Source organism: Thalassophryne amazonica, chromosome 10 (genome assembly GCF_902500255.1).
Source record: "Thalassophryne amazonica chromosome 10, fThaAma1.1, whole genome shotgun sequence".
Lineage (NCBI taxonomy): Eukaryota > Metazoa > Chordata > Actinopteri > Batrachoidiformes > Batrachoididae > Thalassophryne > Thalassophryne amazonica.
Genome location: NC_047112.1, coordinates 117189936 through 117334114, shown reverse-complemented (window position 1 = coordinate 117334114; position 144179 = coordinate 117189936). Strand labels below are relative to the sequence as shown.

General features: G+C 45.0%; 1 protein-coding gene across 1 annotated transcript; it reads left to right on the top strand.

The window, feature by feature from the left end:
• Positions 1–48767: 48767 nt before the first annotated feature.
• LOC117519401 (BTB/POZ domain-containing protein KCTD1-like) lies at positions 48768–134947 on the top strand. Its single transcript, XM_034180753.1, has 4 exons — positions 48768–48924; positions 91312–91456; positions 131844–132149; positions 134702–134947. Exons 1-4 carry the CDS (start codon positions 48878–48880, stop codon positions 134858–134860), a joined length of 657 nt encoding a protein of 218 aa, XP_034036644.1. The 5' UTR covers positions 48768–48877; the 3' UTR covers positions 134861–134947.
• Positions 134948–144179: the final 9232 nt, after the last annotated feature.

The following is a 144179-nucleotide window of genomic DNA, read 5'->3' as shown; positions in this document are numbered from 1 at the left end:
GTGAAATAAACCAATTCCAACGGTGTCGTGTGGGCAGGCTCGACGATAGGAGACGTCCGTCTGAGTCGAACCGGAACCACCCGATTTCCTCTGCCACCGAACCCCGGGAATACTGGAGCCGCCAAGTCCCGAACGCCCAGGTAGCCACTGCCTCCGCTCGTCGGATCCGGTACTGCTGGCGAGGAACAGAAACAGTCAGATGTGGGTGCGGCTGCACCCAGTAACACGTAGGGTGGAAAAACCACCTCCACCTCTCGTCAGGAAAATACTGATAAGTGCAGGAATGTGAGTACTTATCCAACACAAGTCCAACACAGTCTCCAGCTGTAATATTCACTATCTGTACACAAGCAACAAGGGATTACTGTCAAGAAGACAACACAATTGGCTGAGTACGTTACCTTCCTAGTAGAACGATATCTCGGCAATGAGATGGAGATGCCGTCCAGCTGATATACCCCTCAGCTGATGGATGTCAGCTGTTTCAGTTGATAAGTGACGGCTGTCACCTGGGCTGCTCCTGTAAGGCGGCAGCGCCCTCTGGTGCCTGGAGCCCGCACTCCAGGCGGGGCGCCCTCTGGTGGTGGTGGGCCAGCAGTACCTCCTCTTCAGCGGCCCACACAACAAATACTATTTGTTGGGGAGGAAATTTATTTTAGAGACTGACCATAGGGCATTGTCTTGGTTAGGGCGCATGAAGGATACTAACTCCAGGATCACTAGGTGGTTCCTGGCTGTACAGCCATTTGATTTTGAAGTGCGGTACAGGTCTGGGAGGTTGAATACTACTGCAGATTTCCTTTCTAGGGCGTCGTGGGGGCATCCTTAGAAGGGGGGGGAAATGTCACAGACTGAGCTGTGACGCTTACGCAGTCAATAGCGTGTGGGCAGCAATTAGTTGGTAGTTAACAACTATGCTGCATGGACGCTGACTGTGTTTCACGGGTCATGCAGCTGTATGTATTGTTCTCATTTTCCTGGTTCATTATTTATTGTCAGTAATCATCATTGCCATAACTTTTACCTAGTATTGTGACTAAGAGTGCGGGGAAAGGCCTACCGGCATCTCTTATGTTGCAAAGTGTTTGTTTTCACCGCGTTTCAAAACGTGTATTTTATACCGTTACTCATTACCAAAGTTCATCTGTTTTAGTGATCTTTAAAACACTGGTAAAACATTTCTGTAACAGTTTAAGCTTACTCACCAGGGTTGCTGGTATGCAGGCGCTTCCTTGTTTAGGGCAAACTGAGTGAATGGTCCATTCAGTGTAAATACCGGGGGGGTGTTTTATCTGGTCATGTTCATATTCCATTTTATTATGCTTAGAGGGAGTTTTGGTTAAAGGAAATGGTGTTGGGTGTTTATATATTTTGTGTGTATTTCTTTGGGTTGTTATTTTGTGCTTATGTTATTGTTATTTAGTTGATTGATTTATTTTGTGAATGGAATTTACCTGTGGGAGGGGCTGTTACTCTGAAAAGGGCTCAGAGCCTCAGTTGTGGGGAGAACATCGGAGGGGAAGGTTGTGTTTCAGTGAACGTGTATGTAAGTAGTGGCCCAGAGTCTTTGATAGATATAGTCTGGCACTCTTGCTCATTTGTTTTTGATGTCCATCTTGGGATGCACTGTAAATATCTGCATTTTTGGAAGAAGAAAAATAAAAGAAACGTTTTTAGTTGGGAAAACTGTCTCTTGGCCACTCCGTCGCCGGTCATCCTGCTACAAGAGGCATTTCCGTTTTGGATTAGAACTTCCGCTGAGCGGTGTTTTCAGTATAGAATAATGGTGTTGTGTGGGCCGGTGAAGAGGAGGTACTGCTGGCCCACCACCCTGCTTGAAGTGCGGGGTTCAAGCACGAGAGGGCGTCGGAGCAACCGGGAGTGACAGCTGTCACTCATCATCAGCACCAGCTGTCACTCATCCACAGTTCATCACCACCACCATAAAGGCCGGACTACAACTCCACCTCCCCGCTGAGAAATCAGCCACTAGAGAGGTAATTTCTCTGCTACACTTAACTCTGACTTAGAGTCTGAACTTCTTTGCAGCCGTTTTCCTGTGGTGTGCCTTATCTGAGGGATTGGCGTTTGGTGTGTTCAGCGACGGCTTCGCTTCACACTCCAACCAGATAAGTGGTTAGACAGGAGCTGCACGAGTGTGTGATTGGAGGTGGAGGTGCTCCCTCCCAAAAGAACACAGACTGTGGGATTACTGAATGTGCGAACTCACAACCATCAATACTGTTTCTGTTCTCTGCCAGCAGTACCAGGTCTGACAGCTGGAGACGGTGGCCACCTGGGGATCCAGGACTTGGTGGCTCCGGTGTTCTTTAGATCCGTTGGAGGTGAAGGGATCCGGCTCGGTTCGGGATGGACGTCTCCTATCCTCAAGCCTGCCCACACGTCACGCTACATATAATTGTCTGTGGTACCAAAACTGTTTGTATTCCGTTGTGCACTTCACAACATTAAATTGTTACTGTTTGGCTTATCCATTGTCCGTTCATTTAACGCCCCCTGTTGTGGGTCCGTGTTCCTACACCTTCACAACAGGATTTCTCGGCCAGCGTCATGGATCCCGAGGGGCGTCAACCATCGCTTGAACAGCCAATGGAAGAGCGAGGTGCACAGGCGTCAGCAGGAGGCGTGTTTGGTGAGCTGCAGCAAATCTTAACCGCTTTCACTGCTCGGCTGGACTTAGTCACTGAGCAGAATGTGATTCTCAATCGGAGGATGGAGGTTCTCACTGCCCAGGTGGAAGCGCAGGCTCAGGGCGCTGCTGCAGCACCTCCTCCTGCTGACCGGAGGCCTGAAACAGACATTCCGCTGGTCATTCAACGAACCCCCCCACCGTCCCCTGAAGCATACATAAGCCCTCCGGAGCCGTACGGAGGTTGTGTCGAGACATGCGCGGACTTCTTAATGCAGTGTTCGCTCGTCTTTTCACAGCGTCCCGTCATGTACGCGTCAGACGCTAGCCGGGTGGCTTACGTAATAAATCTGCTTCGAGGAGAGGCACGCGCCTGGGCTACGGCGCTCTGGGGGCAGAATTCATGGCTCCTAACGACGTATACTGGGTTTGTGAGGGAGTTCAAGCAGGTTTTTGATCACCCCAATAGAGGCGAATATGCTTCGAACTTGCTGCTGTCAATCAGGCAGGAGTGTCGGAGCGCAGTTAAGTATGCAGTTGACTTCAGCATTGCGGCAGCGCGAGCCGGCTGGAATGCTGTTGCGCTTCGCGCCGCCTTTGTAAACGGACTGTCTCTGGTCCTTAAGGAGCACCTGGTGGCGAAGGACGAGCCGCGGGATTTAGACGGGCTTATCGACCTGGTTATACGGTTAGACAACCGAATAACAGAACACCGATGGGAGCGAGACGAAGGGCGTGGTCAGGCACAAGTCGTCCCTCTTCCTCCCGGGTCCGAAAAGGAGCCGTCTTCCCCACGCTCCACAGCCAGGGCACTCCACGTGATGACAGCTCCCCCTGCTGACATTGCTATGGAAATGAGCAGGGCCAAAAGGCGATCAGATCAGAGACAAAGGAGGCTGGTCCGTGGGGAGTGTTTTCTCTGCAGCTCAACCGAGCACACACAGAAAAAATGCCCCAAACGGTCAATACCGCAGCACTCGTCCTTAGAGACTGGGCTAAGGGTGGGTCACAATACCCATGCGGGGAGACCCCGAAAATCTGCACGCATCCCAGTCACGATCCTGAGTGGGGATCTAACCCTTCACGCCCCAGCACTGGTGGACACGGGGTCGGAGGGGAATCTGCTGGACATCAGATGGGCAAGGGAAGTCGGGCTCCCTCTAGTGGCTCTACCTTCACCTTTGAAGGTACGGGCACTAGATGGCACCCTTCTTCCATTAATCACACATCAGACACAGCCAGTGACATTGGTGGTGTCTGGTAATCACAGGGAGGAGATTGTGTTTTATGTAACACCTTCTACCTCCCGTGTGATATTGGGTTATCCTTGGATGATAAAACACAATCCCCGGATTGATTGGCCGTCTGGGGTTGTGGCTCAGTGGAGCGAAACCTGCCACCGGGAATGTCTCAGATCCTTGGTTCCGCCTGGTGTGACAGCTAGTGAGGAGGTTAAAGTCCCCCCAATGTGACGGCGGTGCCAAGTGAGTACCACGATCTTGCTGACGTTTTCAGCAAACATCTGGCGCTCACCCTTCCCCCGCACCGTCCGTACGATTGTGCCATTGATTTGATCCCGGGCGTTGAGTACCCGTCCAGCAGGCTGTACAACCTCTCACGTCCTGAGCGAGAATCAATGGAGACCTACATCCGGGACTCATTAGCTGCTGGGCTGATCCGGAATTCCACCTCCCCGATGGGTGCTGGTTTCTTTTTTGTGGGCAAGAAAGACGGCGGACTCTGTCCATGCATTGATTACAGGGGGCTAAACGAAATCATGGTTCGCAACCGATACCCTCTGCCCCTGTTAGATTCAGTGTTCACGCCCCTGCATGGAGCCCAAATATTCACAAAACTGGATCTTAGGAATGCGTACCACCTGGTTCGGATCCAGAACGGAGACAAATGGAAGACGGCATTTAACACCCCGTTAGGTCACTCTGAGTACCTGGTCATGCCGTTCGGCCTCACTAACACCCCCGCGACGTTCCAAGCTTTAGTAAACGATGTCTTGCGGGACTTCCTGCATCGGTTTGTCTTCGTATATCTGGATGATATACTCATCTTTTCCCCGGATCCTGAGACTCATGTTACACATGTACGTCAGGTCCTGCAGCGGTTGTTGGAGAACCGGCTGTTTGTGAAGGGCGAGAAGTGCGAGTTCCACCGTACTTCTTTGTCCTTCCTGGGGTTCATAATCTCCTCCAACTCCGTCGCCCCTGATCCGGCCAAGGTAGCGGCGGTGAGAGATTGGCCCCAACCAACAAATCGTAGGAAACTACAACAGTTCCTCGGTTTTGCTAATTTTTACCGGAGGTTCATCAAGGGCTATAGTCAGGTGGTTAGTCCCCTGACAGCCCTGACCTCCACAAAAGTCCCCTTTACCTGGTCGGATCAGTGCGAAGCCGCGTTTAGGGAGTTGAAACGCCGGTTCTCGACTGCACCAGTTCTGGTGCAGCCCGATCCAAGTCGCCAGTTTATAGTCGAAGTGGATGCCTCTGACTCAGGGATAGGAGCCGTGCTGTCCCAGAGCAGGGAGTCCGACAAGGTTCTCCACCCATGTGCCTATTTTTCCCGCAGGTTGACCCCAGCTGAAAGGAATTATGACGTCGGCAATCGGGAACTTCTTTCGGTGAAGGAGGTTCTGGAGGAGTGGAGACACCTGTTGGAGGGCGCTTCGGTACCATTCACAGTTGTCACTGACCATCGGAACCTGGAGTACATTTGGACCGCCAAGCGTCTGAACTGCAGGCAAGCCCGCTGGTCACTGTTCTTCGGGCGTTTTGACTTTCGGATCACATACCGCCCCGGGACGAAGAACCAACGATCTGACGCCCTGTCCCGGGTGCACGAAGAGGAGGTCAGGACAGAGCTGTCAGACCCAACCGAAACCATCATCCCTGAGTCCACTGTCATGGCCACCCTCACCTGGGACGTGGAGAAGACTGTCCGGGAGGCCCTGACACGGAACCCGGACCCGGGGACCGGCCCAAAGAACAGACTATACTATACAGAAGCAAGAGCTGCAGTCCTGGACTTCTGTCACGGTTCCAAGCTCTCCTGTCACCCAGGGGTGCGAAGAACCATGGCAGTTGTCCGGCAGCACTTCTGGTGGGCATCTCTGGAAGCCAACGTCCGGGAGTACGTCCAGGCCTGCACCACCTGCACCAGGGGCAAAGCTGACCATCAAAAGACCCAGGGCCTCCTCCAGCCTTTGCCCGTGCCTCATCGCCCCTGGTCTCACATCAGCCTGGACTTCGTCACGGGCCTCCCGCCGTCCCAGGGCAAGACCACCATTCCCACGAGAGTGGACTGGTTCTCCAAGGCGGCCCACTTCGTGGCTCTCCCGAAGCTCCCGACGGCCCAGGAGACTGCAGACCTCCTGGTCCACCAGGTCGTGCGTCTGCATGGGATTCCATCGGACATTGTCTCGGATCATGGTCCTCAGTTCTCCTCCCAGGTCTGGAGGAGCTACTGCAGGGAACTGGGGGCCACCGTAAGTCTCTCGTCCAGGTACCATCCCCAGACGAACAGGCAGGCAGAGCGGATGAATCAGGAACTGGAGCAGGCCCTCCGCTGCGTGACCTCCGCGCACCCGACGGCCTGGAGTGACCATCTGGCCTGGATCGAGTATGCTCATAATAGCCAGGTATCATCGGCTACCGGCCTCTCCCCGTTTGAGGTGTGTTTGGGGTACCAGCCCCCATTGTTCCCGCTAGTGGAGGGAGAGGTCGGGGTGCCCTCGGTCCAGGCCCATCTGAGGAGGTGCCATCGGGTGTGGCGTACCGCCCGCTCTGCCCTGCTCAAGGCCTGGACGAGGGCTAAGGCCCATGCAGACCGCCAGCGTGCCACGGCCCCTACATATCAACCCGGGCAGGCGGTTTGGCTATCCACGAAGGACATTCCACTACAGGTAGAATCCCAAAAACTAAAGGACAGGTTCATTGGACCATTTTCCATACTTAAAGTCCTCAGTCCGGCCGCAGTGAAGCTGGTAACTTCAGCTTCACTGCGGCCGGAAGTGAAGCTGGTAACTTCAGCTTCACTGCGGATTCATCCAGTGTTCCATGTTTCATGAATCAAACCCTACCACACATCAACTCTCTGCACCCCCAGACCGGCGCCGCCTCCTGCCCGGATCATAGATGGAGAGCCTGCCTGGACCGTGCGCAGGCTCCTGGACGTCCGTCGAAAGGGCCGGGGGTTTGAGTATCTGGTGGACTGGGAGGGTTATGGACCCGAAGAGCGCTCCTGGGTGAAGAGGAGCTTCATCCTGGACCCGGGCCTCCTGGCCGACTTCTACACACATCACTCGGACAAGCCTGGTCGGGCGCCAGGAGGCGCCCGTTGAGGGGGGGGGTCCTGTTGTGTGGGCTGCTGAAGAGGAGGTACTGCTGGCCCACCACCACCAACGCCCTGCTTGAAGTGCGGGCTTCAAGCACGAGAGGGCGTCGGAGCAACCGGGAGTGAGAGCTGTCACTCATCATCAGCACCAGCTGTCACTCATCCACAGTTCATCACCACCACCATAAAGGCCGGACTACAACTCCACCTCCCCTTCGAGAAATCAGCCACTAGAGAGGTAATTTCTCTGCTACACTTAACTCTGACTTAGAGTCTGAACTTCTTTGCAGCCGTTTTCCTGTGGTGTGCCTTATCTGAGGGATTGGCGTTTGGTGTGTTCAGCGACAGCTTCGCTTCACACTCCAACCAGATAAGTGGTTAGACAGGAGCTGCATGAGTGTGTGATTGGAGGTGGAGGTGCTCCCTCCCAAAAGAACACAGACTGTGGGATTACTGAGTGTGCGAACTCACACTCATCAATACTGTTTCTGTTCTCTGCCAGCAGTACCAGGTCTGACAGCTGGAGACGGTGGCCACCTGGGGATCCAGGACTTGGCGGCTCCGGTGTTCTTCAGATCCGTTGGCGGTAAAGGCCGTGTGGGATCCGGCTCGGTTCGGGACGGACGTCTCCAATCCTCAAGCCTGCCCACACGTCACGCTACATATAATTGTCTGTGGTACCAAAACTGTTTGTCTGTATTCCGTTGTGCACTTCACAACATTAAATTGTTACTGTTTGGCTTATCCATTGTCCGTTCATTTAACGCCCCCTGTTGTGGGTCCGTGTTCCTACACCTTCACAACAAATGGAAGTCATTACGTGGGTAGAAACAAAAACCTTTTTGAAAAGCTCGAAGGGATCGACTCTGGCTCACCCACAGGTCAGTACAGAGCGGGAAGATGACATGAAAAGTGGCCCTCGATTATGTAACTACTTTGTGTGGACAGTTTGGCTATGAGGAACTATAAAAGCACTGAAGCATCTCCTTGAATAAAGTTAAAATTCTACCCAATAAGTAGTACCACCGTAATGCCAAGATTATGTAACATTAATATATGTATCGTGATATTTCATGCAGTGTTTGGTTGTATCAAACACCACAAAATGAGTAAATAAGATAGCAGCTAATGCTGCAAACACAGATTACCCATTTATCTCACTAGCGTCCGCCGTGGCTTCTTCAACGGAGCGTTATAGTCCAACCATTTCTCTGGGTAAAGATCTAGTGGTGTGGGTTTTTTCCTCCATAAAATGAAAAGAACAGGCAGGGACGTCTGGGTGGATTTTTCTAATTCAGCGCCTTTATCCAGCACCGGAGAGCCTGGTATTTCAATCGAGGAGGGAACAAGAATAAATGCTGGTTCACAGCACTCAGATCTCTGCTTTCCATGTTCAAAACATCGTTCTGAAAGTGATAGTTTCCTCTTCTTCCAGTTGTTGTGGCACCTACAAACTGAACAATTAATGTTGCTTATGTTCAGACACTTCTCATGTACTCTGTTCCCACGTAGCCAGTGGTGGGCACAGATAATCAAAAATTTTACTTCAATAACAGATAATCAGATAACTGAAAAGTTATCTTTGATAAAGATAAAATGATAAACCTGTTGGGAAAGTGTAGTGACACGGACCCACAACAGGGGGCGCAAATGAACGGTCAATAGATGAGCCAAAATATAACAATTTAATGTTGTGAATGTGCACAACGAACATACAGACAATCACAGAATATCATAACAGTCAATACACAGAGGTGACGTGTGGGCAGGCTCGAGGATAGAAGACGTCTGTCCTGAGAAGAGCCGGAACCACACGATTTCTGCCGCCCCAGAACCTGGTGAATACTGGAGCCGCCAAGTCCCGAATTCCCAGGTGATCACCGTCCCCGACTGTCGGATCTGGTACTGCTGGCGAAGAACAAAGACAGTCAAGTGTGGGTGTGTGTACACCCAGTAACAACAACGGTGGGAATGCCACCTCCACCTCTCACTCAACACGCTGCAGTGGTCTCAGAGGAAAAGGAGCGCCGTCATGCACAGCCTCCACCAAAACGACCGGTTCTCCTGCAAACACTCACAATCACAGATTTATAAATCTCAAAAAAAGGCTGAGAGTAGTACCTCCTATGAAGTATGATATCTCGGCAACGAGGTGGAGATGACGTCTGGTCTTTATGGAGTGAGATGATGTTGAGTAGATGGGTGACAGCTGTCAAGAGGTAATGAGCGACAGCTGTCACCCCCGGCTGTGTCCATGGCGGCAGCGCCCTCTCGTGCCTGAAGCCCGCACTTCAGGCAGGGCACCCTCTGGTGGTGGGCCAGCAGTACCTCCTCTTCTGGCGGCCCACACAACAGGACCCCCCCCTCAACGGGCGCCTCCTGGCGCCCGACCAGATTTGTCGGGGTGTCGGCGGTAGAAGTCGGCCAGGAGGGCTGGATCCAGGATGAAGCTCCTCTTCACCCAGGAGCGTTCTTCGGGTCCATACCCCTCCCAGTCCACCAAGTACTGGAACCCCCGACCCATCCGACGGACATCCAGGAGCCGGCGCACCGTCCAAGCCGGCTCCCCGTCAATGATCCGAGCAGGAGGCGGCGCCGGTCCGGGAGCACAGAGGGGTGAGGTGTGGTGATGTTTGATGCGGGACACGTGGAAAACCGGATGGATCCGCAGTGAAGCCGGGAGTTGGAGCTTCACTGCGGCAGGACTGAGGACTTTGAGGATCATGAAGGGGCCAATGTACCTGTCCTGAAGTTTTGGGGAGTCCACCTGGAGGGGGATGTCCTTCGTGGAAAGCCACACCTCCTGCCCAGGCTGGTAAGCAGGGGCCGGGGATCGCCGGCGGTCTGCATGGGTCTTCGCCCTCGTCCGGGCCTTCAACAAGGCAGAACGGGCGGAGCGCCACAGCCGACGGCACTTCCGCAGGTGGGCCCGGACCGAGGGCACACCGACCTCTCCCTCCACCACGGGAAACAACGGGGGCTGATACCCCAAACACACCTCAAATGGGGAGAGGCCAGTGGCAGAAGACACCTGGCTGTTATGCGCATACTCGATCCAGGCCAGATGGTTACTCCAGGCCGTCGGGTGCGTGGATGTGACGCAGCGGAGGGTCTGTTCCAAGTCCTGGTTGGCCCGCTCTGCCTGTCCGTTCGTCTGTGGATGGTACCCGGACGAGAGGCTCACGGTGGCCCCCAGTTCCCTGCAGAAGCTCCTCCAGACGTGTGAGGAGAACTGGGGACCACGATCACAGACGATGTCGGAGTGTATCCCATGCAGACGGACGACGTGGTGGACCAGGAGGTCCGCTGTCTCCTGGGCTGTTGGGAGCTTCGGGAGGGCCACGAAGTGGGCCGCCTTGGAGAATCGGTCCACTATCGTGAAGATGGTGGTGTTGCCCTGGGACGGCGGGAGGCCCGTGACGAAATCCAGGCCGATGTGGGACCAGGGGCGATGAGGCACCGGCAGCGGCTGGAGGAGCCCTTGGGCCTTCTTATGTACTGCCTTGCCCCTGGCACAGGTGGTGCAGGCCTGGATATATTCCCGGACGTCGGCCTCCATAGACGCCCACCAGAAGCGCTGCCGGACAACTGCCATGGTCCTTCGCACCCCTGGATGACAGGAGAGCTTGGAACCGTGACAGAAGTCCAAGACTGCAGCTCTGGCCTCTGGTGGGACGTACTGACAGTTCTTCAGACCGGTTCCAGGGTCCGGGCTCCGTGCCAGGGCCTCCCGGACGGTCTTCTCCACGTCCCAGGTGAGGATGGCCATGATAGTGGACTCCGGAATGATGGGCTCCGGTGGATCCGACAGCTCTGTTTTGACTTCGTCTTCGTGTACCCGGGACAAGGCATCCGATCTCTGGTATTGGTCCCGGGGCGATAGGTGATCCGGAAGTCGAAACGCCCGAAGAACAGTGACCAGCGGGCTTGCCTGGGGTTCAGCCGCTTGGCGGTCCTGATATACTCCAGGTTCCGATGGTCAGTGAAAACCGTGAATGGCAAAGACGCTCCCTCCAACAGGTGTCTCCACTCCTCAAGAGCCTCTTTCACCGCAAGGAGTTCTCGATTGCCGACGTCATAGTTCCGTTCAGCCGGGGTCAACCTGCGGGAAAAGTAGGCACACGGGTGAAGAACCTTATCGGTCTCTCTGCTCTGGGACAGCACGGCTCCTATCCCTGAGTCAGAGGCGTCCACTTCAACCATGAACTGGCGGCTAGGGTCGGGCTGCACCAAAACTGGCGCAGTAGAGAACCGTCGTTTCAACTCCTTGAACGTGGCTTCGCACCGATCCGACCAGGTGAAGGGGACTTTTGGAGAGGTCAGGGCTGTCAGGGGGCTAACTACCTGACTGTAGCCCTTAATGAACCTCCTATAGAAATTAGCAAAGCCGAGGAACTGTTGCAGCTTCCTACGGCTTGTTGGTTGGGGCCAATCTCTCACCGCCGCAACCTTGGCCGGATCAGGGGCGACGGAGTTGGAGGAGATTATAAACCCCAGGAAGGACAAATACGCGTGGTGAAACTCGCACTTCTCGCCCTTCACAAACAGTCGGTTCTCTAACAACCGCTGCAGGACCTGACGTACATGCTGGACATGGGTCTCAGGATCCGGAGAAAAGATGAGAATATCGTCCAGATATACGAAGACGAATCGGTGCAGGAAGTCCCGCAAGACGTCGTTAACCAAGGCTTGGAACGTCGCGGGGGCGTTGGTGAGGCCGAACGGCATGACCAGGTACTCAAAGTGACCTAACGGGGTGTTAAATGCCATCTTCCATTCGTCTCCCTTCCGGATCCGAACCAGGTGATACGCATTCCTAAGATCCAGCTTAGTAAAGATTTTGGCTCCATGCAGGGGGGTGAACACGGAATCTAACAATGGCAACGGGTATCGGTTGCGAACCGTAATCTCATTCAGCCCCCTGTAATCAATACATGGACGAAGTCCGCCATCTTTCTTGCCCACAAAAAAGAAACCTGCCCCCATCGGGGAGGTGGAGTTCCGGATCAGCCCGGCAGCTAATGAGTCCCGGATGTAGGTCTCCATTGATTCGCGCTCAGGTCGTGAGAGGTTGTACAGCCTGCTGGATGGGAACTCAGCGCCTGGAACCAAATCAATGGCACAATTGTACGGACGGTGCGGGGGAAGGGTGAGTGCCAGATCCTTGCTGAAGATGTCAGCAAGATCGTGGTACTCAACCGGCACTGCCGTCAGATTGGGAGGGACTTTGACCTCCTCCTTAGCCTGTGAACCGGGAGGAACCGAGGATCCTAAACACCCCCGATGGCAGGTTTCGCTCCACTGAACCACCACCCCAGACGGCCAATCAATCTGGGGATTGTGCTTCAACATCCATGGGATGCCCAAAATCACGCGGGAGGTAGGAGTCACAAAAAACTCAATCTCCTCCCGATGGTTTCCAGACACTACCAGAGTTACTGGTTGTGTCTTGTGTGTGAGTAAAGGGAGGAGGGTGCCATCTAGTGCCCGCACCTGCAATGGCGAAGGAAGCGCCACCAGAGGGAGCCCTACCTCACTTGCCCATCTGCTGTCTAGCAGGTTCCCTTCTGACCCCGTGTCCACCAGTGCTCGGGCTTGAAGGGTTAAATCCCCGCTCAGGATTGTGACTGGGAGTCGTGTGGCAATTTGTGTGTCTCACTTGAATGGTTTGACCCCTCCTTAGCCCAGTCTCTAAGGGCGGTTGTTGTCGTTTTGGCCGTTTGGGGCAGTTTCTCTGTGTGTGCTCAGTTGAGCTGCAGAGAAAACACTCTCCACGGATCAGCCTCCCCATTTTGGCCCTGTGCGTTTCCCTAACAACGTCAGCAGGGGGAGCTGTTGCCCCACAAAGTGCTGCGGCTGTGGAGCGTGGCGCCTTATCGAACCCAGAAGGGAGAGGGGCGGCGCGTATCCGGTCACGTCCTTCGCCTCGCTCCCGACGGCGTTCCTCCAACCGATTGTCTAACCGTATAACCAGATCGATAAGCCCATCTAAATCCCGCAGTTCCTCCTTAGCTACCAGCTGCTCCTTCAGAACCAACGACAGTCCGTTTACGAAGGCGGCGCGGAGCGCAACGTTATTCCAGCCGGACCTCGCAGCCGCGATGCGGAAGTTGACTGCATAAGCGGCTGCGCTCTCGCGTCCCTGTCTCATTGACAGCAGCACAGTTGAAGCGGTCTCTCCTCTGTTAGGGTGATCAAACACTGTTCTGAACTTCCCCACAAACCCAGTGTATGCTGATAACAACCGTGAGTTCTGTTCCCAGAGCGCCGTAGCCCAGGCGCGTGCTTTACCCCGAAGCAGAGCAATCACTTTACTAGCGTCTGACGCGTACATGACGGGACGTTGTGCGAAGACGAGCGAACACTGCATAAGAAAGTCCGCGCACGTCTCCACACAACCTCCGTACGGCTCAGGAGGGCTTATGTATGATTCAGGGGATGGTGGGAGGGGTTGTTGAACCACCACTGGAACGTTTATATCCTGCACAGGGTCGGCAGGAGGACGAGCTGCAGCAGCGCCCTGAGCGCTCACCGCCATCTGTGCGGAGAGAGCCTCCACCCTGCGGTTCAGGAGGATGTTTTGCTCAGTCATTTGATCCAACCGAGCCGTAAAGGCAGTGAGAATGTGCTGCAGCTCACCAATCAATCAATCAATCAATCAATCAATCAATCAATCAACTTTTTTCTTGTATAGCGCCAAATCACAACAAACAGTTGCCCCAAGGCGCTCCACATTGCAAGGCAAGGCCATACAATAATTATGAAACACAGTCTACGTCTAAAGCAACATAACCAAGGGATGGTCCAGGGTCACCCGATCCAGCCCTAACTATAAGCCTTAGCGAAAAGGAAAGTTTTAAGCCTAATCTTAAAAGTAGAGAGGCTATCTGTCTCCCTGATCTGAATTGGGAGCTGGTTCCACAGGAGAGGAGCCTGAAAGCTGAAGGCTCTTCCTCCCATTCTACTCTTACAAACCCTAGGAACTACAAGTAAGCCCGCAGTCTGAGAGCGAAGCGCTCTAATGGGGTAATATGGTACTACAAGGTCCCTAAGATAAGATGGGACCTGATTATTCAAAACCTTATAAGTAAGAAGAAGAATTTTAAATTCTATTCTAGCATTAACAGGAAGCCAATGAAGGGAGGCCAACACGGGTGAGATATGCTCTCTCCTGCTAGTCCCCGTCAGTACTCTAGCTGCAGCATTCTGAACCAACTGAAGGCTTTTTAGGGAACTTTTAGGACAACCTGATAATAATGAATTACAATAGTCCAGCCTAGAGGAAATAAATGCATGAATTAGTTTTTCAGCATCACTCTGAGACAAGACCTTTCTGATTTTAGAGATATTGCGTAAATGCAAAAAGGCAGTCCTACATATTTGTTTAATATGCGCTTTGAATGACATATCCTGATCAAAAATAACTCCAAGATTTCTCACAGTATTACTAGAGATCAGGGAAATGCCATCCAGAGTAACGATCTGGTTAGACACCAAAACCACCCAAAAATGTATCAGAAGTTACAGATAACCGATAAATTCCAGTATTGTCTCTGGTACATTTGCAACTACTAATAAACTGAATTTGAGTTTTAACACTGCAGTCGCTTAAAGTGACAGACCCAGACAATGAGTCAGCACTTCTGCCTTTGAACATCCTGCCCCCTGCTGGAAGCTCTTGTTTACTACATGGCTTCCAGGACAAATGCAACTGAGAGGAACCACAAAGCCCAGCTCTACTCAATCACAACGCTGCCGTCAGGCTGAGGTCTTGGAAAATAAAGCAGTGCTGACTTCAGGCCCGGCGCCCAGGTCCCCCCCCCCCCAAAAAAAGTGCCGGAGGGTACCTGCCTCTGAGCGTGCATAATGAATTGGGTGCGCTCCTATAGAAAGCTCGTGTATTTAGGCTACACCGTTGTAAGAGACTGAGTAAGAGTAAGAGTATTTTTTATTTTTTATTTATTTTAATTATTATTTGAACGTATAGACCCTCGGTCAAGTGATCTCCTACATACCACAAAACCAAACCAACAACTGATCTGAGAAACGACACGAGACAGTAGATTAACCCCACATACAGCCCTCCATCACAAGTGCAAACACAGTGCAATTGGGCATGACAGTCACACAACGGGTCAAAGATAAACCTTTCATGTAGATACACAGTGGTCCCTTGGAGTTACGTTCTAAAAATAGCCCACAATAGGTGAAATCCATGAAGTAGTCAGCGTTATTTTTTACAATTATTATAGATGTTTTAAGGCTGTAAAACCCCTCACTACACACTTTATACACTTTTCTCAAACAGGCATTAACATTTTCTCACTTTTCTCTCAAAGTTCAGACCTTAGTAGAAAAATAAAACCAACCTGTTTTCAGGCCCAAACATTTGTTTGAGAAATAAAAATAGAACGTTTTCCTATAAATAATTATGATGGCTTTTAGAACTAACAAATTTAATTTTAACGATCAACCTACGAGGTTGGACACATAAGAAATTATCAATAGTGACTGACCAGTATTTCACAGTTCCTCTGATCGCTCCTCTGTGTCCTGGCGCTGCATCGCTGTCGCGCCTTTTTCCACTCACACCTCAGTGCAGGTGTCTTTTTCTGAGTGAAGAACACAGTTATGGGTAGTTGTTGGCGCTCTTTTTTCTTCTGGGTGAGAAGATTCTTATGAACAGACTTGCAGAACATGCAAAATTGGACTAAAAAAATCCGCAAAACTGCGAGGCGCTATATTTTCCAGTATTTCTTTTTCTTTCTTTTTTATTTTTATTTTTGATAACTCTCACATCCGAGGGGGTGCTCACCCTGACTTCCTGAATCAAATCAAAATCAATTTTATTTATATAGCGCCAAATCACAACAAACAGTTGCCCCAAGGCACTTTATTGTAAGGCAAAAGCAATACAATAATTACAGAAAAACCCCAAAGGTCAAAACAACCCCCTATGAGCAAGCACTTGGCGACAGTGGGAAGGAAAAACTTCCTTTTAACAGGAAGAAACCTCCAGCAGAACCAGGCTCAGGGAGGGGCAGTCTTCTGCTGGGACTGGTTGGGGCTGAGGGAGAGAACCAGGAAAAAGACTGTGGAGGGGAGCAGAGATCAATCACTAATGATTAAATGCAGAGTGGTGCATACAGAGCAAAAAGAGAAAGAAACACTCAGTGCATCATGGGAACCCCCCAGCAGTCTAAGTCTATAGCAGCATAACTAAGGGATGGTTCAGGGTCACCTGATCCAGCCCTAACTATAAGCTTTAGCAAAAAGGAAAGTTTTAAGCCTAATCTTAAAAGTAGAGAGGGTGTCTGTCTCCCTGATCTGAATTGGGAGCTGGTTCCACAGGAGAGGAGCCTGAAAGCTGAAGGCTCTGCCTCCATGTCATCCATGTCTTTATGTCTGAAAGACATTCCTGCAGTTTAACTAATTGGTGTGTGTGTTGTGTGTTGGGGGGGGTTTGGCTGGCCAAGATACTGTTTGTGTGTTTTGTGTATACTCCGGGTGGTTTGTGGGGGGCATGTCTGAAGCTGTGATGATGGATGAAGCGTCTCTCACCCTCCACTGTCATCATGCCAACCCCATGCACCTGATGAGCAGTTCATGTGCAGATCTAAAGGACTACCAGCTGAAGAGGATGCACCTGAGGAGCAGTTCACGTGCAGTTCCAAAGGACTTCCAGCTGAAGTAGATATCCTAATGATGTACTACATTTAAGCCATGACTGCTCTGTGTAAGGTGCTGGGGACTCAACCTTGTTACTTCTGAGTGACGACCGTTTGTCCAACTCTGTGACGCCGAGGATCGCTCCAGGTTTGACGCACCGTGCCTGTTAAGGAGAAGGGTGAGGGACACAATCCATCACCACACTTCAGAGGTAACTAAAAAGCTTAAATGACTTTGAGTAATTAACAGTAGTAATTTGGCATCTTGCACGCAGCAATATTTGAGCTACTCTGATAGTTGTGTAAATTCGCTCTTCACAGCCGTGGCGTGCGGATTGATGGTCCTCCACAGGCTGTGAGAGCTGTCTCTTTAATTTGAGTCTGAAGTAGAACCTAAATGTGTTTGCTGATGGTGTGAATCCTAAACAGTATTTGTGTGAACAGTGACTTACCTCACCTCTCGTCCTTAACAGGCGCTGTCCGATTCATTAACCACCTGGGGGGTGCCGGCGGGAATTTCTGGGTCCAGAACTGTCGGGCTCCAATCCCTTGGGCGCTAGGAAGAGCGCGTCGTCCTCCACCCCGCCAGGCCGTTAATTCACTTTTTGTTTATACATAGTACTTGTAAATTAAATCTGTTTTCTGGAACCGCTCTCTGTTTATTTAGCGCTGGGTCGCTTGTCAGACGCTGGTTCGCTCCTCATCCCGCGTCCATACATAACAGTGTGTCCTCTGGCTTCATGGATAGATAAAGCTGGGTATCATCTGCGTAACAATGAAAATTTAAGCAATACCGTCTAATAATACTGCCTAAGGGAAGCATGTATAAAGTGAATAAAATTGGTCCTAGCACAGAACCTTGTGGAACTCCATAATTAACCTTAGTCTGTGAAGAAGACTCCCCATTTACATGAACAAATTGTAATCTATTAGATAACTATGATTCAAACCACCGCAGCGCAGTGCCTTTAATACCTATGGCATGCTCTAATCTCTGTAATAAAATTTTATGGTCAACAGTATCAAAAGCAGCACTGAGGTCTAACAGAACAAGCACAGAGATGAGTCCACTGTCTGAGGCCATAAGAAGATCATTTGTAACCTTCACTAATGCTGTTTCTGTACTATGATGAATTCTAAAACCTGACTGAAACTCTTCAAATTGTTCAAACTGAATAAGGTGAATACTGCTCCAAAAAATTAATGGATGAGATTTATTGTCATTGTCATTACAAGTGCAATGAGATTATGTCCACACTCACATTTCCACAGACAAACAACAGTTTATCCACAATTATTACTTGTTTACCATAATAATGGCACACATGAGAATTAAGACAACACATATACATTTGACATTGTTTATGTGCACTAAACTTGAAATCCGTTTTCCAGATTGAGGTGATGTGAGTGTGTGGTAGCCGCTGCAACAGGAGTCGCGCCGCCGCTAGCTTGGGGGGGAGTCCCAAGCATACACGTGAGATATATACAGTACAAAAAAATTATGATATACAATGCTGAAAAAAAATTGACAGATATTTACTCTGCAAAAAAGTAATTTTATATATATATATATACACACACAAACATATAACATTCATTCATTCATTCATCTTCTACCGCTTAGTCCAATTAAGGGTCGCGGGGGCGCGGGGGGCTGGAGCCTATCCCAGCAGTCATAGGGCACGAGGCGGGGTACACCCAGGACAGGACGCCAGTCTGTCGCAGGGCCAACATATAACATATGTAAACAATATATATATATATATATATATATATATATATATATATCGGAATTCCTTTGTCTGAGAACTTCATGAGAGACTGGTGCTTTGCTTGATCAAAATTTTTTCAGAAACTGTAAGGCACATTCAAGTGGACACCATTGGAGAAATTCAGACAGTTTTCGGTGAAAATTTTAACGGCTGATGAGAGATTAAGGAGTGTTACTTTCGCTGTAAGGACAGCCCACGGCGCCGGACGGCGCACCGCGCCCCGAGCTGCTGTCGTCAGCCTGTTTCGAGCTGAAAACTTCCAAATTTAAGCCTCTGTTGACCCAGGACATCGTGAGAGAGCAGAGAAGTTTCAGAAGAGCTCGGGATCAGCAGTATATCCGGACATTCCACTGTTAAAGGAAATTTTGTAATGAAAGACGTGCGGACGGATTCGCGCGTCGGCACCCAGCCGCTCATGGCGCGGCGCCACAGCAAAACACCTCAGTTGGAAGTCTCACAGGATAAGTTTGAACATGCCCAGCTGTTAAACAATTTCTCGGATACTCACTCGACTGAAAGCCATCGAAAACCGCCTGAATCTTATGAATAGTTATCAACACGGAGGCTGTCCTTAAAGCGATAGTAACACTCCTTAATCTCTCATCAGCTGTTAAAATTTTCACTGAAAACCGTCTGAATTTCTCCAATGGTGTCCACTTGGATGTGCCTTACAGTTTCTGAAAAAATTTTGATCAAGCAAAGCGCCAGTCTCTCAGGACGTTCTCAGACAAAGGAATTCCGACGGGAGGGGTGGACCAGTGCTCACTCAAAGCCTGCCCACAGGCGAATGACGCAACCGACAGGCGTTATAAAACTCATGCATGCGCATGAGGGTTCAAGCTTGTCTGATATAATCGCACATGATTCAAATCCATTATAGTTTTTGAAAAAAATAAAAAGGTCAGTTTCTTTTTTAATAAACCTTGTATATATATATATATATATATATATATATATCCTCCTGACATCCATCCATCTGCGAGAGTTTGTTTTTTGCTTTTTTTTTTGTTTTTCTTGTTTTTTTTTCACTTTTTCAATTAAATTTCAATTTATTTCATTTCTATAGTGCTAAATCACAACAGAGCTACCTCAAGGCACTTCATACAAGTAAGGTATAATTTTACCAACCCCACAGAACAAGCACACAGGCAACACAGTGGTAAGGAAAACCTCCCTCTGATGATTTGAGATAAAAACCTCAAGCAGACCAGACTCAGAGGGGTGACCCTCTGTTTGGGGCTTGCTAACAACACGGTTGACAATACAAATATACAGGAAATTCAGTGGCGGCACAGCTAACCAAAAAGTTAGCTTTCAATATCCATTAATCCGATAACTGAAAAGTTATCTTTTATGACGCTAAACCAATAAACTGCTTAAAAATGTATCTTTATTACAGATAACGATAAGTGTTTTCAGATGTGGCCACATCATATTACACTGTCGGCTTCTGATAAACCAGTTTCACTTTCACTTTTCGCTGCTGGGTAAATTCAAGGACCACAAACACATAAGAACGCATGAAAATGAATAAATAAAAAAATAAAACCCCAAACACTGTCATCATCTTTCAAAAACAGTAACACACAGTATTAGAAGTCACAGTTTATCTCGGTATTAGATACACCGTCATTTACAAACTAAAAAACTGCTGCTTTTTTCACACGCTTTCAACCCTGTGGCTTAAACAACCGAAATATGTCCATTAATGCATTGATTGGCAGAGTAAAATACACGTAGTAAATATAAATTCTTACCTGTTAGTTTCAGTGGGATTCATCTGAATAAATAATCCACATAAAAGTGTCCTTTTTAAAATCCAAAACAATGTCTAAATGTGTCAGGTCCGTTGCCCTAACTGGACCTGGCAGTTAAATTGTGCCTGAGATCGTATCCCGCAAAACACAGTTTCTCAAAGCACAATCACACATAAAGAAGACAACTGTTAGACAGAGATCTCTTTTGTGAGCTTTGCACAAAGGGGAGAAGCTTCGGAGAGAGCGCACAAACCTAAGACCAACCTTGCTTCTCCTGCTCCTCTCCGCCGCCCCTCCGGCGCTCTGCTCTTTTATTAGAAAAGAAAAATAAATCATAAACAATACAACGTAGCATTAGGGTACATTGTGTTTTGGGAAGGGAGGGGTGAACGGTTGCTTGTGAGTTACGGTTTCCTGTGAAACATGCTCGTTTCTTTCACCAAAAGAAGGGAGTAAGCTGTTAAGTTCCTGAAGCTTGGTCTTGCTGGACTTTTTAGAGTGGTGCCATTCATCCTCTCTCTATATAAATGTGGACAAAACTAAAGAAATGCACATTGATTTCAGGAAAACACCACCTGTTCTGAATCAAATGTCCATTGATGGGAAGCCCATAGATGTTGTTGAGAATTACGAGGTCTGTCCATAAAGTATAGGTCCTTTTTATTTTTTTCAAAAACTATATGGATTTCATTCATATGTTTTTACGTCAGACATACTTGAACCCTCGTGCGCATGCGTGAGTTTTTCCACGCCTGTCGGTGACGTCATTCGCCTGTGAGCACTCCTTGTGGGAGGAGTCGTCCAGCCCCTCGTCGGAATTCCTTTGTCTGAGAAGTTGCTGAGAGACTGGCGCTTTGTTTGATCAAAATTTTTTCTAAACCCGTGAGACACATCGAAGTGGACATGGTTCGAAAAATTAAGCTGGTTTTCAGTGAAAATTTTAACGGCTGATGAGAGATTTTGAGGTGACACTGTCGCTTTAAGGACTTCCCATGGTGCGAGACGTCGCGCAGCGCTCTCAGGCGGCATCATCAGCCTGTTTCAAGCTGAAAACCTCCACATTTCAGGCTCTATTGATCCAGGACGTCGTGAGAGAACAGAGAAGTTTCAGAAGAAGTCAGTTTCAGCATTTTATCCGGATATTCCACTGTTAAAGGAGATTTTTTTAATGAAAGCCGCCGCGACGCTCCACCACAGAAAAAACACCTCTGTTGGAAGCCTTAAGGACTAGTTGGAACATGTCCAGCTGTTAAACAATTTCTCATATACTCACTCCACTGAAAGCCATCAAAAGCCGCCTGGATTTTACAAATGGTTATCAACACGGAGGTGTTTTTCCTGTGCCGCCGCTCCGCGCCGGCTGCGTCCCGACGCGCGGACCCGTCCGCACGTCTTTCATTAAAAAAATCTCCTTTAACAGTGGAATATCCGGATAAAATGCTGAAACCGACTTCTTCTGAAACTTCTCTGTTCTCTCACGACGTCCTGGATCAATAGAGCCTGAAATGTGGAGGTTTTCAGCTTGAAACAGGCTGATGACGGCGCCTGGGAGCGCAGCGCGACGTCTCGCACCGTGAAAAGTCCTTAAAGCGACAGTGTCACCTCAAAATCTCTCATCAGCCGTTAAAATTTTCACTGAAAACCAGCTTAATTTTTCTAACCATGTCCACGTCGATGTGTCTCACAGGTTTAGAAAACATTTTGATCAAACAAAGCGCCAGTCTCTCAGCAACTTCTCAGACAAAGGAATTCCGACGAGGGGCTGGACGACTCCTCCCACAAGGAGTGCTCACAGGCGAATGACGTCACCGACAGGCGTGGAAAAACTCACGCATGCGCACGAGGGTTCAAGCATATCTGATGTAAAAACATATGAATGAAATCCATATAGTTTTTGAAAAAAATAAAAAGGACCTATACTTTATGGACAGCCCTTGTATAAGTATCTGGGCACCCAAATTGACAATAAATTATCTTTTGAATTGCAGGTTAATGCAGTGTGCAGTAAGGCACATCAAAGAATGCACTTTCTGCGAAAACTTAGGAATTACAACGTAGATGGTGTCTTCATGAAAATGTTCTACAGTTGCTTTGTGGAGTCTGTGTTAACCTTTTCCTTCCTGTGTTGGCTCAACTTATTGAACCTTAAGAATCGCAACCGTCTTTGTAATATTGTCAAGGAATGTGGTAAAATTATGGGAACTCAGTGCACGGACATCATGGACCTTTTTAAAACAAGGATTGTGTCAAAAGCCAAGAAAATTATGGCAGATTCGGCACACCCTCTGCACTCACAATTTAAGTTTCTGCCCTCGGGCAGATGCCTGGTAATGCCCAGATGCAGAACCAACAGACTAAAAAACTCTTTTATTCCCACAGCCATTGCTCTCCTAAATAACACCTAAGGACTCACGGTTGTACTTAAGTCTACACTGACTTGCACCTTATTTTTCTTAGTTTTTGTTTTGTATATTTATTCTGCTGTGTTTTTATGAACTTGTATGATGTGGTTTTATGAATGCAATTTTTACTGCTGACTGCACCTGAATTGCCCCCATGGGGACTAAATAAACGATCAAAATCAAATAATTGGAATTGGGGTTGTATAAGTACAGGAGCTGACGGCTCTCCAGTGACATCATTGGTGCAGAGTTCATCAGTCCCTCGGTGATCATGATGCCCCCAAGCCCAGAAGTGGATGGCCCCGTAGGAGCACAGACACCTCTGGGTATGGAGCCAACCAGCTCCTCAGGGGTTCTTTTGACGCTGAAGGAAAGTGCAGGTGATCTCTCTGAAAATATGTTGTCATCAGTGGCTGAGTTCATCGAGTCTTTTAGGGCTGCGGAGACCGGTTTCCTTGGAGTTTCCGCGACCCTAAATGAATGAATTTTGAATTTATTCGGCACACACAGTCAACAATAAAAAAACCTCATAAATAAGATAATTTAACAGTGAACATGTTAACACCCTCTCCCCTACCCCTAGCTGGAAAACAGAGCAACAGTTAGTTCAGATTGTGCCCTCTAGCCACCGACCCAGACAGCGGCAGCTGGAAGGCCACAGCCTCCTCAGAAGCCAGATGGCAGTTTTTACAGCCGGACCTAAAGCCCGTGTCACAGTGGCGTATTCGTAGAGCTGCTCATTACAGCGTTGTGTTTCATTTAAATACGCCCAAAATATGAGCTTACTCAGCCTTTTTCAGTGTTCGTTCATACTTGCAGTTGCGTGTGTTCGCGTTTTAATGTGTGCACACAGTTGCGTGTGCCATGCCGCTATTAAACCAGTTCAGTGATATTTTCTGCCTCTGTGGAAGTGCACTCTGTTCTCTACTGCATGGTGTGGCGCGGCTCAAAAACAAAGTCATTTAACATTATTATTATTATTATTATTATTTTATGCAGCGAGTGCGCGTTCATTTTAAAGAGTCACAGCTCTTTTCAGCTTTGATCAGACTGATCAATCAGGTCGTCTGATGAGCGCACCGACATGCAGCGAGTGTGCGTTTATTTTAAAGAGTCACAGCTCTGATTGGACACACAGAGAGAGAGAGAGAGAGAGAGAGAGAGAGAGAGAGAGGGAGGGAGGGAGACTCCTTAAAATAAAAGCGCTCTCTGTGACACAGAGAGAGAGAGAGAGAGCACACGCGTGAGAGCGCTTTTATGATATGACAACACAGTTAACAGTCCTCATATAATGAGTCCAGTATGATAAAGTGAAGCAACGATCTTGCAGTATTTATAGCTCCAGAAGAACAACAGGGAGATGTGAAGTGGCGCACAGTCCCGTGTTGCAGCGTGGGTGGGCTCACAATAGCGGACAGTTGCACGGCTCTGCATGTACTCGCGTGAAGGCTCCATGCTGTGCTGTATGCTGAAGAAAATTAAACATGTTTAATTTCTTCCATCCTACGCGTGTAGCCCTCAACATACTGTTACGTATTGAGAAAAAAAACTCCTCGTGAAGTGGGTGGAGAGCTGCTCATTACAGCATAGATGATACGCTGTAATGAGCAGCTCTACGAATACGCCACTTTGACAGGGGCTTTAGCCGGGCATCTCTTCTCCCTCCTGGGCGCTCCTCCTATGCCTGGGGGGATCCCCTGGAGGCAAAGGTCATGGTGGTGTCTGGAGTTTGGGCAGCAGAGGTAGTGACAGAGTGACAGAGGCAGGTAGGCCACTGACTGTGATGGAGACGAGCGGAGGACTGACAGCAGAGGAGGTGAAAAGCTCGTAGACTATGGAGCAGTGGTGGGCACAGATAACCAAAAAATTAACTTCAATAACAGATAATAAGATAACTGAAAAGTTATCTTTGATAAAGATAAACCACTCAAAAATGTATCAGAAGTTACAGATAATCGATAACCGATAAATTCCAGTGTTGTCTCTGGTACATTTGCAATTACTAAGAAGCTGAAATTGATTTTTAACACGATCGCTTTTGAAAACATCAAAAGCGACAAAAGACCCAAAGAATGAGTCAGTATTTCTATGTTTGACCATGCTGCCCCCTGTAGAAAGCTGCACAGACGAATCCTGAGAGCACCCACAAAAACAGCTCTTTGCTAATTGTAATGCTCCGGTCAGGCGGAGGTCTTGAAAAATAAAGTCATACTAACTTATGGTTTTGTGAAAATACTGATAGAATAACTCCATTAATGTCAATTCTGTCATTTGTACAAAGTTAAAATATAACATATATCTTTTAATGTTGAATAATGCACTAATTCTGAGGTTTTGTAACAAACACAGACCGCAAAGCATTCTGGGTAAAAATGCCTCTGCTAAACACTGATTGGTTCAGTCATTCATATGTAAACCAACACGTTAATGTGACGTGTGTCGTGTGTTGGTTTAAAGATAAATGTGCTTTTGTAAAATATTCCATTTTTATTTGTAAAAACAGGCATTTTTACAGAGCCCTGGAAGTGTCATCGCAAAATGTTTTGCATGTGTAGAGAATGTGCGCATGTTTTATTAATGCCATGCACACGTTTGATGACGTGTGCATGTTTTATGATGTTGTAAAACGTGCACTCAGTATTAGTAAGTAAGTAAGTAAATTTATTTATATAGTGCCTTTCACAGACATAAGTCACAAAGCACTTCACGGGTTAAAATGCAATAATAAATAATAAAAACAGATAAAACAAAGGACAAGGTTAACAATTGATCAGTTTTGAAAAGCCTTATCTTGACACATAAATGTTGGCTTTACACTGTGCGTGTTTTGACCATTTTTCAGATGATTTTTCATTCGTGCGAGAATTTTTGGACCGAGTTTCAAGTTAATCGCGCGTCCTGCATCGTGTAGTGGAGTAACAAGCTTTAACATCTCATGACCACCTCCTACTGCTGAAGAGCTACAAGCATCCAACCGCAGAGCTGTCTTGTAATGTTCTTTTGTTGTTGTTGTTTTGTTTTTAAACGTAATTTGTAAAAAAAAAAAAAAAAAAAAAAAGCCATTTGCAAAGCCAAAAAGTTGATTTGACCACCATCTGATATAACCGGGTTAAAATAAATAGAACACTGCCATCTACTGGTACCCAGATGCTTAGTACTTGGGGTGAATACTGCCATGAACACTACTGGCCAGTAGATGGCAGTAGCGGCCTTGAAACCTGCCAAACAAAATTCCAGATAATCCGTGTCTGCTACATTTAAGATGCGTGGAATTTAACAAACGCAAATACAACAACGTCTATAAACCCAGAGAATATATTCACGAGAGTTTTAGGCACTAGAGTTTAATGCTGTTGTCCGTGGAGCCTGAATAGAGTGTCTGAAATGCATTTGTCCTGTCGTGAACGTCTGAGATTATGCTACCCATAATGCATTACTGCCTGGCACAGCATGTGCTCACAAAACCTTAAAAATTAGCACATTACTTTAAAACGAAAACATATGTCTGATATTGTCACTTTATAAAACTCAGACATGACAGTAATTTTAAATAACTTGCCCAAAATGAGTAGGTGAAAATTTGAACCATAAGTTAAAAATGTATGACTCTGGATGACTTAGGTGATTTTGCAATTACAACCCCTGGCAAAAATTATGGAATCACCGGCCTCGGAGGATGTTCATTCAGTTGTTTAATTTTGTAGGAAAAAAGCAGATCACAGACATGACAAAAAACTAAAGTCATTTCAAATGGCAACTTTCTGGCTTTAAGAAACACTATCTTTTTTTATCTTATTTACTCTTTAATTCATTTGAAAGCTTGTCTCTTAGTCTTGTCCATCCAAATTGGAAGTCCCAAAAACCAGTTTTATTTGTTGTTATCTATCGTCCTCCTGGTCGTTACTGTGAGTTTCTCTGTGAATTTTCGGACCTTTTGTCTGACTTAGTGCTTAGCTCAGATAAGATAATTATAGTGGGCGATTTTAACATCCACACAGATGCTGAGAATGACAGCCTCAACACTGCATTTAATCTATTGTTAGACTCGATTGGCTTTGCTCAAAATGTAAATGAGTCCACCCACCACTTTAATCATACCTTAGATCTTGTTCTGACTTGTGGTATGGAAATTGAAGACTTAACAGTATTCCCTGAAAACCCCCTTCTGTCTGATCATTTCTTAATAACATTTACATTTACTCTGATGGACTACCCAGCAGTGGGGAATAAGTTTCATTACAGTAGAAGTCTTTCAGAAAGCGCTGTAACTAGGTTTAAGGATATGAGTCCTTCTTTATGTTCTCCAATGCCATATACCAACACATGGCAGAGTAGCTACCTAAACTCTGTGAGTGAGAGATTATCTTGTCAATAGTTTTATATCCTCATTGAGGACAACTTTGGATGCTGTAGCTCCTCTGAAAAAGAGAGCCTTAAATCAGAAGTGCCTGACTCCGTGCTATAACTCACAAACTCTCATCTTAAAGCAGATAACCCGTAAGTTGGAGAGGAAATGGCGTCTCACTAATTTAGAAGATCTTCACTTAGCCTGGAAAAAGAGTCTGTTGCTCTATAAAAAAGCCCTGTTGGGAAAGTGTAGTGACACGGACCCACAACAGGGGGTGTAAATGAACAGACAATAGAAGGAGTTAAATTAGAACACTTTACTGTTGTGAATGCCACAACCAAACACAGCAGATTACAGAATGAATACAAGTCAATCAATAAAGGTGTCGTGTGGGCAGGCTCGACGATAGGAGACGCCCGTCTGGAGATGAACCGGAACCACACGATTTCCTCCGCCACCGAACCCGAGGGATACTGGAGCCGCCAAGTCCCGAAGTCCCCAGGTGGCCACCGTCTCGGCGTGTCGGATCTGGTACTGCTGGCGGAAAACAAAAACAGTCAAGTGTGGGTGTGTGTACACCCAGTAACAATTATGGTGGGAATTCCACCTCCACCTCTCACTCAATATCTTGCAGACTACGCAGTGATTCCTCAGGGGAAAAGAGTGCCTCCAGCACTCACTCAGCTTCCACCGACAGAGGGACCGCTACTCCTGCAAACACTCACAATATACAGATTATACACAAACGGCTGAGGATATTACCTCTCAATGAAGTTGATATCTCGGCGATGTGGTGGAGGTGTCTTCCTGCTTTTATTCCTGGTGTGAAGTAGATGATCAGTGACAGCTGTCATGGTTGATGGGTGACAGCTGTCACCTCGGCTGTTCCTGGAGGCGGCAGCGCCCTCTCGTGCCTGAAGCCCGCACTTCAGGCAGGGCGCCCTCTGGTGGTGGGCCAGTAGTACCTCCTCTTCTGGCGGCCCACACAACAGGACCCCCCCTCAACGGGCGCCTCCTGGAGCATTCTTCGGGTCCATACCCTTCCCAGTCCACCAAATATTGAAAGCCCCGGCCCATTCGACGGACGTCCAAGAGCCGGCGTACTGTCCAAGCCGGCTCCCCGTCGATAATACGGGCAGGAGGCGGCGCCGGACCGGGTGCACAGAGGGGTGAGGTGTGATGTGGTTTTATCCTGGAGACATGGAAGACCGGATGGATCCGCAGTGAGGCCGGGAGTCGGAGCCTCACTGCAGTAAGACTGAGGACCTTGAGGATGGTGAATGGTCCGATGTAGCGGTCTTTCAACTTCGGCGACTCGACCTGGAGTGGTATGTCCTTGGTTGATAGCCATACCTCCTGCCCGGGCTGGTATGCGGGGGCCGGGGACCGTCGACGGTCTGCATGGGCTTTTGCCCTCGTCCGGGCCCTCAACAAGGCCGAACGGGCGGTGCGCCACACCCGACGGCATCTCCGCAGGTGGGCCTGGACCGAGGGCACACGACCTCTCCCTCCACCAAAGGAAACAAAGGGGGTTGGTACCCCAGACACACCTCAAACGGGGAGAGGCCGGTGGCAGAGGACACTTGGCTGTTATGCGCGTACTCGATCCAGGCCAGATGTTCACTCCAAGCCGTCGGGTGTGCGGAGGTAGTACAACGAAGGACTTGCTCCAACTCTTGATTGGCCCGTTCAGCCTGTCCGTTAGTCTGAGGGTGATACCCAGACGAGAGGCTCACGGTGGCCCCCAGTTCCCGGCAGAAACTTCTCCACACCTGCGAGGAGAACTGGGGACCGCGATCCGAAACGATGTCTGTAGGTATCCCATGCAGCCGGACGACATGGTGGACCAGGAGATCCGCTGTCTCCTGGGCCGATGGGAGCTTCGGGAGGGCCACGAAGTGGGCCACCTTGGAGAATCGGTCCACTATCGTGAGAATGGTGGTGTGCCCCCGGGACGGCGGGAGGCCCGTGACAAAATCCAGACCGATGTGGGACCAGGGGCGATGAGGCACAGGAAGTGGCTGTAGGAGTCCCTGTGCCTTCTGGTGGTCCGCCTTGCCCCTGGCGCAGGTGGTGCAGGCCTGGATGTAAGCCCGGACGTCAGTCTCCAGGGACGCCCACCAGAAGCGCTGCCGGACCACTGCCACGGTCCTACGCACCCCTGGGTGGCAGGAGAGTTTGGACCCGTGACAGAAGTCCAGAACGGCAGCTCTGGCCTCTGGTGGGACGTACAGTCTGTTTTTCGGTCCTGTTCCGGGATCCGGGCTCCGTGCCAGGGCCTCCCGGACGGTCTTCTCCACGTCCCAGGTTAGGGTAGCCACGATAGTGGACTCCGGTAAGATGGGTTCCGGTGGATCCGACAGCTCGGTCTTGACTTCTTGTTCGTGCACCCGGGACAGGGCATCCGATCTCTGGTTTTTGGTCCCGGGGCGGTAGGTGATCCGGAAGTCAAAACGGCCAAAAAACAGTGACCAGCGGGCTTGCCTGGGGTTCAGTCGCTTGGCGGTCCTGATATACTCCGGTGGTCAGTAAAAACCGTGAAAGGCACTGACGCTCCCTCCAGCAGGTGTCTCCACTCTTCAAGAGCCTCTTTCACCGCAAGGAGCTCTCAATTGCCCACGTCATAGTTCCGCTCTGCTGGGGTCAACCTGCGGGAAAAATAGGCACACGGGTGAAGAACCTTATCGGTCTCTCCGCTCTGGGATAGCACGGCTCCTATCCCTGAGTCAGAGGCGTCCACTTCAACCACAAACTGGCGACTAGGATCGGGCTGCACCAAGACAGGTGCAGTCGAGAAGCTCCCTGAACGCGGCATCGCACCGATCCGACCAGGTGAAGGGAACTTTTGGTGAGGTCAGGGCTGTCAGGGGGCTAACTACCTGACTATACCCCTTAATGAACCTCCTGTAAAAATTTGCGAAGCCGAGGAACTGTTGCAGCTTCCTACAGCTCGTAGGTTGGGGCCAGTCTCTCACCGCTGCGACCTTGGCCAGATCCGGAGCGACGGAGTTGGAGGAGATGATAAACCCCAGGAAGGACAAAGAGGTGCGGTGAAACTCACACTTCTCACCCTTCACAAACAGCCGGTTCTCCAACAACCGCTGCAGGACCTGACGTACATGCCGTACATGGGTCTCAGGATCCGGAGAAAAGATGAGTATATCGTTCAGATATACGAAGACGAATCGGTGCAGGAAGTCCCGCAAGACGTCATTAACCAAAGCTTGGAACGTCGCGGGGGCGTTAGTGAGGCCGAATGGCATGACCAGGTACTCAAAATGACCTAACAGGGTGTTGAATGCCGTCTTCCATTCGTCTCCCTTCCGGATCCGAACTAGGTGGTATGCGTTCCTAAGATCCAACTTTGTGAAGATTTTGGCTCCATGCAGGGGGGTGAACACCGAATCCAACAAAGGCAACGGGTATCGGTTGGGAACCGTGATCTCGTTCAGCCCCCGGTAATCAATGCATGGACGAAGACCGCCATCTTTTTTGCCCACAAAAAAGAAACCTGCTCCCATCGGAGAGGTGGAGTTACGGATCAGCCCGGCAGTTAAGGAGTCCTGGATGTAGGTCTCCATCGATTCGCGCGAAGGTCGGGAGAGGTTGTACAGCCTGCTGGACGGGAACTCCACGCCTGGCAACAAATTGATGGCACAATCGTACAGACGGTGCGGGGGAAGGGTGAGTGCCCGATCCTTGCTAAAAACATCCGCAAGATCATGGTACTCAACCGGCACCGCCGATAGAGTGGGGGGAACTTTGACCTGCTCCCTAGCCTGGGAACCGGGAGGAACCGAGGATCCCAAACACACCCGATGGCAGGTCTTGCTCCACTGTACCACCACCCCGGACGGCCAATCAATCCGGGGATTGTGTTTTAGCATCCAGGGGAACCCCAGAATCACACGGGAGGTAGAAGGAGTCACAAAAAACTCGATCTCCTCCCTATGATTCCCTGACACTACCAGAGTTACTGGTAGTGTCCTGTGTGTGAATAAAGGGAGTAGGGTGCCATCTAGTGCTCGCACCTGCAATGGTGAAGGAAGCGCCACCAGAGGGAGCCCTACCTCCCTGGCCCATCTGCTGTCTAGCAGATTCCCTTCTGACCCTGTGTCTACCAGTGCTGGGGCCTGAAGGGTTAAATCCCCGCTAAGGATTGTAACTGGGAGCCGTGTGGAAATGTGTGTGTGTCCCACGTGAATTTCTTGGCCCACCCTAAGCCCAGTTTCTAGTGGCGGGCGTTGGTGTTTAACCGTTCGGGGCAATTACTCAATTGGTGCTCCATTGAGCCACAAACAAAACACGCCCCGCGGGGAAGCCTCCTCTGTCTATTCGGTGGTCTGAATGTGGCCCTGCTCGTGTCCGTAGCTTCGTCAGCAGGGGGAGCTGTCGCCCCACGGGACGTAGAGGCCAGGGAGCGTGGGAAGGGCGGACCTTTTTCGGACCCGGAAGGAAGAGGGACGGCGCGTGCCCGGCCACGCCCTTTGTCTCGTTCCCGACGGCGTTCTTCCAACCGATTGTCTAACCGTATAACAAGATCGATAAGCCCATCTAATTCCCGTGGTTCATCCTTGGCCACCAGGTGCTCCATCAGGACCGATGACAGTCCGTTTATGAATGCGGCGCGGAGCGCAGCGTTATTCCAGCCGGACCTCGCAGCCGCGATGCGGAAGTCGACTGCATAAGCGGCTGCGCTCCGGCGTCCCTGTCTCATAGACAGCAGCACAGTTGAAGCGGTCTCTCCCCTGTTAGGGTGATCAAACACCGTTCTGAACTCCCTCACAAACCCAGTGTACGTGTGAAGGAGCCATGAATTTTGCTCCCAATGTGCCGTAGCCCAAGCGCGTGCCTCTCCCCGAAGCAGAGTAATCACATAAGCTATTTTGCTAGCGTCTGATGCATACATGACGGGATGTTGTGCGAAGACGAGCGAACACTGCATGAGAAAGTCCACGCACATCTCCACACAACCTCCGTACGACTCAGGAGGGCTTATGTATGCTTCAGGGGATGGTGGGAGGGGTTGTTGAACCACCACTGGAACATTCATATCCTGCACAGGGTCGGCAGGAGGAGGAGCTGCAGCAGCGCCCTGAGCGCCCTTAGCCCATTGTAACCTTGTTTTTTTCTGTTTAGCTGTTAATGATGGCTTTCGTTTAGCTTTTCTGTATGTAAATCCCATTTCCTTTAGGCGGTTTCTTACAGTTCGGTCACAGACGTTGACTCCAGTTTTCTCCCATTCGTTCCTCATTTGTTTTGTTGTGCATTTTCGATTTTTGAGACATATTGCTTTAAGTTTTCTGTCTTGACACTTTGATGCCTTCCTTGGTCTACCAGTATGTTTGCCTTTAACAACCTTCTCATGTTGTTTGTATTTGGTCCAGAGTTTAGACACAGCTGACTGTGAACAACCAACATCTTTTGCAACATTGTGTGATGATTTACCCTCTTTTAAGAGTTTGATAATCCTCTCCTTTGTTTCAATTGACATCTCTTGTGTTGGAGCCATGATTCATGTCAGTCCACTTGGTGCAACAGCTCTCCAAGGTCTGATCACTCCTTTTTAGATGCAGACTAACGAGCAGATCTGATTTGATGCAGGTGTTACTTTTGGGGATGAAAATTTACAGGGTGATTCCATAATTTTTTCCTCAGAATTGAGTGATTCCATATTTTTTTCCTCTGCTTGGTCTAAAAAAGTAACTGTTACTGACTGCCACAATTTTTTTTCCTGATTTCTTATAGTGTTTCTTAAAGCCAGAAAGTTGCCATTTGAAATGACTTTAGTTTTGTGTCATGTCTGTGATCTGCTTTTTTTCTACAAAATTAAACAACTGAATGAACATCCTCCGAGGCCGGTGATTCCATAATTTTTGCCAGGGGTTGTATATCAGTATGGTGTTAAAGGAAATGTTTTTTTTTTTTTGGTCACCAGTTCTCCTTTGCTTACAGAGGATAGAGTGGTTTCTTCTGAAAACAGCTCTCTTCTGTTTGCAGAGGGTAGAACAACATACCTATTAGGAAACTTTTGACAGGTAGGTCTCAACTGCTTTAAAGTTTTAAAAATTTTTTCACTGTTCAGCTTGCTTTAGTACGTTATCGGTCTAAAAGTTATCGGACGGCAATTCATCGGAAGATAATTAGTCCGATGATGGTTTTTAAATTTATCTAAAAAGATAATCCGATAATGAAAACATTATCTTCGATAATTATCTGTTATCGGATTATCGGAAGTGTGCCCACCACTGCTGTGGAGGACGTGCGTGAAAAGCTGAGGCTGAGATAGAGAGCTGAAAACTGGAGGGTAGGCTGAATGGCTGTGGGAGCAATAGCTATAATCTGGCTATGGTGTTCTGGGGTGACGTGATCAAATTTAGGACTGTCATCAGGTTGGTCAGGGTGTGGTGTGGTGGGTGGTGTTGCGATATATGATGTAGTGCAGTGTACTTACTGTAAACCTGGCTCTTTCATGGTGCAGTCCTGAACACATGGCCCAGGAGACCGTACTTCACAAAAAAAAGATAATTTATTGAAATTTCTTGTGAAATCAGACATCTGAGTTCTTACTGAATATAGCTCATGCAGGAACTGGTTCATAAAAAGAATGAATGAATGAATTTATTCAGCGGCGCATAGACACACACACTTAACAACAACAAAGAAAAAAGAAATCTCTCATTAAATTAAACAAAACAAAACTCATAGCCATTTTCCAGTTTTCCAGTTTTGTGCGGCCGAAGTGGTGGAGACTGAAGCAAAAGTTTATAAACACCCACCCCTTATACCATTTGTTATATGCTATGTATAATCAACTGATGATGTATATATCATCAGTTAATTCCAAAATCAGTTGATTTCAAAATACTCTGTCAAACAAATTTGCAACTAATAATAATAGTAATACTATCGTGACCGGATGACCTTTGTGGCCGGGACAGCGGTGGGATCGAACCCCGGACTGCTTGAACTAAAGACCAGAACTCTACCAGGTCAACCAAAAGGGAATTCCCTGTTAGCCAAGCCAGCGGGAACATCTTTTCAATCTGAACTTCACCTTGCTGCACTAATAACAATAGTAACGATAATATTAACCACAATAATATAACAGTACAATAATAGCAATAATAACAGCAATAATAAAACCAAAGAATTTACATAACAACACAGCAGCACAAACTCATCTTACTTCATCAGACACATATCTAGAGAACATCATTTCTTTATATTGATATTTAAACTGATCAATACTTGGACATCGCTTGAGTTCCTTCATCAGATTATTCCATATTTTAGGACCACAAATGGAGATACAGAAACCTTCCCTGGTCATCTGAACGTCAGCAATTTTAAAATAATACAAGCCCTTAGATTATATTTTCCCTCTCTCTCCATGAAAAATTCTTGAATTCTAAAGGGCAGTTGCTTGATTTCCACTTTATACATTAATTGAACAGTTCTAAATGCAATCATATTGTGGAGTTTTAATATTTTAGATTTAATGAACAATGGGTTGGTGTGGTCTCAATAACCTGCATTATGAATTGTTCTTAATGCTCTTTTTTGAAGAATGAATAATGGTTGCAATGTAGTTTTATAATTGTTGCCAAACATCTGCACAGTAAGTCAGGTAGGATGAAACCAATGAACAATATAGAGTATGAAGTGCTTTGCTTTCAAGAACATGCTTTACTTTATTTAACACTGCAATATGTTTTAATACTTTCTTTTGAACATGTTGAATATGAGCTTTCCAATTAATTCTTTCATCAATAATGACACATAAAGACTTATTCTCTTTGACATGTTCTATGTTTTAACTGATTAACTGACTCTGCTCAAAGTGATGTTAATCAGTGAAATCACCTGGTGGAGTCAGTGGCTGCAAAGAAAACCTGCACCCTCTTGGCCCTTTCTGGAACAAGTTGCCCACCCCTGCTCTAAAGGATCAGTGCTATCTAAATAGTCAAGATATTGTAAGGGTTTGAGTTTTGTTTGGTTTTCTGTTTTATTTTGTTCTGTCAGTTATTTTTGCATTTCATTGGTTTTGGTTTGTTTATTCTCTTGCTGGGTTTTTCTGCTTGGGTTTATCTGTCCCTGTTTCTCTTGTCTCTCTCTCTTGGTTCTTGGTGATGGGGGTTTGTCTCTCTCTCTCTGGCCACACGCTGGTTCTGGTGCTTTCCATGCACACCTGTTTCTGATTTGCTGATTACCACCTGGGTGGTAATAAGTTCACTGGGTGTGTTTGTCCTTCGCCAGTATGTCATGCCTTGTGGCTTCATTCCAGCTCTGTATCTATGTTCGTATTCCTGCCTACTTCATAGTGTGTACCTGACCTCCAGCCTGTTGCCTCGACCATGCCGTATGTCTGATGTTTTTTGTACTACTGCTTTTTCTGGACTGCCTATTTGTGTACCGACCTCTGCTAACCACATCAGTAAAGGCTTTTAAAAACCAGAACTGTTTGTCCGAGATGTGCATTTGTGTCCTGCAATTCCTAACCATCCAGCCTGATATTACAAACTGGCCACTGATGGACACAGCTGGCTCTAACCCATTCCAGCTGGTGGTACACTACCACAGTAAGCAGTTTACACAGCAACAAGACCACATCACCGCTCTCTCTTCTGGGTTTAGCAACCTCGCTAAACACCAGGACTCGTTCATGGAGTCAGTGAGCGCCTAGATGGGACAATTACTGTCAAGGCTAAATCATTAGGCTTCTACTGTTCCGGCCACAGGTAGTGGCAGTGTGCCTACACCGGGGCCATCACCACCCGCACCGGCTTCTGTACCTGAACCTGACTACTGCAATCTGCTGTCTCCACCTGAACACTTCTCAGGTGAGTCTGGTGATGTCAGACCTTTTATTACTCAGTGTGAGTTTAATTTTGAATTCATGTCATGCAAGTTCCCGTTCAACAGGGCGAAGATAGCTTAATCACTCACCTGACTGGTCGTGCTATGGTGTGGGCAACAGCAGAGTGGGGTTGCCAATTAGCCATCTGTGCCTCTCTTCCGGCATTCACAGCTGCTCTATAATTGGTTTTCCAACACACCTCTCTGGGACGAGAAGCATGAGGCTGAGGCAGGACGGATGCTGAGTCACTGACTATGTCGTGGACTTCCACGTTCTGGCAGCCAAGAGTGACTGGAATCCCGCGGCACTCCATAACATCTTCTTCCGGGGCTTGCCGAGAATATCCAGGATCAGCTGGTGGCTGTTGATCTGCCCGAAGACCTCAATGAACTCATCAGTTTTGCCATCCGGACCGACCAACGGCTTCACGACTGTCCTCGCTGTGCTGCCCAGCTACCTGACCGGCGCTCTGCTACACCTCCCGTCTGCACATCCTCTTGAAGCCATGTCAGCGTGGATCCTCCACACTGCAGCGCACAAGAGCCCATGCAACTGGGTTGCACTCGTCTTTCTACCACCGAGAGGTGGCGATGCAGAGAAGGCAGACTTTGTTTGTTTTACTCAGCACAAAATATAATTCCGGTTAAATTGTCTTCTTAAAATTTGTCAGCTTCTGTGTCAGCTATTGTTGATTCCGGTTTGGATGCTAACTTGATTTTGTCTTTGCTTGCCAGGTCCCATCACCTGAGATTGTTTAAGCTCTCGCACCCTCTGGTGATGGGCGCTGTGGATGGCCATGAATTGGGTTGTATTTCTCACCGTATTCACTCCGTATCCATGACAGTGCCAGAGAACCACTCTGAATTAATCGGTTTTCACGTATTTGACAATATGATGCATCCGCTTATTCTGGGGCACCCCTGTTTACAGCAACACAGTCCTAACTTTATTGGTCTAAGGGAGAAATTGTTTCATGGGGTTCAGCCTGCAACAAATCCTGTCTATATAAATCTGTTCGCTCTCAGCCGGGTTCTAACCTGGATCTCGCTGGTGTTCCATTGTGTTATCATGAGTTAGCGCTCATATTCAGCAAAAGCAAAGCTAAATCCTTACCGTGCCACCGAGAATATGATTGATACAGGAGTCCTTAGCCGCTGGTTTGATTCGCCATTCTTCATCGACAGCAGGGGCGGGGTTCTTCTTTGTTGAGAGAAAAGACAAACCAATCCATCCGTGTATCGATTATCCTGGGCTTAACGACATCACTGTGAAAAGCATTGTCCACTACCTCTCATCTCCACTGCTTTTGAGTTGTTAGACGGAGGGAAAATATTTACCACACTTGATCTCCACAACGCATATTATTTGGTCCGGATAAGAGAAGGAGATGAGTGGAAAACTACTTTTAATACACCTTCAGGGCATTGTGATTACCTAGTTATGCCATTTGGCCTCACTAATGATCCTGCAGTTTTCCAGAACTTGGTGAACGACGTACTGCGTGAATTCAGATTTGTTTTCGTGTACCTCGATGACATACTGATCTTCTCTCCCAACCTGAAAATGCATACTGAACATGTCCGCACAGTGCTTCAGACCTTGCTGTGCCACAACTTGTTTGTAAATCAGAGAAATGTAAACTTCATAAACCAACTGTTTTGTTCTTGGGGTTTGTAATCGCAGAGGGTGAGATTAAGATGGACCCTGATAAGGTGGCCACTGTGTGGGACTGGACTGTTCCCTCCTTGCGGAAGGAGGTACAAAGATTCCTGGGCTTTGCCAATTTTTATCGGAAATTCATACGAAATTTCAGTACGATTACGGCTCCATTACATGAGGTCACATCATCCCTCCGGCCGTTTATCTGGACACCGGAGAGTGAGAAGGCTTTCAGGGTTCTAACCAATGGCTTTACTGTGGCTCCCGTGCTGCTCCTTCCTGACCCCGCTCGACAGTTCATGGTTGAGATTGATGCTTCCGATATTGGAGTGGGTGCGGCTCTCTCGTAGGGTAACCCCGCTGACAATAGGTTGTATCCATGCACCTATCTGTTCAAGAAGCTGACTGCTGCAGAGTGAAATAACAGCATCGGTGACCATGAACTGTTGGCAGTGAGAGTGGCCTTGGAGGGATGGCTCCACTGGTTGGAGGGGGCACAAGAGCCTTTTCTAGTGTACGCTGATCATAAAAATCTTGAATATTTGCGATCTGCTAAACACCTTAGTGCCCGACAAGCTAGGTGGGCGATCTTCTTCAGCCGTTTCAACTTTGTGCTTTCATACTGATCAGGTTCTAAAAATGGAAAACCAGATGCTGAATCCCATCAGGGTGAACCAGTTGTTGCTCCGTTTGATCCAGAAATGATACTGCCCGCATCCTGTTTTGTCTATGCCCTCACTTGGGAAATCGAATCAAGGGTCTGATCTGCTGCTGGGGTTCAGGTGCCTCCAGGTTGTCCCACCGGCAAACCAGTTCTCCCTGTTGTGCCCAGGGGGACATGATCAGGTGGGGACACAATAATCGCTTCTCTTGCCACCCAGGGATAAACAAAGTCATTTTTGTGATTCAATAGAGATTTTGGTGGCCTGGGCTACCGAAAGATATTACTGAATATATCAATGCCTGTCAGACCTGTGCTATGTATAAGTCGTCCAACCGCCTGCCTGCCTGCCAGGTTGTTAATGCCTCTGCCTGTACCTGCACATCCATGGTTTCATATTATTTAGGACTTTGTAACCAGTGTTCCACCCTCTAAGGGTCACACTGTAGTTCTTAGTGTGGTAGATAGTCTATCTAAAATTACACATTTTATTCCTTTGCCCAAACTCCCTTCAGCCAAGTTTTCCCCAGGATATTATGTCTGATAGAGGACCCCAGTTCTTGTCAGATTTCTGGAGGGAATTCTGCCGTCTCCTTGGGGTTTCAACCAGTTTAACATCAGGCTACTATCCTCAAGCTAATGGACAAACAGAACGCTTAAACCAAGAATTAGAAAAAAGGTCTCCGTATTTTATCCTCCCAGGCCAGCCACCTGGACTGCTCACTTACTGTGGATAGAATTACCTCACAACCACCTGCCCTCTATATCAACCGGTTATTCGCCTTTTCATGTTGTTTATGGTCATCAGCCCTCTCTTTTCCCTTCCACAGATCTCAACTCCTCGGTTCCCTCAACTCTCCATCTCATTCTCGCTGCTGACCAACCTGGGAGCGGGCCAAGAGAACATTGATTCGCACCTCTCAAGCCTATAAGACTGCTGCAGGTTGGAGAAGATCCTCCATGCCCTCATACGAGCCCAGTCAGAAAAGTTTGGCTCTCCACTCACCATCTCCAGTTAAAGGGACTGCCCAAGAAACTGGCTCTCAGGTTCGTCGGTCCATTCCCTGAGTCTAAAGTGATTAATCCTGTGTCTGACCGTGCTCATCTCCCTAAGTTCTTGCGTATTCATTCCACTTTCCACAACAGTCATATCAAACCAGTCAGAACCAGCCCTTTGTGCCCTCCGGCCATTCCCCCACCTTCCGCCTGGTGTGTGGATAGTGGCCCGATGTTTATGGTGTGGTGGCTCCTGGACATTCACCACCGTGGCCATCGTCTCCAATAGCTCATTAACTGGGAGGGTTACGGCCCCGAGGAGTAGTTGTGGATTCCCTCCCATTTTGTTCTTGATCCTGCCCTTATCCCCTGAGTTTCATGCTTCCCATCCTGCTGTGCCTGGGACGTCTGGGTCAGCCGTGTGTGTGTGTGTGGGGGGGGGGGGGGGGGGGGGTACTGTCAGGGTTTGAGTTTTGTTTGGTTTTCTGTTTTATTTTGTTCTGTTAGTTATTTTGGCATTTCATTGGTTTTGGTTTGTTTGTTCTCTTGCTGGGTTTTTCTGCTTGGGTTTGTCTGTCCCTGTTTCTCTTGTCTCTCTCTCTTGGTTCTTGGTGATGGGGGTTTGTCTGTCTCTCTGGCCACGCCCTGGTTCTGGTGCTTTCCATGCACACCTGTTTCTGATTTGCTCATTACCACCTGGGTGGTAATAAGCTCACTGGGTGTGTTTGTCCCTTGCCAGTTTGTTGTGCCTTGTGGCTTCATTCCAGCTGTGTTACTGCATTGGTATTCCTGCCTGCCTCATAGCGTGTGCCTGACCTCCAGCCTGTTGCTTTCACCATGCCATTTGCCTGATGCTTTTTGTACTGCTTCTTTTTCTGGACTGCTTACTCATGTACCAACCTCTGCTAACCACACAGTAAAGCCTTTTAAAAACCAGAGTTGTTTGTATGAGCTGTGCATTTGTGTTTTGCAGTTCCTGACCATCCAGCCTGATAGTTTTAAGTTCCAGATCTGAAAAAAAACTTTGGCAATGCTCACGAGATATAGAGCCTCTGAGTCCTCCACAGGATCCAACCTACAGTACACCCCTTATACCATTTGTTATATGCTATGTATAATCAACTGATGATGTATATATCATCAGTTAATTCCAAAATCAGTTGATTTCAAAATACTCTGTCAAACAAATTTGCAACTAATAATAATAGTAATATTATCGTGACCGGATGACCTTTGTGGCCGGGACAGCGGTGGGATCGAACCCCGGACTGCTTGAACTAAAGACCAGAACTCTACCAGGTCAACCAAAAGGGAATTCCCTGTTAGCCAAGCCAGCGGGAACATCTTTTCAATCCGAACTTCACCTTGCTGCACTAATAACAATAGTAACGATAATATTAACCACAATAATATAACAATACAATAATAGCAATAATAACAGCAATAATAAAACCAAAGAATTTACATAACAACACAGCAGCACAAACTCATCTTACTTCATCAGACACATATCTAGAGAACATCATTTCTTTATATTGATATTTAAACTGATCAATACTTGGACATCGCTTGAGTTCCTTCATCAGATTATTCCATATTTTAGGACCACAAATGGAGATACAGAAACCTTCCCTGGTCATCTGAACGTCAGCAATTTTAAAATAATACAAGCCCTTAGATTATATTTTCCCTCTCTCTCCATGAAAAATTCTTGAATTCTAAAGGGCAGTTGCTTGATTTCCACTTTATACATTAATTGAACAGTTCTAAATGCAATCATATTGTGGAGTTTTAATATTTTAGATTTAATGAACAATGGGTTGGTGTGGTCTCAATAACCTGCATTATGAATTGTTCTTAATGCTCTTTTTTGAAGAATGAATAATGGTTGCAATGTAGTTTTATAATTGTTGCCAAACATCTGCACAGTAAGTCAGGTAGGATGAAACCAATGAACAATATAGAGTATGAAGTGCTTTGCTTTCAAGAACATGCTTTACTTTATTTAACACTGCAATATGTTTTAATACTTTCTTTTGAACATGTTGAATATGAGCTTTCCAATTAATTCTTTCATCAATAATGACACATAAAGACTTATTCTCTTTGACATGTTCTATGTTTACACCTTGAATATTTAACAGAATTTGTATGTCTTTTTATCATTTCCAAATAACATTATTTTAGTTTTTAGTTCTCAACTGATTTAAGTATTGCATGTTGCTCTAAAGCAGGGGTGGGCAACTTGTTCCAGAAAGGGCCAAGAGGGTGCAGGTTTTCTTTGCAGCTACTGATTCCACCAGGTGATTTCACTGATTAACTGACTCCGCTGCTCTGACTCTGCTCAAAGTGATGTTAATCAGTGAAATCACCTGGTGGAGTCAGTGGCTGCAAAGAAAACCTGCACCCTCTTGGCCCTTTCTGGAACAAGTTGCCCACCCCTGCTCTAAAGGATCAGTGCTATCTAAATAGTCAAGATATTGTAAGGGTTTGAGTTTTGTTTGGTTTTCTGTTTTATTTTGTTCTGTCAGTTATTTTTGCATTTCATTGGTTTTGGTTTGTTTATTCTCTTGCTGGGTTTTTCTGCTTGGGTTTATCTGTCCCTGTTTCTCTTGTCTCTCTCTCTTGGTTCTTGGTGATGGGGGTTTGTCTGTCTCTCTGGCCACGCCCTGGTTCTGGTGCTTTCCATGCACACCTGTTTCTGATTTGCTCATTACCACCTGGGTGGTAATAAGCTCACTGGGTGTGTTTGTCCCTTGCCAGTTTGTTGTGCCTTGTGGCTTCATTCCAGCTGTGTTACTGCATTGGTATTCCTGCCTGCCTCATAGCGTGTGCCTGACCTCCAGCCTGTTGCTTTCACCATGCCATTTGCCTGATGCTTTTTGTACTGCTTCTTTTTCTGGACTGCTTACTCATGTACCAACCTCTGCTAACCACACAGTAAAGCCTTTTAAAAACCAGAGTTGTTTGTATGAGCTGTGCATTTGTGTTTTGCAGTTCCTGACCATCCAGCCTGATAGTTTTAAGTTCCAGATCTGAAAAAAAACTTTGGCAATGCTCACGAGATATAGAGCCTCTGAGTCCTCCACAGGATCCAACCTACAGTACACCCCTTATACCATTTGTTATATGCTATGTATAATCAACTGATGATGTATATATCATCAGTTAATTCCAAAATCAGTTGATTTCAAAATACTCTGTCAAACAAATTTGCAACTAATAATAATAGTAATACTATCGTGACCGGATGACCTTTGTGGCCGGGACAGCGGTGGGATCGAACCCCGGACTGCTTGAACTAAAGACCAGAACTCTACCAGGTCAACCAAAAGGGAATTCCCTGTTAGCCAAGCCAGCGGGAACATCTTTTCAATCTGAACTTCACCTTGCTGCACTAATAACAATAGTAACGATAATATTAACCACAATAATATAACAATACAATAATAGCAATAATAACAGCAATAATAAAACCAAAGAATTTACATAACAACACAGCAGCACAAACTCATCTTACTTCATCAGACACATATCTAGAGAACATCATTTCTTTATATTGATATTTAAACTGATCAATACTTGGACATCGCTTGAGTTCCTTCATCAGATTATTCCATATTTTAGGACCACAAATGGAGATACAGAAACCTTCCCTGGTCATCTGAACGTCAGCAATTTTAAAATAATACAAGCCCTTAGATTATATTTTCCCTCTCTCTCCATGAAAAATTCTTGAATTCTAAAGGGCAGTTGCTTGATTTCCACTTTATACATTAATTGAACAGTTCTAAATGCAATCATATTGTGGAGTTTTAATATTTTAGATTTAATGAACAATGGGTTGGTGTGGTCTCAATAACCTGCATTATGAATTGTTCTTAATGCTCTTTTTTGAAGAATGAATAATGGTTGCAATGTAGTTTTATAATTGTTGCCAAACATCTGCACAGTAAGTCAGGTAGGATGAAACCAATGAACAATATAGAGTATGAAGTGCTTTGCTTTCAAGAACATGCTTTACTTTATTTAACACTGCAATATGTTTTAATACTTTCTTTTGAACATGTTGAATATGAGCTTTCCAATTAATTCTTTCATCAATAATGACACATAAAGACTTATTCTCTTTGACATGTTCTATGTTTTAACTGATTAACTGACTCTGCTCAAAGTGATGTTAATCAGTGAAATCACCTGGTGGAGTCAGTGGCTGCAAAGAAAACCTGCACCCTCTTGGCCCTTTCTGGAACAAGTTGCCCACCCCTGCTCTAAAGGATCAGTGCTATCTAAATAGTCAAGATATTGTAAGGGTTTGACACACACACATGCTCTAGTTTTACATCAGATTGTTAAATGATCTTCCAACATGTACACACACTGCCCCAGCATTACCACTATATTCCAAAATCATAAATAAATAAAAATCCTGATATGCAGAATAAACAGTACTACAACATACACAAACACCATTGATCAACGCTCAATGCATTCCCTCGCAATAGTTCTTGCGTTCCTTCGCAATAACCTAATATCATATTGAAGCTCATGCCTATCAGAACCCACAGTGAGTGAAATCAGGTTGGGGGGGGGGACTGAATGCATATGCGCGCACGCACACACACAGCAGACAGCAACAGGATTCACAAGAGGACCGTAAAAAAAGAAAAGAAAACATAAACGTTCATAAGGCACAATAACAGGTGTTGCTACTTACTACCACTGTTGTATAAATAAACTATTTCATACGGAGTCTTACAGCTGTGCAAGGTGTAGCAACTTACTCCCTCATCTGTCGTGAATCCTGTTGCTGTGTGTGTGTGTGTGTGTGTGTGTGTGTGTGTGTGTGTGTGTGTGTGTGTGTGTGTGTGTGCGCACGCCGCATATGCGTTCAGTCTCCCCCCACCTGATTCCACTCACTGTGGGCTCTGATAGGCATGAGCTTTAATATGATACGAGGTCTGTCCGAAAAGTAAAGGACCTTTTTATTTTTTCAAAAACTATATGGATTTGAATCACGTGTGATTGCATCAGCCAAGCTTGAACCTTCGTGCGCACGCGTGAGTTTTTTCACCCCTGTCGGTTGCGTCATTCGCCTGTGAGCAGGCTTTGTGTGAGCAGTGGTCCACCCCCCTCGTTGCATCCTGCCCCCTTCCAGCAGGGGGCAGGATGCACAGAGACAAAAGTGCTGACTCATTGCTTGGGTTTGTGGTTGACTTTGATGCTACCAGAAGCGATTGTGGTGTTAAAACTCAAAATCAGCTTATTAGTAGTTGTGTACCGGAGACAATACTGGAAGTTATCTGTTATCTGGGTGGTTTATTGGTTTAGCTTTATAAAAGATAACTTTTCAGTTAGCTGACTATCTGTTATGGAAGCTAACTTTTGGTTAGCTGTACCCACCACTGGAGACTTGGTGGTAATCTAATGGTGCGCAAACCCACTTTTGTGGGAAATTTCACATAAACAACTTCAGCTCTTTATTTTATCCTATTTATATCCGGATGACACAAACGATGACAAAACGCAAGCGTTACATGAAGCCAGATGATCAGAGGACAATCTCTGCATTTTTTTGTTTCATCTTGGCGGGACCACAGTCCATGCGGGGCGCAGTGATCGCTGGCCTGTCCGGGGAGGAGGCACACTGACACCGAGCACCATGGAGGCAGGTGCACAGCCGACTCAATCAGTGCTGTCTGCTGTGGGATCGATCAGATCAGAGGCTGAGAACAATACTGCAGCCTCTGTGACAGTGAACAGGGAGGCTTTGATGAAGAAAACAGCAGAACGGAATTTGAAATCATTCAGGTACCAAGACACACTTTGAGATTTTAGGGCTGGATAGCGGCGTGCATTATTTCCATTATTCTATGTTATGTTTTAACGGATGTCGCACTGAAATCAAAACATGTCCGAGTGTTTCCAACAGTGTTTCTTAGAGGAAAATGTCTCAACGCGCACTTGAATGCTGCCAACGTTAAAAACAGAACCAGAGATTAATTACAAAGTTTACATAAGTGTGATGTTGTGTTATGATAACTTTAAGTGATAACTGTTCATTTTGATGCAGTCACAGAAAAAACAGCAGCTGCTTTCCACTGTGCAAAAACTTAGTGCGCGTGCACACTGTGCGAGTGTGGTGTGCGCTGCTCTGTTACAGAACAGTCTCGCATCAAGATAGACTCTAAAAGTAAAATAAAAATAAACCCTATCAGCTCCACTGAGAAGAAGAAAAAAACCTGAACAGTCATTCACTTGTGATTTCCAAAGTCCACCAAAAGACAGCGTCATGGAGACATTCCACGTGCATGCTCACGGCGAGGCTGAAATAGTGTTCAGTAACACAAACAGCAGTGTCACCACACGTTAAAATCCGAAATCTGACAGACTCTGAAAAAATTAAGAGTTTTGGGGTGAAATGTGTCACCTCCTGTCTCTCTGTACAGCCTCTGTAAATCTGAACCTTCACTTTTGAATGAAAGCTCAGAAGCTTCGTTACTGGACGAAGCAATGTTTGTTTCTTCACTGTCTGTCAGCCATCGGGAGGTTTCTGTTGTTCAGAAAATGTACATCACACTCTTAGAAATACCAACAAATGCAGAGTCAAATGCAGAGTAATAAGACTTTTTCCAGAAATGCACCTGCTGACTTGGGGAGGAAAGCTGGACCTTTTGTTTTCTATTTTCTATTTTATTTTTTTGACAGTATAGAGGGGTGTCAAAATCTGAATCACAAGGACAAGGTGAGATGTCCACAGTGAACGCCCCCAGCCTGGTGATATTGTGACTTGGGAATTCAAACTTTTCAAGTTGAAAATTATGCAGCGAAAATGTGTAAAAAAAAAAAATAAATAAAAAATCTGGAATCTTCTGCATTTTAAATTGTTTTTCTGTACATTCTTTTTTCTTTCAAATAAGTTTATTGCACATTTGTAACATACAGTGCGTCACTGAAACACAAAAATTTTAGATGAATTTAACTCATCAACAATTCAGCACAGAATCAGACCAGAAACAGAACTAAAAGATTTTCATTTTTGTCTTTGGACTTCAGTACACAAGGTCGGACAGGATCCAAGTGGAAGTGTTGCACGCTGTGATAGTTCTCAACAGCACCGCTATACTAAACATTTCTGGGTAGAACCCTGCATCCTAAAGGACTCATCTGACCCTGGTCACTCTGAGCTGCTGCCATCAGGCAGATGGTACAGAGCCATTAAAGCAACAACAAATAGACTGAAGAACAGTTTCTACCCAACTGCTGTTAGATCTTTGACACAGGAAAAACACCTCAGTGTTGATAACCATTTGTAAAATCCAGGCGGCTTTTGATGGCTTTCAGTGGAGTGAGTATATGAGAAATTGTTTAACAGCTGGACATGTTCCAACTTGTCCTTAAGGCTTCCAACGGAGGTGTTTTTCCTGTGGCGGAGCGTCGCAGCGGCTGCAAGCTGACGCTGCAATCCGTCCGCACGTCTTTCATTAAAAAAATCTCCTTTAACAGTGGAATATCCGGATAAAATGCTGAAACCGACTTCTTCTGAAACTCCTCTGTTCTCTCACGACGTCCTGGATCAATAGAGCCTGAAATGTGGAGGTTTTCAGCTTGAAACAGGCTGATGACGCCGCCTGAGAGCGCTGCGCGACGTCTCGCACCGTGAAAAGTCCTTAAAGCGACAGTATCACCTCAAAATCTCTCATCAGCCGTTAAAATTTTCACCGAAAACCAGCTTAATTTTTCGAACCGTGTCCACTTCGATGTGTCTCACAGGTTTAGAAAAAATTTTGATCAACCAAAGCGCCAGTCTCTCAGCAACTTCTCAGACAAAGGAATTCTGACGAGGGGCTGGACGACTCCTCCCACAAGGAGTGCTCACAGGCGAATGACGTCACCGACAGGCGTGGAAAAACTCACGCATGCGCACGAGGGTTCAAGCATGTCTGACGTAAAAACATATGAATGAAATCCATATAGTTTTAGAAAAAAATAAAAAGGACCGTTACTTTATTGACAGACCTCGTATTCCAGAAAGGCCCAAGAGGGTGCAGGTTTTCTTTGCTGTCACTAACTCTAGTAGGTGATTTCACTGATTAACATCACTTTGAGCAGAAGGGATGGAGTCAGTGGCTGCAAAGAAAACCTGCACCCTCTTGGGCCTTTCTGGAATACTTTGGAAATCACTGGTCTGATCCACCATTGGGGACTTCTTCTTCACAAGAGCCCTATTACCCATCTCATGTTCAGGGTTCCTGTTGGGCCTTCATGGTGAACATAGCGACCACGGCGCACACAAGGTCCCCACCATATTTCACCCCAACAGGCAATCCCTTTATTGATCCATTACCCAGGTATCACAACATAGACGAGGGGTTGGACTTTGACATCCAGTGTCAAAATAAAGGAAGGGAACACAAAGTGAGTAAAATGAGAAATAATCAGAACGTTTAACACTAAGAAATAAACCAGAACTAAACCGTGACACATGAAATAAACAAACTTATTAATCCAAAAGGATACCATGAAATAAACAGAGGAGTTATAATAACTAAAACTGGACACTAGGGCAAAACAGTTAATCAGTTCATCGAAAAGATAATTGATTAAATAATTGTTTTGTCCATAAAATGTGACAAAATAGTGAAAAATGTTGTTTGGTGTTTCTCAGAGCTCAACTTGATGCCTTCAGATGTGTTGTTTTGTTCACAGCCAAGAGAAATTCAGTTAAATGTGAGATAGCAGGAAAGAAACTATTAAAATAAATCAGAAAGTATTCACATTTCAAAAGCTGAAATCAGAAAATCTGCATATTAAAAGGAAGATTCAAAATGATTAATCAGTTATCAGAATAGTTGTCAGTTAATTTAATAGTCGATTTATAACTAGTGAATCATTACAGCTCTTTTGGACACGGAAATAATCAGAAACATGATGAAACATGTAAATGTACTGTTTTATTTTAACCAGGTTAGTCCCAGTGAGATCAAGATCTCTTTTACAAGGGAGACCCGGACAGTTATAAAGTTTCCAATTGACCTAACCTGCGTGTCTTTAGATGTGGGAGGAAATGTGAGCACCCGGAGGGAACCCACGCAAACACGGGGAGAACGCACAAACTACACACAGAAAGGCCACATGTGGGAATTGATCCCATGACCTTCTTGCTGTGAGGCAACAGTGCTAACCACTAAGCCACCATGCTGCTAGAAGTATTTAAAGAATGATTTCAGTGGGTACTGGCATGTCCTTAAACTTTCTACATCAGACAACTACATTGACTGATACTGTTACAACGTTTAAGGCCCCATAAAAAAAACCCATGAGTTTATCATACGCCCCGCCAGCATGCCGAAGTTGTCCCACATCAGTTTTTTTTTTTTCTTTTGGTGAATTTCATTGACGGCGGTACAGCTAGTGCAAGAACCGGCATGTCCACTAGTATGCAGGGAGTTGTAGCTCTGTGCTGACACATTCTTTTCCATGTGCTTTCTGGCAATTTCACATCTTCTTTTGAAGAAAATCCTTCTCTCTTGTATCAGAGAAAACTAAAAAATAAATAAGTAAAAAAAAAAAATCACTTTTTTTCTGATGTCAAGGATAATAAAGTTTTTTTTTAATGGGGCCTAACCGGTGTGTGTGTCTGTGTGTGCAGCTGGTCTCAGTGTCTCCTGTGTGTCCAGCCAATTCTACTGGAATACCCACTCCAGCCCAGCTCACCAAAACCAATGCCCCGGTCCATGTAGATGTAGGAGGGCACATGTATACCAGCAGCCTGGCTACCCTCACCAAGCATCCTGAGTCACGGTGAGTCACTTATGAGCCCAAACATTCATTACTAATCCTCGTATGAAACTGTACATTTCTTTTTGGTACTTTTTCAGACCAGGGATGATATGCATAGAACTATGTGCGGATTCGCAACTAAAGTTCATGTAGACACAATGGCAGAATTGATCATACTTGTTCATTTTGGCACATTTACAAAGCCATGCACACACAGGGGCCACTTTTGTGAATCTCAGTCATCAGGAAATTGGACACATGTGCATGAGCCAGCTTCTTATTCCCATCATTAGCCATGAATGGATGTAGATACACTTTCAATTAAAAATGTGTATGTAAAAATGTTGTGTGCACCAGAGGTTCTTAAAAAACCAGTGAATGTGAAAATGAGACACCCACCAAAGAAGTGGAGAGAAGGAAACTGGATTGCAGAGGACTTTGTCACAGACCCTTAAGCAGACATCCACACTTCTAAAAGTGAACAGTGCTTCCTGGTAGCCGTCAAAGCTAAGCAGTCACATTCAGCCCATTCAGAAATGTCATTAAGAGCTAAGGTTCTGGCAACAGGGAGGCAGTCCAAAGAGCAACAATGGCCAATGAACAAACAATAAAATGGAAGATTGACAAGGAGATATAAAATAAAGAGAAGTACTTCAGAATGAAATATGCAAGAACTGGAATTAGAAAAACATCATCCAGAATAAATAATGACCAGAGACATGAAATGGATGGTCATGATAGAAGTCAAGAATACGGGACAGGTCAAAGATATTACTAGCTGGCTACCATGTACGCTCCTCATGACCACAACCCTTACAGTCGACCAACAACTGATGGCTCTTACCCCAGTGGTGCACAGCCAGGAGACCACAACATGGTAACCACTGGTTCACAACAAGTGGATAAAGAGAACTAAAGTGGCTTCCTCTGAGACGTGTGAAAAGTGGAGTGCACAAGTTTACAACAGAGGGGCAAATGACCTTTGGAAACAGGACAGGGACCAATAAACTGAGGAGTCCATCTGCGACATGGAACACTGAGAGACAGGTTGTGTTGAAAGTGCTGGAAGTGTTGAACCAGGACTTAAATACTGCTCCATGGCACACCGCCTGGAAACACAGAAAGAAAGGCAGAACCAGCAGGAACCTGGTCCAGGATGGTGTTCACCTGCTGCTGCTTATCCAGGAACTCCCTCTGAAGGCTGAGGCCTGCCGGATGTGGTCTGCTCCGGCTGGATTCGTGACATTGGGCAGAAACTCCTGTTACGACCAGATCCAACTGGAATAGAACCCAAATGCAGGGAGCAGAAATGAATGAATGAATGAAATAGATTTATTGTACAATACGTAATACTGCAAATGTGCAAACAGGATTTGGGAATTAATCAGGAGGTCTGGAGCATGGAGACCCAGGCTGGCCCACTGTAGAAACAGGACTTGCAGTCTGATGGAACCAGAACCAAGAATGTGGAGTGAAGTGAACAAGGAGTGATGATGGCGAGATGATCCAGGTGGAACGGTGTGGAGATGATGATGAAGTTCAAAGCCTATGGAGCTGACGAGGTGTGGGATCTCTGGAGGTGAGGTGCAGACACAGGTAAGTGATGTGTTGAAGCACCCAAGCACAAGTGGAGCACCGGTGGACTCACATTTCAAACTCAGATAATTAGCTGAGTGCTGAAAACAGAAGGATGCGTAGGAACGCACTGAGCTTGGGATTTCAGAGAAATGACTGAGTGGGAAGGCACAAAAAACTATGAGAAACAACAGAGAGGCCAGGTTACCAGGTAATGAGAACTGAGTTCCTGGCGAAGGTGGAAGTGTTGAACCAGGGCTTGAATACTGCAGGATATGATGGAGATGGTGTAGTGCTTGCGAGAACAGCACAATGGGAGCGAGACTTGTTGCGTTTCACTAGCTAGATTCACCCAAAAACTAAGAAGAAATGGAAAAAAAACCCACACTGGATTTAATGTAATATTTACAAATAACAACAAAAGGAAAACCTTAACAACAACAACTCTTGGCGGATGTGGATATCCGGAACTGACAACAGTGGATTGCATCACGGATTTAGAAGACTACATCGGCCAGCATTACCAGGCCTGCTGCTCGGACATGGCTTCCCTGGTACACAAAGACGACAACAATCCATGTAAACGTAAGAAGAAGGATTCCTCTACAGACACGGAGGATCTCCAGACAACAGAGGTGGAGGTAAGTGCTTCGTTTCATCAACATGACGTTGGATTCGTTCATGGCGTTACACACAGAAATTAAAGACACGCAGGCAAGCCTCAATTTTGCATATGAAAAAACAGAACGGCTGGAGTCTGAAAATAAATCACTGAAAGCATCAGTGAATTTATTAACAAAAAAAAACCAGATATGCTAACCAAAGAGAACAAGAAGGCAAATGAAGCAATACTGGATTTTCAGTCTAGGAGCATGTGTGACAACTTCATTTTTTTCAGGGATACCAGAAAACCCGCCTCAGATGATCTACAAAGCCTTTAAAAAGACTTCATGTTCTCCAAGCTCACACCTCCTTCCACTACTGTTGACAACATCACCAAAGAGCAGAAGACCTCGGCCCAGTGTCGCCAAACTGATTACAAACATAAAGACCTCATTAAAAGCAATGCCAGAGAGCTCAGAGGGACCAACTTTGGAATAAACAATCAGTTTCGAAAAGAAATTAAGGACTGCAGAAAGATTCTTTACCTGATCTTGAAACAACACAGACAGCATAACAATCATGCGTACTTGGTGGTAGATAAACTTTATATAGATGGTCAGCTGTATCAGAATCCATCCACAACCCCTTGGCTTTTCTGAGGATGTCCGCAGTGTTAAGAAGATGAATAATTTAAACACACTCCCACCACACGCACAGTCTCTCCTTAAAATACACACGCACCTTAACTCACTTACACTCACTCAGTATGCACAGGTGTGATTTATGTTATATGCTTGTCATACTTGTGTCCGTTTGTCTTTTCAGAGAGCCCTTCCAATATGTAGTATCAGAATTCTTTTTTCTTTAATATGCATCCTCTAAATTTGGTGTCATGGAATGTACATGGCATTCGCTCACAGTCAAAGAAGGTAAAAATCATGAATCACATCGCAAAATTAAATGTAGATATTTGTCTTCTACAAGAAACACATCTATCTAAAGCAGAGGAAAATTTAATGACCGGCCCAATATTTAGTCAGTGTTTTGTTGAGCTTGTTATAACAGCAGACAAAGAGGAGTCAGTATATTAGTTCATAGAAGAGTTCCATTCATTCTTAATAACTCTGTGACAGATCCTGAAGGTCAGTATATAATAATAACCCAGGCAACTATTTCTAGTGAAATATTTACAATTGTTATTTTATATGCTCCAACAATGATGACCCAACCTTTTTTCATACATTGTTTTTGCAGATTTCTAATTTAATGGCCAATTCACAGTCATGATTGGAGCGGACTTTAACGTTGCTTTAAACCCATCTTTAGATCGTTCCAGTTCTCCAACATTTGTAAGACTTTCTCAGTCTGCTAAAACTATAAAGGAGTATATGGATGACTTTGGGTCGCCACAGCAAATCCAAGGTGGATCTGCATGTTGATTTGGCACAGGTTTTACGCTGGATGCCCTTCCTGACGCAACTCCACATTACATGGACAAATGTGGCAGGGGTGGGATTTGAACCCAGAACCTTCCAAACTGAAACCAAGCGCATTAACCACTTGGCCACCACCCCTGCGTCTGGTGGATAGATGGAGGATCAAAAATACAATGACAAAGGAATACACATTTTTCTCTCCTGGACACCAGTCTCATTCTAGAATAGACTTGTTCCTCTCTAGTAATTCTATAAGTCCCAAAATTCATTCAATTACTATCAGCAATCATGCTCCTGTGTCACTTTCCAAACAAATAGAATCCACTATTAAACCGTGTCACTCATGGCGCTTTAACACCTCACTGTTAAAGGACTGTGAATTTGATAAAATCATAAGAAGAGAGTGGGCAGACTTTATAGAAAGAAATGACTCTCTGAGTGTTTCTCCTTCTTTGCTTTAAGAAACAGGAAAAGCAGTAATTAGAGGGAAAATTATTTCATATTCTTATAAAAATAAAATGGAACATGAATTAGAAAATGACCTTGAAGAAAAAATTAAACATTAACAAATAAATATGCTGCGGACGCAAGTGATCAAACTTTGACTGAATTAAAAAATGCAAAATTCCAAAAAAAAAAAAACAGAGTTCCTCATTCAACAACTTAGATATAATAATTTTGAACTCAATAATAAATCAGGTAAATTTCTGGCAAATCAACTACAACGCAATAAGGAAAAATCAAGGATAACATCTATGAGGGATCAGACTGGAAACTACGCAGTCGCCACAGGAAATTAATCAGATATTTAAGAACTGCTACAGTAATCTATACTCATCTGCAAATACACCTAATCCAGTAGATATCCAGTCCTTCCTCGACAACGTAAACCTACCTCAGCTATCTAAAGACCACACAGATACATTAAACACACCTGTAACTGTCATGTTTTGGCACCAGTCTGGCCTGGTCATGTTTTGTCCCTGATTGTTTTTATTTTTTTTTTTGTTTTTTTTTTTTGTTTGTTTTATTTTTCGCTTAATGATGACGTTATCAGCGAGCGACAGGCAGCCATTCTGCTACAAACACACAACAGATGGACTAAAATGTTTGATTTTAGGGTTTACAACTGTTTCTGACCATTAAACATTGCTCACTTTACCAGCAAAAAAAAAAATGTTATTGGACTGAAAGTTATCGGAACTAAATTTATCGGAAGATAATTGGTTCGATGATGGTTTTAAAACTTATTTGAAAATCTAATCCACTAGCAAAAACATTAGCTTCGATAATTATCTGTTATCGGATTAGTTGGACTGTGCCCACCACTGGTGGTTAGGTTCATCATCTTGTCAGGTCCTGTTCACTTTGCATTTGTCTAACTGCACTATCTTGCACCAACTTCTCTCACCTTCACTCCAATTCTGTCTGCTTTGTCTCACTGCACTATCTTGCACCAGCTTCCCTCATCTTCATTGTAATTCTGTCTACTCTGTCTTCCTGCACTCTCTTGACTCCTGTCTCACCTCTGTCTCATTTTCCAGAACTTTCCATGACACCTGCGTCTTGTTTCCCTAATCACTGCACCTGGATTCATTAAAGGTTGACATTCTACCAATAACGTGAGAAGACTTTTCAATCTCATTAAGAAATCACAGCGTAGCAATACAAAGGCAATAGTGCTGTCATTGGATGCAGAAAAAGCCTTTGACAGAGTCAGCTGGAGTTTTCTTATTAGAGTCCTTCATAATTTTGCTTTTGGAGAATCATTCATTCATTAGATCACAATTCTATATCACTCACCAAAGGCCACAGTCACAACTAACGAGATTACATTTCAGAGTTACACTTCAAAGAGGGACGAGACAAGGCTGCCCACTCTCACCACTATTATTCGCAATATTTATCGAACCACTTGCGGCTGCAATACGTCAGAACATTAACATCAAGGGTATCAACTCCTCTGGCCACAAAATCAATTTATATGCTGATGATATCATACTGTATCTCCAAGAACCCTCACAATCACTACAGGAAGTATTTAAACTGATAACTACTTTTTCACAATTATCAGATTACTCTATTAATTGGTCAGAATCAATGATACTTCCTTTAACCAAGGATTCATGAAATCCTGCACCACAAGATCCACACTATACCTTTACCAATGGCAGTATTAAGTACCTAAGCATAAAGATCGCTTCTAAATTAGTAGAGCTGGTTCACCTGAACTTTGTCCCTCTCACTGACAAAATCTGTAACGATTTGAAACGATGGAACAATCTCCCTGACTAGCAACTATCAAAATGAAAATATTACCACAAATTAATTACTTTTTCAAAGATTCCTTTCAAACCCACAGTTAAATGGTTTCAGTCTTTAGATTCTGCTATCTCAAAGTTTTAAAGCTAAAATTAGTCTCACTACTCTTCATAAAAATAAATCTCAAGGTGGTCTGGAAGCACCAAATTTTCTACATTACTATCTGAGTAACCAGATACAATACCTGATCAGATGGATTCATCCTGATTCAGTCCACAGCTCCTGGATAGAATTAGAACAGTCAGAATGTAACAACATCAAACACTCAGATTTACCCTTTATTTGTCGGCATTCATCCGTCTCGAGAGACAATGGTGTATCTCCTTTGGTCAGCTACATTTCCTGGAGTGGTTGTGCAAGCCGATGTGTGAGTGACAATCTCTGTCACATCTGGTGTAGACAAATGATGTTGACCGTTGTGCCGGTTGCACAACGGTCAACATCATTTTAAAAATCCATTGATTTCTTCCACTCTGAGAGCCTGGTGGAAAACTTTAGAAATAACAGACTCACTCATGGAAATCTATATAGATGCTCCTATTTCGCACAACCCAGACTTCAAGACCAATAAAGCAACTCTTCCTGTCAGTACATGGGAACAGAAAGGAATGACGCACCTTCACCATCTCTTTCCTTGGAGACACAACAGTCATTGAATTGCCAGCTAAACAATCTAACTGACTAATCTGACTATTGACAAAAAACTATTTTGCTGAATTAGAAAGATAAACAGTCAGTCACTATTAACCACTGGTCATACCTCCTTTTTGAATATATATCAATGGAAAAAATATCCACTTCATTAGAAACCAATTACCACAATTTAATGAAACGTGGTCCTTACTTATCAACTCATTAAATTTTAATTGGAATTTGGAGGTCTGATTTAGGTCTGATTAGGGAATGCCACTCTTTCATTGCTTCTCTCTTGTGCTGCAGATCCAGGTTGCAGCACATTGTGGTACACTTGTGTTTCAGAGAATAACGTTATGTGTGTGTTTTTTTAATGTTTGCATTGGTGGAGGTGAGAGCTTGTATCTTTTAAAGTGCGTGGCCACTTGGGTATGGTTGGGCTGTGCGGCCTGATGAATGCGCGGATGGTTTGGCTGTCCGGGTGGTGGGGTCCGGGGTTTGCTTGGGGATCCGGGCTCAGGGGTGGTGCTTTGCTGGTCTGGGGGTGTTGCCTTGTCACTCTGTGGGCTTCCGGGGGGTAGATCAGGTGCCGCCCATGCTCCCTTCTGGCTCTTCCATTGTGGAGCGTGGGTGTGCCTCCATGCCTGGGGGGAGGCGGGTTGGCCTGCATGGGGGGGCTGCTTGTCCTGTTGGGGTGGGGGGAAATTGGGTGGCCATCGTCCCTTTTCGTGTGGGGGTTTTGTCTGCTCTGCCATTGGAGGGCTGGGGTCTGGTACCTGGGCAGGGAGTGGTGCATCTCCCTGGAGCTCGTCGTATATGTGGCCCTCCATGCCCCTGCCTCTCCATCTGGGTTTTTGGGGCCCGCCTGTCTTCCTCTGGCTCCTTGTTTGCCCCTGGCACTCTTGGGTCTCATTCAATTTCAGTTTCAATTTATTTTCATTTATATAGCACCAAATCACAACAGAGTTGCCTCAATGCACTTCACACAGGTAAGGTCCTACCTTACCAACCCCCAGAACAACAGTGGTAAGGAAAAACTCCCTCTGAGGAAGAAACCTCAAGCAGACCAGACTCAAGGGGGTGACCCTCTGCTTGGGCCATGATGCAGACACAAATTACAAAACAATTCACAAAATGAATATACAGGAAATGCTGTTGGTGCACAGGACAGGAGGGTCGCCAACACAAATACAACTCCCATCTCTGGATGGAGCTGCACCTTAAACAGAGAGAAAAAAACTGAATTAGGCATCAGAAAGACAAAAAATACTGTATAATTTGCCGTTTACTAATAAAATGGATTAAAAGAGTAAAAAGCGTAAAACAAAACTGTACCAGTATGCTAGGCACATCAAAGGGAAAATAAGTACGTCTTAAGTCTGGACTTGAAAGTCTCCACAGAATCTGACTGTTTTATTGATGCAGGGAGATCATTCCACAGAACAGGGGCATGATAAGAGAAAGCTCTGTGATCCGCAGACTTCTTATTCTTAGTCTGGCTGCAGCATTTTGAACCAATTGGAGAGCCATAATGCTAGACTGTAGTAAACTAGAAAATAGAACATTGCAGTAGTCCAATCTAGAAGAGATAAACGCATGGATGAGGGTCTCAGCATCAGCCATAGACAGGATGAGACGAATGTTTGCTATATTTCGCAGGTGGAAGAAAGCAGTCCTAGTAATATTTCTAATGTGGAGGCCAAAGGACAACGAAGGATCAAAAATTATCCCAAGGTTCCTCACTTTGTCAATGTGATGTATGACACACGAGCCGAGGCTGAGCATTAACTGGTTGATGCCGATGTCTCACTGGACCAAGAACCATCATTTCAGTCTTATCAGAGTTTAAAAGTAGGAAGTTTCTAGACATCCAACTTCTCACTGATGCAAGGCAATCTTCTAAGGATTTTATGTGAACGAGATTATCAGCAGTTATCGGCATGTATAACTGAGTATCATCTGCATAGCAGTGAAAGGTAATCCCAAAACACCACAATATGTGCCCAAGGGGTGCTATATAAAGGGAGAAAAGCAGGGGGCTTAAGACAGACCCCTGTGGAACCCCAAATTTTATGTCACTAAGGATAGAGGTAGTGTTACTGTACAAAACACAGTGAGAACGACTGGTCAAGTATGACGTCAGCCATGCAAGGGCACTCCCAGTAATCCCAAAATGATTTTCCAGCCTATCAAGTAGAATATGATGATCCACTGTATCAAATGCAGCACTGAGATCTAACAGCAACAGAACCGTAGTGGTGTCCGAATCCATTGTAAGCAGAATATCATTCACCACTTTAGTGAGAGCCGTCTCTGTGGAATGATATTTTCTAAAAGCAGACTGCAGTGGCTCAAAGAGATTATTCTCAGTAAGATAGTCCACGAGCTGCCGTGACACCACTTTTTCCAGAATTTTGGAGAAAAATGATAGATTTGATATCGGCCTATAGTTGTTAATACACTAGGGTCAAGATTAGGTTTCTTAAGTAATTACTGCAGATTTGAAACATTGAGGAACAGATCCAGAAGTTAACGAAAGATTAATCATTTCCAGCACAGTCGGCCCAAGAGTGGGCCACACGTCCTTAAACAGTTTTGTTGGTATAGGATCAAATAAACAGGTTGTGCTTTTTGTTGACGTTACGAGTTTCGTCAGCATGCCTAGTGAGATACTATCAAATTCTGTAAATCTGGGTAATACCTCAGTAATGGCGCCCACCTCAATAGCAGGGTGTAGTGGCTGGATTAAGGCATGCTGGGATATGTTTAACCTAATGTCTTCTATTTTCTTCTCAAAGTAATCCAGGAAATCTTGTGCTGTAAAAGGAGAGCAAACTACAGGTGGTTGTCCATGCATAAGTGTTGCCACCGTGTCGAACAAGAACTTTGAGTTATGCTTGTTTTTTTTGATCAAAAAGTAGGTCCGCTTTGTAGGCTTAATGCATACTTATAGTCTAAGATAGCATGACGCCACGCAAGGTGGAATACTTCTAATTTTGAACAACGCCATTCCCGTTCTAGACCTCTTGCTTTATGCTTGAGGTCACGCAGATAATCATTGAACCAAGGTGACTGTGATTTGGGGGAGCGCGGTTTTAACACAGGTGGTGCAATCATGTCACGTGTAGCTTCGAGTTCAGTCTTAGTTGAGGAGTTGATGCATCGCCGTAATGATATATAAGGTTGTTGTTCCACTAAACACGGCAGCGAAACTGTAAACTTAATAAGTGAGTGATCAGACACCAGTGATGTAAGAGGCTTGATGTCAATATTCGGGACAGCAACACCACGTGTGAGAACCTGATCCAGGGTATTTCCACTAATGTGCGTCAAATCCCGAGTGCATTGCCGAAATCGTAATGCATCCACAATTTCCATAAATGATTTGCAGAGGGGATCAGAAGGCTTATTTATATGAACGTTAAAGTCACCAATGATCAGAATGTTATCTGCCTGAGTTGACAAGTTAGAGATGAATGCACCAAATTCATCTAAGAATTCAGAATATGGGCCAGGAGGCCTATATACAGTGACAAAGTAATAAGACTGATTTTTATTCTTCTGACCTTGACAATGCATAATATCCTGAGCAGAGCGGAGAATCAGATGCTCAAACAAGTTATATTTGTAATCCCCAACAGCTAATAACCTAAACCTAGATTTATAAATAAGAGCAACACCCCCGCCTTGCTTCGCATCACGAGGGACGTGGCTAAATGTATATGCTGGTGGGCAGGCCTCATTTAAGGGGAGGACAGCTGTAGGTTTAAGCCAGGTTTCACATAGCCCAATCATATCTAAGTGATGATCAATAATTAGATCATTGATCAACAGTGATTTTGAGGATAGTGATCTTATGTTAATGAGACCCAGTCTAAGGACCTCAGTGGGGCTGACAGTTGAACTGTTTGGGTTTAGGGGTGGTTCCAGAGTAGCATATATAAGATGCCTAGAAGTAGGTTTAGGTTTGAGACATTTCACGTGTGTTGTAGGTAGCAGACACAAAATCTTTGCTATTGCTGGAACAACCACTGGGCCATCCTCAATTTCATCATCATCCAATATAGTAATGGGTATTAAGTTTGGAAAGCATATCCCTCTATGATTTTTATGGACATGACTACGGAAGCAGGCCACAGTCTCAACTTGTTGAAATTCCCTCCCTGGAAAATAAACTGCACTATCACCATAGTGGATTTTCTGCACTAATTTCCCCTAAGCTAATGGATTCTACACCTACATTTGTCATAAGCCTTGCAGGGTCTCTAATCACCTGCTTCGTGGCCTGCTGTAGATTCCTAATGTTACCCTCCCTGTAGAGCTCTATCTATGTTCGCAGACAAGATGGCAGCGCCTTCTCTAGTAGGTGGAGGTCATCCTGCATCAGCAAGTCACGGCGGCCCCAGAACGAAGGCCAGTTATCAATAAAGCTAAAGCTTTGCTGTCTACAAAACTGTGCCAGCCACCTATTTAACAATGTCAGCCTGCTAAACACCTTACCAGTACCCCGGGAGAGGAGGGGACCAGAGACTATTAATCGATGCCGACACATCTTTCTGGCAAGGTCACAAGTCTTCTCTATATCCATTTTTGTGACCTCTGAGTGCTTCATCCTGATATCATTGGTGCCAACGTGAATAACTATGCGACTATATCTCATGTCATGTTCCTTCGTCTGTCTTCCCTTCTGCAGCGTCAGCGCCCTAAGATGAGATGCAATATCGGGAGCGCTGGCCCCAGAAATACATTTAACGTCAGCCGTCATCTGTAACCTGACTTTGCAGGTGATAGAATCTCCTATCACTAAAGTCCGATGTTTCGGCCTGGAGACAGGAGTGGAAGTCACTTGTGGGCTCAGAGAATTCACATCAGGCAAATCCAAGGGGGAGAACCGATTCACAGTTCGCAGTGGTGAGTGTGATCTGGGTGGCACAACCGGGCACCAAGCCCTACAGGGCTTTCTCCGCCTAACCACAGTCCAAAAGCTGTCCTCCACAGCCGGTGTTTCTAAGCTGATGCTAATGGGCTCGCTAGCCGGCCCAACACTAACCTCATCTGGAGTACCCATAACATCTAACTCCACTGAGCTAAGAAGCTGCTCTAACTTACAGACATGGCTCTCTAAGAGAGCCACCCTATCTTCCAACTTCTCGCAGGGTATACGGAGGGTGTAAAGTAGGATTAGTAGTGTACTTTGTGCACTAAGAAATTCAAGAATGTAGCCAAGCAAACACGAGCTAACCAATAATGGATAAGCTAACCACTCCTAAGTCTCACACAGACAGAAGTAAATGAATTAAAATTCACAGCAGTTACACTGAAAAACTAACAGAAGTATTAAACAGCTAAAAAAGAAGCAGCTATAAAAGTAACGACGGGGGAGAGGAGGAGTCGACCTAGATAGCGGAAAAAACATTCCTAAAATTAACACAAGAGTAAAGTGCTAAGCTAAAATTCACAAGTTACACTAAACAGTTAATTAACTAACAGAAGTATATAAAAAATTAAATGAAAAAATGAAAACGGGGGTCCAAAATAGCTAATGCAAGCTAACCGCTAGCAAAAATGCTAGCCACTCCTAAGATTTACACAGGAGTAAAATAATTACTTAAAATTCACAGCAGTTTGACTGAAAAACGAACAGAAGTATTAAACGGGTAAAAAAAAGAAACAGCTATAAAAAGTAACGATGGGGGAGGGGAGGAGTCGACCTAGCTAGCGAAAGCTAACAGCTAGCAAATGCTAACTGCTAGCAAATGCTAACTGCTAGTGAATGCTAACTGCTAGCGATTCACAACAGGACTGTAGTTAACTAATGTTAAGAGTAGATACAATTAATAACCAGGAGAGTTCTAAACAGAAATAAAAGAAACGTATACAACCGTGTGAAGTTCAGAGTAGCGTCACAGCAACAAACAATCCGTCGGAAGCAACACAGCACATCCCTCATCTCACGTCTTCCCTGGTTGGGGGACTGCCCGGTGGCGTGGCTCATCCTTCTCCGGCTACCTGGCCCCCTGTTCACCTGTTGGTTTGTTCTTCCCCTGTGTTTCCGGTGCTCCTCCGGGAGGGGATGGGGTGGGGTCTTGTGGGAGTCCTGCTGGCTGTGTTGGGGGAGTCTCGGGTGATGGGGGAGTTTCATGTGCTTCCTGGCTCAGGGGTTTTGGTCTCGCCCCTTGTCTGGCGGCTGGATCCCGCCCTGGTTGGGCTTGGTGATCCCTGCCCGGGTTTTGGGTTCGGTCATGCTGGCTCCTTGGCCCCTCGTCCCCGCCGCCGCTCACTCCTCCCTTTGGGGGCCGAGGCCCAGGTGCACAAAAACAAAAAAGTCGATCAGTTTGAACATTAATATCTTGTCTTGGTGGTGTATTCAATTGAATATAGGCTGAAGAGGATTTGCAAATCATTGTATTCTGTTTTTATTTACATTTTACACAACGTCCCAACTTCATTGGAATTAGGGTTGTATATATGCAGACAGGGGAAAAAATGATGAGTGTCAATTGCCGCGATCAGCTCTGCAGCACACCACCTGGAAACACAGAAAGAAAGGAGGCAGGACCAGTAGGAACCAGGTTGACACACAACAGCACCCCCCCCCCCCCCCCCCAATGGGAGCCCCCAGGCGACCTACCACGGTGGTCAGAATGGTCCCTTTAGAAGTCCCAGAGGAGGGAAGGGTCCAAGATGAGGCCCCATTTCACCAGGAGCGATCATTGGGTCCATAGCCCTCTAAGTCCACCAAGGACTGATAGCCCTGGCCCAACAATGAACATCCAGGATTTTGTTGACTGTGCAGGCTGGATGGGTGTTCTGGTTTGATCAGGGTACGTGAGATGACAAATCCCAAGAAAGAAACTGTGTCCTGATAGAACTCACATTTCTCTCCTTTCACAAAGAGGTGGTTCTCCAGCAGCCACTGGAGAAAGCAGTCTTCCACTCGTCCTCTGACACGCACCAGGTGGTTGGCATTCCTCAGATCTAATTTTGTGAATATAGATGCCCCATGCAGGGGACTGAATGCAGAATCTAGTAAGGGAAGTGGGTACTGGTTGCAGACCATCATTGCGTTCAGCCCCCAGAAATCTATGCAGGGGCGTAGAGTGCCGTCTTTCTTACTGACAAAAAAGAAGCTGGCCCCCAGGGGTGACGATGAGGGTTGTATCAACCCAGCCGCTGGATATAGGTCTCCATTGATTCCCTTTTCAAGCACGAGAGGTTGGACAGGTGACTGGACGGGTACATCGCACCCAGAAGTAAATCAATGGCACAGTGGTAATGACAGAGCATGATCTTTGCTGAACACATCAGCTAGATCATGGTACTCCATAGGAACTAAAGACAGATCAGGAGGTGAACTGACTGACACCCTGGCTTAATGTTAGGCGGCACTGATAAGCATAGACCCCCACTGTGGAAAGCTTAGCTCCACTGGGAAATAGCACCAGTTGGCCAATCGATTCAGGGGTTGTGCAGGATTAACTAGGGATGGCCTAAAACCGTGGGGGAACCTGTTCACTCCCTGACCTGTGTGGTCAGGGAGTGAACCTGGCCCAGGATGGTGTCCAACTGCTGCGGTTGCTTACCCAGGAACTCCCCCTGAAGGCTAAGGCCTGCTGGATATGGTCTGTTCCTGTTGGATCCATGATACTGGTCAGAAACTCCTGTTACGGCAGGACCCAACTGGAATAGGACCAAAATGCAGGGAGCAGAAATAAATGAATGAAACAGATTTATTGTACAGTAAGTAAAACTGCAAATGTGCAAACAGGATTTGGGAATTAATCAGGAGGTCTGGAGTGTGGAGACCCAGGCTGGCCCGCTGTAGAAACAGGGAGTCGCAGTCTGATAGAACCAGAACAAGGGATGTGGAGTGGAACGAACCGAACCAGGAGTGATGATGGCAAGATGATTTGGGTGGAGCGGTGTGGAGATGATAATGAAGTTCAAAGCCAGGTGGCAGCCTATGGAGCTGACGAGGTGTGGGATCTCTAGAAGTGAGGAGCAGACAGAGGCAAGTGCTGTGCTGAAGCACACGAGCAAAAGTGGAGTGACGGGGCGCTCACAGTTCAAACAGATAATTAGCTGAGTGCTGAAAATACAAGGCTGTGTATGCACTGAGCTTGGGAGCTCACAAAAATTACTGCATGGGAAAGCATAAAATACTCTATTAGAACCAGCAGAGAGGCCAGGTTACCAGCAGTGTTGCCACAGTTACTTTGAAAAACTAATCCAATTACTGATTACTCCTTGAAAAAGTAACTTAATTACTTTACTTTACTTTACTGATTACTCAATTTTAAAAGTAGCGAAGTTAGATTACTAGTTACTTTATTAGTTACTTTCAGGGCTGCCAACAACACTCACCTGCCACCTCAACATGAAAATAACACATTTTGCCAATACTCACTTTATAGTCACCCTTTCTTGACTTCAATGGACATAATTACTTGTTTTCTAAAAATAAAATAAAGACATCTTTCTTGACCTCATATTTAACTGCTGACAGCACTGTAACAGTAAAACTTAAACTTAAAATTTCTGACCAACATTGTTCATAAATGTAAATATTAAATTCTTTCTAACATTTTTCTAACATTTAAATTCTTTCTAAACATTTTAGTTGTTGAAATTATTATTATTATTATTATTATTATTATTATTATCATTATTATTATTATTATTATTATTATTATTATTGTTGTTGTTATAAGTAGTATTAGTAGTAGTAATAGTATGAAAAAATGTCTTCAAAAGTGGACCTTTAATCTAGGGTTGTTGTGGGGATCCACCCCCCACACCACCCACCCATCCACTCCCCCTTCCCGTGTGGATTCGTGTCCGGCTTGCTGTCTGATCAGAAGAATGGATAATGTTTATTTATGCAGAAAACATGACCGTATTGACATGGAAGAAAGTTTATCAGTGTTTTTTACATCATGTCGCCCTCAGAAAGAGACATTAGGTGCATTTGGGTGGAAAAAAAGTGTATTTGTTGATAACGCATCACAGATCAGCAGTTTTTAGCGAGGACTTGGAATGCCACAGAGCTTTAAATAAAGTTAAAAAATATCGTTAAAATGCCTTTTTAAACCCATAGCTCTGAGCGTCACTGCACTTTGAGAGAAAACTGTTGTTCAACTTGGAGCTGCTGCACAGAGGAGGAAAAGCTCGCAGCTCGCTGAAAGTGGGTGTTGGGCAATATGTCTCATGGCCATGTTCTCGGTTCATTTGATAACTTCTTATCTCCTCTGGGACACCATGGTGCATACTGTTCTTTTGTTTACCATGCCACACAGACAAAATAGTTTTACTTTTACACATATCGTTTATATACAATGCGAGCAGTCACCACACATAAATGTCAAATGCAACATTTTTCAACCAATCACATAACTTTACTAATCCATGCTGAGGCCAATGGCCCACCCATCTGGGTGCAGAGCTCAGGAGAGGCAGAAGAGGCAGACCGAGTGCTGTGTGATCGGCTTGCAAGCTGTTGTAGCAACTTGCTGTTTAGTGAAGGCATCTTTCAATACTACATCTAAAACTGAAGTCTGTTTCCTGTCAGTTTTTGAGTCTTCTGATTTCGCTCCCAACAAACTACGCATTAACCCAAGAAAATTGGGACAACCCCCTTACATGGGGAATGTGGACAGTTTATCCGAACACCGACCTCTAACTGCCCACTGGCCGGCTTTAATGCTGCAATCGACCCTTAATCCAAAAATAATGCACAGTGACTTGGGTGACTTGGAGAAGCAACTTTAATCCGATTACTGATTTGTAAAGATAACGCCTTAGATTACTCGTGTTGGAATGTTCCATGAAGCATGTCCAAATGTCCTCAGACCACTTAATGTTACAAACTGGATTTGACCATGTGGGTGGTTCTTGGTCTGCCGTGTGGATCAGTGGAGATATGTGTTTGGCTGAGAAAAGTGGTGCATTGACGTGTTAAGCGGGTAAAGTGATTGCGTTGTTATGTTCAAGCAATAAGTGTCATATCAAAACTCTGTGATGAATGTGTTTGTGTCAGCATGATAAGCAAAAACAGAACATTACATGGTGCCGAGGTTTGTCCCAGACACATATGAAGCCCTTGGTTTTATCAGTTTAGACTGCACGCAAATAATGACATTTGGGCATGGACGTGACTCTACGTAAAGCAGTCTGTTCAAATCCAGTTTGTAACATTAAGTGGTCTGAGGATATTTGGACATGCATCATGGAACATTCCAACATTTGTTACTGAAAAAAGTGGTCAGATTAGAGTAACACATTACGAAGTAACCATTACTGGCATAAGTGGTTACCAGGTAATGAGAACTGAGTTTCTGATGAAGTTGGAACTGTCGAACCAGGACTTAAATACTGCAGGAGATGATGAGTGTCAGGTGTGGTGATCAGCTCCACTGCATGCCACCTGGAAACACAGAAAGAAAGGAGGCAGGACCAGCAGGAACCAAGGCAACACACAACATTGTATGTGTAGCAAGATGGATGATTGTAATGATTTTCAGCTGGTGGGTTAGGTTCTGGGGTGGTGGTCCCCATATTTAAAAAGGGGGACCAGCGAGTGTGTGCCACCTACAGGGGCATCACACTACTCAGCCTCCCTGGTAAGGTCTACTCAAGGGTGCTGGAAAGGAGGGTTCGGCCGATAGTCGAACCTCTGATTGAAGAGGAACAATGCGGGTTCCATCCTGATTGTGTAACAACCGACCAGCTCTTTATGCTCACAAGGATCCTGGAGGGTGCCTGGGAGTATGCCCACCAAGTCTACATGTGTTTTGTGGACTTGGAGAAGGCGTAAGATCGTATACCCTGGGAGATACTGTGGGAGGTGCTGCGGGAGTATAGAGTGAGGGTGTCCCTTCTCAGGGCCATCCAATCTGTGTACTCGCAAAGCGAGTTGTTCAGGTGCTCGGCAGTAAGTTGGACTCATTTTCAGTGGAGGTTGGCCTCTGACAGGGCTGCGCCTTGTCACCAATCCTGTTTGTGATATTCACGGACAGGATATTGAGGTGTAGTCGGGGGAGGAGGGTTTCCAGTTTGGTGGGCTCAGGGTCTCATCACTGCTTTTTGCAGATGATGTGGTTCTGCTGGCTTCATCGGCCAGTGACCTCCAACACTTACTGAATCAGTTTGCAGCTGAGTGTGAAGCAGCCAGGATGAGGATCAGCACCTCTAAATCTGAGGCCATGGTTCTCAGCAAGAAACCAATGGATTGCCTACACCGGGTAGGGAATATGGCCTTGCCCCAAGTGAAGGAGTTCAAGTATCTCTGGGTCTTGTTCATGAGTGAGGGGACGATGGAGCGTGAGATTGGCTGGAGAATTGGCACAGCAGGGGCGGTATTACATTCGCGCTACCGTACTGTTGTGACAAAAAGGGAGCTGACCCAAAAGACGAAGCTCTCGATCTACTGGTCAATCTTCGTTCCTACTCTCACCTGTGGTCATGAGGGTTGGGTCATGACCGAAAGAACTAGAGTGCAGGTACAAACGGCTGAAATGGGCTTCCTCAGGAGGGTGGCTGGTGTCTCCCTTAGAGATAGGGTGAGAAGTTCGGTCATCAGTGGGGAGCTCGGAGTAGAGTGGCTGCTCCTTCGCATTGAAAGGAGCCAGCTGAGGTGGTTCGGGCATCTGATAAGGATGCCTCCTGGGCACCTCCCTAGGGAGGTGTTCCAGGCATGTCCATCTGGGAGGAGACCCCAGGGAAGAACCAGGACTAGGTGGAGAGATTATATCTCCACACTGGCCTGGGAACGCCTCAGAATCCCCCAGTCAGAGGTGGTCAATGTGGCATGGGAAAGGGAAGTCTGGGATCCCCTGCTGGAACTGTTGCCCCTGCAACCTGAACCCGGAAAAGCGGTTAAAGATGAGTGATGAGTGAGTGGGTTGAGTTCAACCAATCGGTGCGGAAGAGTGTTTGTATAAAAGAAGGCAGAGTACGCTCTTTTCTCTCTTGCTCACTGGAAATCGACTGAAGGTGTTTGGATGTGTTTACTTCCACGATACTGTGAGGACAGGTAGGCACTAGCCACAGCTACAGGCTTGTTGATGGGTGTGTTGAGTGTTCATGTGAATAGTTTGTGGGAGTGTCACTGGTTGCACACTGCTGTGTGTGTTGGTGACGACAGGTTGTGCAATGCTCTGTCGCTGTGGTGATCATTTGTCTGGGTGTTGGGTCGTTTGCGACTGACAGACCAGTATGTAGCGGGGTGGCTTAGCTTCCTCCTTCAGCCATTTATGTCACTCATGTTTACTTGTGCAATTTGTAGGACTGCAGTGGAGCGGCAGTGATAATAGCCCAAGTTGTGGAAGGACGTCACTGCTACTTTGCTCTGATATTCTGCTAGGAGGTTTTGTCAGTGGATGGCCTGAGCGATGCTTTGGGGCCATCAAATGGTCCTTCGAAGGAACTGATGTTTGTGCCGTCTACTGTGGATTTCTTTCTTTCTTCTTTTTAGTATTAACAAATTGTCATTTTAAACTGTTTTATTATAAATTGTATTAATAAATATTTTTTGCATTGAACCACTCTGCTCTGTCTCACATTTGCAACAAACCTGTGTGTCTTGAGTTGGAGTTATTGTAATTGGTGAATTCCCTGGGTGAAATTCCTAGGGTGGTGTCAGAAGGCTGACCTATCATGATTCAAGATAATTCATCCACTTCGACACATATGCATCTCTGATGAATACAATGGCCCTGTTTAATCTACTAATTGAATGGCCAAATGTATGGGAGATGAAGCAATCTTTTATGACTTAGAAATGGAGCAGATTACCCTCAAAACCTTCCCAGTTTAGCCAGTTTTCTGGAAAGTTAAAGTTATCTGGAAAAATAAATATTTTATAATGACGGAGTGGATGACCCCTGCCTGTTGTGCTGATGCCTGTGCAGCTACACCCAGGAGTGCAAATGAAAGTCAGCTACGGCAGATGCAAAACAGACTATGCTCGAAGACTGGATCTGAAGACCTTGCTCCAGCGTTTGGTAAGGTTAGACCTTACTTGTGTGAATTTGGTGTTATATAAATGAAATAAATTGAAATTATGAATAAAATCCATCCATCCATCCATTGTCTATACCCGCTTACTCCATTTAAGGGTCACAGGGGAGCCGGAGCCTATCCCAGCAGTCATTGGGCATGAGGTGGGGTACACCCTGGACAGGACTATTCAAAATGCAATATTACACAAATAATGAATGTTTGAGTTCAATGGTAGGAATATTTCATGATGTGAAAGATGGAATGTTCCATTCAATGAGGCAAAGCCGAGTTGAATGGTATGTTCCAGCTTTCACCAAATTAAATATTCGTTCCATTACAAGAATGTAAAAACATTCATTATTTGTTTTATAGAACGGCTAAAATAGATCCTTGTCATTTAATATTATATTGATTTATAAACAACAGAAAAGGGACTTAAGGGCCTTTCAGTTTGCATGCTTTATCGGCTTCAAATATAACACATCCTTTTGAATCTGAAGCGTTGGTTGCGCAAGACTCTTTGTGGGCATTCAATGCGCTAGACATGTTGGGTGCATTGAACGCGTCTGGCATTCTGGCTTTTCTACAGCTTGAAAAAGCTGAGCAATCACCATCTTGGATTTACGTCTGACAGAACCATAAAAAACATGAAAACAACCAGCACTAAGAGGAGTCTCCGATAACCCTGCTGGGAGAAGCTTTTTTCAGCGTCTTTTTGGAGTGATGCCAAGCCGAAGGAGGCGTCAGTTAACTCATTTAAATCATCATCCATCAGCAAAACAAATTCTGCAATGTTCAGCTAAACGCCGACCCCACTATTGTGTGCGTGGGCAGGGTTTGCAGTGTGGAATGGTACACACACTGTTCTTGGCACATATAGTTATGTGCCAGTTTTTTCAACATGTCTATTAGACCCCATTCCTACCAGGCTGCTCAAGGAAGCCCTACCATTAATTAATGCTTCGATCTTAAATATGATCAATCTATCTTTGTTAGTTGGCTATGTACCACAGGCTTTTAAGGTGGCAGTAATTAAACCATTACTTAAAAAGCCATCACTTGACCCAGCTATCTTAGCTAATTATAGGCCAATCTCCAACCTTCCTTTTCTCTCAAAAATTCTTGAAAGGGTAGTTGTAAAACAGCTAACTGATCATCTGCAGAGGAATGGTCTATTTGAAGAGTTTCAGTCAGGTTTTAGAATTCATCATAGTACAGAAACAGCATTAGTGAAGGTTACAAATGATCTTCTTATGGCCTCAGACAGTGGACTCATCTCTGTGCTTGTTCTGTTAGACCTCAGTGCTGCTTTTGATACTGTTGACCATAAAATTTTATTACAGAGATTAGAGCATGCCATAGGTATTAAAGGCACTGCAGCTGCGGTGGTTTGAATCATATTTATCTAATAGATTACAATTTGTTCATGTAAATGGGGAGTCTTCTTCACAGACTAAAGTTAATTATGGAGTTCCACAAGGTTCTGTGCTAGGACCAATTTTATTCACTTTATATATGCTTCCCTTAGGCAGTATTATTAGACAGCATTGCTTAAATTTTCATTGTTATGCAGATGATACCCAGTTTTATCTATCCATGAAGCCAGAGGACACACACCAAGGCTGGACTATTGTAATTCATTATTATCAGGTTGTCCTAAAAGTTCCCTGAAAAGCCTTCAGTTAATTCAAAATGCTGCAGCTAGAGTACTGACGGGGACTAGAAGGAGAGAGCATATCTCACCCATATTGGCCTCTCTTCATTGGCTTCCTGTTAATTCTAGAATAGAATTTAAAATTATTCTTCTTATTTATAAGGTTTTGAATAATCAGGTCCCATCTTATCTTAGGGACCTCATAGTACCATATCACCCCAAGAGAGCACTTCGCTCTCAGACTGCAGGCTTACTTGTAGTTCCTAGGGTTTGTAAGAGTAGAATGGGAGGCAGAGCCTTCAGCTTTCAGGCTCCTGTCCTGTGGAACCAGCTCCCAATTCAGATCAGGGAGACAGACACCCTCTCTACATTTAAGATTAGGCTTAAAACTTTCCTTTTTGCTAAAGCTTATAGTTAGGGCTGGATCAGGTGACCCTGAACCATCCCTTAGTTATGCTGCTATAGACTTAGACTGCTGGGGGGTTCCCATGATGCACTGTTTCTTTCTCTTTTTGCTCTGTATGCACCACTCTGCATTTAATCATTAGTGATTGATCTCTGCTCCCCTCCACAGCATGTCTTTTTTTTCCTGGTTCTCTCCCTCAGCCCCAACCAGTCCCAGCAGAAGACTGCCCCTCCCTGAGCCTGGTTCTGCTGGAGGTTTCTTCCTGTTAAAAGGGAGTTTTTTCTTCCCACTGTCGCCAAGTGCTTGCTCACAGGGGGTCGTTTTGACCGTTGGGGTTTTTCCGTAATTATTGTATGGCCTTGCCTTACAATATAAAGCGTCTTGGGGCAACTGTTTGTTGTGATTTGGCGCTATATAAATAAAATTGATTTGATTTGTTTTGATTGATGTGCACACCTTTGTCTACATTTATAAGTGATAGAAATCGAATGACACATGCTGTGGTTTGGGAATGTGGGTTGACTTGCTAACATGTGTAGCCAGTGCTGCCTGCCTGATGTGTTGGACATATGCATTGTTTGTTGGTGGCAAACCCAAGAAAGTGCCAGATGTTGTCCCAGACTATCATTCACATGACCTCCACTTGCCTTAACCACTAAGATTTCACGTGTCAACACGCTCCTGTGGCAATGCTGGTTGTACATTTGCTAGATCTTCTCCAGAATCTAGCGAAAGGTAGAGTGTTCAGGGATTTGGTAACTTTTCATATATGTTCTTTCTAATTCCATAGCTTCCTCTTGTCCACTGGTTTTGATGTAGAACACTGTTGTCATCGGTGGAAAGGTTGGGGGCAGGTCTTGATGATAATGAAGTGTATTGGTGAGTTTGCAGGTGGCTGTAGAGTCCTATCTCTGCATTGAAGTTGCACCGGCAGTGTGGGCAAGCAATGAGGAGGATATCATCGCCATCCAGCCATGACCTATCTTCAGTACTCTTACCGAGGGAAGGAGGTTGTTTAACAAAATCTCACAATACATGACCCAATCCATCCTCCCTTCAATATGGTGCAGTGGTCCTGTCCCCTTTGCAGAAAAGCATCCCCAAAGTTTGCTGTTTCTACCTTCGTGCACAGTTTTTTTTATTTGTTTATTTGACAGGGACAATGCAATCAGACATAGAGCAAGCAGTGTTTGCAACTGATGTGATGCACAAAGAGTTTATAGCTACAGCTAATTCACAACTCTTGTTCCTGGTTGGGCCTTTCTACAATTTACATCGTTAATAATTCTAAAATTTACATAAATAACAGCCTCATTCACCATTTCATTCGATCATTGGTCCACTGAAACTGTGTTCTTGGGGTTGTTCTCATCCTTCTTTCTCCAAACACAGCAAGTGGAGTTGATACCAAAAAGCTCTATTTTGGTCTCATCTGAACACATAACCTTCTTCCATGCCTCCTCTGGATCATCCAGATGGTTATTGGCAAATTTCAAACAGACCTGGACATGTGCTGGTGTGAGCAGGGGGACCTTGCGAGGAAGATTGACAGTCATCTTGTGTTTATTCCATTGTCTCATAATTGCTGTGTGTGATTTTCTGGATTTTTTGTTGTTGTTATTGTTGATGATTCTGTCTCACAGTTGAAGCATACCTACGATAAAAAATTTCAGACCTCTCCATTTTTTGTAGGTTGGAAAACTTGCAGAATCAACAGTGTATCAAATAATTATTTTCACAATCAGCTAAATAACTCAGCCACATGGGGTGTGCAGCCAGTACATTCTGAGTGCCGATCCCAAGCCCGAATAAATGAGGAGGGTTGCATCAGGAAGGGCATCCGGCGTAAAACAAGCCAACCCAACTATGCAGACTCAGAATCTAATTCCCATACCGGATCGGTCGTGGCCCGGGTTAACAACGTCCGCCACCGGTGCTATTGCCCAACAGGGTGCCGGTGGAAATTGGGCTATCAGCGGTGGGTACAACGTGTTGTACCATGGTGAGGACAGGAAGAGAAATGGTGTTGGGGTCATTTTAAAGGAAGAGTATGTTAAAAGTGTGTTGGAGGTTAAGCGAGTGTCTGACAGGGTGATGAGTGTGAAGTTGGAAATTGAAGGGGTGATGATGAATATCATCAGTGCATATGCCCCACAGGTGAGATGAAGGAGAAAGAAGATTTCTGGAGTGTGTTAGATGAGGTGGTGGAGAGTGTGCCCAAGCATGAAAGAGTGGTGATAGGAGCAGACTTCAATTGGCATGTTGGTGAAGGGAACAGAGGTGATGAGGAAGTAATGGGTAGATATGGTATCAAGGATAGGAATGGGGAAGGACAGATGGTTGTTGATTTTGCAAAAAGGATGGACATGGCTGTGGTGAATACCTACTTTAAGAAAAGAGTGGAGGAAGGTGCACACAGGTGGACTACATTCTTTATAGGAGATGCAAGCTAAAAGAAATCACAGACTGTAAGGTGGTAGCAGGAGAGAGTGTCACTAGACAGCATAGGATGGTTGTTTGTAGGATGACTTTAGAGGTAAAGAAGAAGAGAGTGAGAGCTCAACAAAGGATCAGATGGTGGAAGCTGAAGGAGGAAGACTGTTGTGTGAAATTTAGTGAGCAGGTGAGAGAAGCACTGGTTGGAGGGGAAGCAATTTTGGCTAACTGGAAAAGTACTGCAGATGTAGTGAGGGAGAAAGCTAGGGCAGTACTGGGTATGACATCTGGGCAGTGGAAGGAAGACAAGGAGACTTGGTGGTGGAATGAAGAGGTCAAGGAAAGCATAAGGAGAAAGAGGTTGGCGAAAACGTTTTGGGATAGTCGGAGAGCTGAAGAAAGTAGACAGGAGTACAAGGAGATGCGGCGTAAGGCGAAAAGAGAAGTGGCAAAAGCAAAGGAAAAGGCATATTGTGAGCTGTACAAGAAGTTGAATAGTAAGGAAGGAGAAAAGGACTTGTACCGATTGGCTAGACAAAGAGACAAAGCTGGGAAGGATGTGCAGCAGGTTAGGGTGGTAAAAGATGCAGATGGTAATGTGCTGACAAGTGAGGAGTGTGTGCTGAGAAGGTGGAGGGAATATTTTGAAGAGCTGATGAATAAAGAAAATGAGTGAAAGAAAAGGCTGGATGATGTGGTGAGAGTAAATCAGGAAGTACAAGAGATTAGCAAGGAAGAAGTGAGGGCTGCTATGAAGAGGATGAAGAGTGGAAAGGCAGTCGGTCCAGATGACATTCCAATGGAGGCATGGAAATGTCTAGGAGAGATGGCAGTAGAGTTTCTAACCAGACTGTTTAATACAATCTTGAAAATGAGAGGATGCCTGAGGAGTGGAGACGAAGTGTGCTGGTTCCTATTTTCAAGAACAAGGGTGATGTGCAGAGCTGCAGTAACTACAGAGGCATAAAGCTGATCAGCCACAGCATGAAGTTATGGGAAAGAGTAGTATAAGCTAGGCTTAGAAAACAGGTGAAGATCTGTGAGCAGCAATATGGTTTCATGCCGAGAAAGAGCACTACAGATGCAATGTTTGCTCTGAGAATACTGTTGGAAAAGTACAGAGAAGGACAGAAAGAGTTACATTGTATGTTTGTGGACTTAGAAAAAGCTTATGATAGGGTGCCAAGAGAAGAGTTGTGGTATTGTATGAGGAAGTCTGGAGTGGCAGAGAAGTATGTTAGGGTAGTGCAGGACATGTACAAGAATAATGTGACAGCGGTGAGAAGCGCAGTTGGAATGACAGACTCATTCAAGGTGGAGGTGGGATTACACCAAGGATCAGCTCTGAGTCCTTTCTTGTTTGCAGTGGTGATGGACAGGTTGACGGATGAGATCAGACAGGAGTCCCCATGGATTATGATGTTTGCAGATGACATTGTGATCTGTAGTGAGAGTAGAGAGCAAGTTGAGTCTAGTCTGGAGAAGTGGAGATATGCTTTGGAGAGAAGGGGAATGAAAGTCAGTAGAAGCAAGACTGAGTACATGTGTGTGAATGAGAGGGAGCCCAGTGGAATAGTGCAGTTACAAGGAGTAGAAGTGGTGAAAGTAGATGAGTTTAAATATTTGGGGTCAACTGTTCAAAGTAATGCAGAGTGTGGTAGAGAGGTGAAGAAGAGAGTGCAGGCAGGTTGGAGTGGGTGGAGAAAGGTGGCAGGAGTGATTTGTGACCAAAGAATATCAGCAAGAGTGAAGGGGAAAGTTTACAAAACAGTAGTGAGACCAGCTATGTTGTATGGTTTAGAGACGGTGGCACTAACAAAAAGTCAGGAGGCAGAGCTGGAGGTGGCAGAGCTGAAGATGTTGAGATTCTCTTTGGGAGTGACAAGAATGGACAAGATTAGGAATGAACATATCAGAGGGACAGCTCAGGTGGGACGGTTTGGAGACAAAGTCAGAGAGGCGAGATTGAGATGGTTTGGACATGTGCAGAGGAGGGACCCAGGGTATATAGGGAGAAGGATGCTGAGGATGGAGCCACCAGGCAGGAGGAGAAGAGGGAGACCAAAGAGGAGGTTCATGGATGTGCTGAGAGAGGACATGCAGGTGGTTGGTGTGACAGAGGAAGATACAGAGGACAGGGTGAGATGGAAACGATTGATCTGCTGTGGCGACCCCTAACGGGAACTGCTGAAAGACAAAGAAGAAGAAGATACAATCAGTTAAATGACTTAATTCCGGACAGGCCAGGTAGTTCCTGTTTTTTATTTCAATCACCTACAGACCCGGATCCAAGAATACTAAACCTGATGCTGTCTCACGATAGTTTTCACTTTCACTTCAAGACCATTCATCTGCATCAGACACCATCGTTCCCAACCAGGTGGTCATCAGATCCCTCACCTGGGACATTGAGAGGATCGTCCGGAGGAGGACGTCCTGGGCGGCTCTTCGTGCCACCAGATGCTTGTTCTGTTGTCCTCCAATTCATTCACATGTCCAAATTTGCCTGTCATCCCAGAACCCAGAGAACCATCACTCTCCTCGTCAACATTTCTGGTGACCCTCTGTCCAGGCAGATGTGTGGGAGTACATCAAGGCCTGCACCATCTGCGCCAGGAGTAAGCCATCTCATCAGTCACCATCTGGTCTTCTCCATCTGTTGCCAGCTCCTGGTCACCCCTGGTTGCACATCTGCCTGGACTTCATTACTGCCACCCACACCTTCTACTGCAAAACCAACATCCTTGCCATAGTGGACAGATTCTCCAGTGCAGAACACTTCATGGCCCTGCCCAAGTTACTATCTGCCCAGGAAATTGCCAACCTTCTAGTCCACCATGTGTTCAGGCTGCATGGCATTCCAGTGGACATCGTGTCAGACTGAAGACCCCAATTCACCTCTCAGGTTTGGAAGAACTTCTGCTCTGCCTTTGGGGCCTCAGTCAGTCTCTTGTCTGGACTTCATCCACAGATCAATGGCCGAGCAGAACAGCCCAACCAGAAACTGGAATACACACTCCAGTGTGTCATGTCCTCCCACCCGTCCTCCTTGAGCATATCAGGTCTGGTTCCACAGAATGGTTGGACAAAAATGCAGGACTTGACAACAGAGCTCTGTTTACCGAAGCAGTAAACTGGGTCTGGTACACAAAAAGGCTGTCCACCAAGAGCATAAGTACATGAAACATCAGGCTTAGACGTGGCAGGTGGTCATAACACACGAGAGGCAAGCAGGACAGGAATACACAAAAACAGAGCTCGAGAGAAAGCACAAGGCGCATCAATCTGGCAAGGGAGCTTAAATACACCCAGGTGATGGGGTGCAGATTGGGAGCAAGTGTGCGTGTAACACACCAGAGTGACCTCACATCCTGACAGAGCAATCAGTTGCAGTGGTTGGAGTATGAACACAGGTGAGTTCAGCTACTTGATTGTCTCCTGTTGAATGTTCTTTGGGATATCAACCTTCACTTGATCCACTGATCAAGAGTGTGAATTATCTGTGCCATCTGTTCAAACCCACCTGCGGCAGTGTAGACGGGTGTGGAGGACCACCTTTTCCACTCTGCTCTGGACGCAGGACCAAACTATACAACATGCAGACCGGCACCAAACCCTGGCTCCCCAGTATCAGCTGGGCCAGGAGGTGTGGCTCTCGGCCAGAGGTGTGCCCCTCCAGGTGGAAGCTTATAAACTGGCACAGAGGTTCCTGGAAACCTTTATGATCAATCAATACATCTGTGTTGCCAGCAGACAGTGAAGAGAGAGTCTAGAGGACATCCATGTGGCCAGCAGAGAGCCATCGGAGAGTCCAGGGGACAGCTGTGCGGATGACAGCGAGGAGGAGTTGGGGTATCAGGAGGTTCATGAGGCAGCTAGGAGCAACAAGTTGGGGAGGTTTGACAGATGGCTGGCAGAGCCCTTGGGAGGTGAAACATCATCATCAGGGTGGCCGGTGGAGCCCTCGGTAGCTCAGGCATCGTTGTCAGGGTGGCTGGGTGAGCCCTCTGGGCTTGAGATATCATTGTGAGGGCACCCGGGTAAGCAATGAGGTGCTGCAGTGCATCATTAGGGCTGCTTGGCAAGGCACATCTTCTGGTCCACTGGCTGACAGCAAGTGGTTGTTAACTTTTCTGTCCTACACTCATCAGTGAAACCACAAGATACCTGAACAAATATTGACTGTGCTGTCATATGTGGAAGCAATTCAAAATTCAGAGTACCCAGCCTTCTAGAAGACTGTTCATGGGATCGTGGAAAAGGTTCCTGTCGGGGGCTGCTGGAGAAACTTCAAGGGAGGTTATTGGGGTAAACGGCGCACCAGTCTGAATCCAGGTGGTGTGTTGTTGCTGATCTGCTGTGCTGGTCAGGGATTTCCCAGAACAAACACCTTGTCCAAACCAATGATCCTTTTGTAATCATGTTAATCAAAAACAAACTCAGAACTAACATAGTAAGACCCTTCAGCTGCTCCCTTGTTTGCATTTGTGGTTGATACAGCAAATCCAAGGGGGTTCTGCATGTTGAATTGGCACAAGTTTTATGCTGGATGCCCTTCCTGATGCAACTCCACATTACATGAAGATGTGTGGAAGGGGTGGGGTTGGAACTGGGAACCTTCTGCACTGAAACCAAGTGCACTAACCACTTGGTCACCACCCAGATCTGACATGCTTTACAGAAATGTTTGGTGTCTCAGATTACTGATGAGCACCAGAAATGTTGGGAAATTGATGACAAAGTACAACTGACACCTAGGTGAGAAACCAAATTGTATTTGTGGGACCACTGTAATACTTGTGGGCAAGAGGCCTTCTGGAACAAACAGACAGTGCATCTGTTGGGGACCTGTACCCCTTATAGCACCGTAACTTCCTGCTCAGTTTCAAAAAAACAACTGTTCCCACCAAACATGAAGTAGGTTGATCATTGGTTTCAAATTGACAGGGCACCTGCCTTTAAATTTTGGTGAGAAGAAAGGATGAAGTTAAATTGAGAAAAGACAAGGTCTTCCTGGCTTGATAGGCATGGAGATGGCATTCAGAGGAGCCAGAGGCTGTCTGTGCCCATGCAGGTGCTGACCGTGCTGGGCTTCCTGGCAACAGGGGCATTCCAGTGGGAGCTCACCGATCAGTCAGGAGTGTGCCAGTCAACCTTGGGCTGAGTCATGCCAGCTGTGTGGGATGCTATCATTTGAATGTCATCCAGGTACATCACATTCCAACATTAAAGTGCCATTTGCAGCTAGTTTCCCAAATATAATTGGAGCTGTTGACTGCACACACATATTGTTGTAACAGATGAGGTGAGGTGTTGTAACATGATGAATTTGTTTTTGTTAATAGGAAACATTTTCATTCAATCCATGTTCAAATCATATGTGATGCGCAAATGCACATCAGGCTAGAGGCTGGCACGGTGCACAATGGATGGCTGCTTGGCGGTTAAATAGTTTATTTGTGTAATTGTTCCTAATGATAACCAGTGCGGGCATATTTAGGCATGTGCACATTCAAATATTTTTATTGTTATCATTATTATTATTATTATTATTATTATTATTATTATTATTATTATTATTATTATTATTATTATGTCCACCAAGGATATAATAAAATCATTGGTGTTTATTTATTTATTTTTCTGTCTGTCTGTTAGCAAGATTACGTCAAAACTACTGCACGGATATTGACAAAATTTTCACCACAGACTGATGTTAGACCAAGGGAGAATCCTTTACATTTTGGAGGTGATCCAGATGTGGATCCGGATTCTGGATCAAGATTTCACTTTATATACGCTTTGAAGGATTACGTCAAAGCTACTTCCCGGATTCTCACCAAATTTGCACCACAAATAGATATTAGGGCATGAAAGACTCCACTCAATTTTGGAGGTGATCCGTATCTGGATCTGGATCCGGATCTGGATTCTAGATCAAGATTTCATTTTATATAGGCTTTGAAGGATTACGTCAAAACTACTTCCCGGATTCTCACCAAATTTGCACTACAGATATGCATAGAAGACTCCACTGAATTTTGGGGGTGATCGTATCTGGATTCTGGATCAAGATTTCCCTTTATATAGCCTTTGAAGGATTACTTCAATACGACTTCACGGATTCTCTGCAAATTTGCACCACAGAAAATATTAGGACATGAAAGACTCCACTGAACTTTGGTGGACTTCAGAACTCTCTGATTGCTCTTGTTAATAGCATGTTTTCTTTTTCTTGATGGTGTTGTCAATAAAAGCGTGTGTTATGTTGTGAATGTCACACACTGTCAGCCGCCGTGCACCAAATATCTTTTTACTTCAGTGTGTGTGCGCTGCTCTGTCCTAAGCATTTACATACAAGGGCATACTCATTTCATTTTCATTTTACATTGCAGCGAGCTGCGTGAGAGAACGGCAACCTATCCCCAGCTTTTGTTGTTTTTGCATGCTGCCTCTAAAAGTTCTTTAATTTACATACACATCACAGAGACAATGGCGGACGCCATCAAACACAACCAAACTATTTAAATAAATGTATATATTCAGATGGCGACATCTGCATGTGCACGGTGATTGGGATGTACAAACTGAACATGCGTGGATCCATGGCTAGACACACTTTGATACATCTGAATTTTTTTGTGCTTATGTCAGTTTCTGGGTTTTGGCGTATGCCATGTTTCAGTAGGAAATCCACGCAAGTCTTTTTACATGAAACCCCTTGTCTTAAGGATCTCAAATATTTTTAATGGAGGGCAGTCGTGTAGGGGAGCCACCATCATACTTAAATTATGAATGAATCATCAATAAAACTTAAAGCCCAGGAACTGTACAAGTGTATTTTAAGTGTACAAGACAACTGCTTGATTTAACTCACCAACTCAGCTATATGCTGTCTTCTAAATCCATGGATATTGTCACGATTTCGGCCTGATCAGGGTTTTGATTTGGGTTTTCCCTCGTTCTTTCTTTTTTCCCCTTCACATGCCCCAGTCTTGATTTACTAGTTATTTTATTTTCATCATGTGATTATTCTCTGTTCTGTTTTGATTTGTCACTTTGTTTTCTTTACTTGTTTCTTTGGCTTATCATAAGTTATAGTGTTCTTCAGTCAGTTGTGTTTTATTTATTGTTTATCACTTGTTTTATCTAGTTCCTCTCATTTGTAATATTTGTTGTACAGTTATGTCAGGATTTGTTTTCTGTTATTATTTAGTCACTGCTTTTTCTTATGGTTTGTATGTATTTATCTCTATTTTCTCATGCAGTTTTCATTAGGTTATCACTTGTTTTTTTTTTTTACTATTAATACTTGTTTAGTTTTGCTTTACTATCTATGCTCCATGTTTTCTGATCAGTTTGTCATGTTCCAATTTGGTGTATTTTGTCTTCAGTTGTAGCTCTGTTTCACTCCATGCCCTGCTTCTGCTCTGTTCTCATCCCGCTCACATCTCTGTCTGTGTTGTCACGTCATTCCATTAGCTTTGTGCCCTGCTCTTACACTTTGTTCCAGTCTGCTTTGTGTTGTCACTTACTTACACTCTTTGTTGGGAAGGTGTCATGACACGGACCCACAACAGGGGGCGTTAATGAAGGGACAATGGAATAGCCAAAAAGTAACGATTTAATGTTGTGAAGCGCACAACAAAGTACAGACAAACACAAATACTGCGGAATATCAATCAGACACAAGGTGACAGGCTCGTGATAGGAGACGTCTGGTGCGAGAAGAGCCGGATCCCACACAGCTTCCACCACCAACGGATCTGAAGAACACCGGAGCCGCCAAGCCCTGCGCCCCAGGTGGCCACTGTCTTCAGCAGTCAGACCCGGTACTGCTGGCAGAGAACAGAAACAGTTCTTGGATGAGTGTGAGTTCGCACACTCAGTAATCCCACAGTCTGTATACAGTTAGGAGGGAGAACCTCCACCTCCGATAACACACTCAGACAGCTCCTGAGACAACCACTTATCTGGGTGGGGTGGGAGGCAAAGCCGTCGCAGTCCACACCAAATGCCAACTCAGCAGACAAGGAATCCATCCCAGGAAAACGGCTGCAAAAGAGATCAGACTAATGTTCGATTAAGGTTCAGCAGAGAATTACCTGTATGGTAGAAGATTTCTCGGCGAGGAGGTGGAGTTGCAGTCCGGCCTTTGTAGTGGTGGTGATGAGTGACAGCTGGTGTTGATAGGTGACAGATGTCACTTCCAGCGGCTCCGACGCCCTCTCGTGCTTGGAGCCCGCACTCCAAGTAGGGCGCCATCTGGTGGTGGTGGGCCAGCAGTACCTCCTCTTCAGCGGCCCACACAACAGGACCCCCCCCCTCAACGGGCGCCTCCTGGCGCCCGACCAGGTTTGTCCGGGTGCCGGGCGTAGAAGTTGGCCAGGAGGGCCGGATCCAGGATGAAGCTCCTCTTCACCCAGGAGCATTCCTCGGGGCCATACCCCTCCCAGTCCACCAGATACTGGAAGCCCCGACCCTTGCGACGGACATCCAGAAGCCGACGCACGGTCCATGCCGGCTCCCTGTCGATGATCCGGGCAGGAGGCGGTGCAGGTCCAGGGGTGCAGAGTGGTGAGGTGTGGTAAGGCTTGATCAGTGACATGTGAAAAACAGGATGGATCCGCAGTGAAGCTGGCAGCCGCAGCTTCACTGCGGCCGGGCTGAGGACCTTGGCGATGGGAAATGGTCCGATATACCTGTCTTTCAGTTTCTGGGAGTCCACTTGAAGCGGGATGTCCTTTGTTGACAACCACACCTCCTGCCCGGGCTGGTATGCAGGGGCCGGGGAACACCGGTGGTCTGCATGGGCCTTGGCCCTCGTCCGGGCCTTCAACAGGGCAGAACGGGCGGTCCGCCACACCCGGCGGCACCTCCTGAGGTGGGCCTGGACCGAGGGCACACCGACCTCTCCCTCCACAAGTGGAAACAATGGGGGCTGGTACCCCAAACACACCTCAAACGGGGAGAGGCCGCTGGCTGACGACACTTGGCTGTTGTGGGCGTACTCGATCCAGGCCAGATGGGTGCTCCAGGCCATCGGGTGCATGGAGGTAATGCAACGGAGGGCCTGCTCCAGCTCCTGGTTGGCCCGCTCTGCCTGTCCGTTTGTCTGAGGGTGATACCCAGACGAGAGACTCACGGTGGCCCCCAGTTCCCTGCAGAAACTCCTCCAGACCTGAGAGGAGAACTGAGGGCCACGGTCTGAGACGATGTCCGCTGGTATCCCATGCAGACGCATGACGTGGTGGACCAGGAGGTCTGCTGTCTCCTGGGCCGTAGAGAGCTTCGGGAGGGCCACGAAGTGGGCCGCCTTGGAGAACCGGTCCACTATTGTTAAGACGGTGGTGTTGCCCTGGGATGGCGGGAGGCCCGTGACAAAGTCCAGGCCGATGTGGGACCAGGGGCGGTGAGGCACCAGTAGGGGCTGGAGGAGTCCTGAAGCTTTCTTGTGGTCAGCCTTGCCCCTGGCACAGGTGGTGAAGGGGACTTTTGTGGAGGTCAGGGCTGTCAGGGGGCTAACTACCTGACTGTAGCCCTTAATGAACCTCCTGTAGAAGTTCGCAAAACCGAGGAACTGTTGCAGCTTCCTACAGCTTGTTGGGTGGGGCCAATCTCTCACCGCCGCAATCAGGGGCGACGGAGTTAGAGGAGATGATGAACCCCAGGAAGGACAAAGAAGTGCAGTGGAACTCGCACTTCTCGCCCTTCACAAACAGCCGGTTCTCCAACAACCGCTGTAGGACCTGACGTACATGCTGGACATGAGTCTCAGGGTCCGGAGAAAAGATGAATATGTCGTCTAGCTATACGAAGACAAACCGATGCAGGAAGTCCCGCAAGATGTCATTAACCAATGCTTGGAACGTCGCGGGAGCGTTTGTGAGGCCGAACGGCATGACCAGGTACTCAAAATGACCTAACGGGGTGTTAAATGCCGTCTTCCACTCGTCTCCCTTCCGGATCCGAACCAGGTGGTATGCATTCCTAAGATCAAGTTTAGTAAATATTTGGGCTCCATGCAGGGGCGTGAACACCGAATCCAACAGAGGTAACGGGTATCGGTTGCGAACCGTGATCTCGTTCAGCCCTCTGTAATCAATGCATGGATGGAGTCCGCCGTCCTTCTTACCCACAAAAAAGAAACCTGCGCCCATCGGGGAGGTGGAGTTTCGGATCAACCCGGCAGCTAAGGAGTACCGGATGTAGGTCTCCATTGATTCGCGTTCCGGACGTGAGAGGTTGTACAGCCTGCTGGACGGATACTCAGCGCCCGGGATCAAATCGATGGCGCAATCGTACGGTCGGTGCGGGGGAAGGGCGAGTGCCAGATCTTTGCTGAAGACGTCAGCAAGATCGTGGTACTCACTTGGCACCGTCGTCAGATTGGGGGGGACTTTGACCTCCTCTTTAGCTGTCTCACCGGGTGGAACCGAGGATCCTAAACACTCCCGGTGGCAGGTTTCGCTCCACTGCGTCACAACCCCAGATGGCCAATCAATCCAGGGATTGTGTTTTAACACCCATGGAAAACCCAAAATCACTCGGGAGGTAGAAGGTGTTACATAAAACACAATCTCCTCCCTGTGATTCCCAGACACCACCAAAGACACTGGCTGTGTCTGGTGTGTGATTAATGGAAGAAGGGTGCCATCTAGTGCCCGTACCTTCACGGGGGAAGGCAGAGCCACCAGAGGGAGCCCTACTTCCTTTGCCCATCTGCTGTCCAGCAGATTCCCTTCCAACCCCGTGTCTACAAGTGCTGGGGCGTGAAGGGTTAAATCCTCACTAAGGATTGTGATGGGATTCGTGCTGATTTACGGGGTTCCCCCGCGTGCGTGTTGTGGCCCACCCTTAGCCCAGTTTCTAAGGACGGGCATTGTAGTTTGACCATTTGGGACAGTTCCTCTGTATGTGACCACTAGATCCACAGAAAAAACACTCCCCGCGGGCCAGCCTCCTTTGTCTGTCATTTGATTTCATTTTGGCCCTGCTCGTGTCCATGGGGCCCTCTGGCTGTGGAGCGTGGGGACGACGACACCCTTTCGGACCCAGAAGGAAGAGGGACGGCCCGTGTCCGGTCACGCCCCCCGCCCTGCTCCCGACGGTGTTCCTCTAAGCGGTTGTCTAAGCGTATAACCAGGTCGACAAGCCCGTCAAAATCCCGCGGTTCCTCCTTAGCCAGCAGATGCTGCTTCAGGACCGGTGACCGTCCGTTTATGAAGGCGGCGCAGAGTGCAATGGTATTCCAGCCGGACCTCGCAGCCGCGATGCGGAAGTCGACTGCATACTCGGCTGCACTCCGGTGCCCCTGTCGCATTGACAGTAGCACGCTCGAAGCGGTCTCGCCTCTGTTGGGATGATCAAAAACCTGTTTGAACTCCCTTACAAACCCAGCGTATGACGTTAGGAGCCGTGAGTTCTGCTCCCAGAGCGCCGTAGCCCAGGCGCGTGCCTCTCCTCGAAGCAGATTAACAACATAAGCCACCCGGCTAGCGTCTGATGCGTACATGACGGGACGCTGTGCAAAGATGAGCGAACACTGCATTAGGAAGTCCGCGCACGTCTCGACACAACCTCCGTACGGCTCCGGAGGGCTTATGTATGCTTAAGGGGACGGTGGGGGGGGTCGTTGAACGACCAGTGGAACGTCTGTGTCTGACAAGGGACCAGCAGGAGGAGGTGCTGCAGCAGCACCTTGATCGCGCGCCTCCACCCTGGCGGTGAGAGCCTCCATCCTCCGATTGAGGATAACGTTCTGCTCGGTTACCAGATCCAACCGAGCAGTGAAAGCGGTTAGTATTTGCTGCAGCTCCCCTAACACGCCTCCTGCTGGTGCCTGTGCACCTTGCTCTTCCATTGGCCGTTCAGGCTTGAGTTGACGCCCCTCGGGATCCATGACGCTGGCCGAGAAATCCTGTTGGGAAGGTGTCGTGACACGGACCCACAACAGGGGGCGTTAATGAAGGGACAATGGAATAGCCAAAAAGTAACAATTTAATGTTGTGAAGCGCACAACAAAGTACAGACAAACACAAATATTGCGGAATATCAATCAGACACAAGGTGACGTGTGGCAGGCTCGAAGATAGGAGACGTCTGGTGCGAGAAGAGCCGGATCCCACACAGCTTCCACCACCAACGGATCTGAAGAACACCGGAGCCGCCAAGCCCTGCGCCCCAGGTGGCCACTGTCTTCAGCAGTCAGACCCGGTACTGCTGGCAGAGAACAGAAACAGTTCTTGGATGAGTGTGAGTTCGCACACTCAGTAATCCCACAGTCTGTATACAGTTAGGAGGGAGAACCTCCACCTCCGATAACACACTCAGACAGCTCCTGAGACAACCACTTATCTGGGTGGGGTGGGAGGCGAAGCCGTCGCAGTCCACACCAAACGCCAACTCAGCAGACAAGGAATCCGTCGCAGGAAAACAGTTGCAAAAGAGATCAGACTAATGCTCGATTAAGGTTCAGCAGAGAATTACCTGTATGGTAGAAGATTTCTCGGCGAGGAGGTGGAGTTGCAGTCTGGCCTTTGTAGTGGTGGTGATGAGTGACAGCTGGTGTTGATAGGTGACAGCTGTCACTTCCAGCGGCTCCGACGCCCTCTCGTGCTTGGAGCCCGCACTCCAAGCAGGGCGCCATCTGGTGGTGGTGGGCCAACAGTACCTCCTCTTCAGCGGCTCAAACAACACTCTTTTCTCCAGCTCATGTGTCTTTGTCTGTTACTTCACTCCACTCTGTGCTTTCCTTCCTTCACTATCTTGTACTCTGCACAACCTTTGGCTCCCCAGTCATGCCCCCTTCCAGAGACTTCCACACACCTGCTTCACATCACCCTAATTTGTTTGCTCCTTATTTAAACCATCACAGTCTCACAGCTCACTGCCAGGTTGTTGTCGCTTTATGCACACATCCCAGCCTGTGTATTTTGTCCTGATTTCTTGCTTTGCTGTGTACCGTGTTTTGCTCTGTTTTCCTCGACCACGCCTTTTTGCCTCACCCTTGATAACTGTGTTTGCTCGTGCCTGTGAATCCTGCCTGAATATGACTGCGTTCTTGCCAAATCCATATTGTGCTTCTGCTCCGCTGACTGATCACCGGTGTGCTGAACCTGAGCATGGAATAAAGACCATGATTACTCACATGCCAAAAACAAGTCTGGGAGTCTGCTTCGCGGGTCCAACCACTCCTGGTGTCGGGGAACCGCCCGCCCTGACAGATATAAAGTGTTGATGTTTCAAGGCATCCATTTGGGGGAAGAAAAAACTAGGGCTGGGCAAGTTAACATGTTATTATTGCGTTAACGCATTTTTTAATTAACGCAGACAATTTTTTAGCACATGTTAACGCAGTTGTTTTTTTTTCATCAGCAGAGTACTTCAACTCTTAAATATCACCTAAATGCAGCACACACAGCTGATGACAGCAAATCATTCAACGACACACACTGCGGTGCGAGGCTTCGGCAGACTACGTTAGATGCAGTGTGTGACAGAACTATAGATAAACAAAGGCAAGAGAAGCTCACAAATGGGATAGGGAAATGGATTGCTACAGACTGTAGTCGGTCTGAGAGACATTCTGAGAATCACAACAAATGGCGGCACGTCACCTCTCCTTTTTGGTGCCTCATGACGCACCATAAAGGAGAAGACTGTAAAAGCTACAACTTTAAAACATGCACCCACTGTTGCTCTCACTGGGGATGACTGGACATCTCTGAGCAGGTTTACAATGTAATTTAGCATATTTTGGGTTTTCTTCTTCTTCTTCTTGGTGGTTGGACAAAGCAGGTTGAGAAACTCACCCAGAGCAGACAGACAAGGGACTTCTTAAAAACCCCTTTAAAAAAAAACCCAAAACATAACAAGTAATTTCCATTATAAGGAATTAATGCATTTCCAGACGTCATCTTCCAAAACAAGGGTGTCACATGGAGAACAGTTTTCGTCTGTGATGACGAATCCTGGGAACACGTCAGATTAAAAGACTTTATTTAATCTGTGAGCCAGTTTCTAAAATTTTAACATTCGTTGTTAGGTCCACGTCTTCTTCTCCATTTTTTGTAGAAGTGTTACAGCGCTACATACAGGCCTGGCATGTGTACTACAGCATTTTCATGCAGTTTCACTGGATTTGTGAGAACGGAGACATTTCTTGAATGGAACACTTTTTGAAAATGACAAAAAAATTATTGTATTCAATCCTGACTAGTCTCCTAGTTTTGGCCACTGAAAAACATTCCCACAGCATGATACTGCCACCACCATGCTTCACTGTAGGTATGGTGTTGGCTAGGTGATGAGCATCATGGGCTGGTGAAACAGTTCTACCATCATTGCTCTGACAGAGTTAGATGGTAAATTTGTCATAATCTGTGTATTACAGGGGTGATATCCCATTCAGCTGCATTGTGGGCGCTGTGTCGAGCCTCTAACATGCACAATGACACACAGACTCACAGTGACAGACTGTGCTTTCAGTTTGATAGCACAATGTTCACGTCCACTGCACATGATGGATGCGTGCCATATCAACATATCCTTTGCACTCCCTGATCAGGATCCAGTGGAGGTGCATGTATATGACACAAACGGGACATGCTGGCAGTATCTGATGTGCCTGATGTGTCGGGGTTCCCCCAACCACAATCTGATTTTTCCGAATGCTGTTACAACACCATATGAATATGTAGATTGCAGTGGGACTGGGCTGAGACTGCAAATAGACTGCTGTTGGATGTGTGTCCCACATGGACTGCACCACAAGTGTTTTGCACATGTGCATTCAAAGCAGCTTCTAGAATGGGCCTGCCCATATAGACTTCTGAAACTGCTGCCTGACATTTTGGACTGCACGTTTTGGGATTCCTCATTCTGATGCCATTCTGCCTCATTCATGCTATGTGGGACGGGGGTCTAAGTGTGACTGGACCCTTAAACTGAAAGGACTGTGTTATCATTTGACCTGAAGGTCACAGTTTCACAGGGGAGGTTTTCTGTGAAATTCCTATGGAGTCATCTTCAAGCACTCCCCATCTTACAAGAGCAGTCACTCTCCACCACACAATCCTATTTCAAAGGTTCTCCTGAAAGCCAGAATGGGTCAAACTCTAGTCAGCATAAGTTATCAGACAGGTGTAAGAAACCTGCCTAAACCAGAGATGGTCCATGCCAGAAAGCTTCTCCCTCCAAGATAAGAGCCATAAAACCAAAGTTGACTCCCCACAGATGGCTACAGATTAATATCTAGCATTTGGGGCAGAACCATAGCTCCTCTGGAGGTCAACAGGGGAAAGAACACAACTGCTTTGTAGTATAAAGCTATAATGTTTTTCTTGTTTGTATAATTAATCAAAAGACAAATTGTATATTCCAATCTAATTGTGACATTTTTTTTATTTCAGGTAAAGCCTTATTTAACTGTTGATATATGTCAAATGTTATTTCTTGCCTTATTAATGCTTTTTCATGGTGAAACATTTTTCCTTTAATCAATTGCTTGTTAGGTTGTATTTAGAAAACTCAGGAATCATATTTGTTGTAGATAACAGAACAGTATCTGTCAGTATAAATCAAATCAATTTTATTTATATAGCGCCAAATCACAACAGTCACCCCAAGGCGCTTAATATTGTAAGGCAAAAGCCATACAATAATTACAGAAAAATCCCAACGGTCAAAACGACCCCCTATGAGCAAGCACTTGGCAACAGTGGGAAGGAAAACTCCCTTTTAACAAGAAGAAACCTCCAGCAGAACCAGGCTCAGGGAGGAGCAGTCTTCTGCTGGGACTGGTTGGGGCTGAGGGGAGAGAGTCAGGAAAAAGACATGCAGTGGAAGAGAGCAGAGATCAATCACTAATGATTAAATGCAGAGTGGTGTATACAGAGCAAAAAGAGGTGAATAAAAAGAAACACTCATACATGACATTTATCTGACTTTCCCTGCAAGTGAAACCCCACACAAAAGGGGCGAGGCATAGTGACGTAGAGCTCTCTTTAAAAGGTCCAGAACAAAGCCATCTTGCTCGCTTACGCTCTTACCTGGCTCTTCCACCTCTCTTCATTTTTTGGTTCACATTGTTCATTGGCTGTCAGACAGACTCTTGCGGCTACTTGTGGCCTGTCTTTGCTAAAGATTTACCACGTGACTTTTGTTCTTTTGTTTCATGAAAATTCAGTAAGGTATGTCTTCTATAATATATTCTAGTTCTAAGGTAGAACTATACTAGTGTATACTAAGGTATATCTAAATATCTGAAAAAGGAAGAGTAGAATAGAAGAGTAGAATAGAGTAGAGTAGAGCCACTTAGGTGTCTGGTCTCATGTTTTGCTCGACTGTAACACGCCACTCTTGATAACTTTTTAAAGGTTTAAGTAAAGTTTTCTGCCTTTTACAGGCAACTTTCTTTGCTGGGTTTTTCAGATTAAGAGCGAATTTGCTGAAAGAGTTTTTCTTTTTTCCCTGTAACTTTTAAACTCTCGCTCTCCAGCCGTGAAAATTTTCTAAGTCTTGACAAAGACTTTAATTCGGTCTTCCACATGTTTTTGAAGTTGACAGAGCATTCTTTTGAGAACAAACACCTAAGTCTTCATCCTTGGGTCAACTGGAACCAACTGATGGCCCCCAAAACCTTTGGTCTGTCCTGTCGGCAAAACGAGCCAAACCAATGCTTATGATCACTGGGGAAAGCAGCGGTTCAACCCCAGACCCAGGCCGCAAAGGCCCATCAAGAAATCTGACTGGGCCAGTCATCAGAACCTCTGACGGTTCAGCAAAAGGGATGCAAAATGGTTTTCTTTAAATATGTTGTTTTTGGTCATTTTCGTAATAATAACAATAATAATTGGTGAACCCAAATTCATCAAAATTCTAATCATATTTATTCCCTTTTAAATCCTTAACTTTATCCTTCACTGCTTTATCTTTTAATGTCTCATGATTAACATTGTCTCTTTAATAAAACCAGAAATTCATCTTCTCAAAATGTCATCTGTTTATCTCTTGTATATATGTAAATAAATGTGTAAATATTATGCCAGTGGTTTTTATTGTGCTCAGTTGAAACAGAGTTTTGATCAATTGCATCAGAGAAATCATGACCTTAGATCAGAGACTGATTTATGTTGTTAAATTAATGTTCCTCTGCATTGATTCTCTGCAAGTGGTGCCCTTTTTTGAGGTTTAATTCAATTTCATATTCAATTCAGTATTGTCTTAACTTGTATTTTATTACATAAATTTATTGTGAACATGCAGGTGCTGTTGTGTGGGCCGCTGAAGAGGAGGTACTGCTGGCCCACCACCACCAGAGGGCACCCTGCCTGGAGTGCGGGCTCCAGGCACCAGAGGGCGCTGCCGCCTCACAGGAGTAGCCGGGGTGACAGCTGACACTCATCACCTATGACAGCTGTCACCACTCATCTGATCAGCATCGGTATATCAGCAAGACGTCATCTCCACCTCTTTGCCGAGATATCGCTTTACCAGGAAGGTAACGTTCTCAGCTGGCTGTGAGATTTTTTTCAACAGTAACCTTTTGTGACTTTTTTTTTTGTATCGTATAGCAGACTCTTTTTCCAACAAGAGGTGGAGTTGGTTTTCCTGCCGTGTGGATTGCTGGGTGCATACGCGCCCACATTTAATTGTTTTTTTGTTCCTCGCCAGCAGTACCAGGTCCGACACGCGGAGGCAGTGGCCACCTGGGAGTTCGGGACTTGGCGGCTCCAGTATTCCCGGGGTCTGGTGGCAGAGGAAATCGTGTGGTTCCGGTTCTGCTTTGGACAGACGTCTTCTATCTTCGAGCCTGCCCACACAACACCTTTTGTGATTTGACCTTTTGTCTATTGTTGTAATCTGTTGTGTTTGTTGTGCCCTTTCACAACAGTAAAGTGTTGTTATTTGACTTCCTCCATTGTCCGCTCATTTGCGCCCCCTGTTGTGGGTCCGTGTACCTACACTTTCCCAACAGGTGCTCTCCAAATCATCAAATATTTAAATTCTTTACTTTAATGGTGCCGCTGTATGGCCAATTAAATATTAAAATTTGTTACAAAGAAGAAGAGTGAGCAAAACCGAAATCTGGCTGTGATTGGAGAAATGTACATAGTGCATATTTTGCATTATCCCCAGTTATACAGCTTCATGATGAAGTGGTATAGAGGAGGTGGTGGTGGAAGTAAAACATAAAACAAATCAGTGCAACCAGAAATCCCCCAATCCACACATAAACCCTGCAATAAGGGCTGTACCACAACAAGGAGGATGGTTACAGAAGGTTTGGTTAATAAAGAGAAAACTATGGACTGATAAGGCCCTTCTCTCTTCTTTGTCAGGATTGGTCGTCTTTTTGGTGGAAGTGAGCCCATAGTGTTGGACAGTCTGAAGCAGCACTACTTTATTGATCGAGATGGCCCCATGTTCCGCTACATACTTAACTTCCTCCGAACCTCAAAACTCCTCATCCCAGATGACTTCAAAGTGAGTATCTATCTAGAGCTTTGATAAGGTCTTAGCACAGAGTACTACAATGGGTTAAATCTAACAATATTATTCAATTCATTCTAGTCTACACCAGTGTCACAGGTTGTATGCTTGCACATGTGCTTGCCAGTGTGCAGCCTCCTTCGTGTTATTATTCTTAGTTTATTCTATTGGTTATTTCATTGTTATGCTTAATTGTTATACAAACAGAGTGCCACACAAGCAGTGCGAGGCTCGCTCTATGGTAGATGAAGGCACAAACCAGACAGGGCACAAAAATCTCTGCAGTGGGGAAAAGCCACAAACCATCGTAAAAAGCCACAAACCAACAGGAGACAAAGGCACAAACTGGAAATGCAACAAAAAAATCTCCGCAGTGGGGAAAAAGCCACAAACCATCGTTAAAAGCCACAAACTGATGGTTGACGGACATAGACATTATAAAGAAGAGTAGATGCCACATTGGTTGCTGTGGCACAAGAAATGCGGCCATCATCTTGGACCAATCATTGTAGTGATTCTATCACAAGACACTGTGAAGATTTGATTTTACAACCCCAACTCCAATGAAGTTGGAACGTTGTGTAAAATGTAAATAAAAACAGAATACAATGATTTGCAAATCCTCTTGAACCTATATTCAGTTGAATACACCACAAAGACAAGATATTTCAAACTATTCAAACTGATAAACTTTATTGTTTTTGTGCAAATATTTGCTCATTTTGAAATGGATGCCTGCAACATATTTCAAAAAAGCTGGGACAGTGGTATGTTTACCACTGTGTTACATCACCTTTCCTTATAACAACACTCAATAAGCGTTTGGGAACTGAGGACACTAATTGTGATGATTGGATATAAAAGGAGCATCCCTAAAAGCCTCAGCCGTTCACAAGCAAAGATGGGGCGAGGATCACCACTTTGTGAACAACTGCGTGAAAAAAATAGTCCAACAGTTAAAGAGCAATGTTTCTCAACGTTCCATGTTCAGTTGCAAGGAATTTAGGGATTCCATCATCTGCAGTAATCAGAAGATTCAGAGAATCTGGAGAACTTTCTACACGTAAGCAGCAAGGCCGAAAACCAACATTGAACGCCCGTGACCTTCGATCCCTCAGGCGGCACTGCATTAAAAACTGACATCATTGTGTAAAGGATCTTACCGCGTGGGCTCAGGAACACTTCAGAAAACCATTGTCAGTTAACACAGTTTTCTGTTTTTCTGTCATTATTGTATGGCTTTTGCCTTACAATATAAAGTGCCTTGGAGCAACTGTTTGTTGTGATTTGGCGCTATATAAATAAAATTGATTTGATTTGATTTGTCGCTACATCGACAAGTGCAAGTTAAAACTCTACCATGCAAAGCGAAAGCCAAACATCAACAACATCCAGAAACTCCGCCGCCTTCTCTGGACCTGAGCTCATTTGAAATGGACAGACGCAAAGTGGAAAAGTGTGCTGTGGTCTGATGAGTCCACATTTCAAATTGTTTTTGGAAATCATAGATGACGTGTCCTCTGGACAAAAGAGGAAAAAGACCAACCAGATTGTTACCAGTGCAAAGTTCAAAAGCCAGCATCTGTGATGGTATGGGGGTGTGTTAGTGCCCATGGCATGGGCAACTTGCACATCTGTGATGGCACCATCAAAGCTGAAAGGTACATCCAGGTTTTGGAGCAACACATGCTGCCATCCAAGCAATGTCTTTTTCAGGGATGTCCCTGCTTCTTTCAGCAAGACAATGCCAAGCCACATTCTACACGTGGCTTCGTAATAAAAGAGTGCGGGTACTAGACTGGCCTGTCTACAGTCCAGACTTGTCACCCATTGCAAATGTGTGGTGCATTATGAAGCGCACAATAAGACAATGGAGACCCCGGACTGTTAAACAGCTGAACATGGCCACATGCTCCCCATGTTTGTCTTCCAGACTTCTGGGCATCAGGCAACAGCTGGACCTCAGTGCCGTCTCACAGCAGTGTATGTGGTCATACTCTGTTCCACCAATGTTCAACGTGCATGTGTGCGTCTACACACAATTGTGCACGTCTCAGTCAAGGGAGGATCCACCCACATTCTAAGTGGTCATACGGGATACATGCACTGCTGTCTGACTGCCTGTCCCTCCTGAATGCATCTTGACCTTTGGCATTTTTTCCCCATTCTGCCCGATTCGGCCTCATTCCTGCTCATTCGTGTGAAGTGTGAAGGGGCCTTAAGGGTTCTATCTCACTGGGTGCAAGACTGTTGGAGAGCAGTTGGAGACGCAACTTAGCGGCCAAACACGTGAACAAGCAACTGTGTCGCAGTTGGTTTCTCACTGAAGGGTCCACTCGCAGCTGAACACAAATGCCACATTTGCACACAAAGTGTTCAGCTCTTATTATCTTGCTATTATCCATGTGAATAGACTGTAGAAATCCCCCCACTGTTCCCATCCATCCATCCATCCATTTTCTTCTGCTTTATCCAGAGTCGGGTCGCAGGGGCAGCAGCTCAAGCAAAGCCGCCCAGACCTCCCAATCTACACACACCTCCCCCAGCTCCTCCGAGGGAACCCCCAAGATGTTCCCAAGCCAGCCGAGAGATGTAGTCCCTCCAGCGTGTCCTGGGTCTTCCCCGGGGCCTCGTCCCAATGGGACGTGCCTGGAACACCTCTCCAGTGAGGCGTCCAGGGGGCATCCGGAAAAGATGCCTGAGCTACCTCAACTGACTCCTTTCGACGTGGAGGAGCAGCGGCTCGACTCCGAGCTCCTCCCAAGTGACCGAGCTCCTCACCCTATCTCTAAGGGAGCGCCCAGCCACCTTGTGGAGGAAACTCATCTCAGCCACTTGTATGATCTCACTATTCCCAATAATGGCAAAATAAAATGATAATAATAATAATGACAAAAATAAATAAATAAATAGAATCAAATCAAATCAAATCAGTTTTATTTATATAGTGCCAAATCACAACAAACAGTTGCCCCAAGGCGCTTTATATTGTAAGGCAAAGCCATTGTTGTGTGGGCCGCTGAAGAGGAGGTACTGCTGGCCCACCACCACCAGAGGCCGCCTTCCCTGGAGTGCGGGCTCCAGGCACCAGAGGGCGCTGCCGCCTCACAGGAGCAGCCGGGGTGACAGCTGTCACTTATCACCTACGACAGCTGTCACCAATCATCTGATCAGCAGTGGTATATCAGCAAGACGACATCTCCACCTCTTTGCCGAGATATCGCTCTACCTAGGAGGTACAGTACTCAGCCGACTGTGTTGTCTTTTTGACATTAACACTTTGTTACTTTTGTGCGTTGAATAGCAGACATTCTTCCGACGAGAGGTGGAGGTGGTTTTCCCGCCATACGTGTTGCTGGGTGCAAACGCACCCACATTTAACTGTTTTTGTTCCTCGCCAGTAGTACCAGATCCGACACGCGGAGGTAGTGGCCACCTGGGAGTTCGGGACTTGGCGGCTCCAGTATTCCCAGGGTTCGGTGGCGGAGGAAATCGTGTGGTTCCGGTTCTGCTTTGGACAGACGTCTCTTATCTTCGAGCCTGCCCACGTGACACATTTTGTGAATTGACTTCTTTGTCTATTATTGTAATCTGTTGTGTTTGTTGTGCTTATTCACAACAGTAAAGTGTTGTTATTTGACTTCCTCCATTGTCCGTTCATTTGCGCCCCCTGTTGTGGGTCCGTGTTCCTACACTTTCACAACAGCCATACAATAATTACAGAAAAACCCCAACGGTCAAAACGACCCCCTATGAGCAAGCACTTGGCGACAGTGGGAAGGAAAAACTTCCTTTTAACAGGAAGAAACCTCCAGCAGAACCAGGCTCAGGGAGGGGCAGTCTTCTGCTGGGACTGTTTGGGCCTGAGGGAGAGAACCAGGAAAAAGACATGCTATGGAGTGGAGCAGAGATCAATCACTAATGATTAAATGCAGAGTGGTGCATACAGAGCAAAAAGAGAAAGAAACACTCAGTGCATCATGGGAACCCCCCAGCAGTCTAAGTCTATAGCAGCATAACTAAGGGATGGTTCAGGGTCACCTGATCCAGCCCTAACTATAACCTTTAGCAAAAAGGAAAGTCTTAAGCCTAATCTTAACAGTAGAGAGGGTGTCTGTCTCCCTGATCCGAATTGTGAGCTGGTTCCACAGGAGAGGAGCCTGAAAGCTGAAGGCTCTGCCTCCCATTCTACTCTTACAAACCCTAGGAACTACAAGTAAGCCTGCAGTCTGAGAGCGAAGCACTCTATTGGGGTGATATGGTACTATGAGGTCCCTAAGATAAGATGGGACCTGATTATTCAAAACCTTATAAGTAAGAAGAAGAATTTTAAATTCTATTCTAGAATTAACAGGAAGCCAATGAAGAGAGGCCAATATGGGTGAGATATGCTCTCTCCTTCTAGTCCCCGTCAGTACTCTAGCTGCAGCATTTTGAATTAACTGAAGGCTTTTCAGGGAACTTTTAGGACAACCTGATAATAATGAATTACAATAGTCCAGCCTAGAGGAAATAAATGCATGAATTAGTTTTTCAGCATCACTCTGAGACAAGACCTTTCTGATTTTAGAGATATTGCATAAATGCAAAAAAGCAGTCCTACATATTTGTTTAATATGCGCATTGAATGACATATCCTGATCAAAAATGACTCCAAGATTTCTCACAGTATTACTAGAGGTCAGGGTAATGCCATCCAGAGTAAGGATCTGGTTAGACACCATGTTTCTAAGATATGTGGGGCCAAGTACAATAACTTCAGTTTTATCTGAGTTTAAAAGCAGGAAATTAGAGGTCATCCATGTCTTTATGTCTGTAAGACAATCCTGCAGTTTAGCTAATTGGTGTGTGTCCTCTGGCTTCATGGATAGATAAAGCTGGGTATCATCTGCATAACAATGAAAATTTAAGCAAAGCTGTCTAATAATACTGCCTAAGGGAAGCATGTATAAAGTGAATAAAATTGGTCCTAGCACAGAACCTTGTGGAACTCCATAATTAACCTTAGTCTGTGAAGAAGATTCCCCATTTACATGAACAAATTGTAATCTATTAGATAAATATGATTCAAACCACTGCAGCGCAGTGCCTTTAATACCTATGGCATGCTCTAATCTCTGTAATAAAATTTTATGGTCAACAGTATCAAAAGCAGCACTGAGGTCTAACGGAACAAGCACAGAGATGAGTCCACTGTCTGAGGCCATAAGAAGATCATTTGTAACCTTCACTAATGCTGTTTCTGTACTATGATGAATTCTAAACCCTGACTGAAACTCTTCAAATAGACCATTCCTCTGCAGATGATCAGTTAGCTGTTTTACAACTACCCTTTCAAGAATTTCTGAGAGAAAAGGAAGGTTGGAGATTGGCCTATAATTAGCTAAGATAGCTGGGTCAAGTGATGGCTTTTTAAGTAATGGTTTAATTACTGCCACCTTAAAAGCCTGTAGTACATAGCCAACTAATAAAGATAGATTGATCATATTTAAGATCGAAGCATTAATTAATGGTAGGGCTTCCTTGAGCAGCCTGGTAGGAATGGGGTCTAATAGACATGTTGATGGTTTGGAGGAAGTAACTAATGAAAATAACTCAGACAGAACAATCGGAGAGAAAGAGTCTAACCAAATACCGGCATCACTGAAAGCAGCCAAAGATAACGATATGTCTTTGGGATGGTTATGAGTAATTTTTTGTCTAATAGTTAAAATTTTGTTAGCAAAGAAAGTCATGAAGTCATTACTAGTTAAAGTTAAAGGAATACTCGGCTCAATAGAGCTCTGACTCTTTGTCAGCCTGGCTACAGTGCTGAAAAGAAACCTGGGGTTGTTCTTATTTTCTTCAATTAGTGATGGGTAGTAAGATGTCCTAGCTTTACGGAGGGCTTTTTTATAGAGCAACAGACTCTTTTTCCAGGCTAAGTGAAGATCTTCTAAATTAGTGAGATGCCATTTCCTCTCCAACTTACGGGTTATTTGCTTTAAGCTGCAAGTTTGTGAGTTATACCACGGAGTCAGGCACTTCTGATTTAAAGCTCTCTTTTTCAGAGGAGCTACAGCATCCAAAGTTGTCCTCAATGAGGATATAAAACTATTGACGAGATACTCTATCTCACTCACAGAGTTTAGGTAGCTACTCTGCCCTGTGTTGGTATATGGCACTGGAGAATATAAAGAAGGAATCATATCCTTAAACCTAGTTACGGCGCTTTCTGAAAGACTTCTACTGTAATGAAACTTATTCCCCACTGCTGGGTAGTCCATCAGAGTAAATGTAAATGTTATTAAGAAATGATCAGACAGAAGGGAGTTTTCAGGGAATACTGTTAAGTCTTCAATTTCCATACCATAAGTCAGAACAAGATCTAAGATATGATTAAAGTGGTGGGTGGACTCATTTACATTTTGAGCAAAGCCAATAGAGTCTAATAATAGATTAAATGCAGTGTTGAGGCTGTCATTCTCAGCATCTGTGTGGATGTTAAAATCGCCCACTATAATTATCTTATCTGAGCTAAGCACTAAGTCAGACAAAAGGTCTGAAAATTCACAGAGAAACTCACAGTAACGACCACAAGGATGATAGATAACAAATAAAACTAGAACAGTGCATTCACCTCTCCATGTTTCATGCTGTAGCCGAGGTTCTGAGTCACACTGCATTTTGCCTTTCACAGCCTTAGCCGCTCACTATTCGAAATACTTTTCACATCTTTTGTAGCCGCTTGTGGTCTCTGGTATCAGAGCCCATACCAGTCAGGGTGGTGGGTGGAGCTCCAGCGTTCACGGTTAAACATCTGCTGGCCGTGCATTAACTAGGCTGACAAGGCTGTGGACCCAAAGATTATTCATGGGAGCTGGTCTCAAAGATCCTAAATCAATCCCTCATTCATGATTTCTACCATACTCACCCTGGTATTGGTGGAAAATCCAGTGATGTTCATTGCAGGGGGTATTGTCATAGTTCACACGCTTGCATATGCGCATGCCTTTTGTGCAACCTTCCTTCTTATTATTATTTTTAGTTCCTTCTTTTAGTTAGTCCCCTCATGCGCTCTGCTTTGTCATTTCTCCTGCTCACTGACTTTATGCTTGTTTTCTTCCCCTCACTGCAGCAATTTTTTGTGTGCTCCATGTTAGCTCTGTGCAGAAGACATCACATTGTTACACTCACCTGTTAATGTTCTTTCACCTCTTCCAGGTTCATTCCTCATACTCTCACATATCCTTCTATCCCCAGCAATTTACTGGCATATTTAAAACATGTGCCCTTTGTGTCAGTCATTGCCAGGTTGTTGTTGGTTCCACTCTTGCTTTCTTGCATTCTGTTTGTACTTGCATTCCTCAGGAACTGTTGCAACCTGTTACCACACGTTATGATTAATGGCACATGTCACTGGCAAATTATCAGAAGCCATTATACACGGTCAAAAATAATGTCCCGTGCTGTTGCGTGTGAATCAGGTGAATTGTCTCCATACACCCCCCATATTCATGCTACTGTCAGCTGTTGAGTTGCACAGAAAGGAGGAGGAGGAGACGGAGAGACCCATTTTCCCGAACATCAGGCACAACAGCGGGTTGAACATCTGCATGAGCACACTGATTTCCAAAAACAATTTGAAATTTGGACTCATCAGACCACAGCACACTTTTTCTCTTTGCGTTGCCCAGAGAAGATGGCAACGTTTCTGGATGTTGTTGATGTATGCCTTTCGCTTTGCATGGTAGAGTTTTAACTTTCACTTGTAGATGTTGCGACGAACTATGTTAACTGACAATGGTTTTCTGAAGTGTTCCTGAGCCCACGCAGTAAGATCCTTAACACAATGATGTCGGTTTTTAATGCAGTGCTGCCCGAGGAATCGAAGGTCACGGGCCTTCAGTGTTGGTTTTCAGCCTTGCCGCTTACATGTAGAAAGTTCTTCAGATTTTCTGAATCTTCTGATTATATTATGGACTGTAGATGATGGAATCCCTAAATTCCTTGCAATTGAATGTTGAGAAACATTGCTCTTAAACTGTTGGACTATTTTTTCATGCAGTTGTTCACAAAGTGGTGATCCTCACCCCATCTTTGCTTGTGAATGACTGAGCCTTTTGGGGATGCTTCTTTTATACCCAATCATGACACTCACCTGTTTCCAATTCAGTGTTCTTTGAAACATTCATCAACTTTCCTAGTCTTTTGTTGCCCCGTCCCAACGTTTTTGAAACGTGTTGCAGGCATCCATTTCAAAATGAGCAAATACAGGGTGGGCCAATAAAATGTTACCACCTTTTAATTTGTACAAAATATGAGTGTACTACAACAACCCACAGACCATTGAGGCCCTGAAGACCAACATCCGTCAGGAAATTCAGAGAATCCCTCTTGAGATGTGTGGCAATGTCATCACAAACTTCAATGTGCGTATTGCAGCTGTAATTCAAACAAGAGGAGCTTGGATTGAACATGTCATCAATTATTGAACTGTGCAGAAAACCAGAGACAAAGTGGGAAAACTTTGGTATCAAATGTTAATTTGATGCTTCTGTTACAAGTCTGTAAATAAAATGTTCGAATAAGTTTTCATTTCAAAAACTTGTGTACGATCAAAAAGTGGTAACATTTTATTGGCCCACCTTGTATGTGCACAAAAACAAAAAAGTTTATCACTTTGAATATTAAATATCTTGTCTTTGTGGTGTATTCAATTGAATATAGGTTGAAGAGATTTTGCAAATTATTGTTTTCTGTTTTTATTTACATTTCACACAACGTCTCAACTTCATTGGAATTGGTGTTGTATTTATGGTATTAAAAGCTGAGAAGTCCATGAATAAAATCCTCATATGTGGGTGTGCAGAGTCCAGATGTTTGGTGATGGTTTCTAAAAGGGTGAGACTTGCATCTTCCACACCTTATTTTGCCTTGTAGGCACACTGGAGTGGGTCCAGTTTTTCAGACAGTAGGTTTATAAGGTGTTTATACAGGACCCTCTCCATACATTTCTACAGCACTGATGTTAAGGCTACTGGCACATGTTTTGGGTTTTTTTTTGGGGGGGGGGGGGTTGGAATTATGATGGATTCCTTCCATTGCTTGGGAACAGAGCCAGAATCCAGGAGAAGCTGGAACAGCCTGGCAAGAGTCCCACCCAGCTGAGAGTAGCTTTTTTTTAGCACCCTGTCTCTGAGCCCGTCAGGACCCGCTGCCTTGTGTGGGTTGACTCTCTGCAGGATGGAGGTCACCAGCTGTTCATCAATATTGAGGGCTGGGTACATTCCATAGAAACAATAGGCCACATTCCTCTGCCATGTCTGATTAAGCCTAAGTGCAAAAGTATTTTTTCAGCTGGAGTCTGCCACCACTGCCCCTGCAACGTTATTAATTTTGAAGTCAATTTCATTGAGGTCATATCTTATTTCATGTACTAAGAGTAACCATTTTTATTTCATATTTTATTTAGCCAACAAACAGTTTTACTCTATTTTTATCATTTGATCCAAGATATGTCTTCTATTTGTCATAAAAACACTTATTGTAATAATTGTGTCATTTTAAGAAGGGCAAAAGTATTTCTGATGAAAATCCTTCATGAATGGTAATTTGGTTGTAGGCTAAACACCAATAACAATGACAATGTACTGTACTAAGGTCACAATGTCATAGAACTGGGATTAGCACCAACAACAAAAACATTTCATCATGGAACAGAAGGTATAATGTCAGGAAGAAAACAAAATTTTATTTCTCCCAAAGAAAAGGCTTATTACGATAGAAAGACTATACAAAGCACACAATGTAGCATACAGTTGTCATAACTAGCAGTTTTCACATTCCCAAGATGCGTCTTTCCTACATTTGCCACAGGTGTATTTGCGGCAGTGTACACAACGCTCAGTGCTTCTGTTATTATTGCAGAGTATGTGCACCTGGCACTGTCTTGTTCTTCTGAGAAACTCTCATCTCACGCTGCTGTTTGCACTCTTGCCCTAGAACCTTTGCCTGCAAGTGTCTGTTTTGAAGTTCCTCAGTGACCTCTAGCATGAACAGTTGCTGACTTTCTTTGGATCCTGTACATGCTGTGTATAAAACATGGGCAGCGCAGCTTGTTTGAACCCCTGCATGATATTGCGGGATTTGACCACATCTGGGGACAGCTGGCTCGGTAAACTTAAAAGCATACGTAGCTGACCTGCCAGTTTAAGACATGTCAGTTTAAAATCATTTCTGCTGAAATCTCCATCCTCTGAATGGTTTGTGCTGACACTCTCACACTCCGCCCAGGGATTAGTCTCTTTCTCACAAACAGCATCACTTCTAACGGGAAAATCTGTTTTGTTTTCAGCTGCAGTCACTGAAGCAGTCGTGAAAAGTGTAGTTTTTTCGGTTCCCAGTGGAGAAGGGAAGACGAGGCAAATGAGAGTGGTCATGTCGGTCAGTGTTAGCCTACACAGCTAACTGGAGTAGCTGCGTTCTCTCACCTGCACAACCGCCTTGACACATTTGAGCTCCGAGTCATAAACAAACCGCAACACATGTCCACTTTCCACCGCATCGTCACTTTTTCTTTGCATTTTCACTTTGTGTGTAATTTCCCAAATAACTGAGAGAAAGTGTTGTGTTTCTGTCCACAAAAGTCAAAAAATTGTGTCATATGCGTCATCTTTTACCCCTTTAGCACCTGCCCTCAAACGAGACTGCACTGCCCAATTTGCTGAACTGCTGAAACTTGATGGAATGTTCATAGTCCTTTATTGATATTGGTCACAAAATCTAAATGTGTACATTTCATGTGGGTGCATAAGTGAAGAGCCTTAGCAAAAAGTGCATCTGCAAATTCTGCAAATGTTTCACACTTTACGTTCCAGGACTGAATGAAGGCCACTCCATCGATCAACAAGACTGAATCAGCAGGAATTGATGAGACTTTAACTCAACATGATGGCACATCCCATAAAGTACTGGCTCAGTCTGATCTTCTCCAGTGGCAGCACCACGGCTACAGCACAAACATTTCCCAACCAATCTTAAAATGCAACTTGTGCCATGTTACAGAGTTGCTATTTATCACAGTTTTACTGTTTTTATCCTTTTGGTGAAGATAATTATAACATTTTTTTCTCATTTACAACATAATATTGATGGGGAAAGTGTAGTGACACGGACCCACAACAGGGGGCGCAAATGAATGGTCAATAGATGAGCCAAAAGGTAACAATTTAATGTTGTGAATGTGCACAACGATTATACAGACAATCACAGAATCTGATAGCAGTCAATACACAAAGGTGACATGTGGGCAGGCTCGAGGATAGAAGACGTCTGTCCTGAGAAGAGCCAGAACCACACGATTTCCACCGCCACAGAACCAGGAGAATACTGGAGCCGCCAAGTCCCGAATTCCCAGGTGATCACCGTCCCCAACTGTCGGATCTGGTACTGCTGGCGAGGAGCACAAACAGTGAGATGTGGGTGTGTGGACACCCAGTAACAAAAACAGTCAGAAGGTGGAAAGTCACCTCCACCTCTAATCACACACTCATGCAGCTCCTGTCTAACCACTTATCTGGTTTGGGTGTGAAGCGAAGCCGTCGCTGTTCACACCAAACGCCAATCCACAGATAATGAAACGCCACAGGAATACGGCTGCAAAGAAGTTCAGGTTATTATTCAATGATTTAGGTCAGCAGAGAAAAGTACCTTCACAAGTAGATGATATCTCGGCAACGAGGTGGAGATGACATCCGGCTTTTATAGAGTGATGAAATGAAGATGTGTGACAGCTGTCACTCCCAGTTGTGTCCGTGGCGGCGGCGCCCTCTCGTGCCTGAAGCCCGCACTTCAGGCAGGGCGCCCTCTGGTGGTGGGCCAGCAGTACCTCCTCTTCTGGTGGCCCACACAACAGGACCCCCCCCCTCAATGGGCGCCTCCTGGCGCCCAACCAGGCTTGTCCGGGTGACGTTGGTAGAAGTCGGACAGGAGGTCTAGGTCCAGGATGAAGCTCCTCTTCACCCAGGAACGTTCTTCAGGTCCATACCCCTCCCAGTCCACCAAATACTGAAACCCCCGGCCCTTCCGACGGACGTCCAGGAGCTTGCGAACCATCCATGCAGGCTCCCCATCGATGATCCGGGCAGGAGGCGGCGCCGGTCCAGGAGTGCAGAGGGTTGAGGTGTGGAATGGCTTGATGCGGGAGACATGAAAGACCGGGTGGATCCGCAGTGAAGCCGGCAGCTGTAGCTTCACTGCGGCCGGGCTGAGCACTTTAAGGATCCTAAATGGCCCGATGTACCGTTCCTTCAACTTTGGGGAGTCCACTTGTAAGGGGATGTCCTTCGTTGAAAGCCATACCTCCTGCCCGGGCTGGTACGCAGGGGCCGGTGAACGCCGGCGGTCTGCATGGGCCTTAGCCCTCGTCCGGGCCTTCAACAAGGCAGAACGGGCGGTGCGCCACACCCGACGGCATCTTTGCAGGTGGGCCTGGACCAAGGGCACACCGACCTCTCCCTCCACCACGGGGAACAATGGGGGCTGGTACCCCAGACACACCTCAAACGGGGAGAGGCCGGTGGCAGAGGACACCTGGCTGTTATGGGCATACTCGATCCAGGCCAGATGGTGACTCCAGGCCGACGGGTGCGTGGATGTAACACAGCGTAGGGCCTGTTCAAGTTCTTGGTTGGCCCACTCTGCCTGTCCATTCGTCTGAGGGTGATACCCGGACGAGAGGCTCACGTTGGCCCCCAGTTCTCTGCAGAAACTCCTCCAAACCTGTGAGGAGAACTGAGGACCATGGTCCGAGACAATGTCAGTTGGTATCCCATGCAGACGTACGACGTGGTGGACCAGGAGGTCTGCTGTCTCCTGGGCCGTAGGGAGCTTCGGGAGGGCCACGAAGTGGGCCGCCTTGGAGAAATGGTCCACTATCGTGAAGATGCCCTGGGACGGCGGGAGGCCCGTGACAAAGTCCAGGCCAATGTGAGACCAGGGGCGACGAGGCACCGGAAGAGGTTGCAGAAGTCCTTGTGTCTTGGAGTGGTCTGCCTTGCCCCTGGCACAGGTGGTGCAGGCCTGGACATACTCCCGGACGTCGGCCTCCATAGACGCCCACCAGAAGCGCTGCCGGACAATTGCCATGGTCCTACGCACCCCTGGATGACAGGAGAGCTTGGATCCGTGACAGAAGTCCAAGACTGCAGCTCTGGCCTCTGGGGGGACGTATAAACGGTTCTTTGGTCCAGTTCCAGGGTCCGGGCTCCGTGCCAGGGCCTCCCGGACGGTCTTCTCCACGTCCCAGGTGAGGGTGGCCACGATAGTGGACTCTGGAATGATGGGCTCCGGTGGATCCGACAGCTCAGTCTTGACCTCATCTTCATGCACCCGGGACAAGGCATCCGATCTCTGGTTCTTGGTCCCGGGGCAGTAGGTGATTCGGAAGTCAAAACGCCCGAAGAACAGTGACCAGTGGGCTTGCCTGGGGTTCAGCTGCTTGGCAGTCCTGATATACTCCAGGTTCCGATGGTCAGTGAAAACCGTGAATGGCACAGACGCTCCCTCCAACAGGTGTCTCCACTCCTCAAGAGCCTCTTTCACTGCAAGGAGTTCTCGATTGCTGACGTCATAGTTTCGTTCAGCTGGGGTCAACCTGCGAGAAAAGTAGGCACACGGGTGAAGAACCTTATCAGTCTCTCCGCTCTGGGATAGCACGGCTCCTATCCCTGAGTCAGAGGTGTCCACTTCAACCACGAACTGGCGGCTAGGGTCGGGCTGCACAAGAACTGGTGCAGACGAGAACCGGCGTTTCAACTCCTTGAATGCGGCTTCGCACCGATCCGACCAGGTGAAGGGGACTTTTGGAGAGGTCAGGGCTGTCAGGGGGCTAACTACCTGACTGTAGCCCTTAATGAACCTCCTGTAGAAATTTGCAAAGCCGAGGAACTGTTGCAGCTTCCTACGGCTTGTTGGTTGGGGCCAATCTCTCACCACCGCAACCTTGGCCGGATCAGGGGCGACGGAGTTGGAGGAGATGATGAACCCCAGGAAGGACAAAGAGGTGTGGTGAAACTCACACTTCTCACCCTTCACAAACAGCCGGTTCTCCAACAACCGCTGCAGGACCTGACGTACAAGTTGGACGTGAGTCTCAGGGTCCGGGGAAAAGATGAGTATGTCATCCAGATATACGAAGATGAATCGGTGCAGGAAGTCCCGCAAGACGTCGTTTACCAATGCTTGGAACGTCGCAGGGGCATTAGTGAGGGCGAACGGCATGATCAGGTACTCAAAATGACCTAATGGGGTGTTGAATGCCGTCTTCCATTCGTCTCCCTTCCGGATCCGAACCAGGTGGTACGCATTCCTAAGGTCCAGTTTGGTGAAAATTTGGGCTCCATGCAGGGGCGTGAACACAGAATCCAACAGGTGTAACGGGTATCGATTACGAACCGTTATGTCGTTCAGTCCCCTGTAATCAATGCATGGACGGAGTCCGCCATCTTTCTTGCCCACAAAAAAGAAACCTGCACCCATCGGGGAGGTGGAATTCCGGATCAACCCGGCAGCTAATGAGTCCCGGATGTAGGTCTCCATTGATTTGTGCTTGGGACGTGAGAGATTGTACAGCCTGCTGGACGGGAACTCAACGCCCGGGACCAAATCAATGGCACAATCGTACGGACGGTGCGGGGGAAGGGTGAGCGCCAGATCCTTGCTGAAGACGTCAGCAAGATCGTGGTACTCAGCCGGCACCGCCGTCAGATTGGGAGGGACTTTAACCTCCTCATTAGCATTTACACCGGGAGGAACCGAGGATCCTAAACAATTCCGGTGGCAGGTTTCACTCCACTGAGCCACAACCTCAGACGGCCAATCAATCCGGGGATTGTGCTTTACCATCCATGGAAATCCCAAAATCACGCGGGAGGTAGAAGGAGTTACAAAAAACTCAATCTCCACCCGGTGATTCCCAGACACTACCAGGGTTACAGGTAGTGTCTTGTGTGTGATAAAAGGGAGAAGAGTGCCATCTAGTGCTTGCACCTTCACTGGCGAAGAAAGCGCCACCAGAGGGAGCCCTACCTCCCTTGCCCATCTGCTATCCAGCAGATTCCCTTCTGACCCCGTGTCCACCAGTGCTGGGGCTTGAAGGGTTAAATCCCTGCTCAGGATTGTAACTGGGAGTCGTGTTGAAAGATGTGTATGACCCACGTGAATGTTTTGACCCCCCCTCAGCCCAGTCTCTAAGGGCGGGCGTTTGTGTTTTGACCGTTTGGGGCAGACTCTCTGCTGATGCTCACTCGAGCCGCAGACAAAGCACTCCCCGCGGGCCAGCCTCCTCTGTCTGAATGTGGCCCTGCTCGTGTCCCTAGCATCGTCAGCAGGGGGAGCTGTAGCCACACGGAGCGCTGTGGCTGTGGAGCGTGGGGAAGACGGCCCTCTTTCGGACCCGGGAGGAAGAGGGACGGCTTGTGCCTGACCACGTCCTTCGCCTCGCTCCCGTCGGCGTTCTTCTAACCGATTGTCCAACCGTATAACCAAATCGATAAGCTCAGCCAAATCCCACAGTTCCTCCTTAGCCACCAGGTGCTCCTTCAGGACCGACGACAGTCCGTTTATGAAGGCGGCGCGGAGCGCAGTCATATTCCAGCTGGATCTCGCAGCCGTGATGCGGAAGTCGACTGCATATTCGGCTGCGCTCCGGCGCCCCTGTCTCATTGACAGCAGCACGGTAGACGCGGTTTCGCCTCTGTTAGGGTGAGCAAAAACAGTTCTGAGCTCCCTCACAAACCCAGTATAAGAGGCAAGGAGCCGTGAACTTTGTTCCCAAAGCGCTGTAGCCCAAGCGCGTGCCTCACCTCGAAGCAAATTAATCACGTAAGCCACCTTACTGGCATCAGACGCATACATCACGGGACGCTGTGCAAAGACGAGCGAACACTGCATAAGAAAGTCTGCGCATGTCTCCACACAACCTCTGTACGGCTCTGGGGGGCTTATGTATGCTTCAGGGGATGGTGGGGGGGGTCGATGAATGACCAGTGGAATGTCTGTATTCGGCACCGGGTCGGCAGGAGGAGGAGCTGCAGCAGCGCCCTGAGCGCGCGCTTCCACCTGCGTGGTGAGAGCCTCCATCCTGCGATTAAGGATGCTGTTTTGCACGGTCATCAGGTCTTTCCGAGCGGTAAAGGCGGTGAGGATATGCTGCAACTCACCAATCACGCCTCCAGCCGACGCCTGTGCACCCTGCTCTTCCGTTGGTTGTCCAACAGATGGTTGACGCCCCTCGGGATCCATGACGTTGGCCGAGATATCCTGTTGGGGAAAGTGTAGTGACACGGACCCACAACAGGGGGCGCAAATGAACGGTCAATAGATGAGCCAAATGGTAACAATTTAATGTTGTGAATGTGCACAACGATTATACAGACAATCACAGAATCTGATAGCAGTCAATACACAAAGGTGACGTGTGGGCAGGCTCGAGGATAGAAGACGTCTGTCCTGAGAAGAGCCGGAACCACACGATTTCCACCGCCACAGAACCCGGAGAATACTGGAGCCGCCAAGTCCCAAATTCCCAGGTGATCACCGTCCCCAACTGTCGGATCTGGTACTGCTGGCGAGGAGCACAAACAGTGAGATGCGGGTGTGTGCACACCCAGTAACAAAAACAGTCAGAAGGTGGAAAGTCACCTCCACCTCTAATCACACACTCGTGCAGCTCCTGTCTAACCACTTATCTGGTTTGGGTGTGAAGCGAAGCCGTCGCTGTTCACACCAAACGCCAATCCACAGATAATGAAACGCCACAGGAATACGGCTGCAAAGAAGTTCAGGTTATTATTCAATGATTTAAGTCAGCAGAGAAAAGTACCTTCACAGGTAGATGATATCTCGGCAGCGAGGTGGAGATGACATCCGGCTTTTATGGAGTGATGAAATGAAGATGGGTGACAGCTGTCATGAGTTGATGTGTGACAGCTGTCACTCCCGGTTGTGTCCGTGGCGGCGGCGCCCTCTTGTGCCTGAAGCCCGCACTTCAGGCAGGGCGCCCTCTGGTGGTGGGCCAGCAGTACCTCCTCTTCTGGCGGCCCACACAACAAATATATTGTTTTGTTAACAATGTAAATGTTCGATCTACACTACAAATGTAGCCATGTACTTCGTAGCTTACCTTTTATAACACCTCCGGTGTTCATCTCTAGACTCAGAAGTTTGGGTCAAGGTTTCATTATTCAGCCAGTTCTCGCTGTCTGCCATCAAGACATTTCCATTGGCTGTTGCAGTCATGAAGGTTTTGCCAATTAACCTTTGTAAATGGGGTTATTTTCCCCTTTTCCTCCTCGCTCAAATGACACACGTTTGCACAGGTGCTTACCATAATGGATCCTTGTGTTCAGGTCAAATCATTGATACTGTAGATCACAATGGCAGTGGTGGATCAAGACTGGAAAATATTGAAAAATTTAGGTAACGGCTAAAATAGATCCTTGTCATTTGATACTTTATTAATTTATAAACAACAGAAAAGGGACTTACATTTTTGGTGTGCGTCACTGGCGCTTCGACATAAACAGTCCAACACAAACTTTAAATAGGAGTCCAAAATTCAACTTGGAAAAACAGATGTAGTCTGTGATACTTCCAAAAAAAAGACTTTGTATACTTCCTCAGTCCAACTGGACTGAGGAATCATCCTAACAGCTCTTCATGCCTCCAGATGGTTTATGGTATAGTGGATGTTTTTTATGTGTGTCTGTGTTAGAAGAATTAGCAGCATCAATTAGCTTCAAATTGTCATGCGCCATGTTTAGCTAAACACTGCCCCCACTAGTGTGTGCAGGGTTTGCAGCGTGCAGTGGTACAAAACGTATGGAACCAAATTTGCCTGCAAAATGCAATGCAACACAAATGGGATGAATAATCCATGTCATGTGACATACAAAGCACCAATCAAATGACAAGAATCCACTCAGCTGACAAAGTTGCCACTAGAAAGTTAAAACGAAACTGCACGCTACAGGCTTTGGGCCTATAAGGAATACATACAGATTATGTCTGGCTGAGGCATGGAGCTGGGAGTCCTGGCCAGCCCTGTTAGTCCTCTCCAGTGAAGATGAGCCCTAGACACCCACACCAGGCCAGTGGTGTGAAGACCTGGGTGTTTCGAGACTGTATTTTGGCAGTATTTGGTTATTTTTTATGGAAATGTAATGATACTGTCATTTCTTGTTGCCTGATTGCCGCATTGATCTATCCATCAGATCTATTCTGATGTAAATCACTAGGAAGATAGTTCAAATCACGTTCAGTGGTTCCACAAAATCAATGGTCTGCGCTAATTTAAAACTACTTGGATATGACACCTCCAGTGGTTATTCCTTGTCACCCCTTGGTGCCCCTGCCTAGTCACCATCCTGTCTCAGGCGAGTATGGAAGGCTGGATAGCTCATGACGGGTAAGATTCCATCTTATAGTACTCAGTAAAAACTGGCTATGAGGGAACAGCACAGGGATACTGTGGTGGGACTCAGTTGAAGCCCACATGTTTGGGAGTGTATTGGAGCACTGGATCATTGACCAGAACTGAATGTCAAACTGACCTTAATTGTTGACATGATAAGATCATGTCATCACCCAGAGGATACTGGACTCCATGTTGATGCAGGCCAAGTCCAGACCTCTCTCCCATGAGGATCTTTGCACTTTTATGGTGGAAATCTCCGGAATAATCAATGCCAGACCACTAACTCCTGTGTTGACATATCTGACTCTCCCTTGATACTCAATCCATCCATGTTGCTTACTCAAAAGGTTGGACTACCCCCTCCACCTGGAACATTCTCTGGAGGTGATTGCTTGCTTGCTGACCAGTTCTGGAATCGGTGGAAATGTGAATATCTTACCACTTTGCAGACCCACCACAAGTGGAGAACAACACAGCCTGACATCCACAAAGGAGACCTTGTCCTGATGAGAGATACTCAAGCAGTCTGCAATGTGTAGCCCATGGCCCTTGTGTCAGATGTTCTCAAGAGTCCAGATGGAAAAGTTCACAAGATAGAAATCAAGGTTTCCAAAGATGGATCATACAAGACATACCTGAGACCAATCTTAGAGATCGTCCTCCTGTTGTCAAGAATGGATCAAAAATGTTAGATGGATATGACATCTTACAGATGCCAGGTGGGGTGTGTGCTGCCCTGGCAGATAAGAACTATAAAACAGCGTTTTAGCACCTCCTAGTGGTTGTTTGCTAGAGCAGGAAATTGCATGTTAATACACAAAGTTATCATATGCAGCTGCCATTTTATCCTCATGCACCACTAGGAGCAGACATGTGTTCCCTTCAGCAGCCATCCATTTGTTTAGGCTTGTGAAAGCATCATCTGTAAGTTTTTTCTTGTTTGTTGTCTCATATTTAAGCCATATTTGATGAGACTTTGTTATAAGACGTGTCAGTTTGACATATATGGTAAAATGGGAACAGACTACATTTAAAGTGCACGTGCATTGTCATTTCATTCACATACAGGATATATAGATAAGATATTTAAGTTAGAAATTAATATGGCACTCAGTGAGCTAAAGCTACTTTGTCATTTAGAAATGTTTGCTATTTCTGGTTATGTTTTTTGTACAGTTTGACTCTGGTTTATGGATGCATCATCAACGGCATCTTACTAAAGGGCAAGACTAAGATGATTCCTGACTCCTCTGCCTTTCTTAAACAGAGTTTGGCTGGCTGTTAATTTGTGTCACCACACAAAGAGAACAGTATGATGGCACTACTAATTTCACACAAATAATGACGGATGTGCGTTTTGCACATCTCAGGAGGAACTTAATGTATTACAGCTGGTTTGACACATATTTATATTGATTTTATAGATATATGAATAGCTTATTTCTTTTATCTTCTATATATATAAAATACGTGTTCCCCATTTGTGTTTGTTTATGGACCATGGATCACAGTGGGGCTTCAGCACACATGTAAAAATAATCTCTTGTGTAAGTGGTTTGTTACATTTATGATTGATGCTGAAAGACAATATGAGATATTCGAAAACAAATTAACTAGCATTATGAGATCTTGTATGAAGATCTATGTGCTTTCATCTACAAATAATGACAATAGATAAATGATTAAATAAAATGAATAAATACTTGGCTGAAACCCATATTATGGACATTTGGCAGTTTTTAAATGAAATTATCGATGAGCAGACAGTTGTTTAAGATTGTCCAGCGTACTTTTATGTAAATACTTACACGATGTGGGATGAATATTATAATTTACCGGATTTTGTAATACGATTAGGGTATCTGTGGGTAGCATGTTACTTATTTTGCTTTTATAATGCTTTTGTTTTCCCATTTTTTTTGTTCATTCATGGTTCCAGTAGTCACGGACTGTGTGTTCGTTTTTCCATTAGGAGGATGTCCTCTTAGTTTTTCTTTGGTGGCACATTCATATTCCCCCATTTCTTCATTATATATTTATAGCTGCTATTCACATGGTCTTAACTGAGTGTCCCCCGCATTTATGGAAGGTTCTATCTAGTGAACTGCTTATATAGGGGAGTTCGGTTTTTTTAGGGATTGCTTACATCTGCATTTGTTGGAAGACATGTGGAAGGTTCCCATTGTTTTGGGTGGTTTGGATGTTTCAAAAAGGTATGAGAGTGGTGGACATCTATTATCCTACATTCTTTTAGTGTTTCTGATGCTCGACTTTGGCGTCATATACAGGTTTTTTTCCAAGGCAGCCAACAGGGGGCGCCTGGGATTACTGTACTTGGTTTATTTTTAAATCTGTGACTTTGCATATTCACCCGAAAGTTGTTGTTCTTGTCTACAAATCAATGCTTATTTTAATTTTTCAGGGTGCAAAACATGACTGCCCACTATCACAGGTGGCAATCCAGTGTGGTTATTTTTCCTTATACGAGGTCTATTAGAAAAGTATCCGACCTTATTATTTTTTTCAAAAACCATATGGATTTGAATCACGTGTGATTACATCAGACATGCTTGAACCCTCGTGGACATGCGAGAGTTTTTTCACGCCTGTCGGTTATGTCATTCGCCTGTGGGCAGTCTTTGAGTGAGGAGTCGCCCACCCTCTCGTCGGTTTTTTCATTGTTTAGGAATGGCTCAGAGACTGCTGCTTTGTTTGATCAAAATTTTTTCAAAACTCTAAGGCACAACTGAGTGGACACCATTCGATAAATTCAGCTGGTTTTCGGTACAAATTTTAACGGCTGATGAGAGATTTTGGTCTATTAGTGTCGCCGTAAGGACGGCCCACGGCGCCTGACAGCGATCTGCGCTTCGAGGCGCAGCGTCTCGCCGGTTCAAGTTCAAATTTCAGGCTCTGTTGACCCAGTAAGTCGTCAGAGAACAGAGAACTTTCAGAAGAAGTTGGCATGAGGAGTTTATTCAGACATTCCATTGTTATCGGACATTTTGTAATAAAAGAACGTGCGGGCAGAGTCGCATGTCGGGCCGGACCCGACCGCGGGGGGTCGCGACAGGAAAGACACCTCCGTTGGAAACCTTAACGGGCAAGTTGGAACATGCCCAAGCTGTTAAACAATTTCTCAGTTACTCAAAAGCCGCCTGAATTTTACAAATGGTTTCCAACACGGAGGTGTTTTTCCTGTCGCAGCGCACACAGATTCACAGAGTCGTCACGGAAACGACTCGGCGAATTTGCGCGCACGTCTTTCATTACAAAATGTCCTTAAACAGTGGAATGTCTGCATAAAGTCCTCATGCCGACCTCTTCTGAATCTTCTCTGTTCTCTCACGACGTCCTGGGTGAATTAAGCCTTAAATTAGGATGTTTTCAGGTCGAAACAGGCCGATGACGGCGCCTGGAAGCGCTGCACGACGTCCCGCTCCGTGGGAAGTCCTTACAGTGACAGAAACACCCCATAATCTCTCATCAGCCGTTAAACTTTTCACCGAAAACCAGCTTAATTTCTTGAATAGTGTCCACTCAGATATTCCTCACAGGTCCAGAAAAAATTTTGATAAAGCAACGCGCGCCGTCTCGAGCAGCGTGTGAAACAAAGGAATTCAGCCGAGAGGGCGGGACCACATCTCACTCAAGGCCTGCCCACAGGGAAATGATGTCACCAACACGCGTGAAAAAACTCACGCATGCGCACGAGGGTTCAAGCATGATTGGTGGAATCGCACGTCATTCAAATCCATATAGTTTTTTTTTTTTATAAAACTTCCAGTTAGTTTTTTAAGATACCTCGTATAGACAACAGCGAGCAGATTCAGTCTACAGTGTCGATGTGCGGTCTTGTCGAATTGTGCACCTTGTTGCATAAAGAAGCGACAGTTACATGGGTCGGGATGACTTAACCCAGGCCGAGTTTTGTGCCCTGTCATGCTTCACTTTCATTCAGTGAATGATTCTTGACCAAGTTAACTTATACTGACAGGCAAATGCATGTAAAATTGTTCATCCAGACACAGTAATGTGTAAAATGTACTCGCTAGTAAAAGATAAGTATTCTTAACCTGGAGACTTTTTTTTATTGTGGTAATCGGTCATCACCATAATCCTCACTTATTTGCAACTCAGTGTCTTTCGGACTTTATTGGACAGGGAAATTATTATAATTAAAGCTTAAAATTTTTTTTTTTTTTTTTACACACCACGCTCAGACTCGGAGCCCCTGTTACATCAGACACAAAAGGCTGTAATTTGACACTTCACTGCTTTTACTGCCATCATATTATAATAGTTTTTGCAGTGCGCATGCTGATTACAAATGGATCAGCAAAGTCTGTAACTTCGCAGCAACGGAGGACTTTGAAACTGTCACGCACGTCATTGCATGACACGGAATTATAGTTGGCAGCTGCATAAATCAGGCTTTAAGTCTGTCGGAGAACAAAATATGTTGCGTGGTGGCTGGCCTCTCAACGGGAGTGGCATCTCGTCAGGACACCGGCAATATACCCAAATTTTCAGATGTAAACCCTAAACATATGGTAACTGAGGATATACATGTGTCTCTTGGTTTTTCTTTAGAGTAACTTTCGCTGTGAATCTTATTGTCTTTGTGGTGCGACTATGCCAACTCACATTTTACACTTCAATCAATCAATCAATCAATTTTTTTATATAGCGCCAAATCACAACAAACAGTTGCCCCAAGGCGCTTTAATTGTAAACTGGTATATTTATGCTTTAGTGCACGGCATATATATAAGTGAATGTGAAGTGCATGGACTAAGTGGAGCTGTCCTCATGTCATGTCTGTTGGCCTAGTATTTGGGTGATTCTTAGACTACGGGCACTTATTATGTCCTTTGATCATATTGTATGAAAAACAGAAAAAAGGGGAAATTTCACACTTTTATAGTTATCTTTACAATGAAAGTGTTTTAAGAAATTTGTTCTAGTAGTCTATGATGACTTTTTCACCTTTTTTCAGCATCATTATATGCAAATATTGCCGTTATTAAACGTCATTGTTTAACTTTTGCAAATCACCTCCATAAAAAGACAGATATGTGAAATATACAAGGGAACACTTAATTGATATTACAAAAAGAGGAAGAAGAAGAACGGGGTGAAGTTATTGAAGAATACATAAATAGTGGGTGTTTTGTTTGTTTGTTTGTTTGTATCAGGTCTGGTTCCACAGAAAGGCCCGACACAAATGCAGGACTCGATAAGAGAGCTCTGCAGTTAAAAACAGTTTACTGGAGCAGTAAACAGGGTCCAGTACACATCAATCTGGCGAAAGAATAAGGCAAACAGAGGAGCTTAAATACACCCAGGTGACAAGGTGCTGATTGGAAGCAGGTGTGCGTGGAATGCACCAGAAAGGGGGTGTGGCCAGAGAGAGGGAAACACCCACCACCAAGAGCCAGCAGAGACAGACAAGAGAGAAAGGGACAGACAGACCCAAATGGGGAAAACCCCAGCAAGAAAAGCAGGCGAACAATGCAAAAGAAATCAAAACACCACAGTACCTCACATCCTGACTGTAATTCTTTATTCACAACAAAGTGATGTACACTAAAAATGAAATATATTTCATACAAAAATTTAAATCTTAAAACAGCACCAGGCTGTCACCCTGTACTAATAATCAAATGACATTCATGGTCATTCAAAAAGCCAACTTCACAACTGTCTCTCATTTTACAGAGCTCCTTAATTTGCAGTGCAAGTCTTAACATAAGTGACTATCAAAATTAAGCTGCCAGAAGGCACACACATTATTTATATCACAATTAAATTTATACATGAGATATCTCTTATCACAGAATGGGTACCTAACAGTCACATATTGGTAATGGCACTGACAACATTGTTATCACTATTGCACAACTTATCAATAAATTTAATGCATCGCTTTGCAAGCAAGAGATCAATGCTCATAGTATTTGCAAAATAATGAGCGCCTTGGGGCAACTGTTTGTTGTGATTTGGCGCTATATAAGAAAAAAGTTGATTGATTGATTGAATAGCTTTCCTCCATGCACAATGAATGGTTTCTAATTCATTTGAGTACAAAGGGAGAATTTGGCAATATCTCTAAAATCAGAAAGGTCTTGTCTCAGAGTGATGCTGAAAAACTAATTCATGCATTTATTTCCTCTAGGCTGGACTATTGTAATTCATTATTATCAGGTTGTCCTAAAAGTTCCCTAAAAAGCCTTCAGTTGGTTCAGAATGCTGCAGCTAGAGTACTGACGGGGACTAGCAGGAGAGAGCATATCTCACCCGTGTTGGCCTCCCTTCATTGGCTTCCTGTTAATGCTAGAATAGAATTTAAAATTCTTCTTCTTACTTATAAGGTTTTGAATAATCAGGTCCCATCTTATCTTAGGGACCTCGTAGTACCATATTACCCCATTAGAGCGCTTCGCTCTCAGACTGCGGGCTTACTTGTAGTTCCTAGGGTTTGTAAGAGTAGAATGGGAGGCAGAGCCTTCAGCTTTCAGGCTCCTCTCCTGTGGAACCAGCTCCCAATTCAGATCAGGGAGACAGATACCCTCTCTACTTTTAAGATTAGGCTTAAAACTTTCCTTTTCGCTAAGGCTTATAGTTAGGGCTGGATCAGGTGACCCTGGACCATCCCTTGGTTATGTTGCTTTAGACGTAGACTGTGTTTCATAATTATTGTATGGCCTTGCCTTGCAATGTGGAGCGCCTTGGGGCAACTGTTTGTTGTGATTTGGCGCTATACAAGAAAAAAGTTGATTGATTGATTGATTGATAAAATGACGTACAATACTTGTGAAATAATTAATTTCTAATAAAAGCATTAGCATTTTTAAAATCAGCAAAAAACATGTTACACTGACGATTAAAATCTGCAACACATTTTCTCAGTAGATAATTTAAAAATATCCTCATACAAATCATGGCCCAGATAAGTGACTTTATCTTTTCTAGGTACTCTGACATTATTCACAAAAATAACAGGATCTGAAGGTCGAGCCTTTGTACATTTGTAAATAATGAGCTCACTCTTTTTTCCATTGAACATGATGTCAAATTCTCTGGCACAGTTTTCACATGCAGCAATCATGTCCTGCAAGGCACTTATACTTGGTGCCAGTAATTTTACATCATCTGCATAGCTAAAAGCACCAGCATAAACATTTCCCATATGACAACCAACTCCTAAATTTTTCAATTTGCTCAACAAACCATCAACATAAATACAAAATAATACTGGGGAAATAATCCCACCTTGTTTGACACCATTTGAGATGGGAAAAATAGGGAGAATGCGTATTCTCCCATCTTACTCTCAATTTTTGACTAAAGTACACATTTAACAGAAATCTGCAATATATTGGACAGAATCCTTTACCTATTAACTTCCTAAAAAGATGACAGTAGTTGATTCGGTCAAATGCCTTGCTTGCGTCCAACATGAGTCCGTAAACATGTGAACCACCATTGACATAATATGACACTTTCTACAACCATTGCTGCACACATGCTAGTTGACAAACCATCTTTATACCCAAATTGTAAGTTACTGGTACATAGCTTACAACTCTCTTTGACTAAGATGATAACATCAAGTAATTTGCAAACAACACTACCGAAGGTAATGGCACGAAAATTATCTGACACAGTTAAGTTAGACCATTTACCCTTATGCCGCATTCACCCCGGGCGCGACGTGAGCGACAGCAGCGACAGGTTGCCATGTAATCCCTACGGAAGGATGCGTTTTGGCGCCAAGCCACGCAGTGCGACACGATGGACACGAATGAAGTGACGTGAGTGAAGCGATTTTGAGCGATTGGCGTGTTTGTGGCGTGATATTGCGTCGCATCACGTCACGTTTCCCTCCTCCCCAAGTTGAAAAATCTGAAGTTTTTCATCTTGTCGCGCCACGATGACCAATCAGGGACTGGCTATGTAGTGACGTGGAGATGTCTGGAGTCTGATTGAAGATGTGAACATGTCCTGTCTCTGGTAGCAGCCTGTGAGCAGGACTTATGTCTCTTTTGTCCTTTATTTCACAATTATGACAGAGTTTTTGGAGCAAGCAGCAGCCCCGCAGCAGGGGGAGCGGAGGTTTTTTTTTTACATGCGCGCGAGCGAATCGTCCATGGAGATTATTTTATTAATTAACTACACAGATGTATAATAAAGCAAATGGTGACTGGTTTCTAAACAGAATTATGACAGAGTTTTTTGGGGAAGAGCGAGGAGCAGCCCCACAGCAGGCAGCGGAGTTTCTTTTTTTTACGTGTGTGCGTGAGTGAATCGTCTGTGTAGATTATTTTACTTATTAACTACACAGATGTATAATAAAACAAATGGTGACTGGTTTCTAAACAGAATTATGACAGAGTTTTTTGGGGAAGAGCGAGGAGCAGCCCCACAGCAGGCAGCGGAGTTTCTTTGCTTTTTACGTGCGCGTGCGAGCGAATCGTCCGTGGAGATTATTTTACTTATTAACTACACAGATGTATAATAAAACAAATGGTGACTGGTTTCTAAACAGAATTATGACAGAGTTTTGGGGAAGAGCGAGGAGCAGCGCCACAGCAAGCAGCGGAGTTTTTTTTAATTGTTTACATGTGCGAACGTGAACGGGACAGGAGGCCCTCAAACTGGGTCCTACAGAGGCCGAAGGACCGCTGAAAGCAGCCGTCATCCAGATGCAGCTCCTGCAGCAAATGATGATACTCCCCGAATTGGGAGCTTTCCACAACAACTCGCTCCGTGTGATCAAGGTCTGTCATGTTAACTTGACTGACAACCGGAGCCGGCGAGCGGAATGGAAGCTCCTCCTGTTTGATGATGCACTGGGGCGAATTTTCACAGCGAAAGCAGAGCGACACACCGGGCGATGGTGGTGTGTCTGTGGTCACACAACCAAAGCAAATTTGTGGCGTCTGGTCGCGCCTGGTGTGAACGCGGCATTAGGGATAGGAACCATAGTGCCATCTGACACACCATCAGCTGTGAAACCATTTAATCATAGCAGTATACAAAATAGACAAAACGACAAATAAGTTGTGACTACCTTGGATAATATGATCAGTAACAAGATCAGAAGTACCATCCTTCTTATTATACTTAAGCCTGTTGATGCCATCAACAACGTCTGATACTGCTATTGAATGAAAACCATGAACACAAGCACCGTCTGTACTACTCTCAACCCTTATCTCAATCTCAAACTTAAGCTTGCACATCTCATCCTCATCATAAGGAACACATTTATAAAGTGTATTAAATTTGCTGGCAAAAAGATGTGTAATATTGTCCCCACCAACTGCATCATCAACCTTGCTAGGATATGTACACTTTCTTTCTCTGATTATGTTGCTTTTCTGGCTGGGTGTGTCTTGCTTTGGTTTTCTGGTCCCCATTTCTCTTGTCTGCCTTTCTTTGAACTTGGTGGGGGTGTTTCACTCTGGTTGGGTCATGCCCTGTTCTGGATCTTTCTACACTTATCACTGGGAGTATTTAAACACCACTGGTTGCACTGATTTTTCGCCTGATCATTGTGCCCTGTGCCATCGCTTCTAGCTCTGTTCCTTGTTCATTCTCAGTCCTGCTTCCACGTTGTGTTTTGACAACCTGCCTGTTATATTGACCATGCCATTACCTGATGTTTTGAATTTGTTTGCTTCTCTTGGACTGCCTCTCTGTGTACCATACCCAGCTTATTTCAGTAAACGCCTCCTTGAACCAGAGGTACGTTGTCGAGTCCTGCATTTGTCTCCAGCCTTCTTTGTCTGACAGCCCTGATACTTTACCTGAAAGACCTTGCATGTTTATACAGATTTGACACAAACTTGTTGGTTACTGCATCAGCCATATATTATCACACCTGATCTCAGCCTCCTTCTTGACAACCATCTTATAAGCCCTGTGATATTGTGCTCTGGTCGTTCTCCTGAGATCAGCAATAATACCTTGTCTAGGATGCCCATTATCAACCCACATGTTATGCCAAAACAGTGAAGCATCAAAATATTTTCTAACATACTCACTCCAACCTGGTATTACTTTGGCAAACTTTTTACTTTGACATGCTGGTATACACTTATCACTTGCAAGTAACAATATATCAACAATATTGTGATACAGAGTACTGAGCTCATCACAATGCAAATCACAGAACTTATCACACATAACAGCATCAGTAGGTGCTGTATTAGATCATGGTCATCTAATATGTGCTTATCAGTGGCACAATCCCACATTACGACCAATTATATTGGATTCTGGATCTATTGGACTACTATTGGATTAACCATGGAATTGATCAGCTGGTCTCTGAACGCTATTGACACCATTTTTTCTACAAGAAGATCAGGACCGGGGGGATCCTACCTGCCCAGATGGAATGTATCCTGCAGGCTATGTTGCATGCTTGGCACCTTTCTCCATTGAGGACGTCAAAGATTTATTCATTTTTGGTCTCATGGTATCAGGGCTGGTACATTTTGGCTCATGTGCTGCACTGATCTACTGGAAAATTGGCAAGATGGCGGCATCAAGAACCACTGCCCCTCGTTTGTCCATCATGATTAACGAGGTTGGCAAGGCAGTGCATTCTCAGACTGCGATGACTCTTGAACCCAGATGTAAATTGGATGACATCTGCAGTTGAAGCTGAAGATTTCAGAGACCAGTGAATATTCTTAATTCATAATTGGGATTTGGTTGTGCAAGTGGAACTGTTAAAAAGTTTTTTTCACTGCTGTAACCATAACATTACAGGCGTATCAAGCCTGAAGGTCAAATTGCCCGACTGCTTTTCCTCCAGAGGGATTTGTTTCGGCCTGGGGAACATTGGCTGTTTCTTATCTCATCTCACAAAGACAATAAACTGCTTTTCACAGGACTGAAGCATGTTCCATTCCCTTCCCCCACTCCCCTCCTTCCCCCATCAACACCTCCCCTCTCCGGCGCCCGCTAACTTCATTCTCTCCCCCTTCAGCAGGGGCGGTGCATTTTTCGCTGAAGCCCACGTCTCCCCCCCCCAAGCTGATGGCGGCGCATCTCAGGGTTGCTGCATGGCCCACTTGCCTCAATTCGGATAACGGACTTCTTCAAACTTAGTGCACATAAACAATGTCAAATGTGTATGTGCTGTCTTTAACTCTGATGTGTGCCATTATTATGGTAAACAAATAATAATTATGGACTAATTGCTGTCTGAGGTAACTGAAATGTAAACGTAATTTCTCCATTGTGAGATCAATAAAGTATGTCTAATCTAATATTTTGACAGCTGTGAACTCAAATTTCCACTAACAATGAAATGATCTATGAAAGAGCAGTAACCTTTACTCTGATAGGTACGTATACTCAACACAAGTAGTTGTATTCTTAGAGAAACAGTACAAATTTTCATCAATAATATATTTATCCAAAGCTCTGGTACAAATGGAATTATGACAAAACCTGTAAGAAAAGCAGCAGCAAGAACAAGATATGGCACATCTACATCATTACATACAGTATTAATATCATTTAAAATTGCATTGTACTCAACAATGTTATGACTATGACGATTGTCATCGCAGGGCATATACGAGGTCTGTCAATAAAGTATAGGTCCTTTTTATTTTTTTCAAAAACTATATGGATTTCATTCATATGTTTTTACATCAGACATGCTTGAACCCTCGTGCGCATGCGTGAGTTTTTCCACGCCTGTCGGTTGCATCATTCGCCTGTGAGCACGCCTTGGGAATCATCGGATTTTCATTGTCTGGAAATGGCGGAATGAAAAGGACTTTTTTCCATCAGAATTTTTTCAGAAACTGTTAGAGACTGGCACCTGGAAACCATTCGAAAAATTTATCTGGCTTTCGGTGAAAATTTTACGGGCTTCACAGAGAATAAGGACTGTTACTACAGCTTTAAGGACCCCTTTAAGGATGCTCGGCGTGCCGCGCTCCGAGCTGCGACGACACGGCACAAGCCACCGGACCATTTCTAAACGGATGTCTCTGTGGAAACGAGACCGTCGTGTGCTCTTTCTCTGGTTATCACAAGAGCTGGACATCAGCCATTTTCCGGTACATTTAACTTTTAACAAGAGATTTTGTCATGGAAAGCCATGCGGAGGCTTCGCGCGTAAAGACCAATTCACTTTGGAAGAGAGAAAAAGGAACACCTCTGTTTTGGCGTGTCAGAGGACAAGTTTGGACATGTCCAGCTCTCCACAATTTCTCTGATACTTACTGGACTGGTAAGCATTGAAAGCCGATAATAATTTATAATAATAATTTATTAATTTATATAGTGCCAAATCACGAGTAATCGCCTCAAGGCGCTTCACAAACATTTAAAAGCAGAATAAAATGAAATACGATTAAAACACAATAAAAAAAAATTTAACCATAAAAGGTAAAAGAAGTAAAATAAATAAAACAAATAAAAAAAGACACACAATCATATAAAATACTAATGATAAAAGAGGGACAACAGATGTGTCTTCAACCTGACTTTAAAAGTCTCCACAGAGTCCAACTGTCGTATCTGCGCAGGCAGATCATTCCACAGAGCTGGGGCGCGGTGATAGCAAGCTCTGTAACCCGCTGACTTTCTCTTCACCCTCAGGACACACAATAGTCCCACATCCTGTGAACGCAGAGCCCTTGCTGGCACATAGGACTCAACCAGGCCGGCCAAATAGGGGTGCGCCAGTCCGTGAACAATTTTATCGGCCAATAGTAACACCTTAAAATCCGATCTCAAGGAGACCGGAAGCCAGTGAAGGGATTCCAGAACAGGCGTAATATGATCAAACCTTCTGCTTTGTGTCAGAAGTCTGGCAGCAGCATTTTGAACCAGTTGAAGACCCCTGATGCTGGACTGTGGTAACCCAGAAAACAAAGCATTACAATAGTCCAATCTAGAAGAGATAAATGCATGAATCAGAGTCTCAGCATCAGCCATAGACAGGATGGGACGAATCTTTGCTATATATCTTAGATGAAAGAAAGCAGTCCTCGTAGTGTCCCTAATGTGGAGGTCAAAGGACAACGTAGGATCAAAAATTACCCCAAGGTTCCTCACTTTGTCAGTATGATGTATAACACATGAACCTAGGCTAAGCGCTAGCTAATCAAATTGATGCCGATGTCTTGCTGGACCAAGAACCATCATTTCAGTCTTATCAGAGTTCAAAAGTAGAAAGTTGCTAGACATCCAACTTCTCACTGCTGCGAGACAGTCCTGTAAAGATTTTATGTGGACAGGATTTCCAGCAGCTATCGGCATATACAGCTGAGTGTCATCAGCATAGCAATGAAAAGCAACCCCAAAATGCCGCAAAATGTTCCCAAGGGGTGCCATATACAGGGAAAAAAGCAGGGGACCCAAAACAGATCCCTGCGGAACCCCAAACTTCATGCCCCTAAAGTCAGAGGTAGTGTCATTGCACAAAACACAGTGGGAATGACCAGACAGATAAGACATCAGCCACGCAAGAGCAGTTCCAGTAATCCCGAAACAGTTTTCTAGCCTATGAAGTAGAATATGATGATCAACTGTGTCAAACGCAGCACTGAGATCCAGCAACACCAATGCTGTAGTAGTATCCAAGTCCATTGCTCGCAGTAGATCATTAACTACTTTAATAAGTGCTGTTTCTGTGGAGTGATGTCTTCTAACAGCAGACTGCAGTGGCTATAGTCCACAAGCTGCCATGAAACCACCTTTTCCAGAATTTTAGAGCAGAATGATAGATTTGATATCGGCCTTAATTTTTCAATACACCAGGATCAAGATTAGATTTCTTGAGTAGTGGTTTAACCACTGCAGATTTAAAACAATTTGGAACAGATCCAGAGTTTAGAGAAAGGTTAACAATTTCCAGCACAGTCGGCCAAGAATGGGCCAAAGATCCTTAAACAATTTTGTTGGTATAGGATCAAATAAACAAGTTGTGCTTTTAGTAGACATCATGAGTTTCGTCAGCACACCTAGTGAGATACTATTAAATTCCGTGAATCTAGGTAGCACCTCAGTGGTAGTCCCCAGCTCAGTAGCTGGATACAATGACTGGACCAAAGTATGCTGAGATGTGCTCAACCTAATATCTTCTATTTTCTTTTCGAAATAGTCCAGAAAGTCCTGTGCTGAAAAAGGAGAATAACCAACAGGTGGCTGTCCATGAATAAGAAATGCCACCATATCAAACAAAAACTTTGAGTTATGCTTGTTTTTGTTGATCAATTCAGAGTAATACGTCTGCTTCGTAGCCAATAAAGCATGCTTGTAATCTAAAATAGCTTCACGCCACACAAGGTGGAACACCTCTAGTTTGGAACTACACCATTTCCGTTCCAACCCTCTAGCCTTCTGCCTAAGGTCTCGCAAATAACTATTAAACCAAGGTGTCTGTGCCTTGGGAAGGCGTGGCTTTAATAGAGGAGGCGCAATCTTATCAAGTGTGGTTTTTAGCACTAAATTCAAGCTATCTGCAAGACTATCTACTGACTGAAATTTCATCAAGCTTGAAGTTAGGATTTCAGGTAGTCTTGCTTCGAGTTCAGTCAAAGTTGAAGGTTTAATTTGTCACCGCAATGATAGGCAAGGTTGTTGCTCCACTAAACGCTGCAGCGTAATTGTAAACCTAATAAGCGAGTGGTCAGAGACCACTGATGCAAGAGGCAGGATGTCGATATTTGTGACAGCAAGGCCACGTGCAAGAACCAAATCCAAAGTATTACCACTGATATGCGTTGAACCATGAATGAACTGCCGAACTCCTAGTGCATCCATGATTTCCATAAATGATTTACCGAGGGGATCAGAGGGTTTATTTATATGAATGTTAAAGTCACCAATAATCAAAATGTTGTCTACACTAGTTGAAAGACTAGAGATGAACGCGCCAAATTCATCTAAAAAATCAGAATATGGGCCAGGAGGCCTATAGACAGTGACAATATAACATATCTGATTTCCAGTTTTATGACCTTGACAGTACTGAGCATCATGGGCATAACGGAGAATCAGATGCTCAAATGAATTATATTTATGACACCCCACAGTTAATAAAGTAAACCTGGATTTATAAATAAAAGCAACACCCCCGCCTTTCTTCACATCACGTGAAACATGACTAAAAGTGTACTCCGGTGGGTGGGCCTCATTCAGAGGAAGGACAGCTGTGGATTTAATTCAGGTTTCACATAATCCAAGCATATCCAGACGATGATCCACAATTAAGTCATTCTCCAGCAATGACTTCAGAGACAATGATCTGATGTTAATGAGACCCAAACTAAGGATCTTGGAGGGATCAGCAGATTTTAATGAAGTCATGCGGAAGTTCAGCTCCTCAGCAGCCAGCGACGCAGCGTGTCTCAGCGGCCGGAGGAGCTCAGGTGAAACGGCACGTCTGGGAGCCCACAGACGACAGCACCGGTGTAAAAACTCCGCAGCCCGGCGAGAGGCAGCAGCAGGAAGCTGCGGCAAAAACGGGCACAGCTTTAACGGAGCTGGTCCAGTCATCGGAGAGGACAGTCCAGGAACAACAGGATGAATCCAGCAGCCTCTTGTGCGCAGCACGCGCTCCCACATCCAAAATATCATCCATCCCAGAGGAGGCGAGGATCAGACCCTCTAGTGAAGGCTGCCAGGTAGAACTTAAATTTCACCAACGCACCGCTCCGCTTTCTTCGCCTTCTAAAGCGCCTCCTCCGGAGAGGAGCGCAAGAAAAATGGAGCAGGTGCAGCGGGACGTCCGCGTGCACAGGTGGCAGAGCAGGTCCCAGCCCAGACCCAGATGACAGCAGCAGCTCATAAAGAGCATTAATGTCCAAGAGAGACTGACGATTATACACAAGCAAGGCAGAGGTGTCCCGGCAGAACACACAGAGCAAAAACACAGCAACAAATAAAAAACTCGACGAGCGGTAGAGACAGGGCTGACGGCACGCCAAACACACAGGCACCATCTTGTCACAAGACCAGCAGATCAAAGTTTCTCACATTATCACTGATGAACTTGTTGAAATCAGCATCATTAGTCTGAGGTAACAATCTTGGTCACGGTTTGGCAAATTCTGTAGGTCCATAGCAACAAAATTTGTGGATATTTTGTTGTGAAGAAGCTCAAACATTGCACTCACTATATCATCAACAGTCACATCAGCTTTCATCTTATCTTGACCATTACGTCGCTGCTTCAGTTTTGTTGACGGTTTGTCACCATAATGCTCATTGAGCACATCACGGGCGTGCATGATGACATTTTCACAAAAACATCTTCCAACCACTTCCACGATATTATTTTTAACACATCTCTTCGCATGACATTGCACAAATGTTAAGAGTTCATTCTGGATGTATAAGGCAGGCTCACCTACTGAAGCATCACCAATCTGTGACATTCTTGCAGCGTCAATGTCAATGTCAGTTTTATTTATATAGCACATTTACAACAACAGCAGCTGCCCAAAGTGCTTCACAGTAAAAACAATATCAAAAACCATACCACAAAAAAATGTTATGTGTCGACGCGGGTTGAGGAGCGGACCTGCGTCAGACAGGACCCAGCGCTAAAAATAACCAGAGAGCGGTTCCAAACAGAAACTATTTATTAGTCACTTGTGCTTAAAAGTGTAAAAACATAAAAACAACGTCCCTCTGGTGGAGTGATTCGTGGCTCGCTCTCCAGCGCCCGCAAGGATTAAAGCCGGCGCTCCTGGACTTCCTACCACCGCCAAACACCCCCCAGGTGGACACGACAAACTGATTCTCTGTGAAGCAAAGAGAAGGTGAGGTAAGGCAACAGATACAACTATATCTTCCAATAAACACACGCTATCAGCAACACACTCAGGTCAGTGTCCTTTTTTTTTTTTACTTTATGCAAATGAGCAGCTTCTCACAACAAGTGGAGGATCACCTATCCTTCACGCCACAGCAGTGAGAAGCAAACTGCACAATTCTCTTCACAATTCCAGTATACTGTGCAACAAAACACCAAGCCACTATCAACAACTACTCAAACACTCAATTACCTTTCGTGTGTGCTGACAGCATGTGTCCTCACCCCTCCCCGCTTCACTGGCTCGAGGTGTCAAAACCCAGGCGCGGTCCTCAGCGTCTCACAAACGAACGTCACAAGGTCGAGTTCCCGGCAGTTCTGCTTGAATCACACATGACTTAAATGCAGAACGCCATCCAATTATCTGCTTCAGCTGCAAGTCGTCCAGGTTGCACGTGAGCACCACTCACAGGTGCTTTCCATGATGTTAATGAGGGTGAAGACTCTTCAGCCAGCACCTTCTTCACAGACAAATCAGCCCTCATGCCACCTGGAGAGCAAAGAAAAGAAAAGAACACCAAAACATCCAGCCACGCCCCCCCCAACACACAACAAAAAACAGAGCATTAAAATTACAAAATATACAAAGACACATAAGACCAGACACACACAGCTTAAATTGTATTAAAAGCCAAAGCATAAAAATGAGTCTTAAGAACAGATTTAAACGACTCTAGAGATGGAGCAGCTCTGATGTGCAAAGGCAAACTGTTCCACAGTTTAGGCACAGCCACCGAAAAAGTCCAATCATTTCGAGTTTTTAATCGAGATCTGGGCACATTTAATAAAAGCTGGCTTTCTGACCTCACTGATCTGACCAGAACATAAGGAGTCAAAAGCTCAGAGAGGTATTCGGGAGCCAAACCATTTAAACACTTGAACACAAGCAGCAGGATCTTAAAATCAATCCTAAATGAGACTGGGAGCCAATGGAGCGAGGCCAACACAGGGGTGATGTGCTCTCATCCCCGTGAGCAATCGTGCAGCAGCGTTCTGAACCTGCTGCAGACGCTTTAGAGACGACTGGTCCAGTCCACAGTAGAGTGAGTTACAATAATCTAAACGAGATGTTATAAGCAAATGAATAACTTGCTCAAAATCACACACTGGGAGGTAAGCCTTCACTTTTCTCAAAATTCTAAGTTGGTAGAAACTAGCCTTTACCACAGAATTAATTTGCTTGTCCATTTTGAAGGAGCTGTAAAAAATAACCCCCACATTTCTGACAAAATCATGCACACAGGAAGACAAAGGACCAAGCATATCATATGAGCCAGATGACCATGCAGGGCCAAAACTAACTTTTTCAGTTTTATTCTCATTGAGAATTCGAAGGTTTTGAGCCAACCAAGTTTTCACTTCCTGCAGACAGTTTACCAAAATAGTCAGAGAATTTGATGGGAGCTTAAGTGGCAGATAGATTTGCAGGTCATCAACATAAAAATGAAAGGCCAAGTTGTATTTTCTGAATATGGTGCCAAGTGGCAGCATATACAGTGAAAAAAGAGCAGGACCCAAAACAGAGCCTTGTGGAACACCATAATTTAAGGGTGCTGAGCTGGACTGGTGTGGCCCAAGGTGCACAGAGAAACTACGGTCTCTAAGATAAGATCTAAACCACTCCAGTGCTGTGCCTTTAAAACCTGCATAATACTCCAGACGGGACAGTAAAATACAGTGATCAACCGTGTCAAAGGCTGCAGTCAAATCCAGCAAAACTAAAATCCCAGAACAACCAGAGTCAACAATTAAAAGGAGATCATTAAAAACCTTCCGTCACTATTGAGTGATAACTAAAGAAACTCACTAAGACGTGGGTAGCGTGTTTCAGTGCATTCCTTGAAGCCGCTGAAATGCGTCTCCAATCCCAGCAAGGCGTGTAGAAATCTCTCCAAACCTCCCCAGTTAGCAGGCCAAGCTAACTCAGCTAGCTTTGCAGGCCTCAGGCAGATTAATCAGAGATAAAACGCCAAGAAACATTTTAAAATTCGGTTTGAATCAAGGTCCGAAATTAGCTGTAAAGCGCTTTGATGATGAATGTAATTGAAGTAAAATAGAAAATACAGATATTATCTTAGGTACCCATGTCGGATAAAGGGATAATCTAGATTAGATTTTTGGTGGATACAATATGCAGACTTCACAGCTGGAGACCAAACTCTTACAGTATGCATAATAATTTGTGGGATTTATTGTTTGGATTATTGTTATAGCACAATTGTATTGGTACGATCTCAAAATAATTGGGGATACTTAAAAGGACCCTGCTAACATTTATCTTGGTGCAGCAAAATAATGGAAGGAACCACATGGGGACATACCACCAAGATAGTGAATGTTTGTGCTGATTTATATTGGTATTGAGGGGGACATATATTAAGACAGACCCTTCCAGAAGATGGAATGTACTATCCCAAATACAAAGAAAAAGCATAGCACACTCAAAATATTGATGTCCTGCCGCTGTTTTATTTCATAATAACGTTTCGGCCAAAGGCCTTCGTCAGATTGCAGCTTCAGTTGGACCAAGTGTACAAAATTGTTTGTCAACCCAGGTGCTCAAAACCCCTCCAACAAGTGGGAAGTCCCAAGAGTGATGACACCCAGTGATTTTTACCTATTTATTTTGGAATATAATATCCACCATCATTTCCTTATTGCTCCATTAACTACTAGTAATATGCCGGGAAGGGATTTAACTCAGTATTCTAGGGATTATAGAGTAAAATGGGGGCCTGCTAGTATTTTGCATATAGTACTTAGTTGACTTAGGTTATAGTTGACTGAGTTGGTACAACATTTTGGCAAGTGGCTGGGCTGGTACCTTTATTTTATTTCATTCAAATTGACTTGACTTTAGCTCTACCTGTACTGGTCCTGTGTACAAGACATTTGTCTTTCAAATGCATCACCTCAGACACCAAACTAAAAAACCCCACCTGCTAAGGAACAGAGGGACTACAGATCAGTAGCCTTAACATCAGTGCTGTGCAAATGTATGGAGAGGGTCGTGTGTAAACACCTTATAAACCTACTGTTGGAAAAACTGGACCCACTCCAGTTTGCCTACAAGATAAAATGAGGTGTGGAAGATGCAATTCTCACCCTTTTAGACACCATCACCAAACATCTGGACTCACCACATGAGGATTTTATTCATGGACTTCTCCTGAGCTTTTAATACCATTAATACAACCCCAATTCCATTGAAGTTATGTAAAATGTAAATAAAAACAGAATACAATGATTTGCAAATCCCCTTCATCCTATATACAATCAAAGACAAGATATTTAATGTTCAAACTGATAAACTTTTTTGTTTTTGTGCAAATATTTGCTCATTTTGAAATGGATGCCTGCAACACGTTTCAAAAAAATTGGGACGGTGCAACAAAATACTGGGAAAGTTGATGAATGCTCAGAGAACACCTAATTGGAAGCAGGTGAGTGAATGTGTATAAAAGGAACATCCCCAAAAGTCTCATCTGTTCACAAGCAAAGATGGAGTGAGGATCACCACTTTGTGAACAACTGTGTGAAAAAATAGTCCAACAGTTTAAGAACAGCATTTCTCAACATTCAATTGCAAGGAATTTAGGGATTCCATCATCTACAGTCCATATAAGGACTGGGAGCATTAGGATGGGGTCAACTGATGGTTGCCTATGTGCCTACATGTTTGGCAGAATACTGATTTGATTGGAATACTGGATCATACATGAGAACTGAATTATGTCAAAATGATCTTCATTGTTGACATGATAGAATCATGTCAAGAGGGGGAGTTGTTAGATAATATCTGTGCTAATTCCTTATTTTATTATTTTATGTTAGTTATCAAGTATTTGCTTTTGTTATCTGTAGAAGTGCCTGAAACCTGATTCAACATCTCAACAGAATGCACATTTTAAATATAGGGAGGCCTTCCCTCTGTCTGTAGGGAGCCAGTAAGATTAGGTTTGTGAGAGTAAAAACCACCCACTGTACTGCCTACATTGTCTTGTATAAAAAGCAATTTGTCAGCCATGTTCGGGGCCCTCAGAAGATGGAGTCCTGTATGCATTGCGTCTCTGGGGAGACGGTCCCGGGCCTAGTTTTCAGCGTGACTCTCAATAAATTCAAACTGAGGAATACATCGATTTTGTTCTTTGTAAGGGGCAGGTATTACAATAAGAACCGTGAGGATTAATGGAAGCATAGGTCTGGTCATTTGTCTGGCATAGAACTTTCTCTAGAAGGATTTTTTGTTTGTCTGCGAGGTAAGCTCCAAAGTTTATTGACTTTCGAGGTTTCAGTTTGGAGCAGAGTCTTCTTTCTTGCACGGCAGCCTCACAGTTCATGGTGATATAACACTTGCTTGAGTGTAGATGGTGAAATTGGTGTTCCAGCAGCTTCCTGCTCATGACAGACCTATGCCTTGGTGGTTCCAGGGCTGTACCTAAACATACCAGAACATCACTTTGCGGTCCTCTTTCTCAGATTTACAGTCAGCTCCTTGGACTGTATGTTAGTTAATCCATTGATGCTGTCAAAAAAATAAATGAATAAATAAACGTTGTATGCTGGCATTAGATACTACCAGCTGTAGTCAGTTATGAAGACATTGGGGTGAATGTGAGGCATTATTGTAAAGTGTTTTGAGCGTCTGATGCAGATGGAAAAGCGCTATATAAATGCAGTCCATTTACCATTTACCATGAAGACTAACAAGAAAAATAATTAAGAGGCAAGTAAGTAAGGAAGGAAAGACATTTTGGAACTTTCAGCAGCACTGAACCAAAATCCAAATTGTGTATGTATAATTATGACCCTGTGCTGATTCAAGAACACTTGAAATAATTAAAGTTCTACATCAAATTTTTGTCTATTCAAGATGTTGTACAATGATTCTGTCCCAGAAGAAGAACACCCCACAGAAGCCACCCACAGCCCCGTATTTCCACGGTCTTCATGTTCAGGATGAGTGTATGGAAACCTCATGTGCATTTGTGAAGATACATATATTTACATTTTAGTGACTTTGTGTGCTGTTGATCTTGTTTGTATGTGGTGTGTGAGTGCAGGAATACTCGCTGCTCTATGAGGAGGCGCGTTTCTTCCAACTAGTGCCTCTGCAGGCTGAGCTGGAGCGCTGGCGGTCTGAGCAAGAATCGAGAAGCTTGCATCCAGATTGTGGGTGTGTTGTGGTCCATGTGGCTCCAGAGCTCGTTGAGAGGGTCAGCATCAGTGCCCACCGCGCTGTTATGGTGGAGGTTTTCCCTGAAGTCAAAGATGTGCTGCGTAGTTCCTTGAACACTAACTGGAACAATGATTCCTCACATGTCCTACGATTCCCGGTCAGCCTCTACTGCCAACTTAACTCTGTTCAGGTAAGAGACACACTGAGTGACCACAGCAACAACAGAGCTGGTTTTAGGACCAGTTCTTCTTTTTTCTCTTGTTGTATTCTGTGAGGAATTCATGAGATGACTGCAGAAAGTCTAATGTGCTTCAGACTGTGTTATCTGGGGTAAACAGTGGCTCGATGGCCTGTTCAGGAAATTTCTGCTTCTATATGAGGCTGACTATGAAGAGACACCAGATTAGTTTGGTTTAATTTTTTTTATTGATGTTTTTGGTTTGTTTATTTGAGTTCACAGCATATTTGACTTTTGATACCAAACGTTATTATTAGTAGTATTTAATTATTATTTGCCATTATTGGGAACAGTGGGGGAATTTCCACAGTCTGTTCACATGGATAATAGCAGGATAATAAGAGCTGAACAATGTGTCATTTGTGTTCAGCTGCAAGTGGATCCTTCAGTAGGAAACCAGCTGAGACACTGGCGTGTTTACTGAGTCTCCACCTGCTCTCCAACAGTTGCACCCAGTGAGATATGACCCTAAGGATCATGGGGGTGCTGGAGCCTATCCCAGTAGTCATAGGGTGTGAGACGTGGTGCACTCTGGACAGGACGCCAAACACATTCACACCCAGATGTGCACCCCAGGTCAATTTAAAGTTGCCAATCCACATGCATGTCTTTGGAAGTGGGAGGAAACCAAAGCTCCTGGAGGGAGCCCACGCAAACACAGACATGGAAGGAACATGCAAACTCCACACAGAATGACGCCAGGTGGGAAGCAAACCCACAGCCTTCTCCCCCTGAGGCCACAGTGCTAACCACCAATGTGCTGCCCCAAGTAACATACTTGGGCGATCAATGACCAGGATATTCTGCTTGTAAATTTGTCTAAAAACGGGGTGGGTGGATGCAGGAGTGCATGGTTGCCTATCATATCCTGAGTAACTCATTGGTGATACCCTGCATGACCTGGGCAGGACAAATGTTAGAATGACTGAACTTACAACCTCTTGGTTTAAGTGTATAATTTATTAAATATTGTTGTGGACTGGGTGATTTTGCTTGGGTGCGGGGATTAAAAAATTATGATGCCCTTATTTACTAGGTAATCAAGGATGAAGTGGAAATAAAGCCAGCAAGCTACTGACAGCTGTTAAAAGTATTAACTGTTGCTGCCCTCGCTAACATAGAAATTTAATAACACGAAAGACTCTCGAGATGGAAATCTTGAAGCACAGACCTTTGATGATACGCTAGGTCAATTAACAGCACAGCAAGCCATATTACTGCAGATATTAACAGAAAGGTTCAGAAAGTACAGACAAGGCCCTCCACAAGTAACAGCCATGAATCACAGCCAGGCTCTGACAGCAGAGCTGGTGGACTGAGGAAAGACCAGTGCACAACAATTATGTCATAGGATGCCAAAACAAAGAGAAAAACATTGTGAAAACTATGATGTTGGGTAAGAGTGTCACAATACATGCGTTTGTATTGAACCGTACAGTACACACGTGATGGTTTCAGTACACGTCAATACAGAGGTACTGTCCCAGGTCTCCATGTAACATGTCGTGAGTGTGTCAGCCATGACAGGGCAACAGCATGGAGAGACTGGAGGGGTAATTTTGGGTTTCAGCTTTTTTGTTTTTCACCACTTTCATCCCTGAATATGTCAATCGTGAGTCACTTTTGTGCAGATTAAAGTTACTAACTGGGACTCCTGTCTTGTTGGGAGAAAGAAACAAGAATCGTCCTCCGTTCTGTTCACACAGCTCCAAACACTGCACGGCTTGATAATGGCATCGATATCGCACTTTCAACTTGTACAAATGTTCCTTCATAATCAAAAGGAACAAAAATGGACAAAGAGAATAACAAGACAGTAAAACAAGAGCAGTCAGAGATTTCTGACATCCACCAATCCAAATCTGGATCCCCTCTAAAATTCTTCCACGCCCTAACATCTATCTGTGGTGCAGATTTGGTGGAAATCTGTGAAATAGTTTTGACATAATCTTCAAAGCCTGTATAAAGTGAAATCTTGATCCAGAATCTGGATCCAGATGACCTCCAAAATGTAATGGATTCTTCCAAGGCCGAATATGTATCTGTGATGAAAATTTTGTAAAAATCCATGAAGTATGAGGTCTATTAGAAAAGTAAGAAGAGACTAGTGAGGGAAGCCACCAAGACACCTGTGACAACTCTGTTTTCATGTGCCAGAAGATACGAGCATAAGTTTGATCTCTCTTCTTGTTTTTGTTCTTCACTTTAAAAGTAAACCCGGTTGTCCAGAAGTCACTCATTTATCATCCATCCATCTGCTGACAAGCTTTATGGAGATGCTGATTTCCTTTTCCAGCAGCACCTGCACGCAGTGACAAAACTACTAGGAGCTGGTTTGCTGACTGGGGTATTACTGTACTGAGAGTACCTAATAGATTCTGTACGGGGTCTTGTCTGTGGACTCAGAATGACGGTGAATTCTGTTCGATCCTCAAAGCAGACTGATATGGACTGCTTTGTCCACAGTATGGCTGTCAGAGCTGTTTGTGCGTTTGTGTGTGCAGGTGCTGGAGCGGCTGCAGAACACAGGCTTTTCCATCATGGACTCCTGTGGCGGTGGCGTCGACTCCTCCCAGTTTACCCAATACATACTACGAAGAGAGGGACAAGGACACCAGCATGGCCCCAAAGTGATAAAAGTCAAACAGGAACCGTTGGACTGAACTTTGTCAGATGTTCACAAATTGCTCAAGATGAGAAGACTATGACAGCACACCTCACCAGCACAGGAAGCATTCATGAAGACGTGGACACAGCTCCTCGTCATAATTACATCACTATCACCATGTGTTGGTGACTTGCACTGCCAGTCTCTGTCATGTGAGTCGACATAAAATCAGAAAAATCCAAATACAGTTTCCCAAGAGCCACCACTTCCTTTGGTACACAGGCGTAATCATGTACAGGTGTCCACATTTTAAAGAATGTGGTTTTGAAAAGTCACTTGATGGAACCAATAAAGCACTCAGACACCTCCACTCTTTTATATTTCAGACATACGAGGTCTGTTAGAAAAGTATGCAACCTTTTTATTTTTTTCAAAAACCATATGGATTTGAATCACGTGTGATTGCATCAGCCAAGCTTGAACCTTCGTGCGCATGCGTGAGTTTTTTCACATCTGTCGGTTGCGTCATTCGCCTGTGAGCAGGCTTTGTGTGAGCACTGGTCCACCCCTCTCGTCGTTTTTTTATTGCGAATAATTGTCTGAACGATTTGGAGCTTTGCTGCATCAATTTTTTTCCAGAAACTGTGAGAGACCTCCAGGTGGACACCATTCAGAAAATTTAGATGGCTTTCAGGGACGATTTTATGGGGATTACACAGATTAAGGAGTGATCCAACCGGTTTAAAGACCGCCCACAGCTGCTGAGAGCGCGCTCCGAGCAGCGATCGACAGGCTGACACCCCGCTGAAACAACCAGATCATTTCCAACGTGAAGGCTTTGTTGATCCTGGACACCGTCTGACTTCCACAAAAATGGCAGAAGACGTGGACATCAAGACTTTTTCGGCACATTCCACTGTTACAGGAGTTTTTTTCACGGAAAGCCAAAACCACCTCCGTGTTGGTCTCACAGGACGGCTTTCAGGTGCATTTCAGACGGCTGTCGGTTGCTTTTCAGTCGTGTGATTATCCGAGAAATTGTGCATGAGCTGGACATGCCAGAACATGTCCTGTGAGGCTTCATCACAGCGTTGCTTTGTGCCATGCAGCTCCACCGCGACGCACGGAATTCCTCCACTCCTCTTTCCATGACAAAAACTCCTGTAACAGTGAAATGTGCCGTTCATTTCCACACTGGACGCTGTGTTGATCCGGGACGTCATCTGACTTCCACAGGAATTGCGGAAGACAAGGACATCTGCACTTTTTTGGCACATTGAGACAGACGTGCGGAGGAGTTCCGCGCGTCGCAGTGGAGCCGCATGGCGCAAAGCAACGCCGTGATGAAGCCTCACAGGACATGTTGGGGCATGTCCAGCTCATTCACAATTTCTCAGATAGTCACACGACTAAAAAGCAACCGAAAGCCGTCTGAAAGCCGTCCTGTGAGACCAACACGGAGGTGGTTTTGTCCCGCGCCATGAGCGGCACGGTGGCGCATCTGTCCACTTCTTTTTCCATGAAAAAAACTCCTGTAACAGTGGAATGTGCCGAAAAAGTCTTGATGTCCACGTCTTCTGCCATTTTTGTGGAAGTCAGACGACATCCCGGATCAACAAAGCCTTCATTTTGGAAATGATCTGGTTGTTTCAGTGGGGTTTGAGCCTGTTGATCGGCGCTCGGAGTGCGCCGCACTCTCAGCCGCTGTGGGCGGTTTTAAACCGGCTGGATCACTCCTTAATCTGTGTAATCCCCATAAAATCATCCCTGAAAGCTATCTGAATTTCCCAAATGGTTACCACCTGGAGGTCTCTCACAGTTTCTGGAAAAATTTGATGCAGCAAAGCTCCAAATCGTTCAGACATTTATTCTCAAGCAAAATCCGACGAGAGGGGTGGACCACACCTCACTCAAAGCCTGCTCACAGGCGAATGACGCAACTGACAGGCGTGAAAAAACTCAGGCATGCCCACGAAGGTTCAAGCTTGGCTGATGCAATCACACGTAATTCAAATCCATATGGTTATTGCAAAAAATAAAAAGGTCGGATACTTTTCTAACAGACCTCATATTTTTGACAACAGGAGGTCAAATGTCAGTTTTGGCCTCACTTCCGTCAGCAAATGTCCCAGTATGACTTCATGTATATTTTAAGATTTTTGTTGACTTGCACATTTTATGTTACAAACTTAATCAAAAATGCAGTAAATTATTTTCCCCTCAAGATTCTACTCACAACACCCCATAATAATAATATGAAAAAGCTTTTTTGAATTTTTTTGCCAATTTTTTAAAAATAAAATTCTAAGAAACCACACGTACATAAGTATTCACACTCTTTGTTCAATACTTTGTTGATGCACCTTTGGCAGCAATTCCAGCCTCAGGTCTTCTTGAATATGATGCCACAAGCTTGGTGCACCTATCCTTGGTAAGTTTGTCCATTCCTCTTTGCAGCACCTCTCAAGCTCCATCAGGTTGGATGTGGAGCGTCGGTGCACAGCCATTTTCAGATCTCTCCAGAGTTGTTCAGTCAGATTCAGGTCTGGGCTCTGGCTGGACCACTCAAGGACATTCACAGAGTTGTCCTGAATACACTCCTTTGATATCTTGGCTGTGTGTTTAGGGTCATTGTCCTGCTGAAAGATCAACTGTCGCCCCAGTCTGAGGTCAAGAGCGCTCTGGAACAGGTTTTCATCCAGGATGTCTCTGTACCTTGCTGCATTCATCTTTCTGCTGCCACCACCATGCCTCACTGTAGGGATGGTGCCTGGTTTCCTCCAGAACATGACGCCTGGCATTCACACCAAAGAGTTCAATCTTTGTCTCATCAGACCAGAGAATTTTGTTTCTCCTGGTCTGAGGTGTGAGAGTCCTTCAGGTGTCTTTTGTCAAACTCCAGGTGGGCTGCCATGTGCCTTTTACTAAGGAGAGGCTTCACTCTGGACACTCTACCATACAGGACTGATTGGTGGATTGCTGCAGAGATGGTTGTCCTTCTGGAAGGTTCTCTTCTCTCCACAGAGGAATGCTGGAGCTCTGACAGAGTGACCACCGGGTTCTCAGGTCCTTCTCCCCCAGTCATTCAGTTTAGATGGGCAGCCAGCTCTAGGAAGAGTCCTGGTGGATCTGAACTTCTTTATTTACAGATAATGGAGGCCAAATGTTTCTGTACCCTTCCCCAGATTTGTGCCTCCAGACAATCCTGTCTCTGAGGTCAATTCCTTTGACTTTATGCTTGGTTTGTGCTCTGACTGTAAACTGTGGGACCTTATATGCAGAGAGGTGTGTGTCTTTCCAAATCATGTCCAATCAACTGGATTTACCCCAGGTGGACTCCAGTTAAACTGTAGAAACATCTCAAGGATGATCAGTGGAAACAGGAGGCACATGAGCTCAATTTTGAGCTTCATGGCTGTGAATACTTACATACATGTGATTTTTTTTAAACTTTTTTTTAATAAATTTGCAAAAAAAAAAAAAACCTTTTCACATTGTCATTATGGGGTATTGTGTGTTTGAGGGGAGAAAAAATTAATTTAATCCATTTTGGGAATAAGGCTGTAACATAACAAAATGTGGAAAAAGTGAAGCACTGTGAATACTTTCTGGATGTACCTTACGTCACTCCTTCATTTGGCTGATCCCATTAGGGAGCGCCACAGCAGGTCAACAGTTTCCATCTCACCCTCTTCTGTCTTCTGCATCTTCCTCTGTCACACCAAGGACCTGCATGTACTCCCTCAGCACATCCATAAACCCCCTCTTTGGCCTCCCCCTCCTGCCTGATGGTTCCATCCTCAGCATCCTTATTTATTTATTTGTTTGTTTGTTTGTTTGTTTGAAGCCCAGTCTCGTTTTTTTGTTTTTTTTTTTGTGCTCCCGTGATGAAATGAGTCACTATTCCTAACCCTGCTCCCACCCCCAACCCTAACCTTAACCCTAACCCTAATATTACTCCTTCCCCCCACCCTAACCATAACCACCCCGACCCCCCCCGCTTCACTTTTTTATTTCATGCAGCCATCATGGAATGAATGAGAATGAATTTGTGCTGCTGTGCCAAAAATGAGGCGCTTTTTGTCACAATATCACGACCGAATAGATTAATGTATATTTCGTGCTGCTGAATCAAGACTTGCCGTCAGACCAGGTTGTTATTTGACAGGGACAATGCAATCAAACACAGCACAAACAACATCTGCAACTGATGTGAAGCATGAAGAGTTTAGAGTTAATGCTAATTCACAACTCCTGTCCCTGGTTGGGCCTTTCTACAATTTACAAGATTAACAACTTCATTCACTATTTCATTCACTCATTCGTCCACCCTCACACATCTAAAACTGTCTTACATGTTCACATATACCAACACACATGTATAATATACAAAATCTAAAAACTCCATATCTATATGCTAACACACTCACTCTTTCACTCGCACTGCTATTTACAAATGGGTACAACTTTGGTGACTTTTAACCTCTGTCCATCATATTGCAAACAAGAAAGGGTTCAGAGCTGATCCTTGGTGTAATCCCACCTGCACCTGGAAAGACGTTGTCCAAGATAAAGAAGCTAATAATTATGCACAGCTTGATAAAGGGTGTTAATCGTTTTAGGCCACATCATACCTCATTACACCAGGACATGTCATTGTAGAATGCTTAAATCCAATGAACATTCAGAATGTTTTAGTTTGGAGTTGGAAAATATACATGGAAATGATAAGGTTAGAAACCTCACTTGTGTAGTACATGCAGTGTATTTTTGTATCAGAAATTTAGATCAAGGAGTTCCCTTCTATATGAAAGAACAAGCATATTTAGATTGGCAAATCTTGCTTTATAATCTTGGTCCAGGTAACCTAGAACAAAGTTGTTTGCCCTCCCCTACAAGGATTTGCACGTTATGTTTATACAGTTGCATGTAAAGGTTTTGGCACCCCTGATGATTTCCATGGTTTTCCTTTATAAACAATTTGTTGTCTGGATCAGCAGTTTCAGTTAAATATATCATATAGCAGACAAACACAGTGGTATTTGAGAAGGGAAATGAAGTTTATAGGATTTACAGAAAGTGTGTAATAATTATTTTAACAAAATTAGGCAGGTGCATAAATTTGGGCACCCCAACAGAAAAAAATACATCAATATTTAGGAGATCCTCCTCATGTGACCCTCAACCCTTAACAAGATTCCCAGTACCTGCACTGGCCACACAGCCCCACAGCATGATGGAACCACCTCCAAATTTTACTGTAGATTGCAAGTGTTTTTCTTGGAATGCTGTGTTCTTTTTCAGCCATGCATACCGTCCCTTGTTATGTCCAAACAACTCAATTTTAGTTTCATCAGTCCACAGCTCTTGTCCAAATGTGCTTTAGCATACCTCAAGAGACTCTGTTTGTGTCATGTACACAGAAAAGGCTTCCTCGGCATTATAGCATCATACAGCATCTCTTTGTGCAAAATGTGCTGTACAGTTGAACGATGCACAGAGACACTATCTGCAGCAAGATCACGTAGGTCTTTGGAGCAGGTCTGTGGGTTGACTATGACTGTTCTCACCATCCTTCACTTCAGCTTATCTGAGATTTTTCTTGGCCTGCCACTTTGGGCCTTAACTAGTACTGTGCCTGCGGTCTTCCATTTCCTCACTATGTTCCTCACAGTGAAAACTGACAGCTAAAATCTCTGAGATAGCTTTTTGTATCCTTCCCCTAAACCATGATGTTGAACAATCTTTGTTTTCAGGTCATTTGAGAGTTGTTTAGAGGCTCCCATGTTGCCACTCATTAGAAGAGATGCAAAGAGGGGAGACATTTGAAAATGGCCACCTTAAATACCCTTTCTTATGATTGGATTCACCTGTGTAAGGAGGTCAAGGGTCAATGAGCTTACCAAACCAATTTTCTGTTCCAATAATTAGTGCTAAATGTATTCAAATCAATAAAATGACAAGGGTGCCCAAATTTATGCACCTGCCTGATTTTGTTTAAATAATTATTGCACAGTTTCTGTAAATCCTATAAACTTAATTTCACGTCTCAAATATCACTGTGTTTGTCTGCTATATGATATATTTAACTGAAATTTCTGATCCAGACAACCAATAATTTATAAAGGAAAATCATGAAAATTAAAGGGGTGCCCAAACTTTTGCATACAACTGTAAGTACCACTCCAGAGGTGGCTATCGTATTGTAGGTTATGTCTGACCACTGCAATGTTTCACATTTTGGAAACAATTTGAGGATCATTTTAGTCAATGGTGTGCTTAAATCATACAAAATTTGCTATTACATTTGCTGATGTGATAACCCCCAAAAAAGGCAAGAGTATGGCATCAGATCAGCACCAAAACCACACTTGCATAAAAAATACATTCACACGTAGATTGTAACTACTATAAATTGCAGAAAAATCACCTCCTGACACCGCTGTCTGTCTGACTACATCCAAAGTGATCAAAAGGAAATAATGTAATTATTAACCACCAGATGACAAAGTAAAACCTCTTAAATCATGTGCAAGCCATTACGACACCACCTCCCTGAGAAAGACAACGGCCTCTCCTTTAAAAAAGTAATAATAATAATTTATTTATTTATGAATCAAATCCAAACAAAACAGGTCCTGTACAAAATCCTGAAATAGCTGCACACACACACACACACACACACACACACACACACACACACACACACACACACACACACACACACACACACACACACACACACACACACACACACACACACACACACACACACACACACACACACACACACACACACACACACACACAAAACAAAAAACAAATACAAGAACATAACGGGCTTATTGAATATTATTTACAAATTTAAAAAAAAGAAAATATAGGGCAACCAAACATTTACAAATCAAATTTGTCTATAACAGACACTAGTTTTAAAACATTATTGGATTCAGTCAATGATAGAGATTTATAATTAAGTTTAAACTTATTTCTCCAATGAGTAATGTTTGGTTTTGTCTTGGAAAAAAAGATGTGGATGTTATGTTTGTTTAGTAAAATTGTATTATTAATGCCAAAGTCATTACAGTTCATATTCTAAATTTGATGTCTGTGACGGTTAGATCGCTGATCCTTTCCAGACAAATCAGCCACCAACAAGAAGAAAAATTCCTTTCCAGACAATCCATTGTTGAAGGTCAAACCAAAACCTTTGTACTGTTTCACACAAAAAGAAATGATGGTCCAGCAGGTCTTCAGTTCGAGTCTCAAAAAAGCCACAGTTACCTACATCCATTTGGAATCTCTGTTTTAAAAACTCGTTACTTGGATAAATCTTGTTAATAATTTAAAATGGAGTTCTTTCATCTTTGGTGTGACTGGAAATGTTAAATATTTACATCTAATCTTTTGTATTTCTTCCTTTCCATAATCTTTAAGAATATAATCTCTTACTAAAAAAAAAAAAAAAAAGGACATGCTGTTGTCTCCTTCAGGGAGGTCATGGTTTGCACGTGATTTAAGAGGTGTTACTTTGTCATCTGATAGTTAATAATTACATTATTTCCTTTCATCACTTTGGCTGGAGTCAGACTCAGATGTGCTGGTGTCAGGAGGTGATTTTTAGGACCTTCTACAATTTATGATGAAATAATGCTGAATTTACGAGTGGAAATGATTGTTGCACAGAAGTTGCATAGATGATGACTGGAGTTAAGTTTTAAGCAGAAACGAGGCTATAATCTCTTAACCCCACTGTCTCCGACTGACATCCGCGTCAGAGAGGCAGGCTGTCAATCAAACATCGCTTTTCAGAGACGACCAATCACAGCAGAGCCAGTGCCGACCTGGTTCCCTCCCCCATAGTGCTAAAATCTGACCCCCATAGTGCCATACGTTTGAAGCAAGAGAGCAGGAATTCTGTGCGTGCAAGAAGAAATCAACTTTGAGCAGGCGGGGGGCGCACTGGTCCTCGCACACAGCAGAGACAATTTGCACGCGTGTAGTGATAATTTGCATGTGCACTGTTAATATCTACGTGTGAACACATAGTGATAATTTGCATGTGCACTGTTAATATCTACGTGTGAACACATAGTGATAATTTGCATGTGCACTGTTAATATCTACGTGTGAACACATAGTGATAATTTGCGTGTGTACTGTTAATATCTGCGTGTGAACACATAGTGATAATTTGCGTGTGTACTGTTAATATCTGCGTGTGAACACATAGTGATAATTTGCGTGTGTACTGTTAATATCTACGCGTGAACACATAGTGATAATTTGCGTGCGCGCTGTTAATATCTACGTGTAAACACAGTGATAATTTGCGTGTGTACTGTTAATATCTACGCGTGAACACATAGTGATAATTTGCATGCGCGCTGTTAATATCTACGTGTGAACACAGTGATAATTTGCGTGTGTACTGTTAATATCTACGCGTGAACACATAGTGATAATTTGCATGCGCGCTGTTAATATCTACGTGTGAACACAGTGATAATTTGCGTGTGTACTGTTAATATCTACGCGTGAACACATAGTGATAATTTGCATGCGCGCTGTTAATATCTACGTGTGAACACAGTGATAATTTGCGTGTGCGCTGTTAATATCTACGCGTGAACATAGTGATAATTTGCGTGTGTACTGTTAATATCTACGCGTGAACACAGTGATCATTTGCATGCACGCTGTTAATATCTACGCGTGAACACAGTGATAATTTGCGTGTGCACTGTTAATATCTACGCGTGAACACATAGTGATAATTTGCGTGTGCGCTGTTAATATCTACGTGTGAACGCATAGTGATAATTTGCGTGCGAGCTGTTAATATCTACGCGTGAACGCATAGTGACAATTTGCGTGCGAGCTGTTAATATCTACGTGTGAACGCATAGTGATAATTTGCGTGTGCGCTGTTAATATCTACGTGTGAATGCATAGTGATAATTTGCGTGTGCGCTGTTAATATTTACGTGTGAACGCATAGTGATAATTTGTGTGCGAGCTGTTAATATCTACGTGTGAACGCATAGTGATAATTTGCGTGTGCACTGTTAATATCTACGCGTGAACGCATAGTGATAATTTGCGTGCGAGCTGTTAATATCTACGTGTGAACGCATAGTGATAATTTGCGTGTGCGCTGTTAATATCTACGCGTGAACGCATAGTGATAATTTGTGTGCGAGCTGTTAATATCTACGCGTGAACGCATAGTGATAATTTGCGTGTGCGCTGTTAATATTTACGTGTGAACGCATAGTGATAATTTGTGTGCGAGCTGTTAATATCTACGTGTGAACGCATAGTGATAATTTGCGTGCGCACTGTTAATATCTACGCGTGAACGCATAGTGATA

Coding starts and splice junctions, on each gene's coding strand:
- LOC117519401 (XM_034180753.1), top strand. CDS start 48,878: ATGTATACCAGCAGCCTGGCTACCCTCACCAAGCATCCTGAGTCACG. Junction 48,925..91,311: donor ACCAAGCATCCTGAGTCACG/GTGAGTCACTTA, acceptor CTTCTTTGTCAG/GATTGGTCGTCTTTTTGGTG. Junction 132,150..134,701: donor GCCAACTTAACTCTGTTCAG/GTAAGAGACACA, acceptor TTGTGTGTGCAG/GTGCTGGAGCGGCTGCAGAA.